The following is a 144,179-nucleotide window of genomic DNA, read 5'->3' as shown; positions in this document are numbered from 1 at the left end:
GAATGCACAGCACATGTGGAGTAGAAAGTATGGTGGGAAGCAAAGGGCTGGCTGCCCACAGCTGCAGCATGGTTGTATGGGAAAGGAGAAGCATCTGCTTCATAGTGTTGCCTGTGTTGTATTTGTGGTTTTCTGCAGTGAGCAGTGCTGTGGGCAGTGGTTTTCAGGGCGGAGAGGTTGATGTGGTTGAGTGAAAAACTCTCAGGATGGCTGAGCCCAGAGAGTGGTGGGGAATGGAGTTAAACCCAGTTGGTAGCTGGTCACCAGTGTGTTCCCCAGAGCTCAGTGCTGGGGGCTGGTCAGTTTGACATCTTTATCAATGATCTGGGTGAGGGAATCGAGGCCACCCTCAGCCAGTTTGCAGATGACACCAAGCTGGGTGGGTGTGTAGATGTTCCTGAGGGTAGGAAGGGGCTGCAGAGGGCCCTGGCCAGGCAGGAGCCATGGGCACAGGGCAATGGGCGGAGGTTGCCCAAGGACAAGTGCCGAGTCCTGCTCTTGGGCCACCCCAAGCCCAGGCAGCTCCAGGCTGGGGCAGAGGGGCTGGAAACTGCCGCAGGGAAAGGGCCTGGGGGGGTTGGTGCCAGGGGCTGAACAGGAGGCAGCAGCGTGCCCAGGGGGGCAAGAAGGCCAGTGGCAGCCTGGCTGGGCTCAGCAGTGGGGTGGCAGCAGGCCCAGGGCAGTGCCCATCCCCTGTGCTGGGCCCTGGGGAGGCCGCAGCTCCAGGGCTGTGTCAGTGCTGGGCCCCTCACTCACTGCCACAGGGACACTGAGGGGCTGCAGCGTGGCCAGAGCCGGGCACAGAGCTGGGGAAGGGGCTGGAGCACAAGTGCTGTGAGGAGCAGCTGAGGGAATGGGGGTGTTGAGCCTAGAGCAGAGGAGGCTGAGGGAAGACAGGAGCACTCTCTGACACGAGGCTACAGTGAGCTGGGAGTTGGTCTTTTCTCCCAAGTAACAAGTCATAAGACAAGAGGAAATGGGCTCAAGTTGCCCCAGGGGAGGTTGAGATTGGAGCTGAGGCAGAATGTTTTCCCTGAGAGGGTTGTCAGCCCCTGTGCCAGGCTGCCCAGGGAGCTGGGGGAGTGCCCATCCCCTGGAGAAGTTGCAAAGCCATGGAGCTGAGGTGCTGAGGGCCAGGGGTTATTGATGAGCTTGGCAGTGTGAGCAGAGGGGTTGGATGTGATGATCTTAAAGATCTTTTCCAACCAAAACAATGCTGTGATTCAATGTGTTTCTCTTGCAGTGATAAGAAAGATGTTGTTGACCTGTAGGTTGGGGTGCAGGTATTGCTGCAGATGTAGAGGAGCATGAGGGGTCAGAAGGCAAAGCTGACTGGCTGCATAGAGAAGGGCTGTAGGGTGAACAAGGCAGAGCAATCCTGGAGAGCACAGCCAGAGCTGCTTCATTTGATTGAGGATGGCAAGAAAAACCAGCCAGGAGTGGCTGGAGAAGGGATCAAGGCTTAAATCATGGAGAGCATAGCTCCTGGGAGGACTGCTGAACTGAATGTACACCTCAGAGTAGATGATGAATACTCCTTTTCCATGTTTTTTGTCTTGTGAGTAAACATCTAACCTGCACTGAATCCATAGAGGTGAATTAATTGCAGATTGGCATCCAAAACAGAGAGCTGTTAAACTGAGTGCCCCACAGTGACCCAGACATGGAGAGGTGCTTCAAAACATCACAAGTAACATACAAAATGCCACTGCAGTGTCTCCTTTCCCTTGTGCCAGACTTTGTGGAGTGTAAAACCCCACCATTTCTCTAAGAAGAGATGGATTTGTGGGGATCTATTGTATGTGATGTGAGCATCCAAACTTTGTCTCTATCTCACAGAGCAGCAGGATCTGAGCAGGAATCCTGGCAAGCCTGGACTTCTGTCCTCCTACTCTCACTCAAAATCTGGCCTAGTCTTGGACACTCTCAGCTAATCTACCAGGCTTTCATGAGAGTGTTTCCTCTCTTCTCCTTTCTCTCTTTTTCTTTTGGCTGGTGTTAGTTCCCTGCACACTGAGCTGACAGTTGCATTAAGCGACCTGAAAGTACCGTAGCAGAACTAAAGCAATTATTGTAATGCAGCTTTAACAGAGGCTGTAATGAGAGAGAATTAAAAATGTACCAGTCTCATCACAATCTGGAGTTCCCATGACCTTCCAGGGCTACTGTCAGGTGAGGAATCAAGCATTCCCTCCGCTCTTCCCTTCTTTCTCTTGTCACAAGAAGGAACAAGCAAGGGGAAAGGGAAAAATGAACTCAAATCCTCTTGTCTTTCCTCCAGGGCTGTCTGTGGGTTGGCAATTACTCTGGTACTGAAGAGTAGAGAGATGTTAATCACAGAATAAAGCCCATCAGTCCCTAATGTACTCATATCAAATCTGCCTAGTAGATTTAAAGTGAAATCTAGGATTTCAGGAGACCATTGGTGCAGGAAAGCGCAGTGGGACTGGGAGATGGCTTGTGAATGTAGCTTGAGAAGGTGATGGGCTACATACTGGGGCAGCCAACACCATCAGCAAGAGAGTAAGACAGGGAGAGGTGTACACCAGAAGCAATACCCTGTAAGTCAAAACCAGAATAGCTTTCTTTAAAGCTTCAAGATGAGATAAAATAGGTGTTAAAAGCAGTGCTTTTGGCTCCTAAACCTATACCTCACCAAACTGCAATCATGTCACATCTCTTCAGGTCTGGGAGCTGAGATCACAAAACCTCCATCCCTCAGCACCATTCTGCTTCTAATTTTTATACCACAGGCTGTTTCTCCCCCCCTGCAGCCTCCACTGACCTCCCAGCTGCTGTTCACCATCCTGATGTGTGAATCATCCAAGAAAGGTCTCACCAGAGTGTCACAGCCCTCCCTATGGACACCTGTGCCCTTCCCTGCCTGATGCAGACCAGATGTCTCAACACTTCCACATCTGAATTAGTGAAACCAACAGTGCAGAGAGTCCCACTTTACCTCCATTTCTCCCTCTTCTCTGCTTCTTCCCCACTGTGTGCAAGGATCCTGAACAAAAACACCTTCACCTTGTCCTTCTCCAGGTGACAAGCTTTTATAGGTAATTCTCTCTCTCATTACCTCATGATGACTTGTGGCTTCATCAACTCAAATTAGGCTGAGTTGCCAACAAACAACAAGTCCTTGGCCTTGATGCTATTAGCTACAGGTGTGCAGGAAACCTTTTTGTCTACAGGTCTTGATGTGTGCCTTGCTTCAGCTAGGAGAGCATGGCAATGGCCACTGCAAATCATCAGGCCTAATGTCTAGACTAAAACAAAGCTTGTTAGTGAGAGATGAGGTGATGCAACAGATTGCCTTTGTGTTTCTGGAGTCACTGAGCTAAACAGCACTTGTAAAACATTCTATAATTAGACCTTTTCAATCCAGTCAAACTATAAGACTTGTAAATGTAAGAAGATTTCCCTATTTCATGTGTAATTGGGCTGTTATGGAGAAGCCAGGTGACAGCTTCAGCAGCTACCAGACCAGCACATGCCATCAGCATTAACAGATGCAGAGAGGCTCACTCCCATCTTTATTTGCAAAACACATAAATATTTATGGACTCAGAGAAGCTGGATTGCACTCTGGGGATAGATACAGAGGGTCTGTCCTGGACTGTACTCTAGGGACTGTGTGTTTTACAGTGTAGTTTTATTTTCAGCAAAAAGCTTATCCCAGCCACTCAGAACAAGTTCTGTTTTACCTGCCATACTGCTGAGGGAAGCTGTAACTCAGAGAGGCAAGATCAGGAGGGGGAAAAAAGCAAATCTCTGAAAATGAGAACAGCCTTGTAACTGTTTGGAAAAGTCACTTGAAAACACGAAGTGAAAGGGGTACCAATGCTCTGGGTGGCAGAGAAAGCATTGTATCATCTCCCATAACATCCTCATAGGAAAGCTCAGGCAGTGTGGGTTGGGTGAGTGGTTGGTGAGTGGATGGAGAAGGGGCTGAATGATAGAGCCCAGAGGTGGGGACCAATGGCACAGAATGGAGTTGGAGGCCTGTGGCCAGTGGGGTTCCGCAGGGATGGGTTCTGGGGCCAGTCTTGTTCAACATCTTCATCAATGATCTGGATGAGGGGATGGAGTGACCCTCAGCAAGTACCCTGATGGCACCAAACTGGGAGCAGGGGCTGATTCCCCAGAGGCTGTGCTGCCATTCAGCCAGAGCTGGGCAGGCTGAGAATTGGGCACAGAGGAACCTGCTGAGGCTCCCCCAGGGCAAGGGCAGAGTCTGGGGAGGAACAAGCCCATGAGCAGCACAGGCTGGGGGGGAGCTGCTGGAGAGCAGCTCTGGCAGAGGGAGCTGGCAGTGCTGGGGGGCAGCAGCTCCCCATGAGCAGCAGCCTGGGCTGGGGGGCAAGAAGCCAATGGCATGCTGGGGGCATCCAGCAGAGTGTGGGCAGCAGGGGGAGGGAGGTTATGCTGCCCCCATGTGCTGAGGCCTCATCTGCAGTGCTGTGTCCAGTTCTGGGCTTCCCAACTCAAGGCAGAGACCTGAGAGAGGCCAATGCAGAGCTACCAAGATGCTGAGGGGACAAACTGTTGTGTTACTCTCTGCCTCCTTTCTTTAGGATCAGGACCAAAACTACAGAAAAAAGATGTTCTTTGAAAACAGGCTTTTTTCTCTCAGCATTAATAAGGACTGTGAGAAGTTTTGGTAAAAGGGATGACACCAAACATAAAGTGACAAACAGCCTGACTTTCAATTATATTCTTGATGAACAGGCCTCTGAGCCCAGTAGCTATGGACTTAACTCTCAATCCCAAAATAAAACATGCTTTTGCCTTTTATTTCTTCATAAGCCAGCCACCAGTGCTCAGTGCTGCAGGAGTGATCCTGACAAACCTCAACAATGCTGAGACAGCCCTTAACTTTATCAGAATCCTGTGCTACAAACAGATCTTAGCTGAGGACTAAGTGTGCTGGGCATCGAAACCACTCAGCTGTGTGCTGTAGCTCTCAATCAGGCAGCACAAAATTGCTTTCAGGTCCTGGGTTTTGAAATCAGGGCTTTTGGAAAGAAGAACATTTCCAGTTGATTGAGGGGTGTGATCCTTCCCCTCTGCCTAAGCTTGGTGAGGCTGTATCTGAGTGCTATCTCCAGTGTGGGCTCTCTAAGACATGGACATACTGGACAGAGTTCAGCAAAGGACTGCAAAGGTCATGAAGGGGTTGGAGCATCCAGTAAATGAGAAGATGAGAGAGATAGGACTGTTCAGCCTGGAGAAGACCCATCTTAAGAAGGAGATATTATCAATGTGTACAAAAACCTGATAGGAGGGTGTAAAAAAAGATAGAGCCAGATTTTCCTTTTAGTGAACAGAGAAGAGGCAATGGACATTCATTCAAACGCAAAAACATCTGTTTAAAACAGTAAAAAACCCTTTTTTTCTTGTGAGAGTGGTTCCACACTGGAGGAAGTTACTCTGAGAGGCTGCAGAGTCTCCATCTCAGGAGATATTTAAAACCCAACTAGGAGTTTTAGCAGGAGGTTGGACTAGATGATCTCTAGAAGTCCCTTCCAACCCCTACCATTCTGTGAATCTGTGATTACTTGCTCTAGTTGACCCTAATTAAGTTGAATGGTTGGACAAGGCAATCTCCAGAGGTGTCTTCAACTTCATTTCTTCTGTGATTCTGTCCTCCACTGGTGTTGGAAAGGTCAATATGCCCCAGGATCTAAGGTGGAAGAGCAGTGCTCACACTCTGATTAACCTGGAGCCCACAATGAGCTGTGCAGACAATGCAGTTTGTCTGCAGCTGAAAATTTATTCATTTGAGACAAACACCAAGAAAAATCCAATCAGAAGAGTGTGTTTGGATTCCCAGCAGCCTTGTAGACAGCATCACAATGTCACATTCAGAGTATATACCAAAGACTAGACATAAGCATGGAAATCACCTATGTTTGGAGTTAGATCATGAGCCTTGCAGGGAAGTCCCAGCATCTCTATGTTCGCTGGGAAATGGATGAGTTGAAAAATTGTAGTTATATCCCAAACTGTAGCCTAAAGGCTGAATCATCCATAGAGCCAGATGGGTAACAGCAGGAAAGTAGCCATGCACTGCTAGCAGAAGTTATCAGACCTTTGGCATTCTTGTGATATCCAGAAATAACAGAGATTGTACAGAATCTAACAAGGTAGTATTTGGAAGAATGAGATCTCTCTGTGAGGGAGTTGCTTTGATGTTAACTGTTTCTTTGATACGTTTCTGTCTTCCTACCACCAGAGACCTGCCCAGCCACACTTCAAACGCCTACTCAGCTGGAAATGAGCTGAAAACCAATAGATCTTTTCCATTTATAAAGCACTTTTCTATACACACCTGGGGTATGCACCAGGGAGGATGAAGAGGTACTTAAGAACAAAAAATGGCAGCTCTGAGATGAGTAAAAATTAGGATAAACAAAGCAGGGATTGTTTTAAGGTGGAAATTAGAAGAAAAACTCTGTCCATCACCCTCCAAGACCAGTATAGCCAAGAAACAAAAGGAGCAAGATGACTCCTAATTGCTTGATGTGATGGAGTGAATGTGATGGGGGATAGAAGGGCCTGATGAGGCAGTCTACCCTAGACCAGATTGCAAAGTTTACTTTGGAGAACTAGAGGAGGGATTTAATTTCTGCAAGAGAAACTCCAACTCTACAGTTAACAAAAGCTGTGACTTGGATTCCAAGTACTCCTGAAGCTGTAGATAGATTTTTCCTGGGAGAAGGTCACTTTGCCTTGCAGATAAAAAAAGGTAGAACTGCTTTTAGAGATGCCATAGAGCCAAGTTTGTGCAGACTGGCCCCCTGCTTATTGTCCATTTGGCTGTGAAGGCTGATTTGGTAGCTCAGACTCCACGTTCTTGGAAAGATGCTTTGCCTTTTACAAAATTCTGTAACATCAGGAATTTAGCACTCAAGAGCAAACAGATGGGAGGAACTTCCCTTAAATACCATCTGCAGCAACACTATCATTTCATAACTCTTCCTGTCAGGACAGATCATCCCTTTTCAAGTCAAAAGAAGCCCTGTCTGGAAGGGAAAAAAGGGGATTTTGAGCTTGTATCCCTAATTTCTCTATACTGACATACAAAGAGGAGCTAAATATTGTGAATCCAATTTTAGAACACTGATGGGGACCCTAAATAGGCAGAGATATTTGTGATGGACAATGGCTGGCAAGTCCTTTGCACCTCCAGTGACCACTTCATGCTACCTAATTGGCACATTTGATCCAGGAAGGGATAACTTTCTCCTTCTAAATTCCTCTATGTCTCCATAAGCAACAGAAATCCCCTCAAAGATCAACTTAGACAAGATGCCTGTTACCTTGACTCCAAGCCTATGCAGTTCCCCCAAGCCCACACAGAAGTGAAGAACTGAGCTGCATCCCATCTGGCTGCTCCCATCTCAGATCCCCCAGGCCCAGCTATCTCAATGATGCCCATAGCTGTGTCAGTCACCACAAATGAGAACACATGAGCTCAGAACTGCCTCTTGAGGCTAAACCCTGAGATTTTCAGGAAGTACTTAACAGTCTTTAGCAGGGAGGTGTCCAAGCAGTGCTGCCATATAGCACAGTGTGAATCTCTTGATCCTATGGCTTCCTCCTGTGCCTAACAGCAGCAATATGGCTGAGCTCAGCTTGTCCTCCCCTAGGCATGAAGTTTGGAAACCTACTGGAACACCCCACTGTGCCTTTAGTATCCAATTGGTTCCCACTCATTCTGAGAGGTACCAGACACGCTGCTGTTACCACCTCACTGATTTACTGGGGCACACAGCTGGCTTCTGAGATAGCAATGGAAATGCCAGATCCTAAACAGCTTCTGCTGAAGATGCAGACAGAAAACCTATGACCCCTCCACCACAGGCAGACAAATGCTCATCACCCAAGGCACTGCAAGATTGTTCAGTCTGTTCATCCCAGCTCACTGGGAAATGCATGCCAGCAATGTTGTCATAACTGGAGCCTGTTGGTCCCTGCAGAGCTCACAATTACAGACTAGATAAAAAGAGTTTATCCTGGAAGAAAAATGTCAGGGAGAGAAGCTGTGTGTGGGGTGAACCTACATATAATTTCAATCTCCCTCATCTAATATAAAGCAAACAAGTTTTAGAGCAAGGTGGAAGGGAGGAGGTGGGGAGGGGGAAGGCATCAGTAGACCAACTTCTCAGGAGAGAGTAGGCTTAATTGATTAATTCCTTCTTAGCAGAGTCATCTGTTTGATGTGCTTTTCCATAAAAGCAGTTCAGAAAGTTCATGGGAGTTAATCCGTGAAGATGGCTGGAGCCACAAAGCCAAGCATCTGATTAAAGGACAAGGCGATCGCTTACAGCTTAGCTGCTTTCAAAGTTGTTCCCAAAGTCTTTGCTAACCTTCATATTTCAAAGTTCACTCCTTGGCATTGGGGAATTTAAAGGAGAAGGTTTCTTTTTAACACTAGTGTTATTACTGCAATCAAAAAGCAAGTAAAAGGAATTCAGAGGAAGGCCACACACAAAGTCACATGTGAGCCAGTAAAAGGGAGCAGATGAAAAGATACACGAGCAATCATACACACACTGAGGCTCCTGTTTCACAGCCTATTCAAAACAGCTTGCTCTGAATTCAGTGCACACACTCACCACTCACAGATAAAGGCAAAGCCATTATTCCTGTCAGTGCTACCTGCCTGGACCCAAGAACTTAGAGAAGCAAATAGCACAAGTGTGCTTTCTCTGTAGGGGTTTTGTATTACTGCTACTTAGCAGAGAGTTTGGCCATGGAGGTGGAAAAGTGGGGCCACACCCCTAAGGGAGACATAACTCAGGTGTGTTGGTGCTGAGTGATGTAATGAGGTGGCTTTGATGATGCTACACAAGGTAGTAACGATGAGGGATGAAGTGGAAGAGCTGCAGAGGGACATCACACTGCTGGCTTTATGATATAACAGCAGATGAAATTCAGTGGAAATGACCACAGGGTGGTACACATGGGGGAAAAAAAAAGCAACCCTAACTTTCTGTACAGTGATGAGCTTTCAATGGACTATTTACTCACTCAGGAACGAGCTGGTGTTTGTAACAGGCAGTTCTATGAGTATGTCGTCTCTGTACTCAATAATAGTAACAAAAAGCAAAGTGAACATTGAGAATTAATAGAAAAGCAATAGAGATTAAAACAGAAAGCATTATTGTGTCCCTGGGTAAATTCAATGTGTGCCTCTTCTTGAATGTTTTGAGTAGTTCTGGTATTCTTTTTCCCAGAGAGGATGCAGCAGAACCAGAAGACACGTGAAGGGCAATAGAGTGATCAAAAAGGGAGAGAACAATGAAGTACTCAGGAACGTTTAATCTCAGTAAGAAATGACAGAAGCAGAGTATGATAATGGTCTGTCAGATTATAAGTGGCATGAAGAGGATGAAAAGGAGCAACTATTTTTTGTGTCTTTGAAAAGACAAAAAAAAGAAGGTGCTTGACATGACAGCAGGTCAGAACAAAGAACCTGCTTCACACAACATGCAGTTAAACTCCCCTTCCAAGGAATACTGCAAGGGCTAGAAGTTTACTTGATCTTCCTCAATGGATTAATGGAATTCCTGGTAAATACAAAAATACCTTTGGAATATTTATGATTCATTTTGATGTCATAAAAATATAGACATTACTCTGTGCTTGATCTTACACTCTTCTGTTGTGCTAGGTAGACCTACAGTGTGATCAACCACAGACGTTGTCAGTGCTTGCAATTTGTTTATGACCATTGTGTTAACTTTATAGCTTCTCCAAGGGATGGAAACTTCATTCTCAGCCTCCCTCTCCCAGGCTTGCTCACCTCAGTCATCTCAGTCAGCTCATCCTCCTTCCAGCACAAATTTCTTGGGAAGCTCCATCACATCCTGTCCTGATCATGACACAGGACAGCTTGCCCAGTGTCAGCTTGTCCATTACCTCATCGTGCTGTCCCTCATGTTCCTGATGGCACCTCAATGCCTGTATTTAAGGACTTGGGAATTCATAAGGGCCCTTCAGGAAGGCAGGACTTCAACATCTTCTCTGGATCATCTTTAAGCCTCCTGAAGAGTTTTTGCACAGTAAAGCTTCATATTTGCCTTGTACTGCTATTCAGGATTTAAACTCTAGAGAATTTCTTAAGTTCTTGGAGGTATGGCCATGAATCAAACTTCACTGCTTTGCAGTTGTGCTATGCAGCTGATACTGCCTTTCAATATTATGGTCAGATCAGGAGAGGAAAAGGATTTAACAGTAGAAGATAATATTGCCTGTGCCAGAATTCAGCTCTGCAAAGGACCATGTAAAGCTCCAGTAGATGTAAAGTCATGGTGGAAAGGGCTGCACTGATGCCTTCTCTGTATGACCTTGTTCATGACACAATACTCCTTGTACTTCAGCTTCCCTATATAGCAAAGCTTCCCTATTTATGTGGAAGCTGTTCTTCTTTCAGGAGAACTGAGTTAAAAGATAGCCAAAACTGATAATGTTCACTACTATTTCTGTTTGAGTATGGCTCATGTCAAATGCAATATTAATAATACCCACAAGGACAGTCATTTTAATCTCTCAGTTTCAGTCCAGACTAGTCAAAAAACTTAGCAGCTTGGTCCTACCAGGACATCAGTGGAGATCAAAGGTATATGACCACTCACATCACCAGCATCTGGTGGATGAATGGTCTGAAAAGGGATTTGTTGGATCTCTATCAGTAGGTGCTCCCTCCTGCTGCATAACCAGACTTTGCACATCTACCCTGTTCCATCACTAACATGTGATGTTCTGCTGTGTATCTCTGGGTTTATCCTTCTGCAGTCCAGACCACACCTTTGAGATCCTACCCCCCAGAGACCTGGGGCACTCATGTGAAAGTGAACACTGAGGATTTGACTTTGTTTATGCCTTGAAGGCTTATTTTTAAAGTCAATATGCTATTGAATGACATGCCAGAGATCTGATCTCCAGTTCCAGATGGATGTTCTTGGAGGGCTGGAAACAGCTGGAGGCTGCTTTGTGTGTAAAGGGTATTAGGATCCTGTCTGAAATCTAACTGCAGATGAATCTGTCTGTGCAGATGCAGACCAGATTTGTTGAGGATTTGTTAACTCCTCCAGAGTAAACACAAGAGAAGAGAGGTTTCAGAAGCAAAAAACCTCTTGGGATAGCACTGGTCAATGAAACTGTAAGTTCTTAATTTATCCTAGCTAACATTTCTCACTTGATGGAAGCATCTAATTAAGGACCACAGTCACCACTCCATCCAACAGCAGCTTACACCTCTGCAGAGTCAAAGAGTTATTGAGTAGGGGCAAACAGGCTCAAGCTCTGCTGGCACTGAGACACCTCCCCAAAGTCTGATCAGCTGCAAAGTAGTTATCCATGTGTGAGCTACTTACCCTGCACTCTCCTCATGGCCAGGGTTGACTAGAAGGGCATAGTCCACCTGGCTTAAGGCATCTATTGCAAGAGAAAGAACCCAAAATAAACATCCTAAAAGTATTAACATTTCTCTATTGGCTTTTCTATTGGCTCTGAATAAAAATGTGTTCAGGAATGACTGCATCACATGGCCACTCTCATAAATAGGACAAGTAAGGGGAAAACATCCAAAATCATCAATGAAAACATCTAAAATCATCAATGCAGCAGCTGTTGAGGATGGGGGGCTTACGAAGGAAATGAACTATGCAAAGTAATTGGGTTTGTGTGTGCTCCTAACTGGCTTCTCATATGGCCACTGAGGTAGACAGTTAATCTAGCCAGACCAGCAGTCTGATCTCATGCTGCATTTCTTATGTGCTTGCAGAGAAAATGTCTGCTCAAATTACTCCCATGAAAGTTAAACAAGCTTCCAGTGGATGTTGTTCTGTGAACCACTTGTTCCTGCTCACTGGGAATGTCTTTAGAACACAAATTGAACCAGGAGAGCTGACTTAGCCCAAAGTCACCAAACACAAATCCTGGTGCTGAAACATTCTTGCTCTGCAAGGGTTTAGCAAGGTGACAGCCTCTTTTTTCCCCCATTGCAATCCATAAGGAGAATAAGGACTCCATAAGGAGTTGCTTTAGGGTTATTTTTTCTTCTCTTTTAATCTAGGAAAAAAGGAGATATTGTGAGATATTAGATGTTGTGAGATATTAGTAAGCTACTCAAGGGAAATGTAGGCTGGCAGAAGATTCAGATGTATTTCAGTGGCATTCAGCAGCAAAAAGAATCAGTGGGAAGCTTGTCTGCTAAGGACAGAGCTGAACACTTTCATTGGTGAGGCAGAAGAGAGCTTGAAGAAGGCAGATTCCATTTGAATGACTAGAAATGCCAGTGCTCAAGTCCCATAGTCCATGTGGGTCATGGAATGATTGTGGACAGTCTGTCTCTGGGTCCTACAAATTCTTTGATTTATTCCCTCTTTCTCATCTCACATGAAGCCTTGTCTGAGGTGGAGGCCAGTTATGATAAGTTCACAATGTCTATTTGCAAGACAAGACGTTGTCCTCATCACCCTGGAAGCATTCTTTGTCTTCAGCTCTGCAGTGGTGTTGAAGGGCTGCATGCACTAGAGAGCCTGCACTGCCCAGGCTTGTACCAAAAGCATCTGAGAAATGTGTGGGATGGGTGTGAAGGCAGAACAGATGGTTGTCACTGCTGTGTTTAGACACATGGGACAAGGAGATGCAGGGTGACTCAACAACTTTATGGTCATTCACCCAGTGGAAATTCAGCCCATGTGTCCTGCATGACAGTCCATCAGACCTACCTTTCCTTTTTATGGCATCCTCCAACCCTTGGCTGTGGAGCTGCACAAGCAACACATGATCTGAGGTTGAACACAGAAATTTGGAAGTGATAACCTGTGGTTAGTATAATGCACAGGTTGGTTACTCAAACAGCATTATCATCTGTGAGGAAAATAACTACCCAAAGGCATCAGGATGAGTCAGACTAAAGATATTGTAACTCTGAATAAAAATATTAGTGCTCTCTTGCAGCTCAGCTAATCCATATTAACAGTTCAGTCACATTTACTTCCCTTTGACAGCAAGTGCACAAAGTCCTGAGATTTTAGGACAAAAAGGCATCAGGTACGTTTTCAACAAAAGGTGTTTTAAGTGAAACTTGTTTCCACCTTTCTCTTTCCTCTCACTCAGATTGACCTTCACCCAGTTCAGCTTTAGAGAAGAGTTTACTTAGGCAGTGAGTACACAGAAGGTTGCTCTTCTCTGTCCTGGTACCTGCCTCCAAGCACACAGCACGCAGACTGAGGTCAGCAGAGGTAGCTGAGTTTTCATTAGGAACAGATAGTTTTGCTGTGGTTTACAATTCTGGGCACAGAAATCAGCAGGGCTATCAGACTGCCTGCTTTTACCTTTATCATGTCTCTCAGTACGTGACATCATTCTACTGATGAAGGTCAAGTTGATCCTTAGCTCCTTTCTGACTCATTGAATATTAGCAATGTCTGGAGGCAGGAGAAGCCAGTGATTTGATCTGACAGGCCAGGAGGTAGCACACCAGTGGTAGAGAAGGACATAGGATGCAGAAATGGGTGATGCCATGATCCATTGTGACAAGAGGAGAGTTTCAGATGGATGGACCAATGGCCTGAAATGACCCAGCAAGGGCAGGATAGATAGAGGTAAAAATCTTTGGTCTGTGTCCATTCACACTTCAATGGGACAACTCCAAAGTTACTTTCCTTAGCTAATGATGTGACACAGATTTATTGTGTAAGATCCTGTGACATCATCAACCAAGTCCCTCCCTTTCCCAAGTCCATGGATTCTCTGACCAGAAGATAGTGCTGAACTGATGGACTAACGTCTCTCCTCTCTTCTGTTTCAAATCAGAAACCTTCCAGTTACTTCCATTTCTGCTCCAGCAAATCATTATTACTACAGGATGACCTCAAGTCTCACAAACAACATTGTCCCTGGGGCAGGGCAATGAAGCACAGTTGGTGAGATAAGTCAAGACTTGTGAAGGAAACTCCCTACCAGGCACCATCTGCCCCATGCTGTTCTGCTGCACTGCTGTGGCTCTATAATTAGGCACAATTAGGCACTGAGTTGAGTTGGAGGGCTGTGGGCAGTGGGGTTCCACAAGGGTTGGTGCTGGGGCCAGTCTGATTCAACATCTTCATCAATCACCTAGATGAGAGGATAGAGTGACCTTCAGCAAGTGCCCTGATGGCACCAAACTGGGAGCAGGGGCTGATTCAGCAGAGCCTGAGCTGCCATTCAGCCAGAGCTGGACAGGCTGAGAGTTGGGCACAGAGGAACCTGCTGAGGCTCCCCCAGGGCAAGGGCAGAGTCCTGCAGCTGGGGAGGAACAAGCCCATGAGCAGCACAGGCTGGGGGTGACCTGCTGGAGAGCAGCTCTGGCAGAGGGAGCTGGCAGTGCTGGGGGGCAGCAGCTCCCCATGAGCAGCAGCCTGGGCTGGGGGGCAAGAAGCCAATGGCATGCTGGGGGCATCCAGCAGAGTGTGGGAAGCAGGGTAGGGAGGTTGTGCTTCCCCTCTGCTCAGCCCCATCTGCTGAGGCTTCATCTGGAGTGCTGTGTCCAGTTCTGGGCTCCCCAACTCAAGACAGAGACTAGAGAGAGGCCAGTGCAGAGCTACCAAGATGCTGAGGGGACTGGAGCATCTCTGTGAGAAGGAAAGGCTGTGGGACCTGGGGCTGCTCAGCCTGGAGAAGAAAAGGCTGAGAGGTGACCTTATCAATGCTGACCAATACCTAAAGGGCAGGTGTGGAGAGGATGGAGTCAGTCTTTGTTCTGTAGTGCTCTTTGTTCTGGAGGAGCTCTGGAGTTCCAAACCCAGCCATTTTGGGATTCTGGGATACTGTTGTTCTGTGATAACTCTCCCTCTAAAGATGAGAGGCACTTGAGGACTGCAGACTAGGCTGGATTAGCATGTGGCCATCAGACCAGGAGAGAAGCAGTAGCAAGAGCTTCTGCTCTGCACATCTATGGCTATGGACAACAGAAAGATGAGGCAGGAGCCTGTGGTATCTGCCACTGAACACATACCTCTTGGCTAACCTGTAACTTGCATTCAGGATTGTGTTTGCTCCCAGGTGATCACTCCTGGCCCTTCTTCCAAAGGATGATTCCTCATGCACTCAGCATTTGAGTGTTTAGAGAAAAGGAGTTTCTATTCCTCCAGGCTCATGAAGGAAGGGACAGCTGGTAGTTATTTGGTTTCAGCCCTCTTGCCTTCTCATCCTGTAAAATTTCATGCCAGCTGTGGTCACCTGTTTGATTTCTCTTTGAGTGGCTGCCTTCCTCCACAAATTAATTGTGATTATTTAAGCTTGGCTTGCCTGGCAGGGTGAGGATCTCTTAGCAGTGTGAGTTTGAAACACCATCTCTCTTTTTGTTTTTCCTCTTTTTCCTCTGCACTGAGTCTAATTTTGTGGTTGTCTGCCTTCCCCCAAAATAACCTTCAGACCCAATTCTGAACTGTCATATTCATTCCATCAGAGCTGTCTGCAGACGAGGCTTATCACTTGCAATCCACTCAGTTACACTTGTGATTAAAACTGATTGCAAACGTGATCCTGGCTGCTCAGCCTGGAAATTGGGAACGTCTTTATAATTTCTGACAGCAGATCATCAGGCCCTAGATGAGCCTGGCAGGGCTGCAGAGTCAGGACAAGATCTTTGCAAGCCAGTGGGGGTGGGAGGAGAATCTGCATCTGTGAGAAAGACAGAGGAGCTGGTGATTTGGTAAATATATATATATAGAGAGAGAAGGATCCAGAATAAAAACCCCCAGGTTGAAATCTGGGAAATGTAAGGGGTAAAAACTAAGCTCAGCTCCTGATTGCCAGGACCATCCCTAGGAATAGGTGAAGGAGGGAGTTGTGTAGCAGAGAAAGCCAGAGCGCTGCCCAAGCCATGGCTCTATGAGTTCAGTCTATCACTCAGTTGTGAGCACTGGGAACTCCTGGAACTGGTGTAGCTGTTCCCAGGAAAACACTGCTGTGCAGTAGCAGCTCAGCTTAGTCTCCAGGACTCTCCTCCATTCCTACTGCTGCTCCATCCTAGTTACTTTGCATGCCTGCAGCCCTTTATCCCCTGTTTTATCAGAGTAGGGCTGCAAAATTAAACCTTTCAGGGCAATGAAGCCTTAAATATGCTCAGACAGTTTGTGTTCTGCTCCCAAGCCTGGAAAGGTCTCCATCATCTTTCTGTTGGCTTGCACCTCAGCTTCATTTCACACATTTACATACTTAACATCAACAAGGGACTTTTTAATGCCTATCATAACCCAGTTGTTTTTCCCCACCTGTTCTCTTCCAGGGGCCAGTGCCTTGTGTTGAACTAAAGCCAAATGTCCAGAGTTTGTTCTGAAGAGACTGAAAATCCACCAGTTTCCCTGAGAGCTTGTTCCAGCACACTAAATCCTCTCCCTGTTTCACCTTAGACTTTATTTTCTCCAGCCATGAGTTAGTTTGTCTCCATTCCCCTCTCTGAAACTCTCCTGTCTCCATAAGGGCTTAACCTCTCAGACTTCATTCTCAGAAACTGAACTGGGTGTTTGAAATGCCTCCTGGTCAGAGATTATCCTCCAGACTTCTGTGCTATCTTTGTTGCCCTATTCTGATGTCTCTCCAATCATTAGATGTTCCCTTGCAGGCACAGACATCAGAACTGGATCTCCCCACTTCCTCTACACCCAGAGGAAAAATGACTTGCCTCATCTAACTCGACATGCCCCAGATGATGTATCAGAGGACTGTATTGACTTTTCTGCTGAATTTAAGGCATTGCTCTAAGACCTTGCTTCAAACTGTTGGACTGGCCTGACTGTCTCAGGGTTGCTATTTTCCAGCAGAGGCTCTCCCTCTCCTCACATGCTCCAAGCTTTCTTTGTTCACAAAAGCAAACCCTTTGCAGAGAGCTGTCTCTATGCCCTGGCATCATCTGCCTGACTCAAGGCATAGAGCTGATGTGCCTCTGGTAGAAGCTCAGTCAATAGGGTTGTCCTGCAGTCAGCAGAGACACCCAAAATAGTCTAATTTTCTGCTGGAGTTTCCCTTTCTCTGTATTGTCAATGTGCTCTCAAGATCTCAGTTAGAAACCAGAGCTTAGCTGAAGTCGCTCTGTGTCATGTTGCCATTCATCTGGCATAGCACATTTTTCTGATGGTCAGTCTAGAGTTCTTTTTTCCCTCCTTACATCTATCTATTCTTATCTTTGAAACAGACAAGGGAAAGAAATAGCTCCTTCCAGAGGGCTGTTCATCCTAAATTATGGGTAGGATTCACTAAGTTAAGCTTGTGAGTTCACAAATAGGGACAACTATACCTTGAACGAAATATTTCCACTGTTTGGGACAATCTTCACTGTGATTAAGTTTTAAGGTGAGGAAAGGAAGACTTTATACCATTCACACCCCTCCTCTTCAAGAAACTAGCTTCCTGCCTTGATGGTTTTTTGCCTGCCTTCATTTCCTCTGCTTTTCAAAGCAGCAACATTTTCTGTTTGTGCAAGTGAGACTAAGTTTTCTCTCCTAGAACAAAACTCGACCTCTGGGTGAAGTATAGCATCTGTTTAACAGCACAGGGAAGTGTTATGATGTGTTCAGAATAGCCCAGAGTCAGGCTCTACTTAAGAGCAGGTTGCTTTAATTGGGACACTAAGCAGAACACTGCATTTATTTGGAATAATAAAGAAACAGAGGGAATTGTCCCAAATGGGACGTATCCAGGCCATATTACAGACCCTGCCACAAGATGCCTAGCTTGTAAGGTCCTGGCTTGGAGTGTATGGCTGCCAACAAATCATTACTGTCATCTTGGCTGTGGTACAAATACCACAGACATCTGATATTTTCCTTTGGCTCCTGCTCTGGAAGTCCCTCCTTTCATCATGCCACTATGAGTGTAGTCACTCTGTAGATCATTCTCCACAGACCCAATTTAGATGCATTTGTGGTTGTCATTGCAGTGACCCTGCTGCTCTGGAGGCTATAAAGTCACCTTGAAGACCTGCATGGACATCCTTGATGAGTGGGAAAGGATGGAGGGAAGATGCCTGGTGCTTTGCAGACAGCTAAAAATGAAACTGTTGTGTTGAATCTGTGGGAGATGGATGATTGCTCTCTGCAAAGACAGGGTTTGGATGAAGGGAACATTTCCACATCTGCTGTGGGACTTGCAAACAATCCCTCTATGGCAGATAGTGGTACCATCCCTTATATGAGTGGGATGAGCTGGAATAAAAATGAGGGGAGTGTGCATCATCAGGCCCAAGTGTTTCCTACAGCCTTTTATTATTTAGGCCTGCAAATCCAGCTTGGCTACCCAAAGAAGACCCCTGCTTTTAAATAGCATAGAAAATGAGAGGCACAGATTCCACCACAGTATGCCCAGGACATTCAGTTCCAGTGTCTCAGCCAATATTAACATGCAACTTGCAACCACGAGCCCGCTAGTGGCGAGCAGCAGCTTTGAAGGTCACCTCTCCTCCAAGTAAATAAATAAAGAGTAAATAAAGAAGCAGGTAGCAATGAATAAACCAGGCAAAGCAAGAGATGTTGCACTGACTTGGACTTGATTTTTTTTTGTTTGTTTCTTCTCTGGTCATTCCCCCAAAGGTCAGTGCTCATGCATACTGCAGCACCCTCACCAGCCTGCCTATTTCAGAGACCCTGATACCAATTCAGAGCCTAAGTTGGGAGTGCAAAGTGTCATCTCCACACCTTAATGAGACCTTTTATCGATATCAGATCACGACAGGTACGAGGATCTGTTGCAAATACTGTGTGTGCCTCTAGACTAGAGTCTATACCCTCCTTGCTGAAGAGAAATTGTGGTGCCAGGTATTGGTTTTCCATTCTCCTCTCTACCATGCCTAATGAGACCCTGGCTCTGCAGGCTCAGAGTTGACTTTTTCCAATAGTTCTTCTAGCTTGGCCACATGGCCACAGAAGGCACAGTCTGAAATCACTCAGGGAGCTGTGCCAAAGCTATTTCTGATTGCTTTTGCGCCATGCTGGACCCATCTGCCAGATCTGAAGAGATGCTCACAGGAGGAGGTATTGGAGATAGAGACCTGCTTCAGCTCTTTTTTCTTGAGCACAAAGCCAAGTAGGGACTCTGCCTCGCTTCTCAAAGTGCCTGGTCTCTTGGGCATCCATCCTACACGTGTGCTCCTGGGCTCCCTTCCAGAGCAAACCAGTGGCTCACTGCAGGCAAAAATCTGGGCAAGCTGACAGGACAATTTCACTGGGCTTCTCTCCAGAGAGACATAATGCACATGCTACACTAACTGGGTTCAACGCTGTCCCAACAGGCCTTGCTCATTCAGACAAATTTCTGTCATATTCCAGGTCATAAAACACATATTCTGGCATCAAGCTTTGAGAATAGCACAATGAGGGGCATGACATACCTTGGTGCCAAACAGCATAGCTTCACTGGGACCAAATATTTGTCAATGTCGCTGGCTACTCACACACATAGTCCAGGAGAAGCCAAAGCTGGATCACATGGAAGTTCCTTTCCTCCTAAAGCCATGTGCCCTCTGAACATGCTCATATCCCCTGAAGGTACAGATCTCGTCCTCCTTGCTCTGCCTGCTCCTTGCTCTGCCACTTTTGAGATGAGACCCACCAATCCATCTATATTAGAAGGAGCTGAGGATGCTCAGCATCTCGCCCTGCTGCTCTCTATCCACCTCACCCATTTGTGCTGGATAGATTCTTTATACAGATGTATATTCTTTTTATATGAATATAAAAATATGGTATGCCAAGTATTCTGGGATCTCAGAAGGGTTTTGCTGTGATGGAGGATAGTGGGATACATCCCAGTGCTACTTCCTAAACACAGAGGGGATGCTGTATGGTCTTCTATAGCTGGGCAGGAACCCAGCAATGTGGAGAGGATCTCTCATACAACATCATTTGCTCCTGCCTGCTTACAAGCCTGGGGATTGTCTTGCAGTGTAGAGAAAAACAGGATACCCGCTTTGGGAAAATTGAGGTAACCCTAAATTCCATCATAAGACCCTTGAACTTCAAGAAGAAATCAATCCTCTGAACAAAGTGTCTCTGAGGGAATAAAGGACAGTGGGGACAGGCACCAGAACTTGTAGATACTCCAAGAATAACCAAAAGTGAGTTTTGGTACTGAAATAATACAATCAGTTGGTGTTTTCTTCTTCCTTTTCTAGCCCAATGTGATAGCTCCTTCATATCATGACCAGACATAACAAGCCCTTATGCCATGACTTAATATGATGTCAAATATTGGGAGAAAACAAGATGAAACATCTGTTTAACACCTCACCTTATGGACCCAGACTGATCCACCACTCCAGCTCCCTTCCAGCATTGCAGTGAGATGTTTTGACCAGGAGCACTGTCACTTTCAGCTTTTCCAACAGCTCAGGAAGGACAAGATGAGCCCCAACATAAAGACTTCACCTGCAAATCTAGTGAAGTGAGTCTGATACTGACCTCCGCTTTATGGCTGGCATATAGCTCTGTCCCTAGAACTGGCCAGAGACATCTCCCCAGAAGGTAGAAATTTACTATCAGGAGACCTCTTATTTCCTCCCTGTTGAATCTTCCCCAATTAACATGATGCTAATTGTCACCCAGTGGGCCAGACATGATTAATCAGCAATTTTCTTCTTCCTTCCTTATTTGTTTTTTGGTAAGAACAGCTGGGAAATGTCATTGTCTCCTTTAGTAGAGTCTGAAAGCTCCTCCATCTGGACAATCTACTTCTGAATGTAAATATGGAGAAAAGAAGGAAGAGAAGAATGATGTCCCAAGGGAACTCCTCCACATTCCCTCAAGCCTGAGGTGACTTTCTCCCCTTTCCCTCATTATCCTGGCCTTTAGGAACAGAGCCAGCCACTCTGCTGAAGGGGAACTGAATAGATGATGGTAAATTGAAATTAACATCTAGCAGCAAGGCATACAAAGTGATGATTAATGGCTTTTTAATGCTCCACTGTTTTACACTCGGAGCACTTCAACAGTGTATGCAAGGGATGGAGAATAAAAAGTGTGCTTAAGTGGGAACATACAAGTTTGTACACGCATATCTTTCTCATTCTCTCTGTAATTGTCACCATTAAGCAAAGACAATCTAGCACCGTGGCTTAGAATTATGTAGGAAAGCCTTATCTCTAACTCATCTCATCCAGAGCTTCACAACTAAAAATGGAATGGGACAAAGTCATTAAAAGAAATGTCCTCGAACTAGCAGTTACCCAGATAATTGTTTTTCTGCTTTTGGTTTAATTATAAAGTGGACCACTCAATTAATTAAATAAGTTTCTATAGCCTCCTCCCTCCTTGCCCTGAGGAAGGTTCCGGTGAGGCTTACTGGATTAGAATGATTTCTCTTTCAGCCTGTTTAAGAGATACAGCATCTTCGGGATCATTTCCACGGGTAACAGTTTCATCTGTTCATCGTTTCACATGGTGACATATGCCAATAGATATCAATGTCACTTGGCTAGATTAACACTTAGAAGAGCAATGTCATTCTTAAACAACATTTTTTCTCTTTTTAATTTAAAAATACTCAATCAAACCTCCCTTAAGTATTTTCAGATTTATATCCAACACCACAAGCTTCATAGAATCACAGAATGGCAGGGGTTGGAAGGGATCTTTAGAGATCATCCAGTCCAACCCCCTGCAGAAGCAGCTCCCACCTAGATCAGGTCACACAGGAACGTGTCCAGGAGGGTCTTGAAGATCTCCAAGGAAGGAGCCTCCACACCCTCCCTGGGCAGCCTGGGCCAGGGCTCCCTCACTCAAACACTGAAATACCTTTTTCTTATGTTTAAATGGGACTTTTTGTGTTCCAGCTTCATCCCATCATCCCTTGTCCTGTTGCTGGATACCATAGAAAAAAGTGCTGCCCCAACCTCCTGACACCCACCAGTGAGATATTTGTCACTATTAATGAGATTCCCCCCTCAGTCTCCTCCAGACTAAACAGCCCCAGGTCCCACAGCCTTTCCTCAGCAGGAAGATGCTCCAGTCCCCTGAGCATCTTGGTGGCCCTGCACTGGCCTCTCTCCAGCAGTTCCCTGTCCCTCTGGAGCTGAGGAGCCCAGAACTGGACACAGGACTCCAGATGAGGCCTCAGCAGGGCAGAGCAGAGGGGCAGCACAACCTCCCTTGACCTGCTGCCCACACTCTGCTTGCTGCCCCCAGGCTGCCATTGGCTTCTTGCCCACGAGGGCACGTTGCTGGCTCATGGTCAGTTTATTATCCACCAGCACTCCCAGGTGTGTCTCTGCAGAGCTGCTCTCCAGCAGGTCAATCCCCAGCCTGTGCTGGTGCAGGGGGTTGTTCCTTCCCAGATGCAGGAGTCTGCACTTGTCCTTGTTGAACCTCATGAGGTTCCTCTCTGCCCAACTCTCAAGCTGGTCAAGATCCCGCTGAATGGCAGCACAGCCTCTGGGGAATCAGCCCCTGCTCCCAGTTTGGTGCCATCAGGGCACTTGCTGAGGGTCCCTCTGTCCCCTCATCCAGGTCATTGATGAAGATGTTGAACAAGACTGGCCCCAGAACCCATCCCTGTGCAACTCCACTGGCCACAGGCCTCCAACTCCACTCTGTGCCATTGATCACCACCCTCTGGGCTCTGTCATTCAGCCAGCTCTCCATCCACCTCACTGTCCATTCATCCAGCCACACTGCCTGAGCTTTCTGATGAGGATGTTGTGGGAGACAGTGTCAAAAACCTTGAATCTTAGCCGGCTGGAGATGAAATTCCTGTAGCATGACTGCAGCCAACATCTAATCAAATGTGGGAATCTGCAGCAGAGTTGATCAAGGTCAATTTGGATGAAACTGTGATCAGGTGAAATGGTTATTAATGATCCTCTCTGCTCTTGGAAAAGTAGCTACTAACTTCACCTGATGTTGGATGTCTGCAGAGTTGACCTCTCCTTGTAATCTAGTGGTCTAGAGTAGTTTATGATCTAGGGAAAGGAACAGGTGCCTCAGATACAACCTTGTCTTCTAAAGCAGATATGTAGAATAAGATTTATTATTAAGATTAATACTAACATTAATATTTTTTTCCTTGAAGTAATTATTCCCCCTTGAGAGAAATGTTGCATTACAAGTTCAGATGGTGATGTTCACCTATATGTCTCTACAGTTAGCTCAGATGAACTCTATCCTTCAGTTCAGGCTGATCACATAACCTTTGTCTTTAGGAACCTAGTTAAAACCATTTCTGCTCACTAGTACTCTGCAAAGGTCTCTAGTAGACTAGATTCCTATATTTCCCTATGAATAAATTCCTACCAGAGGAATCATCTGCAGCAAACAGCAGATTTAGAAAGGGAGTAATACAATGACATCATGCTTGGCAAGTAGCTCCTCCAGGAAACCAAAGCTCAACATCAAATTAACCCTACTGAGCTTTCTGTTTTCATTCTGCAGGGAGATTTATACCTGGGAATATCACTTGACACAAATTAAATAGTGAGTGTAATTATGTATAAAAGCTCCTATTACAGGGGAAACAACCAAAGAAAACTTTAATAATCTGGTTTGCAGGTTACAAAAGGAAGACAAACACATCACACTCCTCAGTCAGACAGAGGAGATGTTTGTTAGTACATGTTTGTTAGTAGATGTTTGCTCTTGATTAGAAACTATGGCAAAGCTCTAGTACGAATGTGATACAAGGAGTAACTGAAAGATCTCATTGAAGGGTGCATGATCTAGAGCAGGATTCATGCTGCTGATGTTGGAGTCTTTAATCCCCTCAGCTGTACTTACAAACAATTGCTGGCAAAAGACTTTTTCCCATACTCTTACTTTAGCTGGTAACCTTGAAGCCACAGTTAGCTACTCTGGAGTAGTACAGAGGTCCAGCTAGTCTTTTGGACTTGAGGTTCTTCTGGAGCATCCCATGTTGTTCTGGAAGGCAGAAGATGTGCAACATTTCTTCAACCTCAGCTAGGAAGTCTAACAACACTGGGAACTCTGTCAACAAACATGATGCTGTGATGGCTTACAAATGCAGGGGGGGAAATCCAGAGGAGATAAATGAGTGGTCTACACATGCCATAACACCAACTCTATGAGGAGTTTTGAACCAACTCATCTTTACCACAGACTATTCTATTTCTGCAAAAAAAATCAGAGGATATTTGGAATCTCTCTGTGGCCTTTTCAAGGAATAATTCCCTGACAAGTCTTTGAAAGGCTTCTCCTTGTGTAGACTTTAGCACAGCAGTCAGATATATTTCATGAGTGATGTTATTTTCTTGGCTATCATGCTGGTGATACCAAAAAATGGTTTGCAAACAACAGGAAAAGTTGTTGCAGGATGAGGCTTATAACTGCTTTGATGAAGCCTGAAAACACATCTCAACACATCATGCTGTTGTGCCTGAGTGTGAGCTCAGGATTTGTTGGCAGCCACTAAGGACAGCTTCCTTCTGCCCATGCTGTTACAACAGCTTTAGGTCTTTGGAATAAGTAGATATCTCTTCCAGTTTCTAACTAGCAGGAGAGATGGGGAAGGCACATATGTCAACTCAGTGGTACTTTCTCTCAGTCTCATGCCATATATAGAGATATCAGTCATCCAACCATGCATATATAGGTGATCCTCACAACTGGGGAAGATTTTCCTGTATGTGAAAATGGAAAGTACTTCAAAGACACCTGGGAGGCACAGGGTGGGCTACAAGTCTACAGCATCAGATCCTGACGACTACAAAATGCAGAAGACTCATAAATTCCAGGCCTCTCACAGCTGAACCTTTTTTCCTGCTGTGTTGCTACAAACCTCTGGTTGTTTTGAAGGAGGCACTTCTTGTCAAGATGGAATAGTTTGCACTTCCATGAAAGGTGATTTATCCCCAATGCTGTTCTTCCTCTAATTTTCCTGTAAATGTAGCCTGTACTACCCACATCTTTTAGGCACAGAAGTGACCCCCATGACAGCGTAGCATTGTAGTTAGAGAGATGGATGCCCACCTGACCTCTGTCTCTGTAGGAAGCACACAGTCCAACGTGGCATAAGCCTTTATTCTGCTGCTCAGAGCCTGTTCGTTTATCATCCTGCTCTTCAACTTGTCTTTTTATTCAAGTCCTCCTCTGCTAACAAAGGGTCTTTGTGGCTGTCACTTGCAAAGGGGTCTGCTCTTCCAGATATGATGTATTGCATGCTCAATTTATTATGGCCAATGAGCAGATCTGCAAATTGCATGACTAGATCTGCAAACAGCGTGACAAACTGCACTTCAGTGCAGGCTCCTTCCCTTCAGTATTAATCTTCTCTTCCTCAGTCCCCTGACTCTCCCCATTAGCTCTGTTGCTATTACAATACTCACTCCCACTTTCACCTCCTCAACGCTCTCATTTTTCCTTTTCTATGGCTCCAGTATCAGATTGGCTCAGATGACAATCTGAGATTCATAGCTCATTCCCCTCCCTCGTAGCACAGGGATTCAGGACCTAATAGCAACAGGCAAATAGATCATCTCCTAATGAAGGAAAGGTTTCCCTTAGCCACTCAGGACCAATGGCACATTTGCCACCAGTTCTTCATCCAGACAGCACTGGACACAGACACACATCCCATCACGGATATTACAGTAAAGGGTTATTTGAACATAAGTGGTAGCAATGATCAGTCTCTTGTACCAAAAATAATGCTAATAGTGCCACTACTAACAAAACAAATCTGTTCACGTGGTTGGCTGGTGAGTGGGTTGAGTTCCCATGGCAACTGTCAGCAGTGAGGCTTGTAGAGAGAAAGTAAGTATTCTGTTTGAAATGGTTCAGATTTCTGCCACAAAGTTCACACGGTATAGAATCATGCATCAGGCTCCTTCATTAGTTACACAACGTGTTCTCCATCCCCCAAGAACCCCCCACACACTAAATTATCCATTTTTGGTCTGCATTTACCTTTGAGGTTGGAAATGTGTAAAAGAAATCGTAGTGAAAACGACCCCAGATGCTGTGTGCTTTCACTCAAGCTCCTCTGCCTTGATCCTCCTTTCAGTCCTCATGCTGTTGGCACTTTGTTTCCACCTCAAGTTTGAGCAAGAGTTGGTCTTGGAGGTATCTGGTACTCAATTAGGATGTGGCACAGACAGCCCTGGACCTACTCAACCATCTCTGCCAGCCCTGAGAAGCCCTTGGTAAGCCAGTGCTACACACATGTAGCACGCAAGTCCAGTGCTTGGACTTAAGCTTGACTGACAGTGAAGGGGGATGATTTGTGCATAGGTATCAAGAAGAAACTTTCCTTTCCTCTACCTCTGCTCCTCCTTGAAAAACTCCAGATAACATATTGCTGAGCATGACTACAAGCTGTAAAAGGGAAAGGGCACCAAAGCACACACTGTGCACCAAGGGCTGAGATGCTGCAGTAGGAAAGCCTGTTGAGCCCTGGCCCAGCGTGCTCAGGGAAGGTGTGAAGGCTCCTTCCTTGGAGATCTTCAAGACTCATCTGGACACGTTCCTGTGTGACCTGACCTAGGTGGGACCTGCTTCTGCAGGGGGTTGGACTGGGTGATCTCTAAAAGTCCCTTCCAACCCCTACCATTCTGTGTTTCTATGATTCTATGTGCTTGATTTGTGACATTACCACCAAACACCTGGGCTTGTGCAAACCTGAAATACATCAACCATGCCTCTCTTGAGTGTTTTGAGTTCCATTCCAGCTGTCTTTGAGGCTTTGCAGAGCACCAGGAAGCAATGAAGATAGGTCTAGTAGAGGGGATGAATAATTAGGAACTCCTGAATCACCAAGGAGCCTGGAGTGGCCAGAAAGTTACATACAAGAAAATTGTCTTGCCCATTGCCTAGATGTTGATACTGAATTTAGAGGACACCAGAAGTCAAGAAAGGGCTGTATGACTTGTATGGAGAAGACAGAGGCTCTTACTGAGCTTTCTCAAAGTCCCTCTAAGAACTTTCTAAGCCATGGGCTGAATGAAGGCTGGCAATAGATTCTTTTCTGACACACAATGACATCTCCCCAAGCAAGAGACTGGGTTGAGAGAAATCTGCAGCTCTTCAAGGATGGTTGAGATGAGAAGGCAGCTGGCTGAGGCTCACCAGCATGGTCTTCTGCAGAGGAAGTCACATTCCCCATCTCTCACTCCAAACATTCCTCTCTTTCTCCCTTCCTCTCCTCCCTTTGGTTGCAAGCACTAACAGCTAGCCCAACAGGGACACTCTGGCTGTGTCTTGTGTATCCAAACAAAATGCAGTCAAGAAACTGTTATCAGTGTGGAGCCATGCATCTGCTTGCCTTACCCCAAGGAAGGTGCTGGATTTCCTTGGGTTCAGTTGAGACCAGAATCTGTCACAGAGCATTTGCCCTGCTCCACCATCCAGGGTTTCTTTCATTAGTAAATTGTCAGCAGGGATGTAAACATTTGGAGGAGGCAGAACATGTGTTACCAACTCTAAAAGGGTTCAAACACCAGCTCTGATTTTTGTTTCTCTTTAATATACTCACTTTTTAACTGTGTTAAGGGGAAAAACATTACAGAAGTGACACAAATTACTAATTAATTTCTTATACAGTGATTAGGGGGAAAAAAAAAGAAGAATGGAAAGCTAGAAGTTGCTTCAGCAAATTCTATTTTTAAAGAAATAATTATTAGGTTTCAGATGTACTATATTAAGTTACTCTCTGCCAGATTTCATCCCCTCTTTCAGTCTTTATTCTTGGTGGCATGGCTAGCCCTGCAGTCAATGTTCTACTAGGGTGCTGTGCTTAGACCCATGTTATTGTTAATTATTAGCAGTATGGTATCACTCCTCACCAAATGCAGAGCTGTGCTGCCTGGGTTAGGTGCTACACAAGCACTGAGTGAGGTGTGAGGCCAAAAGACCTTGTGGGCTAAGTAGGCAAGACAACCACAGCTCATACATTTAGCAGAGATGCCTTACGACTGACTGCTTGATCCAGCAGGTGACCAAGATCTTGCCCAGGTGGCCAAGAAGGCCAGTGGCATCCTGGCTGCTATCACAAATAGTGTGACCAACAGGACCAAGCAAGTGATTGTCCCCTTGTACTCTGCACTGGTGAGGCCACACCTCGAATATTGTGTTCAGTTCTGGGCCCCTCACTACAAGAAGGACACTGAGGTGCTGGAGCGTGTCCAGAGACGGGCAACGAAGCTGGTGAAGGGTTTGGAGAAAAAGGAGCAGCTGAGGGAGTTGGGGATGTTTCTCCTACAGCAGAGGAGGCTGAGAGGAGACATGAGCACTCTCTACAGCTACCTGAAAGGGAGTTGTAGCAAGGTGGGGTTTGCTCTCTCCAGTAACGAATGAGAGGACACAAAGAAATGGGCTCAAGTTGCACCAAGGGAGGTTTAGATTGGACATTAGGAAGAACTTTTTCCCTGAAAGAGTTATTAAGCATTGGAACAGGCTGCCATCATTCCTGTAGATATTTAAGACACACAGATGAGGTGCTGGGGAATATGTTTTAGTTTAGTGTTGGGCTTGGCTGTGTGGTGACTGGTTGGACTCGATGATCTTAAAGGTCTTTTCCAACAGCAGTGCTTCTATGATTCTATGACATGTCTAACCTGATGCATACTGGAAACCCTACACATGGTCAGGGGACAGCAGAAGGGCCTGGAAACACATCGTGTCACAGAGGAAAATCAGGCTTGCAGCTGAGATGTGCATTTCTGATTTCTACAGGAGAAGAGGCAGGCGATGCCTAGATGTGCCATGAGATCTGCTTTGGCTCTGGGTGCTGTGGCTGACTGGGCTGCTAGGATTTACCTGGGAAGAGTCTTTTCCTCCAGTTTCACCATAGTAGTGGCATCTCTCCCTTTGTAGGGATGTGGGAAAACAAAATGGGACGTTCTCACTCACCCTAAGAGAGGTACACAGGGATAAGAAAAGTAGGGAAGGATGGCAGAGGTGTTCATACAATTAAATTGTGCTCATGGAGGGGCTCCCAGGCCACCCCCAGAGCCCTGGAGATCTCTAGGTCATGGTAAGTACCTCAGCAGATATCTAGGTGAGCCCTGTGCTAAGGCAGCTTTTGGAGTGAGCAAATGATGGTGGAGGAAGGCTGGAGGACATGGTGAGCACAGGGTCTGGGCTCTGCTGAGGAAAAAGGACAGCCTAAAAATCAGGAGGAGGGATCCTGGTGTGTGGCAGAGTGAGAAGGCAGGATTGTGAAGTCTGCTTGGAGATGCCATTCTCCAAGCCACATCCCCCTAGGATATGACAAGGAATATAACCTTGAGCCAGGATCCAGGCAGGGGCTGAACCACATGGTCTGGAGTGAAAGAGACTCAGGTTTCATCCTTTTGATGTGGTCTCAGTTCACAGGGGACTGGCCAGTTGGCAATACCACTGTCTAAATGTAATCACAGTGACTTTAGGCAACATCAAGGATGGGAAATGTCTGATTTCTAAGGATCTGCTCAGCACTTCAAACACTCCTTTCTCTCAAATCTCAGGCTGCAAGGAAATGTTTCATATCATCCTGGATCACAGAAATGCGTGCTGACAGTTTAACAGCCTGCTTCTTTACAATGTTTTAGGCACACTCTGTGCCAGGATAACTATTGCTCAACTTCATGCCAAGTTCAGTACGTCCTGTTTCTGTTAGTTTTGCCTGTCATACAGATTTTGGTTAGCCTGTATACCCCAAACTCTCCCAGGACCTCTCCTCTCCCCTCCCTTGTAATTAAACAAGAACTGCTGACAGCTGCTGTCGAAGCCAGTTCCAGCTCCCAGGAAATTTTCAGCAAATAATCAACAACTGAAATAAGAAATCAGATGAATTCAATAGAGGAGAAGGCAAGTTCTCAGCAGTCCTAAGGGACTTTAGTTCAGAGAAGGGGCACTGGCACTACAAAAGAGAAAGGAAAAGCAACGCCTAAATATTTTCGCTTGTCTAGTGAGATACTGAGAGGAACTCACAGAGAGGAGGGTTTTGCAAAGCTAATTTTTCACTTTTTATCTTCAAAGCTGTGTCACTTGCACAGAATGTCTGAGTTGGAGTGTGAACTCAATCTGAAGGGATCCAGTTTTGAGACTGTGCACCTACAATTGTCCTCTGCAGAGCCTGGGTGAAGTCAACAGGGGACAAACGGGATGATTGAGATGGGAAAGGGTAACTCCTGGGGTGAACTTTCTGACACTGTTTCCCTTGCCAAGAGTTTAGAACATCTTTGTGTCAGAAAGGATTGGAGTGGGCATTGCTCTAAACAAGGAATTTGACAGATATTTTTGCTCTGCTGAACTTGCTGTGCTGTTTGGTAAGTCCTTTGAACAAGGATACTCTGATGGAAAAGTCAAGGAAGTAATTGCTAAAACATTCTCATTAACAACAAAAGAAGTTTGCTTTTCAAATTCCCCTGTTCAAGAAGCTCTAGAAGCTTTTAAGCCTTCAAGTACAAGTAAATGATACCTTTGCTATGAACAGCTAATTTAGATTAGGAAAGACATTGGGGAAGTAGTCTGGCTTTACTGCAGATAGAAGGGAAAGGGTTTGATATTAGCACAGATTGAAGTTCTCAGCTTCCAAAAGGAACTCCTCTTTGCTTAGTCATAGGTAGAAGTTGAGAGTCTCAAAAGCTCCAAGCCAAGATTCTGGGATGATAATAAGTGACCTTTTCCAGTACAATGTTAGTTTTCTCTTGTGCAAATGCATGGAGAGGTCACGTTCCAAAGCTCAGAGTGAATTGGCTGAGTAGCTCAGAAGAAAACATGACAAATGAAGAGCTTCTGTGTTGGAGAGGATTTGACAATGAGATCCATCTCATCTCAACCAAAATGAATCTAAATTCAGGTCAAGCTCTCCCAAACAAAGGTCTACTTGGTACACAACTTCCAGATTGGCCTTCAAGTTGTAGGCATTCCAGTAAACAGCTTGACCTTTGACTGTTCCAAATCCAGAAGGCAACAGCCTTCCCAGGATCCAGTGACATGCCTGTGACCATCACCTCAAGGTTAGGTGGAGCAGCCAAACCATGTCCACCAGACCACGTCCCATCTTTACATATGGGGTATTAGCAGAGTGCTCTAAGGCTTATCCCAGAGTAGTTGAGAAGGGTGCTCTGCCATCAGTGTGGTGTGATCAGGCAGCTGTCACAGCCCTGAGCCTTTCCTGCTAATGAGGAATGATGGTTTTGCATCTCAGCATGACACTCAAGGCTTAGTTCATGCCTATCTCCAAAACATTTTCAGCTGCAGGCTTCATTCTATAACCTGACCCAGGACATGTGCTGCTGTGCTGTTCTGGACTAAAACTGCCTGGAGGACACCTCTAGATTTCCTCTCTTCTGCCCTAAAATGATTACTCAATAATACTCTCTTAGTGCCCGCTTTGGTGTGATGCATACACTGCCAGCATTCTTCTCAGCCCTACACTTGAAGGTAAAATGGTGATGTTCTGAGTTGAGACCTTGATTTTGTTGCAAGAAGGAAAGTGAAGTTCATGGTGGTGTTTCTTCTCCTCACTCTTGAGTCCCCCCCAAGGATATTTTTATCCCATCCTCTCCCCATTACCTGCTCCCTTCTCCCTGGTCCCCAGTAACTGTGGCAGAGCTGCCCAATGCCCAGCCCAGACACACAAAGGGATTCTTGTGGTCACAGGGTTACCAAGCTCAGGGCACAGTGAGCTCAGAGACATCCTGAGTTCCTGCAGTGTCAGATCTACACAAAGCCAGTGCACCTGCCTTCTGCTAGTGATAGCCAAAATCACACTGAGTGAGCCACAGGGCTGAATGCACACCAGCAAGGGTGGTGGGTCACACTAAATACAGTAGAGGCTTACAGCCACAGATACTTGCCAATGTAGATAAACCTAAGGAGCAAGGTAGTAGACAGGATATTAATGAGATAAAAAGATGAGGCAATTAAGTTTCGCTCTTGATGACTCTTGAGCTGCACAACTAAATAGATTTGCTTTACAATGAGGCTGAAAAAATCCCCCAAATGAGCAAGCAAACTGATTCCTTCTGACCCAGAGTAATTATTTTTAAATGGAACTAAACATAGAGAATGTGCAGTATTTTTGTTTGTGACTCTCTGGCCTGAAGTGAAGCAGTTTCACTTGCATTTGGAGTTTAACTTGAAACTTTCCATTGTACAAAGAAGAAATCATTGTCTCCCATTTTCATGTTTCCAGTTTTCGTCCTTGTCCTGTTTGAAATTTATGTTGGTTTTGGAAGGAAAACACTACTTAGAAACAAATAGTTGAAACAACCTGAAGCATTACATTTCGTTTAGGCATTGAGACCTCGGAGTGCTGGTGGATAATAAACTGACCATGAGCCAGCAATGCGTCCTCGTGGGCAAGAAGCCAATGGCAGCCTGGGGGCAGCAAGCAGAGTGTGGGCAGCAGGTCAAGGGAGGTTGTGCTGCCCCTCTGCTCTGCCCTGCTGAGGCCTCATCTGGAGTCCTGTGTCCAGTTCTGGGCTCCTCAGCTCCAGAGGGACAGGGAACTGCTGGAGAGAGGCCAGTGCAGGGCCACCAAGATGCTCAGGGGACTGGAGCATCTTCCTGCTGAGGAAAGGCTGTGGGACCTGGGGCTGTTTAGTCTGGAGAAGAGGAGACTGAGGGGTGATCTTATTAATAGTGACAAATATCTCACTGGTGGGTGTCAGAAGGTTGGGGCAGCACGTTTTTCTATTGCATCTAGCAACAGGACAAGGGGTGATGGGATGAAGCTGGAACACAAAAAGTCCCACTTAAACATAAGGAAAAACTCTTTCAGTGTTTGAGTGAGGGAGCCCTGGCCCAGGCTGCCCAGGGAGGGTGTGGAGGCTCCTTCCTTGGAGGGCTTCAAGACCCGCCTGGACACGTTCCTGTGTGACCTGATCTAGAGGAACCTGCTTCTGCAGGGGGTTGGACTGGATGATCTCTAAAGATCCCTTCCATCCCTACCATTCTATATTCCTATGATTGAGGGATACATCTTTACTTTGTTAGAGCATCATTTTTTGATTTCACTGACAGTTCCCTCTTGTCTCTCCTTTCCTACCCTCAATTATTAATTAAATCCAATGTGCATTTACAAATCATTTCAGATTTCTTCACACACCCTTTTTGGAGGCTTTTTTAATGGAGTTTGCTCCTCTGTATATACATAAGAGGGTGTATACATACCTATATGGATTGTGATTAAATTCTCTGAGCAGATTCAAAGGGAGACTGAGGCATGAGAGATTGCTTGTTCAGGAGGGAGTAGGGTAGGCTCATGATAACTTACATCTTTCAGCTACAAGGACGTTTAAGCCCAAGCAAGGAGAAGGCATTTCAGATGTCCTGCTGCTAGTTTCTGCCAGCCTGAGGTTCTCTGGAGAGACAAGGCAGAGCATCCCAAATAGGAAGTGTCTGAATACAGCCTGCTGTCCTCTCTGCAGTCACTGCCTCCCGCTTGTCCCAGATGGCACAGGGGAATAGCCATTGCTTTTCTGACTCAACCCAGCCCACGCCAGCTACACGTTTCCCACACCCCCCTGCTGCTGAAAAGCAAGCAATCCATTAGGGCTTTGCTGACTGGATCTGACATTTCCCAGGTGCAGATTAACACCCCCTTGGGGCCTCAACACCGTGAAAAATGACTCATCCTTTGTGCATCACTTCCCATCAGCGCTCCCAGTCGGGAGGAGCCCCAGCACCTGCCAGCCCAGCACCCCAGCACGGCTTTCCAAGGTGTTTGACTTGGCATGGGATGGATGAGCAGTGGCAAATCATTCATGGCACAGAGTGTTCTGATGCAGGGTATTCCCACCTTCCTTTGGTTATTCCTTCAGGCTGTGGATTGATGATTGTAGACTTTAGAGGTAAAAGCAGCTTTAGGTATCTCTTCCTGGGTGTTCCTGTCTGGTCTTACCTTCTTAGGTAGGCTGACTGAGTGGTGTGCTGGATGTCAGGTGCCCACCACGTCTCTCTGTACCTCCCTCTCCTCAGATGGCTCGAGGAGAGAAAATAGAACAAAAGGTTCATGAGTCGATAGGGAGTAGGCAGGGAGAGATCACCCACTGACTACTGCCACAGGCAAAACACACTTGTCTTGGGGAAATCAATTTCATTTATTGTCAATCAAAATAGAATAGGAGTAATGAGAAATAAAATCAAAACTTGAAATCCCTTATCCCTGTCCCTCCTTTCAGACTCAGCTCCACTCCAAATTTCTCCATCTACTCTGGAGCAGTGAAGGAAAGAGGGAATGGGGGTTGCAGTCAGTTCATCACATTGTCTCTTCCTCTCTCCATGGTTTCCCAGGTCCTGCAAGGAGTTGCTCCAGCGTGGGCTTCTCATGAGGTCACAGTCTCCCTTGGGCACACACCTGCTCTGGTGTGGGGTCCTCTACAAGCTGCAGGGGACTCTGCTCCACTGTGGCCTCCATAGCTGCAGGGTCAGAACTTCACCATGAACTGCACCATGGGTTGCAGGGAAACCTCTGCTCCAGACCTGGAGCACCTCCTCCCCTCCTTCTCCACTGACCTTGGTAGTCTGCAGTGATGTTGCTCTCAGATATTCTCACTCTCTAGCTGCTGCTCTGCAGAAGTTTGGGGTTTTTTTCCTTCTCAGATCAGTTCTCCCAGAGGCCCTACCACTGTCACTGTGCTCAGCTTTGGCCAGCAGCAAGTCCCTCTTGAAGCCATCTGGTATTGGCTCCATCGTGAGGAGAAGTTTCTGGCAGCTCCTCATAGAAGCCAGTCTTGTAGCCCTTCCCACTACCAAAACCTTACCAGACAAACCCATCACATGCACCTTTGAAATATCTGCCTTTTTCTACAACCTTTCTGCTTGTCTCTTTCCAAAAGCAACCCACTCACTGCTCTTGTCCATCCTGGGGACCCTACCAGTTGTGCCAGCATAACTGCACAGTGGGAAGACACAGCAGCAAGAGGATGTAAAAGCAGGAACATCCTGAGCTCATGTCACCAAATCACACTTCATCCTGGACCACACAGACACAGTAACCTGTAAGCTTGGATGTACTTCAGCAAACTTCACCCTTACCCATGAAGTGCTGGGTGAAGACTGCTCAGACTATTTCAGCCCAAGCAGCTGTGCTATTTAAATTGCTGTAGCTGATCTATGAAGGAGGTTGGGGAGAAACCTGGGGAGAGTCCACAGCTGGACTGAGACAAGGGTGTATGACCACATCTTGACTAAACCTCCACAGGGATTTGTTAAGCATTGTTCCTTGGGAAGCACCACATCTGCAGCTGGGATTACTCCTGTTATTGTCACACTTACTCCAGAGTAGGTCCATCTTGTTCTACTTTCGTGTCACTCAACACTTCATCCAGATGAAATACGCAGTTGGGGTAGCTACAGTGAGCCAGTGCTGTATCTGTCAGGGTATTTGCAGCCCTGCTTGGTACACTCTGTATAAACACTTTTTTCCTCTGAATACAGAAAGAAAAGTTCTCCTATGCTTTGAGCAAAGGTCCAAACCACAAGGGACTGGGTTGTGCCCCAAGCCCTGGCATACATGTGCTGTGTGGACAGGGGACCATGACTCCACCTGCAACTTCATCTCCCCCTTTCAAAGAAATGGCTTAGTTTTTCAGCCTCACACAGTGCAGAGATGGAAGCTAATTAACACAGATAATACTTGAATGAACATCCCCCATGAAGGGTCAAATAAACACTGCAGCTGCTCTTTATGAAACTTTCCCCAGCCTGAAAAATTATGCTCTCTCTTACCTTAGAGAAGTTCAAGACTCAGAGCAGAAAAGCACAGCCCCTCAGGCTGAGGTGACCTCTGCAGGTTAGCTTTGTATCTACAGAGTATTCATGGAGCTCACTACATTCTGGGCTAAATCATGAAAGACTTCCTCACTCTGTAACCCACCACATCCATAGCACAGATGAGCTTATACTGGAAAGCAATGGGATGCTCATAGCCTTGTATTCCCACAATGCTGCATGATGGAGGATGATCACTTCTGCTTCCTGGCATCCTTCCACCCAGTCCTTCAAGGTGTTCCCACCAGTGTTACTTGTCTCCTTCATGCCCCTTGTCTTGTTCTGAGGGATCAGAATGAATCCCCTTCTCTTACAGCCCAGTTACATGGTAATTGAGCCATGGGTTATTCTCCTCCATTCCATCCTCTGCCAATCCTGACCATTGCCACAGTGCTTGTGTTCTGGACTCCCATTCTTACTACTCCCACCAACTGCTTAGCCATGCACAAGTTGCTCCTTACAAGCCTCACAAGTACAGATCCACCCAAAAGCTCTCCTTTCACTGTTCAAGATCAGTACCAACCACAAGCCCTCCAACATTCCCACAGGCAGGTGGGGAAGTCTGCAGATTCCTTGCTTTGGTGTGTGGATGTGAGGTGAGGGTAGAAGGAAATTGTCAGAAGAGGTATTGCTTATATTAATGAGGGAGCAATTGCAGAGATGATAGGTGTTAAAGGACAAGGACAGCCATGGAAGGTCAAGCAGAAGGTAATCTCAGGCAGGGTGTTCTGAGCTCTGTCCAGCTCCTGAAACATGGGTATCTAGTGCCCTTGCAGATACTCAGGTTATCCAGGACATTTGCAAAGGGATCCAAAGGTAGCATCAGCCCTTATGATCTGCAAATATATCTGCATGCAACTGGGCAGGCACGATGGGATCAGGTCAGAGAGGGGTATGCCATGTATCTCAGCCTACCCCATTCTCCTATTTCTTCCCTTCCAGCTCTGAACCTCTTGTTTGCCACTCAAAGCATCTGCTTCTCAAATGCAGGTTTGTCTCATCCCCCCATGTCTAGTCCTGCTGCACCGAGAGGCTTTAACCCTGCCACCCTCCACTAGAGTCAAACTGGGACTGGAATTTGGGGTTGTTGGATCCCACATCATAGCTAGGGGCTAGCTGACAAAGGTGAAAGCTCTTTGGAAGCACAAATCAAGGTCTAATCCAGCCCTCCTTTCTCCTTGCACTAGAATGCTGTGGGGATTATCTCACCATTTCCAAGCAGGCTCAACCTCTCTATGATGCTGACAGGCACTCACTGCCACTGGAAATGAGCTCTTGGAGTCTGCAGAAGATGCATTCATTACCTCATGCCCCTCGAGACCCTCTGTGCTGGAAGCAAGCAGTTCCCTGGGCTGACAAACAGGGCTCTGCACCAAGCTGGATGAACATGGGAGGGCAGAGTCGCATCCTCGTCCCCTCCACAGCTGAGCCGTCCTTGCCAAAGTCATCAGGCACTTTGCAACCCTCTCCCTGAGGCAGCTGCTGGCCTACACCCCACAGAGTTAACTCATTCTACCTGAACACAAACAAGCTCTCCCCTGCACTCCCATTAGTGCTGTTTGAAAGCCATGATTTGCTGCCTCGGCTTCCCGGCGTCCCGCTGCTCCTGCTCACGCCGCGCCGGCTTCGCCAGGGCAGCTCCTGTCATTTAAAACAATGGGGAGGCAGAGGCTGAAGAAAAAAAAGCAACAAACTCGAATTCAGGCTCTTTATGATGGACAGAAAGATTTATTCCTTCCCTGTCAGCTCCCTTCCCCACCCCCTCAAAAAAAGACTTTCCCCAAACTCTGCAGGGTTATGCAATACATGGGGTGTGGGGATGGTGCTGTGTCTGTTCTGAGGAGTCTCAGCCAGGAACTGTTCTGATTGGTTTCACCATATTTCTAGTAATTACTCTTACTATGATAGAGTTAAGAAAATGTCTCTAAACTTCAGAGTACCTGAGTGCCTCTTCAGGGTTTAATGAGCCACACAGCCCTACTGTCGTGGTTTAAACCCAGCTGACAATAAACCAAACCACAGAGTTGAAGGATGAGGAAAGGAGAACCAGGAGGAAAAGCTTTGTGGGTTGAGATAAGGACAGTTTAAAGGAGGAGGCTGCTTATGATCCTTTCTGCAGATAGGAAAGCAAGGGACAGACTTACTGAGAGACATATGGTAAGTCAGTGACAGAGCCAGGGATTTGAACACAGTGCCAAACTGGTCCCCAACACTCCGTCCTAATAATTCAAGATGCTTCAGTTCCCTTCTATATCCAAAGATAAAAGGGTTTGGAAGTACCTGGAACCTACTCTCTGCTCACCTGCATGAAAAGCAATGGCTGTGCCTTGATTTTAGTCCTTTAAAAGGACTCATGTTGCCCTTGCTGCATGCCATGCACTTACAAAGGCAGCAAGAGGGGTGAAAGCAAAGGCTCTGAAAGAGGATTCAGGGATGCAAATGAGTGCTCAGCTAGATGCATAAGGGGGTTGAAATAGAGTGGACAAAACTGGATTTATTACCTGGCAATTAGCTCTAAATTATTGCACCATCACGTGGTACAACTGAGCTTGGAAGGGAGAGGTTATTCTGACAGCTGGAGTCAACAAGATGTGTAGAGATCAATCCCTGCTGCCTGGGGCAGGATATATGGGACAGGTCAGCTCAGCTCATGTGTTTCCTGGACACCTGTGAAGAATTATTGACTCCAGCATTGTTAAGTGAAGGTTTTGTGTAGGAAGAGAAGGACAATGGTCTCTTTTTTTAACCCTTGAGGACTCATAAACAGAGAGGCAATACCAAGATGGATCATCCAACTACAATCCTAGTGCTTTAATAGTTCCTACTCCTGGTTGTTTCCCAGTCCCAGTTTCCCCAGAGGTCATCCCAGTCAATTTGCTGCCCTACTCCACCAGGAACCAACACAGGTCACTGTTCCCCAGGGAGAGTCCAGGTGCCCCTCAGCTCTGCTGGCACTGTCATCTGTGCTATTTGTTGATATGGCCTTGGCAATCAGGAGTTGTTTTCTTCCTTTACCACACCTGCCCTTCTTCAAATGCCATAATCATGATTTCCCCTGACCTTCACACTAGAGGGGGTCCAAGTGTTTGGCTGAGCCTGGCATATGCTGGAGTATCCTGAGTGTAACTTGGTGCAGAGGGAGAGGAGAGGCAGCATTCTGTTACCAGGTGATGCATCTCCAGCCTGTACCTCCTCCCCACCTTTGAAAGACCAGAGAGGAACTTTGCTCTGAGCCTGCACGCTGCTGGAGCAGATCAGAACAGTGTGATGCCTAGAAACCCATCACTGAGCAAACTGATGCTTATGACTTCTTTCCTAGCCTTCAAGGGAAATACTTTGTCCCTTCCACCTTCCCCTCTGCGACCCCCCTTCCTTCTCTCTCACAGCTGGTGATGAGTGCCCACAACCCTCCTGCTACGTGCCAAAGTCTTGGGCTCCCTCCCACTCAAAGAATCCGTTGCTACAGAGCCCAGGTCCTAGTTGTTCTCACTCTGGGGACAAACGCACCTTGATGCCAGCTTGGAGCAAATCTGTGGCCAGCCAGGATGTCTCTTGCAGTCACAAGCCACTGGCCCACGTAGTTTTGTGACAGTTCATGGGGCTGAAGACTTTCTTCCACCTCAACAGCCCTACCCAAACAGACTCTTCACCTACAAAGTTGTTCCTCTGAGCAATGCTCAAGTATTCATCCAGCAAGAACAGCACTTCACACCTGGCCTTTCCCATTAGACAGTGTGTTTGCAGCTGTGTCTGGAGCCCAAGAGAGTTTGCCAGGAAGCTTTGCTAGCTGTCAGTCCATGACAGCTGGTCTAAGACATGGGAACCACCCCCATGGTGTTTCATTTACTGAGTGAAGGGAATTGCATCTTGATGACATTGTCCCAGCAGTTTTGAGCTTGATATACAAAGGTAGTTCCACCATGTGCAAGTTATCTTATGCCCCTTGCAGGCACCCACACACAAGGTTCTTCATCCCAACTCATAGGCTCTGCCAGCACTGATAGCAAAGCAAAGCTGATGAGAGGAGTCAGGGTTTCTTAACAGGCTCACTCTGAGAAGTGTCATGGTTTAAGCCCATATGTAAACAAAGCACCATACAGCTTCTTGCTTACTCTCCTCACACCTCCACCTTCCATAGAATGGCAGAGGCCTTGGTGATGATGGGAGGAGGAAAGATCACCAAGGGTTTTATGGATGGAGACAAGGGCAGGGAGAGCTCATTGCCAGTGATGGCTCTGGGCAAAACACATTCTACTACTCAACTTAGGGAGGAAAACAAGAACAGGTTAATCTGCTACCAACTAGAAGCAGAACAGACAGAAAGCAAACCCAGAGCAGGATGATGAGAAAAATACAGCCAGCACTTTAAGATCTTGTTCCCCCACCCCTCCCTTTTTCCTGAGCTCAGGTCTCTGCTCCCCATATCTCTACCTCCTCCCCTCTCAGCAGCACAGGGGATAGGGAATGGAGGATGTGGTCAGTCCCTCACAAATAGTATCTGTTGCTTCTGCCTTCTCAGAGGAGGAGTCCTTGTATTCTTCTCCTGCTCCACCACAGGCTCCCTCTAATGGGATGCAGTCCCTAATGAACCTCTCTGGTGTGAGTCCTTCCTGAGGGCTGCAGCTCCTCACAAACTCTTCCTCGTGGGTCTACTCACAGCAGCAGAACTACAGGCACATTCTGCTCCAGGGCCTCTCTCACACAGAGTCACAACCCCTCTGGGCACAGTCACCCCTGGCATGGGATCCTCCCCGAGCTGCTGACAGATCTCAGCTTCACCATCACCCCTCCACAGGTTGCAGGGGCAGGGTAGGGGGCAATGTCTCTGCTCCAGCACACCTCCTCCTCTCTTCTATCACTGACCTTGGGGCCCACATAGTCACTTCTCCTCCAACTCTTTCCACCATCTCCCAGAAAGAAGAACCCTCCTCTTCCAACTTCTTCTTAAAGAGGTGCCCAAATGGCTCAGCCCCAGAGGTGGGTCTGACTCAGGGAAAGTTTTGAGCAACTTTTTACAGAAGTCACCACTACAGCCCCTTCCCTGTCAGCAGAAATGGCTCCACACAGTCCCATGACAGGAGCTAAAGAAGGAGTGAGTGTAATGGCATGCAGGGCTGGTGTGGAAAGAGAACATGTACAAGAAACAGTATGCAAGAGGGCAGATACTGTGGGAAGAGGAAGGGGAAAAATCAAGCATGAATGTTTTCCTTGCAGGTTGCTGATATTCATTGCACAGAGACTCACCTGAGCTGGAAGCCTGTGAAGGATAAACACGAGGAGACCATGAGCTGGCAAGAGACATAGTCATTATTTTATAGCTCAAGATAGGACCATCCATCACTTAAACCACAGCCACTGCAGACTGAGCACCAGCCAGGTCCTGTTTCCCTGGGGACAGAGCAAAGACAAAAAGATGGTCTGTATAACACATACATGCCAATGGTTACACTGGCACTTGCCAGCCCAGTGGGCTCCCATAGGACATGGTCCTTGCAGACAGTCTCTGCTGCAGAAACCTGGGCTGCTGATGCTGGAATCCTGTGTGAGGCCCTTAGAAATGCCATCCCCAAGTACCAGCCCTGTGAGATAGGCTCACAGCATACAGCCAAGACAAATGTTCCTGGTGGTCCATCCATCCCAAAGCGTCTTTCCCACTGTTTTCATCCCTCTAGGCCCCTGGTGACAGCCTCTTGCCATTAGATATGATGGAGAGGGCTGTTGCCCCTGCACAAGCTCACTCACATGCTATAGAGGCTCTGGGAGTAATGAAAGCAATTAAATAAATCACCAAAAGAGCAAGTGGCTGTGATGAATTAGTAGGTGCTAAATGAACAAAGCAGGCGAGCTGGCCAGGGCACTGCCAGTCTTTCTCCCTAGCACAGAGGCAAAGGCAACTGGGCCTGCAGTGCCTCTAATTCCCCTTTCATACTTTGCCAGGAGTGCTTTCAGAGTCACTTTGTGGATTGAATTTGTCAGCCTCCATTCTGGAGATAGCAAAGCTGCTTTAGCTTTAGTCTTTATTGTGGTGCTCACACAAGGCAATTCCGAAGCATCTGTATTCATTCCAAGCAGCATTAGGTAGCTGATGATTCAGCCAGCTGCCGGCAGATAGCTGCTCTCTCTCCTTGAGATGACTGAGTAATACAGGAATAACCTGGGGATTTTGCTCCCCTTTGGTGTTCCTGGGAGTTTATTCGTTTCTTTGGGGTGGATCCCATTTATCACATGTGTGCAGGAGCCAAGTTTTAAAGCAGTGGCATCGCCTCGGGCTTGGAGAGCAGGATGAGACTGCTTCTCATTTACTTTGGACAGCTTTGTCTTACCAGTTAAAGACAAAACCTCTCTGTAGCTAGGGAGCAGGACTGGGGCATTGGAAGATGTGTGTTAGAAAAGCAAAACTGGGGGTTCTGGCTGTGGATGTGTGAGCAGGAACGAGGTGTAAAAGTCAGGTGGGAAGGAGACAGAAGGAGCTCTGATACCACAGGCTGGTGTGGTAAATTCAGAGGGTCCCTGGGTGCATTCCTCATGGTGTGAAGTCTTCTGGAAGCAAGCAAAAGTGAACTGGAGCAGCCTGCAGCTAACTCTGCAGCCTTCAGGGGTTCTTTCTTGCACTCATCTTTCTTGCACCCAAAAGGCCAGGCTTTCATCTATGGAGCTGCTTGGAAATCAGAGGGTCACAAAGCAGCTGAGTGTGCTCCAGAGCCTGCCAAAGTGTTGAACAGAGCTCCCAGGGTCAGATGTATTTCTGCTAAATCTTCCTGCCTACAAGTTCAGTTTCTTTTCTAAGCTGTTGGCCTCAGCCCCATCTCCACACTGTGGAAGGAGATAGGGATATTTCAGCCCTCCTGAGAGAGGTGTCTGAGATAAGTGGACTTGAATCACCTTAAAGCAGCTCTGGTTTCTCTCTGCTGATTACAAAGGGAATTTGATGACAACCTTAGACCAGACAGTAACTACAAAGCAGACATAAGTCCAGGCTGCAGTCACAGTTCCTCTGACCCCACTGGGCACTCAGTACTTGTCCTGTCTTTTCTCTGGGAACCATAAAAGTCTGTTTGCATGCTCCCTGTCTCTCCCCCAGTGACCCCATGCATGAGACAAGTCTGCTCTGAACAGGGGCTGTGTCTCCACTGGAGGACACACAAGATTTGCTGTATCTCCCTCGCTCCCTTTTCAAATATCTTTCAGGCTCTGTGTGAGTGTGCAGGAGGGAAGGACACCTCTAGCTCAAAACCTCAGCAAGGCCAGCCTTGCACTGACAATTTTCAGGGGTTAATCAACTTGCCAAGACTTGGACAGGGGCACAGAGGAGCAGGGAAAAGGAATATCTTATCATGATGGCCAGTACATTTTGCCAGAGGAGGTGCAGATACCATATCCCAGGGTCTGCTGAGAGCATTGCTCCTCCCATGGCTCCCCTACATCTGAAATCCATGTCACAGAATCACAAAATCTGAAGGGCTGGAAGGGACCTGGAAAGCTCATCCAGTGCAACCCCCCTGCCAGAGCAGCAGCACCTAGAGCAGGGCACACAGGAACTCATCCAGCTGGGGCTGGGATGGCTCCAGAGAAGGAGACTCCACAGCCCATCTGCGCAGCCCCTGCCAGTGCTCCCTCACCTCAACAGGGAACAAGTTTTTCCCTCTGTTTCTTTGGAACCTCTTCTGTTGCAGCTTGTCCCCATTGCCCCTTGTCCTATCATTGGCCACCCCTGAGCACAGCCTGGCTCCAGCCTCCTCACACCCACCCTTGATGGGTTTGGAACATGACTGAGCTCAGCCCTCAGGCTCCTCTTCTCCAAGCTGCAGAGCCCCAGCTCCCTCAGCCTTTCAGCACAAGGCAGATGCTCCACTCCCTTCAGCATCTTGCTGGCCCTGTGCTGAACTGTCTCCAGCAGCTCCCTGTCCTTCTTGAACTAAGTGGCCAAGAACTGCACACAACATTCCAGATGTGATCTCACGAGGGCAGAGGAGGGGGGGGGCAGAAACTCTCTCCACCTACTGCCCACAGCCCTGTTAATACACCCCAGGATTTCTGTCTCTCTCCATAACCAAAGCTCATAACTCACAAATGAGAAGCAGACACAGGAGACAGAAAGCAGTGCTCATTAAAAGCAGCTGTTATCCCATGAAGCAGAGTGGTCTCACCTTCTAAAAGTACTTGTTCTACCTCAGAGGATGCTGCCTGTTGCCTCACTGCCCCACAACAGCAATTTTTCCTTTGTGGAGCTTTGGGAGAGCAGCTCCCTATCTCCATCACCACTTCAAGACAGAAAAACTTGGTATCCTACCTGAAAGTCCCTTTTCACCAGCAGTGCTTCTGCACAGAGGTCTGGGGGCATTGCTGTTGTTTGCAAGGGCAGAATAAAGGGTCTAGCAACTTCCCTCTGAGACAGCCTGCAGGTGAGCAGATAATCATCCCCTTCCACATCCATGTCCTCGTGCTGCCTCTGCTCCTGACCTTCTCCCATCAACACACAGACCATTTCCTTTCAGATGTACTTCAGTGGGGTGATATCAAGCTATCCTTCAGGGCCAGGTAGTGATGCTTTGGAGACAACAGCACACCTCTTCTGGCTTTGCTGGGAGGAAAGCTCCTTCTTTCTGCAAGGCAGGGAACAGAAAGGAGAAGATGAAAGGGGGAGAGAGAGAGAATTTCAGGCTTGTAATTCAGTTACAGCGCAGCGAATCGATTTGCTGGGGCTCAGAGGCCTGTTTGTTTTTGCAGGAACAGAGGAATGAGTCTGACAAGGGTGGTGTGACAGGGCTTGAGCCTGCTCTGCTGTCCCCAGCACGGTGTGGGGCTGGCAGGGAAGGATGCCACACAAGCACTTTGCAGGTGCTGACTCAAATCCAGCCTGCTGCATCCTGCACACAGGTGAGGTTGGGCTAAGGAGGGGGGAGCACTGCAGCTGATTTCTTGACAGGCAAACTAACCCCTTGGAAAAGGGCTGATTACATCCAAGGGTTTGCTGGCTGCAAGGGTAGGATCTGCCTCTTGGGGATACATCCCAGAACCTGGACACCTTGAAACAGCCTCGTTTTACGTCACGGAAGATGGAGCAGGTGATTGTGAGGACTGAAGGGACATGGCACCCAGGGCTAGTGATTTCTTGCTTCGAGCCACCTGAGCCACAAGTGAATCCAGGCTGAACATTTACCCAGCAACTCTGCAAGAGCAGAGAGAGAGAGAAAAAAGGGGGGTAAATGTTGTCAGTTGTCCTTGTGATGAGACAAAGGTTCGTCACTGCACCAGCCCTCTCTAGCACTACCTAAGTTGGTGTCTACAAGTATTTAAAAGATCTGTGGAGCTGCTCCCATTTACCAGGGGTGGGATGGCTTTGGTCTGGCATTGATGGTTTGGAAAGAAAGAGGAGGATCAACCACTTTGCTCTGCTGTCCCACAGGCAGGGAGCAACTCACAGCCAGGCCAGTGGCCAGTGTGAGTTGCCCCCTACAGTCCCCCAGACCTGCTGGCCCAAGCTCCTTGCTGGTGTGAGGTTTGGGATAATTGTGGTGCAGGGTTCCCTCTACTGGCCTGAAAACCTCAGTTTCAAGGATTTCAGTGCAGGGAAATGTCTATGTATGAGACTGAGAAGGGAGAGCTGGCTTTGCAGAGCCCTCAGTGTCCCCACTTATCAAACCTCCCCCAACTCCTGTCCCTGTTTATCTTCCCCCAGCACTAAAGTCCACTGTCCCCTTTCCCAAGGCTCCCCAGAGCTGGGCATTCCCAATAATTCATGCATACTTCTATCTAATTTAGAGGTGCCTCTCCCCTCCCCACACAGGACCAGTCCCACACATGCCAGGAGGACCCAGGGAAGTGGTAACAGAACACAGCCCTCTTTCCATGTGGCCACAGTTCAGGTTTGCACCACATCCCTGGAAGCAGTGATGGACCCTATACAATGACCAGGAGAGCCACAGGCTGTCTGGGACCTGAGCACCCTGTTTTGCAGAGGGACACCTCCCTGCAGTCCTTTATGTCCTAATTCCTGGGTGGGTGTTTTAGGGAATGAGAAGACAAGGCCAAGGAGACCTATCTCTGTCTCTAGGAAGCACTAATAAAGGGGAACAGACATGCAAATGAGATAAAAGTAGGTGTTTAGCTGTATTGAAAGGCATTTAACCAGCCCAAGCAGAAGCAGCAAGTCTCAGAGGTCAGAGCACGCAACAACCAACAGACAAGGGGAAACTCCTCACCCCTTGTTGCTCCCCACTGTCTCTGCTCCATCTTTCCCTCCCCACACCTATTTGTTTCCATCCCTTCTCTCTGTTCACTGCTCCCACCTCTGTCTCTGTTGCTATCAAAGTGAAATTTATGGAGAGCTCGAGGCACTGGCGATTTCCTGGATTTCAATATAACTTCTTGCAATCTGAAGTGAACAGCTTGGTTGCTTCTGCCTTCAGAGAATTTAAATTGCAAATTGAATAGTGAAATGCAGCAGCCAAGGGTCTGTATCAGTGACTTTGGAGAGCAGAGATATCGCTTAGCAACTGGAGGGAGGGAGGGATGGAATCAGCAGTAAACACAGCAATGAGGATCTGGATTTTGGGACTTCCCTTGCCCCCTGTATGGTGAAGGGCTGGTAGCCCTGGGACTTTGGGAAGGGTACCTGCAAAGAGGCTGATGCTGGTGTTTTGCCTCAGATGGTGGCACCAACAGAAACTGTTAGAGTCTCTATGTGGTGGTGTATCATATCCCCTCCTTGACCCCAACTGAAACCCAACCTGCTGAAGCCTGAGGACAAGGAGTTGCAGCATTATGTCACCTCTCAAAGCAAATCACCAGCTTTTTCTCTTACCAGGCATCACCTTGGCATTGGAGAAGGCAGGCACTCTCCCAACATAAGTCAGGGGGAGGGCTGGGAGAGCTTTAAATCAGGTGCCAGATGAAATAATTCATTAGTGAGCAGGATGATGTGGCTTATCAAGGAAACACTGAGGATCCTGATTTGCTCAGCCTGGCAGCTTGCAAGGGGATCAGTTTGCTTTCTAAACCACCACCTCCAGCAGGTGACAAGAAAGGCAGAGCTGGACTGTCCCCAGAGCTGCAGAGCAGAATAGCAGGAGGTGGCAGTCATGGGTTGTAATGAGGGAAGTTCCAGCTGGAAGCAAGGATAAAAACCTCACTAATTTGTCTAAGGACAAGGATTGGGGCCCACATGGGTGGTGCAAAGGCCATATGGGAGATCTTTAAAACTCACATGCACAAGGTCTCAGGCTATCTGGTCCAGCACTGAAGTTGGTCCTGCTTTGAGCTGGAGGGGGAACGAGACACCTCTAGAGGTCCTTCAGCCTATGCTATTCTGCAGTTCCACCCAGTGGTCCTGGGGTTTTTTTAAAGATGCTGAAAACTGACTTCAATACTTCCAGAAATTAGACTAGAGAAGAGTCCTGAGCAATCCCTTAAGCCTCCCCTTCCCCTGGCAGATTGAAGGACATCCAAACCTGTGCTGTTACCTCTTTGTTGGAGCTCTTCTGCCTGTTGAGCCCTGGCCCAGGCTGCCCAGGGAGGGTGTGGAGGCTCCTTCCTTGGAGGGCTTCAAGCCCCACCTGGACACATTCTTGTGTGACCTGATCTAGGTGGACCTCCTTCTGCAGGGAGCTGGGCTAGATGATCTCTAAAGGTCTCTTCCAACCCCCACCATTCAGTGACTCTATGATTGTAAATGAGCTTCACTAAGCTTTAAAACTTCAAGAGTGACAGTTGGTTTGCACTTATTGCTTAACAACACCAACCTTCAATGCAAAGGCACTCAAATAAACCCCAGGTAAACTTCTAACCCCAAGTAAACTCAAACATCCTGGAGCAGAGTGTTCCACCAGTCTATTCTGCTCTGCCTTAAAGACAGTAACAGTTCTTAATGAGGAGTGGAGAAGGCTGAGAGGGAAGCAATTCTCCTTATATACTCTTCCTGATTACAGCCCCTCGTTATAACTGATTGGAAAGTCATCATTCAAGTCCATCTCATCCTAGATATCTCTCATATGTAGAAACAGAGCTCTTTGGCTCAGTAAACTTTGTACAATGCCCCATGATCTTGTGCATGTAGATGCTGAGGGCAACAGGTGAGATTTATCAGTTATTTCCCCAAAGGATCAATTAAATGAGAGAAATAGGCACGGTCCAGGAGGTATTCATCTCATCTTTCTCATGTATCTGTTTCCAGCTGGGATGGATTGTTCCCTAATAAAGTCTTTTCCACCCTAAAAAGGGAGGAAGAAGATTGTCTTAGGGAAAGGTGCTTGATTTCCAGACAGAATGAGCTCCAACCCCCATAGGTAGCAAATAGCTGGTCATAGAGAACTGACCACAGCAGTGTGGGGCTGGAAGCTTGAGGAGCTCACAAGAAAAGGCCTGATAGAGTGGTTTGAGACAATGGAAAATACTGTATTTTGAGAAATACTGCAATCAGTAGTAGGGATTTGTTTCCACTGAGTCTGTGCCAGAGCAATTCTTTGGTGTGTGAGTCAGGAGACTCCTCCTAGTGCAAGTTCAACGTGTTCCTGAGCTGAATTGGCCAAGAAAACCTTTGCAAGGGTAGAGTTCTAAGGGTAGGTAGAACCCTACCTTTGGGGTAGGGTGCTAAGGCCAGAAGACACTAAATGCACTGTCTAAGGCTATTCAGGGAATCTGTGACAGTCAAGAGTACTAAATGTACTTCTCCAGTGTTCCATCATAGTATTCTAACCCCAAATCATCTCTCACATCATTAAGAACCCACATAGGTTGTCACTTAGAAGGAGCAGGAACATTTAGATGCCCATCCCTCCTCTGCATGGGTACAGTATTTGCTGCCTGGCCTAAACTGCTGGCCTTAGTTCAGCTGTTAGGAACCAGTGAATCTCACCTCAGAATCAACTGCAATTTCCCAGGCAGTGCACAATTCACTTAAATCCCACACTTCCTTCAGAAGGGTGCTGACATTTACTCAGCTGCTTGTCAAATGTCTGGAGATGTTAACATCTCAAACAGGAGCTGTTGTCATTAAAGGAACACAGACTATTGTGAGGACAGGTAGCTAAGCACGACTTTGGGAGAGGCTCTGATGAGAGCTTGTTTATCCCATGCCTGCATTCCCCTCCAGATCAGAAGGAAACAGTTGGTGCCAGGGGAGCACATTGCACATCAGATGGCAGAGGAGTTTTGTGGGATAAGCAGAGAACATTCAGATGGGGAAGACCAGCAGAGATGTGGTAAAAAACCCCGTCTCTGTCATTCAAGAGACGTGCTCCTTTTCTGAAGGAAGTACCAATGATGCCCAGATTTGTCTCACAGCATTCAGGTGCCTAAAATGGGAGAGGCTTCCAGAACCTTCTTCAGGATGAGCTGAGTTGCCTACTCATGGTATGACCCTTAGGACCTAATTAGTCTTTGTGCACTTCAGTTCCCACCATGAGAACACCGTTACTGTGGTTTCTCCATCGAGCCTTGGGCTGTTTGTTATCATCTATGAGCATCTCCAGTTGAGACAGTTCTTGCCACCATCCTCCACAAAGTGCCTTCCTCATCAATTATATCCCTGTCCCCAGGAAGCCCAGTCCCTAAGCCTGACCCTCTAAGACCCACAGCAGCCTGAGGGCAGTGGACCAACATCTGGGAGAGCTACAGAGCCCCTGGCACGGACCCCAGCACCACAGGAGTTTGGACAGACAAACCAGATGCTGAGCACACAGCCCCATCACTGTGGAGGATTGTGCAGGCATGGGCAGTGCTGTATGCTTGGGCTGGAGTTTCAGAGCCTTGTGATTTTAAATCCCCTATGTCTCATTTTCCAAACCCCAGCTGCTAACAGGGGGGCTCTTTCCCTGCAGGCTGGGTTTAATTGGCTTGTGCTTTTAAGAGGATAAAGCTGCAGAGACTCGGAGTCAGGGCTGTTCTCTAGATTTCCATTATAATCTACATTGCAGGAAAATAGCTTTCCTGATCAAATCATCTGTCCTCTCAGTGCAGGGGATAAAAAAAGCTGGTGATGTGGGAAATTTGCAGAGTGGGAAATCTGCAGAGTGGCTGTGCAAGACCTTGCTGGACAGAAGCAGAAGAAGAAGCAAAGACTTTACTGTAATGAGTGAGGTGTACCAAGGCACCCTGTGCTGTTCTAGTGTCCTGGGAGGGAAAGGACACACTTGGAGTGGCTGATCCACAGCAGCAGCAAACAGTACCAGGCTCTTTTCTAGAACATGATGTTATTGGCCAGTCAAATGGGGAAAGAAGGTGGCATCTGGGACTGGGAATTCACTGGGAAACTGTGAGTCAAAACCAGGTCTGACTTGTTGCAATTCTGCCCCCTGAAAACTGGCTGAACTTTGAGTCAAAGAGAGGTTTCAAACACCTGTGGGAGGGAGAGAAGGAGAGAGGAGAGGCTCCAGCAAGCAGGACATGGTAGTGGTACCCCCCCCAGAGCCAGACCTGCTTGTCTCAAGCTTGTAGCTCATTCTTCAGATGGAGGATTGCTTTCAGGACTGATGGCTATTCCACAACAGCAGCAGCTAGCTGAAGATGAATCAAGAGTGAAGACAGTGACTAGGAAGAACTTAATCTGGGACATAGTGAGAGTTTCACTTCTTCGTTCCCCACCTGTGGAGAGGGAACAATGAGATTTATTTTCCAGATTTATCTGTTTCAAACTCTTTATTTTGCTGCTGATCAGCACCTTGTTCACTGGGCAACCCTCATCCCAGCAGTATCTGCAAGGCAGTGGGTTTTTTTTTCCCAACCACACACAACTCGTGGTCCTTTCAGCTCCCATCTGTAGAAACAGTTACTAGTGCACTTGGCCTTGAACACTTGGCATCTGAACATCCATGTGGACTTCCATCCCAGACCCAACAAGCACACAGCTGCTCACCTATAACTTCCACACAGCAAGCTCTTGTGACACAAAGACAACGTGGGCAACACTTTAAACAGTTCACCTAATAATTTTAGCTGTCCTAAACATTCCTTTTCCTAAAGTTCTAAAGATTATACAAATAAAATGTCCTCAATACCAGACAGAATCAAAACACCTTAAAACTCAAAGCCTGTGGTGAAATTGCTCAGCTTCCTGGGCTTTTCCAGATCCAGTTGTGATGGCTGCAACCTCTTTCCTGCAGCAAAATATGAGTGACTTCAAGTCTCTGGCAACAAAATTGCATGACCCTATCACCTGTGTTGAGATGGCTTTATAAAGCAATAGGACTCCTTGCATTCATTGTGCTGAGGCCAGGTCATAGAATTACAGAATCATAGAATGGTAGGGGTCGGAAGGGACCTTTAGAGATCATCCAGTCCAACACCCCCTGCAGAAGCAGCTCCCACCTAGACCAGGTCACACAGGAACGTGTCCAGGTGGGTCTTGAAGCCCTCCAAGGAAGGAGCCTCCACACCCTCCCTGGGCAGCCTGGGCCAGGGCTCCCTCACTCCAACACTGACACAGTTTGTTCTTGTGTTTCAATGGAACTGTTTGTGTTCCAGCTTCATCCCATCACCCCTTGTCCTGTTGCTAGATACCATAGAAAAAAGTGCTGTCCCAACCTCCTGACAGCCACCAGTGAGATATTTGTCACTATTCATGAGCTCCCCCCTCAGTCTCCTCTTCTCCAGACTAAACAGCCCCAGGTCCCACAGCCTTTCCTCAGCAGGAAGATGCTCCAGTCCCCTGAGCATCTTGGTGGCCCTGCACTGGCCTCTCTCCAGCAGTTCTCTGTCTCTCTGGAGCTGAGGAGCCCAGAACTGGACACAGGACTCCAGATGAGGCCTCAGCAGGGCAGAGCAGAGGAGGAGCAGAACCTCCCTTGACCTGCTGGCCACACTCTTCTTGATGCATCCAGGTGCTGACTTTCAGCTGCAAGGATGAGAGACAAGTTTGCCTGGAGCATTTTCCCCTGAAATTTCTTTTCTGAAGATTAGACTCACTAGAAGACATTCAGCTTTTCTTCTCTCCTCCAATCTTTACCTGGCACTCTGCAAATCAGCCCCAACACTGACCTAGACTGTGCTGTGCACTACAAAGATCCTCTTCTGAGCATCCCACTGTGACCAGTCACCTCACCTCTGTGGCTCAGCACTTCAGGGAACTGAAACCCAAAAACCAGCTCTACTCTTCTCCCTATCCATCCTGCAAACAGTGCTTAGGATTGGGAGGGAAAAGAAATGTGATTTCTCACACTCACACAGCAGTATATTCTCTCTGTAAGGCTTTCTACCCATAAAGACTCCAAGATGTGAGTCACTGGGGTGATTTGTAAGAGGAGAGAGGATGTTTACCTACAGTAAATTACAGACTGCTTCTTTGTGTTCCCCTGAAATTTCAATTACTGAGCTATTCTTTTATTTCTAGCTCTCCTATAGGTTTTTCTCACTTAGACAATGAGCAGCACAGTTCAAGTTTGTTCCTGTGTAACTTAGGGTTTTGTACCACCCCCATTTTTTCTCTGTGCTTTATACTCTGCATGTGTTTGTTTCTCCCTCTGTGTTCATGTTTCCTGCTTTAAGTTATTATATATAGCATCTTGCTCTGGATTAAGCTGGTGCTGCAGCTACAGGGTTGGCTGTTTGGGTTCAGGAACAGGACTGCAACCTCTCTGAAATGTTATTAGCTCTTTCTCTCCATGATACATCACTTTCTGACCTGAACTGACAACATTCTCACTGGGGAAAGTGGTCAGTGGCTGAGAAGGAGGATTTCAAGGGAGAACATTAACATAAAAGCTTAAGGTAGATGTGTATCACACAGGCTGTGAGGAGTGGTGTAACAGTCTTGGGGAGACTGGTGAGAGTTGTCTGCACAGACTGTCAGAGCAGAGGACTGACACAGACCCCATTGCGAACAGGGAAATCTCTTTGCCTGTTCTCTAGGACTGAGACAGAATCTGTAGCAAACTGCACAGCTCTTTCATCAGTTTCCAGCCTGTAAAATTACCTCTGAGCAAGCCTAATAATCATCTCTGGACCCTAGGTCAACCATAAGATCCAGAGTCTAGGATGCCTACATGTCCAAGCCCAGCCTGGTAGGTATTTAAATGTCAGTTTTTCCTTCCTTAGTCCCTTTATCATTTCACAAGGGACTATGTCATGAGGATTCTCTGCTGCTATGCCTAATTTCACATGGTTTCCATGCAGATGTTGAGAAATAGACTGCATCGTTTGGCCAAGAAATGGACTTGTTCTGATTATTGTGGTGCTTAACAACCTTTACACTGTGTTGGAGCATAACTGACCATACCACATCTTGGCCAGTTTCCTAGAGTTAGTGTTGTTTGAGATGATGTCTATGACTGAGCTCAGCAAGTCAGGCATTTCCTTATCTTTTCACATATCTATGGATGCCAGTGTTTGGGATCAATCCAGCAGCATCCCAGGCTGATTTGTCAGAGACAGGCTGACAAGAGAATATCAAAGGGGTTAAAAGGTGATGTTAATGGCAACAAATATGCAATTTCTTCCACATTCAGCACAGATGCACCTTACTCCATAACTTCCAAGCACTGCAAGCTCTGAATTGTGGAGTCCAGGAAGAAACTAAACAGGTCACAATAAAAAATGACCTGTGTACATTGGGTAACAGTGGGAAATCCCTCTGTCCTGCTGTATTCCTCTTCATAAGGATCTGTAGAAGCACAGAGGACCAGAAATGAGCTCAGGAAAAGGTAATATTCATGAAATAAAGGATTCTAATACAGTTGGATTTCTCACTAACTATAGGCTATTGAGGTAATTTTGGAGGCAGGAGCCCATCAGTGCTGAAATCTGAAGATATCTGGGACTTTCACAATAATCTGTTGTTGTCAGGGGTGCTGACCTGGTCTTCAATCACAACAAGATCAGGATTCCAGTGGCATGGCAGTACAGTCATGCTGGAAGGACTGGACAGAGTACTGGGGTCTCTGAGCTCAAACTTGAGGCTACTTGTAAATGTCATTCCCTATTCTCCCTGAGAGCAAAGTGGGAACAGCAGTACAGACCGATCAGAAATGATTGCAATTACAATGTGCAAAGTGCTTGGAGATCCTGGGGTGAGAGAAATGGGAGATGAGGAAAGCATCTTCCTCACTAAACTCCTTAGCCATGGTAATTCTACACGGTCATCATTCACAGGAAGAATGTTTTATTTAGGAGAGAATAATCACATCTTGCTGCCAAAACATGAAATCCAATTATGCTGGGAACCAAAGGCTGTTTTAGAGGGTTTATCATTTCTCAGCTTTATCCTCATCAGCTGTGAAAGTGGGTTTCCTTCCCTTTTTTTCCTTCACTTTTGAAAGGGCTTAGCCCCTTCTTTTCCCCTCTCCATCCTCCCCTAGTGCCAAATGTCACTTCTCCATGCAAGAGTTAACAGCCAGGCTTTGCTATGGATTTTGCCTCACACATTCAGTATTTCCCCACAAAAGAAAATCAAGGCATCCTTATTAGCCCTGCTCTGTTCTCATTGTTTTCCATTGACTATGAAATGCAAAACCATAGGAGTGTTGAAAAATGGTTTTTCCTTGTCTCCTTCCTCCTCTTTGTGGCTTTGTGGCTACACTTTGGATCTAGCCCTTGTAAGACATCCATCCATGGGGAAACACTTTCTTAAAGCAGTCATCTAAAGATTTAGCACTTCCTTTTCTTTTCTCTACTTCCTTTTTCCTTTCTTTTCCCCCTTTTCCCCTTCTCTCTTGAAGAGCAAATAGTATAGCTACCAAAGTATGGAAATAGGCTGCTTATGTTGTCTCAAGCTCCTCTCTTTCTATGACATGAGAACAGGACAAAAGGCTCAGCAAGACTGAGAAATTTAAAGGCAAAAGAACTGGTTTTCTTCTTGTTGCTGCCACATGAGCAGAGGTTTGGGGAACATGACATTGAGGAGAGGCACTTCTAAAAATGAGATGAGAAGGGAGAAGGGGTGAGGGTGAGATCTGGTAAAAGTCTGCTGCTCCAGAGAAGGCTGTTTCATATTTGAAGAGGAAAAAAACATCTCTCCCATGTCAGTAGTGGATAAAGCAAGAAACAATTGTCTTAAAAAACAGCAAGGATGATTCAGGATAAGAAACTCTTCTGGGATATTGGTGTGTTTACAGAGATTGGCTAGGAGATGATGGCAGTGGGTAGAGTTGCCACCCTTGAAAGCCTAGAGACATGCATCTGTCAGGAACTAATTAGGTGGAAATGACTCTGCCTTGCCATCTCTCAACCTCTTTGTGACCCTAAATGTCAGTGACTGAGGAAGTCCCTTGCTGGGTTAAGTCTCTCTGTGTTAACCCTTGTTTATGCAGATTGTGACCTGATCTAGGTAGAACCTGCTTCTGCAAGGGATTGGACTGGATGATCTCTAAAGGTCCCTTCCAACCCCTACCATTCTATGATTCTATGATTGTAAATCCTCTTATCCAAGTCATACCCACCCTCCTCTTGCACAATGCCTCTGTCCTGGAATTGTAGGGTCTTTTTTACTGGTTAGAGACCACATCTTACCACATACATACGAGTTGAATCAGTGATCCTTCTTCTTTCTCTCATGACTTCATCAACAGAGATACTCTCAGCAAGGCTGAGAGTCAGCTCAGGAGTGCAAATGAATGTCATAATGACATCCAGGTAATAGCCACAGTTATAGGCAGTAGTAGGAGATCCTGAGAAACAGACGTATCAGTATGTACTAGCATGTGCCAGCCTGGACATTGACAGCTTTCATGTGGATGCTGCTCTTTGAGTCAATCTTTCTTTTCCCACAGAATAAAACTGAAAGCTCCTGAAACCCAAACTAGATTCAGAACCCAGTGTTCAAAGATGCCAGGACTAGTGAAGAGCCTCCCCTGTCATCAGCAATAGAGATTTCTGGCTTCTCCTACTCCTGTAGTTGCAGTAGCCTTAGTCTAAATCCCATGACAGTTGGAAAGCTCAAGATGGATGAGCTCCAAGACTTTCCTCTCTGAATCCTTGATTCATTAGTTAATGTCTGAAAAGCACTTTGGAGCTCTAGAGTCCTAAGTGCTATTATTATTGGAGACCTTTCATATGAATGTTGATTGAAAAAGATAATTGCTGCCTTTCATTCTTTTTTCTTTCCCCTTTTATTAAGGAGAATGGTAACTGGCTTCACCTAGAAGTAGAAAAGCAGAGCTGGATGTGGTACTGACACAGGAAAATGATGGTGTGGTCCTGATGGATAGCACAAAGAATGGAAAGAAAAAGAAAAACAGGATGAAGGTACCCATACACCAATGTCTCAAGGATGGAACAGTATATATGGAACACGGCTTCTGCTCCATGCACCTCCAGACCATTTTCTTTCCTCATATAGGAAAGAGAAGAAATGATTTGCTCATGTTTTGTCAGTCTACTCAGCTGCCTTCTCACAGGTATGGTGTCCCCGAGTCACTGGGTTATCCTGTCTGACACTCAGAAGACAACTCTGTGCAGACAACTCTGTGCAGGCAACTCTGAAGACAACTGTGCAGATAACTCTGTCAATCCCAGGATGCTTGGACAGACAGGGGTGGGATTCAGATGAGTAAATGTAGGGGTCATTTGTCCTTTTAGATACTGAAGCATATCCCACCTGACTTCCACTTGCCATTACAGAAGGGTAAAGATCTCAAGGTCTTGCTTTATATTTGCCAGCATTACCCTTGTGTGTTGAAGTTTTTCAGGCACATCAAATGGCCAGAAGAGTTCAGGGAACTCCCAACCTTATTCTACAGTAGGTGCTTATTTTGGTCAGTGGACCTGCAATGACTGTGTTAGTTAAATCTCCACTGGCTGTGAGGAGAGCTCAGATACTTGGATCACGTGGAGACATCTCAATTGTGGATACTCTTGGCATCTGAACTGGATCTTACCTCCATAGCCCAGACACCTCCAACAAATCAAGTCAACAAAGGCTGTTGTTAAAACAACTTTGAAGACAAAGTCATCATTAAGCATGATTCCTTTTGTCCTAAGGCTGGCAGCTAAAATCAGGGCAGGTGCCTAAAGGCTCTGCAGGCTTTGCATCCATGGATGCACCCTTCTCCTGTCTGGATGAGACCTTAGGGAACCAGATCTATCTGACTTTGCATTTGGGAGGGTGGATGGGGGTGGACTAGAGACCTCCCAAGGTCTTTTACATCCTTAACTATTCTGTGATCGAGACAAATTGGACTTCTGGGTACCCATCTCTTTCCATTGGCTGTAATGAGAGAGAAGTGAGAGGCTAATTCAGACAGAGGCATCTACTCCAGAGACATATGAAGTTGAGTTCAGCACCATGCCACCAATTTGGATGTCCTTCAAAACTGTAATCAAGGCAGTCTTATAACTGAGGGGGAAAGCCAGGCTTGCTGCTAGTGATGGATGGAACACCCTTGGGAAGTCTTTATCTCCACTGAGAGTAGAGTTGGATACCTACTTGTAGTGCTGCTTGATAGCAGTAGAAAAGAGTTGGATAGCTCATATTCTTACATGGAAAGGGGAAAGGAGAAGAATCCACCCATCATCTTTTACCTCTGGGAAGTTTTGTCATGATGAATTTGGAGGATTTTCTGTGCTGAGATTTAACCTGAAGCTCTAGGCAGGAAATCCTGACCTTGTTTGATCTGTTATGTCCAGTGTTATGTCCAGTGCTCTGCCAACCAACCAAAGGTGAGCTCTAAGGCTTAAAACACACTCAGACCTGTAAGATGAGCAGAAACTTGCAGGCCACATCACCTGGCAGTCAGATAGATGGAGACTGTCAGCCCAAGAAAGTAAAGTTTAAGGTTCTTATAGGGCACCATCCAGTTTCCATTTAACACATTAGGGAACAGGTCTGACTGGTTAGGTTTAGTTGCATCCAAGTCTTATCTGACTCCACATCATGACCCAAAAAGAGGCCACAATGTTCCTTGCACTGATTATCATTCAGTGGGGATGAACACTCAACAATCCAGTCTTCAGCAAGGTATATGCAACTTGTTCTGGGACCAAGTAAACAGACATCTCAGCTGGCTGTAAGACACAGTGGACTAAATAGCCAAGCACGTTGCAAAATGAATGTTTAAACACAGAGAGAAAGGGGAGGGCTCTTTCCCTGAAGCCCTATAGTTGCTCTTGACCTGTACCTTCAATGGTAGCTTTGCTTTCCCTCTCTCCACCTTCATTTCCCCTCCCAGTGGTTTCACCAGGCTGACCCTCACCTTTCAGCCTTTCCCATGGAAGCAAGAGCTAAAGTAAAAAACCTTCTTTGTCTCCCACTGATCATCCCTTCCCAGGTCCTTTCACTTTGGGTAAATGGGGCCTGGAGATGCTCATTTTGCACAGCTGTCCTCTGGAAATGAACCCCATTCACACAGGCCACAGATATTACTCTCACAAGATAAATTTGTTAGGCTGCTATTGCTTTGTCTTCCCATTTTGACCAAGCTGGAGTTGCATTAACATTAATGACATGTTAAAAGGGAGAAGGGGGAAGGAAAGGAAAAAGGTCTTCCTAGGCAAATAATAACTGTTCACTCACAATTCAGAGGAAAATTATGTCTCTTTCACATGTTTGAATCTTTCTATTGGGTTTTGCTCTTGGTTGTGCTAAATTACATGCAAATGACAGAAGTGCATACATATATATGAATGTGCATTGCAGAGCTGAGGGTTTTTCTTAGCCTGCAAATGACTTTTCTTCTTTCAGTGAATCTGTGTCTTGGTTCTTTCTCATTTCCTTTCTCTCTGTGCAATGTCAAGGAGGGCAAATACCTCTTCCTTCCATGGATCTGCCTTGGTTGTCTGGGACAAAGAAGACATTTCATGACTCAGTGAACTCTCTGCAAGGACAACAAAGAAATTCCTGGTCTCTAGATCACTAAAAATCCAGGTCCCACTGCATTGAGACTTTTCTTGTGATTGGAAAATGGTAACACGAGCCAAGATTTACTTTATTAGACTCAGCTCAAACAGCCTAGTCTCACACTTCAGAATGTAAACAAAAGGCAAACTAGAAAGATCCATTTGAACATAAGAAAAAACCCCTTTGGTGCTGAGGTGAGGGATCCCTGGCTGGGGCTGCCCAGGGAGGGTGTGGAGGCTCCTTCTCGGGAGGTTTCCAAACCCATCTGGACAGGTTCCTGTGCCCCCTGATGCAGGGGAACCTGCTTTAGCAGGGGGTTGGGCTGGATGAGCTCTGGAGGTCTCCCTGACCATCCTGTCATTCTGTAGGAGACTTGAAGTCAAGGAGGTAAAGGAAACAAGACAATAGTGAAAAAGTAAGTGCTCTAACAGACTCAGCATGTCTTCATGGTTCCTTTAGTCTCGTGGCTTGTGTGTCTTCTCCTTCCAGGAACACTTAAGACACTGGTGTATTATATGGAATATGTGATGCTCTGGACCTTCTTGAAACCCTTCCTCAAGTCCAAGGCACGAGAAAGAAATCCTGGTTTCCCCATAAATCTTGGGCTGCTTTGAACTTTCATCATAGAATCATAGAATCATAGAGTCATAGAATCATAGACTGGTAGGGGTTGGAAGGAATCTTTAGAGATCTGGTCCAACATCCTGGATCATGACCACAAGTTTGCTCTGTAACAAGCCTCAAGGCTCCTCAGGAAGTCTGGAATTTGCCCCCATCCCTGCTGCAAATGAGGTCTACTGAAAACATTGCTTTACTTTGCCTAGGTTTATAAAAACCTGGTTTTTTTTCCAAACATCCAAAGCCCCTATTCAAAATCCTTGGCTAGATCTTCTCCAGACCAGAGGCCACAGGTTCATTCTCAGTTTCTTCTCTTTTAATAAACTTCTCAGTAAACCTCACCTCTGTTTCAAAGCTTGCAACAACATCCCTGCACCCTGGAGCTTTGCATAGCTTTGAGTTTCCAAATGAAAGCCTGGTGCTGGTTCATTGTTTTACAGCCCTGTTAGAGTCTGACCTAAGCTCCAAAGACTAGCATGGAAGGCAGCATCAGGATTACTCCTGCATTTGGCAGGAAAAAAACACATCTGAAAAGAACAATTAACACTTTGTTAATGTGCCAAAGAACAGACTGATCTGCATGTTGGCCAAAGGCATCTAGCAACCACTGTTTACCTTGATGTGTATGTGCTAATGTGGGGTGGTTCTGATAGCAGAGCATATTCTGAGCCTTAAAGCACAATGACAGATGAGAGGCTCTCCTTTAATTTCCCATCCTCTCCATTAGCAGGAAAAGCAGATAAAGCCATCAGCAGAATCCTGCAGTCCAACTCCTGCCTGGCAGATAATAATGCAAATTGCAGCAACAAAAGTGGTAAAAACTCATGGCAGGAAAGTAGATGAATGGGGCTGATGGAAATTCTGTAGGGTAACACCAAATGTCACCCCCAAGGGTGACTCAGGTGTTGTTCAGATCTCTGATGCTTTTTCCTTTCATTATCATGCATGCTCATCTGGGCTTGTGGGCTGCTACTGGTGCCCTGTGATATTGCTGTCACCAAACCACAGAATCACAGAATGGTGGGGTTTAGAAGGGAATTCCAGAGCTTATCCAGCCCAACTCTCCTAAAGCAGGTTCCCCTCGATCAGGGGGCACAGGAATGTGTCCAGATGCGTTTGGAAACCTCCTGAGAAGGAGCCTCCACACCCTCCCTGGGCAGCCCCAGCCAGGGATCCCTCACCTCAGCACCAAAGGACTTTCTCCTCCAGTGACAGGGGCACTGCCTGTGTTCCAAGCCTGTGCCCATTATACCTTGTCTTATCTCTGGTCACCACAGACTGGCCCCATCCTCTTGACATCCATCCTTTAGGTATTGATCAGCATGGATAAGGTCCCCTCTCAGCCTTCTCTTCTCCAGGCTGAACAGCCACAGGTCCTGGAGCCTTTCCTCCTCAGAGAGATGCTCCAGTCTCTTCAGCATCTTGGTAGCCCTTTGTTGGCCTCTCTCCAGCAGTTGTCTAAGTGGAATGTGGAACAGTCCTTCACTGAAGAATAAAAGAGTTTTTGCAAGTTTCTCGAAGCCATTTCTGCCTGTGTGTCCTGCATCCTCTGTCCAGCTGGGGAAGTTCCAAGGTGTCTCACAGATCCCACAGTAGATTCCAGACCTACTGTTCCCAGAGGTCTCTACATTAGTATCCTACTTCCCATTCTTCTCTATCAAAGCTTTGCCTCATCCAGGCCCTGCTGTATATCATAGAATCACAGAATGGTAGGGGTTGGAAGGGACCTTTAGAGATCATCTAGTTCAACCCCCCTGCAGAAGCAGGTCAATCTATTTGCTCAATCTATTTGCTTTAATATCAAACATCATTGGTGGACATTCATAGAATCACAGAATCTCAAGGGCAGGAAGGGACCTGGAAAGCTCATCAGGTAAAACCCCCCTGCCAGAGCAGCACCACCTAGAGTAGATCACACAGGAGCTCATCCAGTTGGGTTTGGAATATCCTCAGTTCAGCTCAGATCAGCCTTGTTCACTTGATGCCTTTGTCTTACCCCAGGGCAGGTTGTTGCTCTCTTCCTGCTTCCTGATTGTTCCCTCCAGGGCATGTACCCACCACATCCCTGGCTAGTTGAACAATGCATACAGAGAGAGAGAACAACCATCTCTTGATGACTCTGTGGTGGGATTGCACTGCCCACAGCAGAAGATGCATGCCTGCCTCACCTATGTTTTTCATTTAGCCTCAGGCCCCCCTGCAAAACCTCAGAGCTGAAGAAAGGCAGTCAGCTATAAAGTCAAATTTCACCAGCAAAGACACAGTTCCACAACATCCATTCAAGATGGAATAGAAGTCACTTCAATAATAAAGATGGATAGGTGGGTAGACAGACAGATATGTAGACAGACAGACAGATGATAGCCTATATCCTGTATATTAAAGCTGTAGACAATCTATCACCCGGTATCTCTTCCCTTTCCCTCCCCCTTTTTTAAATTAAGCCTATTGCTCCAGTGAAATTTATTACAATGTAAGAAATAATGACTTTTTAAAGATATTTTTTCACTTTTTAAGCAGAGGTGTGAGGGCTCCCTGAAAACAAATGGATGGAGATGTGAAAGCTTATTGGATTGTCACGTCGGATACATTATCCCCAGGGCTCTGAATGAAGAATTAGACCATGGAGATCTTATTTGACATGAGATGTTTCAATTTCTCCAAGAACATTAGGCATGTTGGGTTCTGCACTGAATTCAGTAATAAACAACAGCTCTGACCCTCCCCCCTTCCCCTTTTACCCCTCAGCATTTGAAGCCAGAGACGTGTTATTAAGATTTATTTCACATTTTCATGATTACACTCACAAGAAAAGAGAGATCATATTTGCATCATTCATTTTTACACAAACCTTTATGCATTGCTTACAGCTGCCAACTCCTCCCCCCTCCCCCTTTAATGTATGTGTTTATATGGCAGTAAAACAATGACATTCAAACGATACACAGAAATGATTTACTTCAGCCCTGCAAGTACTGCTGTGTATTTATTAACCCTTGGGAATTACTTTGATTGAGGTCCCTTTGGATAATGCTCATCAAGAGACTGAGGCAATGTACTTTCTAGTAGTTTGGCAGATACAAGGCAGGAGTTTAGCATCAGACCCTCTTGGGGTGTTCATTGAGTGGCTGTTTGGCCATGGTGGTACTTTGGGGGCATTTTTGTTGCTAAAAGGCATCTTGTTGGGGCTGTAGTGCTGGGTGCAAGATAAATGCTGAGATACCTTCCCTGGGATGATGAGTATGGAGGATGAGCACTAGACCACCCAGCATGATGCAGAGTGAGGAGCATTGCCTAATGGCATCTCCAAATGCTCCGGGTCAGACCAACAAAGCCACATGCACAGCTTCTCAATGCCCTACTGAGCCCCATGGATAAATACAGCATGCCTCGCCAGACACAAGCCCACCATCTCCACCTCACCTCCCAGGAGCTGCTCAGAGCTGGCTGTGGCAGATTATCCTCTGGTAGCTCTCCTGGTCCTTTTCCTAGGCAGACACCCTGTCTCCTAAACACACACAGGACTTTGCACCCCAAACTACTCTGTGTTTCCACACACTGCAGTCCCTGGTGGTGCTGGTGGTGCTGGTGAAGGTGGTTGTCATGGTAACTCCCTTTTTCCCCTTCTGCCAATTCGGCAGGATTTCTTTTTACAAAATCAATTTGTGAATGTGCTTCCTTTCCTTGCTCACCCTCTAAAAGAACAGCTAGCAGGAATATTTCAGGCATGTAACACCTGCTCTCTGGGTGGTTGATGCTGAAATGATACCTGCTACTGATAGCTACATCCCCCATGTCCCACATTTCCCAACCAAAAAGTTCCTCCCTTGTCTCCAACTGGAGTAGTGATGGGTTCTGCCTCTTATTCTTGTCCAGCCCAAAGAAGCTCTCACTTTTTTTCTCCTTCACAGTCTAGTCCTCATTTGAGGCCTAAATTCATGGTCTTCATGACATATTGGACCAGCATGTGCCACAGTTTCATTATGGATTAACCAAACTCATCATTTGCTTTTTTGCTTTACCATTGTTGTACTCCTTCAGGAAGAGGTTTAGACTTCTCCCTAAAACTCAGAGTAAGACATATGCCTATTGTCTTTATTACTTTACTGTTACTTTAGATACCTTCTTTTTACTCTTTACAGACATCTTTCCTGATAGTTTCCAGGGTCATCTTGTTGCTTTCAGTGTGTCTGGTTGTTTTGACATAGTCTGTCTGCTGCATTGGCTCAGTGATGTCATTACAACCCATCACAGTGGGATCATTCCCACGCTGGTTGTCTGTGGCACAACATTGCTGGAAGCGTATCCTAAAGGTCTGGGGCTGAAATGCAGTGGGGCATTCATCCAGCTAGCTAAAAGTAGCTTAAGAAAGACATTGAAATCCCCATTGCAGGACATGCAGATAAAGAGACATCCTCTGCCTTTGTCCAATTCCCTCCTTTCTGCTGGTGACCTCTCTTAGGATGGGAGAATGGCCTCTCTCTGTCTCCATTGTCTCCAGGGAAAGGGTCTTGACATGAAGCCAAATGCAGAGGTTCGTCCCACATCTCACAACAACAGAGGAATGAAGCCAGAAATAATATTACACCTTCTGGTCTCAAGTCACAAGTGTCCTCTTAAAAAAACCCCACCTAAAGCAGCTTTTCCCCTTAGTTAAAGCATCCTTACATGCCCTTTCTCTGCATGGCCTGGCATAACATGAAACACTGCTTGCCACCAGCTGCACATGGTGCCATGATGTGTCTGGTGAGGAGAGATGGCCTTTTTGTCAAACAGTGCACTCACTTCACAGAGATTTCCAGGAAAAGGAAAAGAAAGAAAGAAAGAAAAAGAAGCCTTTAGACCTTTCTCACTTAAAAGACACAAAGCTAAGGGGTCCCAAAAGAAGTAGGAAAACGGTGTTATTAAACTTCTCCAGCAATGACATGGTGGAGGAATCTGTATTTACACTTCCACTCCAAGGAATTTAGTCTCCAAATCTCTCTTGAGCTTGTCTCTCTCCACTAGCAATGGAGGTGACCATTTTTAGGCCACCAGCAGAGGCTCCTAAGGTGGGCATTGATATTTTCTATGATACTTAAGCTCAAGAGAACAGTGAGGTATAGAGGCTATCTGCACTCCAACATGCTGAATTTCATAGAATCATAGAATGGTGGGGGTTGGAAGGGATCTTTAGACATCATCTAGTCCAAACCCTCTGCAGAAGCAGGGTCACCTAGATCAGGTCACACAGGAATGTGTCCAGGTGGGGCTTGAAGCCCTCCAAGGAAGGAGCCTCCACACTCTCCCTGGGCAGCCTGGGCCAGGGCTCCCTCACTCAAACACTGACACAGTTTGTTCTTATATTTAAGTGGAACTATTTGTGTTCCAGCTTCATCCCATCACCCCTTGTCCTGATGCTAGCTACTGTAGAAAAAAGGGATGGCCCAACCTCCTGACACCCACCATTGGGATATTTGTAACTATTGATGAGCTCCCCCCTCAGTCTCCTCTTCTCCAGACTAAACAGCCCCAGGTCCCACAGCCTTTCCTCAGCAGGAAGATGCTCCAGTCCCCTGAGCATCTTGGTGGCCCTGCACTGGCCTCTCTCCAGCAGTTCCCTGTCCCTCTGGAGCTGAGGAGCCCAGAACTGGACACAGGACTCCAGATGAGGCCTCAGCAGGGCAGAGCAGAGGGGCAGCACAACCTCCCTTGACCTGCTGCCCACACTCTGCTTGCTGCCCCCAGGCTGCCATTGGCTTCTTGCCCACGAGGGCACGTTGCTGGCTCATGGTCAGTTTATTATCCACCAGCACTCCCAGGTGTGTCTGTGCAGAGCTGCTCTCCAGCAGGTCAATCCCCAGCCTGTGCTGCTGCAGGGGGTTGTTCCTTCCCAGCTGCAGGACTCTGCCCTTGTCCTTGTCGAACCTCAGCAGGTTCCTCTGTGCCCAACTCTCAGCCTGTGCAGCTCTGGCTGAATGGCAGCACAGCCTCTGGGGAATCAGCCCCTGCTCCCAGTTTGGTGCCATCAGGGCACTTGCTGAGGGTCCCTCTGTCCCCTCATCCAGGTCATTGATGAAGATGTTGAACAAGACTGGCCCCAGAACCCATCCCTGTGCAACTCCACTGCCCACAGGCCTCCAACTCAACTCTGTGCCATTGATCACCACTCTCTGGGCTCTGTCACTCAGCAACTCTTCACCAGGATTTCCCCTTGGTGAAGCCATGTTGACTCCCCCTGATAACCATCTTTTCCTTCATATGTTCAGTGATAACACTCAGGATGAGTTGTTCCATCACTTTTCCAGGGATGGAGCTGAGGCTGACCGGCCTGGAGTTTCCCTGGTCATCATTCTTGCCCTTTTTGAAGACTGGTGTGACATTGGCCTTTCTCCAGCCCTCAGGAACTTCACTGTCCTCCATGATTGACAATTTAACAACCCTTCCATCTTGAAAGGTTCCCCAGAGTGTTCCTCACATCTCTCCTGAAGTCAAATTGAGAATTCATTCACCCAGCTAAGGTTTTATCTCACCTAACCTCTCCCATCTGAATGTAACCATCACCACCTGAGCCAGCTCTCTTGATTCTCTTTATAGTCAAGGGAGAGAGATGGGTACTTCTGGAATGAGATTTATCTGTCCTGTTTTAGATATACCTTTCTTAAAACGAGATGCACTGCAGATCAGCAAGGCACATTTGTCTCCCATAGTGATAAAAGAGCTTAGCAATACTGTCAAAATCCTGGAAAGACCATACATAACTGTTAAGAATTTATTCTTAGACCAATAATTGTGTTAATGGTCTAATGGTCCAAATTATCCAATTAGTATAACAAAGTTTTAATAGTTACACAGTTAAAAGTGCTATACTGAGACATACTTGCCTTCTCAATATCCATCTCCTACCTCTGGCATGATGTTCGTTCTGTCAGAGTTCCTCTTCATCCTAAGGCCAACAGCCCCAGCATCCTCACAGTAGGATGGAAGAGGAAAGGGGAGATAACAAGTCATCACCACCCAGAGGTCTTCCCTGGAAAGAGTGTGATGTGTGTGGTAGAGTTTCTTCTACTTCACTCTTGGGTCTCCTCAGGGGTATTTTCATCTCCTCATCACATGCTCCATTCTCCCTTGTCCCCAGCACCAGTGGCAGAGCTGCCCAGTGCCCAGCCCTGGCACATAAAGGGCTGGTGTTTGCTGAGTAGTGCTTGCCTGGGGCAGCAACCCTTGGCCATGGAGGGTGGCCCCAGCACTGAGCTGTGTTGTTGGTGACACAGTTGGTCAGACCTGTTGGGTGAGAGGCTGTTGGCCATGGAATACTTGTGATCACAGAGACACCCAGCTCAGGGCACGGTGAGCCCAGAGACATCCTGATACTTCTCAACACCAAGTCACCTCAAAGCCTGTGGTCTTTTCAGCCTGTGGCTAAAATCTCATCAGCTGGGCTGCAAACAGCAGCACAAAGAGATGTCCCCAGGGTGTGTACCTAGTGTTATTCCCAGTGACATTAACATCAGGGCCTCTTCTTGGTCACCTTTCCCACCCCAGGCACAGCCACTGTTGTGTTCCCTCCATGGCACACTGATCTCCAGCCTACAAGATACCTCAGCCATTCCCTCCCAACACAACCATGGAATAATTCAGGTTGCAGGTGACCTATGGCACTCCCTGCTCCAACACACCACGGGAGTCAATAGAGAAAGTTCTCCTGTCAAAGTGAGATGAGGTTGAACTGAAAGAGAAGCACTTTCCTTGAACATTTCTGTTAGATACTAATGGTGAAATAAGAGAATATCAACTCCATTCTGAACTTGTTTCTCACCCCTCTGAGCTTAGCAGCTCTTATGAGCACAAGTTTCAGATGCCGTGAGCAGTTTTCTCCTGACACAAAAGAGAGGTCAGGATCCAGTGTTAGCTTCATTTATCTGTCATGAAAGTTGATGGGAAGCCTCCTATTCCCCCAGCACACAGAATTGCATTTCATGGACAAGGTATTTTAGAAGGTATTACATTTGAGTTTGATCTTACCTTGTTTCAGACCATGTAGAGATGTGCCTTCAGCTTTGAAGGGAAAAGGAGGAGGCACTTAATCAATAGCCATGTGAGTGATAAGCACATAAAACAGATGAGGTTGGCCAGCTTGTATAATCATCAGTAAGACCAGAGAGGTAATGTATTATTCAAGAAGAAAGATGACCACAGTGGGGATGGTTTTTATGAGGGTCAAGACTGCTTAAGAAGTATCTCCTTGTAGTTAGTTACTTCTATAGCTGCTTACCCAAAGCATTCACAGTGAATTATTAGGATGAGGGGGGAAATAGCAGCAAACACTTTTTGCTGTGTCCTCAAGAAGTCAGAAACAGGATATTTTGACTTCCAGAATCTCCTGTTCACAGAATACACACATGAAAAGTGCTTCAAGATTATGCAGTAAGACATTTTTCCTCTTTTCTTTCCCCACTATGAATCCATTCAGGCTTAAATAGCATTATTGCTGCAGAACTTGGATCAAACAGGCTGAAATCTGCAGCCTGAACCTACTCTCAAAGAGCTTCTGCTGCTTCTACCACCAGTCCCAATAGATCCTTGTCAGGTAATCACCTTCCCTGGTTTTAGCTTTGTTATTACAGCTGTGCAATGCTGAATGGAGCTGAATGCTCAGGATACACTTCTAACTCCAGCTGTGCTTCTTGAAGTGGTTACTGCTCCCAAATGCACCTGCAACTGCTTATCACCTTTCTGCTGCTTCCTCCTACTCATTGATCAGCTGAAGGGCTCACACAACTGCACTTGACATGAACTGGATTAGGAGAAATGCACTTTTTAAATGGCTTAAAGCAACCTGTAGCATGTTAAGGAGCGAGCTCACAAGCAACTCGATGCAGCTAAAACATGTACGAGGTGATGACAATCTCCAGCTGAGGCCATGGTGGAGCCAGTACTCTCCTCATATCATTCAGAGGGATGTTTGTGTCATACAGAGAGGATTAAATAGTGCAGATCTATTTAACCAGCTCCTTTCTGTAGCAAATCCATGCTGTCTTTTGCAGATCTTGGTGTTTAAAACAAAGTACATCATCATCTCAGTAACCACAGTAAGAGGCAGGATACTGTTTTTACCTCTGTGTTTATTGACTGTGATGACTCTGCTCTCACAATAGTTCCAGCACAGGCATCATAGTTGGTATATCACAAGAAAAGATGATGTTCCAGAATCTGGAGCATCCTGAGCAAATCATCCCATTTCAAACCATAGGCTTTACACTCTGGAATGGACAAAGCCTGTGTGATAAAGCCACCAAAGAGCCCTTTCAAACCTTGGATGTTGTATGCTAGATACCATTCCAAGCCCAGAAAAGCCAAGCAGGAGCTACCACTTGAGTTACCATCCTCATGGTTACTGTCTCCCAGTGCTGGACTTTGTGACATCAGAATTAATGTGGTTCCAAAGGTAATTTGGAAGCGTCAAGAGAGGCAAATCACTGCCTGAAAATGTAAATCACCCCTTATCTGGGCTGTTCCTCAGCTGCCACGATTCATCATCATTTCTTCATCTGTTTTTCTTTTTTTTGTCTTCTTCAGGTGAGATCTCAATAAGGAGGAGGGTGAGAGTGGTAGAATAAAGCTTCATTTGCCAGAAGAGATTTATGGCTCCTTTTATCCGAATGTAAAACGCCCTTCAACGGGGAAGGAATATTAAACATTTAGAATCACCATCTATCACCCAGCCCTTGTCTGATGGGGACTGCAAATTCCTCACATCTATAGCACAGGTAGCTCTGCCTTGTCTCCCATGTTATCCCCTGCGTCAGGGGACCAGCATCCTCTAACCAGCTCTCCACAGCCATCCTTCCAGACCAGACATACATGACGCTCAGGGGCAACTCCAGTGGTGTAAAGCACTATTACACTTCCAGCTTTAATGGAGATGCACATAAACTCATTCCAGCAGAAGACCTACAGTGCTGTTCTCCACATTTCTCCTACAGAAGCTCCTTCATTAATGGAAGTGGGGTTTACACCATTCCAGCAACCATACTTTCCTGTGTGGTGGCATCTGTGATCTACAGGTCTATTCATCTTTATGTTGGTTGCACAGTTGGTAGTGACTGGGAGGTACTGGGAAAGGGAAGCAGGGTCTGACTCCTCACACTTCCAACAGAAGGAAGTACCAGCTGAATGTAGCAGATGATAGATTCAGAACAATTGGATGGAGGTACTGCTTCACACAATGAAGTTCAGCTGTGAAACTCCTGTGGTTGCTGAACATCTATATGGTTCAAAAGTGATGCTATTAAACATTAAAACACCATTTCTGGCTCGGTGAGTCCCAAGTTCCTTACTCCCAGCAGGCAAGAAGATGCAAAAGTGTCACTACACACCAGCCTTACCTCTTTTCCATTAGCCACCAGCCACTTTTGGAGACAAGACCCAACTCCATGGGTTACTGCTCTGAGTGAGAGCATCCTATCTTCTGTTTACATTCTTGGATGCTCTGTGGTGACCTCCCAGGCCTGCATGTCTGTGAATGGGAATCAAGGCTTCATCATTTCTAATTGATGTTCTGGGTGAACAATGGGAAAATGCAGGTGCAGGTTCCACTGCCTGGGATGTGCACAAAGCATGAACTGTACAGCCTTGTGGGGAACTCAGCACTCACACAAGAGTAAACTAAACCTTGAGATGTGCCTGATGAGGATTATTATCTGGTAGCAAAGGTGGGAAGTGGAGGAGTGGAGTCCACCACATGAAAAGATGATGAGACACATATCTGCACAAAATTATCTGGACCTGGATGTGCTGGGAACCACCTGCTATTGAAAGCATCAAGGAATGTGCCTGGAGTTGCTCACTAGCATCAGGTAAGGTGTTCTGTTCCACATCCTGGTCAAACCAGGGAAACTAGGATAAAACAAACAGACCCCTCTCACAGACCCCTGATGAGTTGTCAGCATTACTGTGAAGCATATGACAATGAGAGGACACCATGCCATGTAAGTGCTCTTAGTTATCAGCTGCAAGTGGCATGGTGTAACAGAGATTAGCTGGGGTAACTCGACTTGCTGAGGATAATGCCCAGGTGGATAGAATCAAGGAATCACGGAATCATTTTGGTTGGAAAAGACCTTTAAGCTCATCAAGTCCAACCCCTTCCCTCACACTGCCAAACCCATCACTAACTCATGGCCCTCAGCACCTCAGCTACACATCTTTTAAATATCTTCAGGGATAAGGACTCCACTATCTCTCTGGGCAGCCTGGGACAGGGGCTGACAACCCTTTCAAGTAAGAAGCTCTTTGTAATATCCAGTCTAGATCCTCCAAATGCTGCTTTTAAGAAACAAAACTGTTCCATGCAGATTATGAAAAGAAAAAACACATCTATAATCCTATTCAAAGCTATACCATAGCACTATAGAATTATCTTCTGTATTACTGTTTGTCTTTAATGGCTGTTGCATATCAAGTACCAACATAAAATACAGGTAAATGACATATTGGAACATATGGGTGTGGAGAGCAGTAAATATTACCTTTTACAGGCAGTTTATCTGTATTTTCCTTTGGCAGTTGACATTGCAGATCATCTATGATAGGCACAGATAAAGGGCAATTAAGCAGCAATATCTTCAGATGACAGAGCTGGATGCCTCCTGCACCGGGTGCCCTTCCAGTAGCAGTGCTGAGAGCATGACCAGAAAGGAAAGCTTTGCCATTATCTCTGTCCTGCACTGTGTGCATATCCATATCCAGCATCACTTAGGAACCACTCCAACAAGTGATCATCTTAACAGGGTCAGCACCTTTCCTCCCCAGGACTCCATAACAAACTTAACGTCAGCTCCTAACTAATTGATTTGGCATGTGATCAACAGCCTAATTGAAGACTATCTCACATCCATCTCGGGATCATGTTATTTCCCAATTTGTTTTCTGAGCTTCTGTTCACAGATTTAGGGGAAAAAAAAAAAGGCAAAGGCTATTTAAAATGAGAAAAGAAAGAAAACATGGAGGGAAAAGCAGCTTTACTTAACAGTTGCTATTTTGGTATCAAAAGGAGTCTGCATTGTTGATTAGAGCAAGAGATCATTATCCCTCTTAGGAGCCCAATGAAGGTCGTTGTGTTAACCTTCAAATCACTCTGTAGCTCGAGGCTGCTTTTCAGTGAGCCACACTGGGAGAAAAGAAGAAACAAAAGGTAACTCAAAAGGAAGCAAGTCCATCTCAGCTCCTGCAGAAGAGTAAAGCAGAGTGGCAGGCTGGGATTAATTTGGGCTGCTGCTGTGTATTGTTAATGTGTCGTTGAAGGACGTATGGAGATGGAAGTAAACAGATTTAAATGTTTCACCCATGGCATGCCCTGTTGTGACTGGACACAGCAACAGGCAGGCACCCTGAGTAACTCTACAGACAGTTTAAAAATGGTGTGTCAGAGAGCAGAAGCTCATTAAGCACTGATGTACAGGGAGCATCTGTATGTTTACTCATATAGGAAGGCAGTTTACACCCAACAAACTACTCATGGCAACATAATTCAGAGGAGATTCTAATCTACTGCGTCCTGTCTCGGATGTAGAGAGCAGTACAGGGATCTCTATTGCATCATCAGTGTTCAAGGATCTCAGGCAGTTAAGTTAGACAAAGATGCCTCTCTTTATACCCAGTGCATAATGACCTTCCCACAAAGGCGTTTCTTTGACCCACAAGCCATGACCATGATGGTCACAAGGTCCCAGGGTGAGATAGTACAAACCAGAAGGGCCTCTTGGTTGTGGGAGGAGCAGGGTATAATACCTCTTCCTTTGTTCCTAGAGTCAGCATAAGTGAGGCTCATGATGGGACAGAGACTCTGGCTTGCACAGTGTTTAGTCTGGGCTAGAAAAATTGTCAAAGCAACCAGCCTTAGCAAGAAGGATTAAAATCCAGGAAAAAAAAAGAGAAGGAACTCATATCCCAGTGTTCTACAAATGGCCTTCTATCTGTTGCTTCTCCCCACCCCAGAGCATAGGGAGACATGACCACTCTCTACAACTACCTGGCAGGAGATTGTAGCAAGATGGGGATGGGGATTCTCTTCTCTCAAGTAATGAATGATAAGACAAGAGGAAACAGCCTGAAGTTGTACCAGGGGAGGTTGAGATATGAGCTAAGGCAGAGCTTTTTCCCTGAGAGGGGTGTCAGCCCCTGTGCCAGGCTGCCCAGAGAGGTGGGGGAGTCCCCATCCCTGGAGATATTGCAAAGCCCTGGAGCTGAGGTGCTGAGGACCATGGGTTAGTGATGGGCTTGGTAATGTGAGAGGAGGTTTGGACTTGATGAGCTTAAAGCTCTTTTCCAACTGAAATGATTCTATGATTCCCTAACTTCTTTAGCTTCTTGATTTTTGTTACATGGACAGAGATTCAGACCTTACACTTTCTTGTGTCTTACACATAGACCACATCTCTCTGCTCCCCGAGCCCTTGTCACTGATTTCCCATGCATATGCCCCTGTGCAAACCCCTGATGCAGGTATGGGACCCATCCTGGCCCATCCTGATGCTGACTCACTCCATTAGCAGTAAGAAACAGCCCATTTCTGTGCATGGTTGAAGCTTCTTTGCAAGACATTGGATCCACTCGTTGCCATCCAGTTTCCTTGCTGGTGTCCTTGCATTGCTAATTGTCCTTGGGCACATTCTATTCTACGTCAACCATGTGTCAATTTAGCATTCACCTTTTGTTACATCTTAAATCCTTATAATCCCTGTCCTTGTGTTTACATGTTAAATAAATAAAGCTCACATTTTCTCCTGTCTCTCCCTGCTCCCTGTGCCTGGTGAGGAGCAAGTTCTGAGGTGACAAGGCAAGACATAGACATGCAAATCACTGGGACAGGTAATGTGTGCCAGGGACTCACCTCAGCCTGAAGACAGGGTGAAAAAAAATCCCTGCAAACCTGGAGAAGAGGTTGTCCTTGTTTCTACCCTCACCTCCTATGGCTGCCTTGCCTAAGACCTGAAACGTTGCAGTAGGAGAGAGACTTTTCAGGGACAAGACTGAATTTACTGTCATTTCAGGTAAAGGCATTTGGAAAGGTCTGAAATGAGTAAATTGAAGTACATCCTGCTAGCTTTTAATAAAAGAAGGTCTATTTTCAGTTTTATATGAGTCCCAATTCTGTCTATAGACAATTTCTCTCTCTGCAGGCTCTGAGGATGCTACATCAAAGAGGTTTTGGGGTGGTTTTTTACTACGAGATATCTTAATACAAGACATCCTCCCCAGACAGAGGTTTAGATGAGGATAAATGCAGTGAATTACACTTGCACACCCCTAGCATGGGCAAGAACAGGTTCATCCACAGGTGGATGAGAAAAGCACTCATTGACTAGCTAAATGACTGCTGCTTTCTTGGCAATAGCAGCTGAAGATGACAACACTTGTTTCTGGCATGCCTCAATCATTTGCAGTTTGCCACTATAAGCCCACATAAGAAAAAACAGTCCCCTTTCTATTGTTGTTAGGGACTGAGTGTGACTAGGAGGAAGGAAGATACAGCTTGCTTTACACCTCCAGCAGTATCTGCTAGGACCAGCCACTTGACATTGTGAAAATGCCTGCCACGTTAAAGAGAAGATGAGTCTGTGGAGCAGATGACAGCTCAACATGTTGGGATGACACCTGGACTCAGCTCACTTCACTTTTCCTACACACTTTGGGTTTCTGTTGATGCTTGATGCTCCCTGAATGACATCTGGCCCCTATCAAACAACCCATTGGGAAACTTTCCTTCAGCTGCCCATAGCCATGTCTACTCTTGACAGTCTCAGTACCAGAACTTTTGTCTCCAACTCTATATTCCTGAACTGTAAGTCTATTTGTTAGACTGGGCCTTCACTTTAAGTTCATGTTGATGCTCAGCAATACTCAGAAGTGTTTTGGAAGTGCCCTGAAATGAGAAGGGTTAGTTGAGGGAAAGCAGATCAAAGGAAATGAATGGACACTAGTCCTTCACCACTGATGCCTGAGATCCATTTCAGTTGCCTGGGGAACGCAATACACATCTCCACTGTCTCCTGACTCTCAGAAGTACAAGGGTATGGCTCTGTCTCCAGCCAAGGGTGGGTGCTGGTGCTTATACATCCTCTCCATTCATCAGAGGGTGGCAGGGCTTGAGGTTTACAGCAGAACACAGCAGGGTGCTCTGGCCCAATAGAGAAGCATTAATGGCTGAAGAACTTTCTAGACAATTGGAAGCAGCTCCACAGATTAGATGCTCATCCATCAGATGCTGCATGTGGATGGGGATTATCTTATTTAGACTGACAGGGCACCTAACGTTAGTGGGTCCTGGTTTCTGACTCCAGGCTTACTGCAGCATAAATTAGAACTGGAGCAAGTGAGTTAGAATACCAGAAGAAAGTACTTGTAACCTCAACTATTATAAACCCTTAGTCTGCTCATCTGTGACTGATAACCATGCTCTCAACATTCCAGTGTCTGCAGAGCCTCTGTGTGTGGGTATCTCCCATGTGCTTCCAGCTCCTGCCCCAAAACTGCTAGAGATGCCCAGAGAGACAACTCATCCTCAGTTTCCCATTCAATGTGGGCCTCAGTGGCACTTCAGCCAACATAAAAAATCACATAAAACCTTGAACCAATAGCTAATTAGCAGAGGAGGAGCATTTATCTTCTTGGTGGAAAACAGGTCTTCCCAAGACTGTGAAATGCAAACAGAAGAACTTTACTCTCCCCCTGGAAAGAAGAATTAGAAGTGCTGAAATCTAAACCTAATTTTGAGCTGCCACCCTCCTCCTGATGCTGCCCAACATCCATCCCTCACCTGAGACACTTCAAGCAGCCATGCTTCTCACAGTGACTCAGGAACATGGGCTTTTCCAATTAACCTGTCAGGAAGAGCAATGTATTATTTTCTAGCTCTCGAGTCATTTAAAAATCAGCAGATTTCAGTGGTCTGCTTGGCATGTTAAACTCTAAGTCAATGTCAGGGAGGTACATGATGCTGGCTTCACCACAGCCTGTAGAGCAGAGGGACTGTGTGGTTTAACCCCAGCCAGCAACTAAGCACCATGAGGACAGAAAGAAACCAAAGTAAAATTCATGGATTGGGGTAAGAGCAGTTGAATAATTGAAGTAAAACAAAATCTAGTAGTAAGAGTAACAATAAAACATATTACAGCAGTTATAATGGTTGTGATGAAAAGGAATACAACAGAGAGAAACCAAATTAAAGGGGAAAAACACCTCAAGTGATGCAGAATGCAATTGCTCACCACTCACTGACTGATGCCTGAGGAGTAATCCTTCCACTTCAGCCAACTCCCCCACTGGGCATGATGTCCTATGGTCTGGAATATCCCTTTGGATAGTTGAGGTCAGATCTCCTGGCCATGCTCCCTCCCAGCTGCTTGTGCATCTCCTCGCTGGCAGAGCGTGGGAAACTGAAAAGTCCTTGATTTAGGATCAAAAGTATTCAGCAACAATTAAGATATGCCTGTATTGTTATTATTACAGCCACAAAGATGATGAAGCATCTCCTTTTGTGCTGAAAGGCTGAGGGAGCTGGGGCTCTTCAGCTTGGAGGAGAGGAGCCTGAGGGGTGACCTCATTCATGTTACAAATCCATAAAGGGTGGGTGTGAGGAGGCTGGAGCCAGGCTGTGCTCAGGGATGGCCAATGATAGGACAAGGGGCAATGGGTACAAGCTGCAACAGAAGAGGTTCCAAAGAAACAGAGGGAAAAACTTGTTCCCTGTTGAGGTGAGGGAGCACTGGCAGGGGCTGCCCAGATGGGCTGTGGAGTCTCCTTCTCTGGAGCCATCCCAAACCCACCTGGGTGAGTTCCTGTGTGCCCTGCTCTAGGTGGTGCTGCTCTGGCAGGGGGGTTGCACTGGGTGAGCTTTTGAGGTCCCTTCCAACCCTTAAGATTCTGTGATTCTGTGATCTGCTGCAGCTCTGGGCTTCAGCTGATGCCTCATCCAATTTTTCACAACATAATAGCATAAAGTGTAAAATTACCATTAGCTGAACTAAAGGGATGGTCTCCTATCTACTCCTGGTACCTTTTGACTATGTCCCAGCATCCTGAGGACTGAGGCTGGAAGTTGTTGATCCATCCAAGGTGCTCATCACCTGCACCAATGCCAGTCTGATGCCCTGGTCATGTTGATGAAGTCCCTTACTTCAGCACATCTGTATTTCCCCTCCAGCATCTTTGCCTCCGTGGCCTGGGCCCTGGTATCAGTCATCCTCTGGCCAGTATATCATGTCCCAGCTAAGTGTTTCTAGGCAGAAAGCATACACTTGAGGTCTGCTCTTTAAAGCACATGGGAATGCCTGGGGACTTGAGGAGAGGTAAATGGGTTTCTTTGCAGGCTCCTTCTATGCTCCTGGGGAGATGATGTGGTTTTTTGCCTGTCTTCAATCACAGAACAAGAGCTAAGTGTTATTGATCTGAGACCTAGAGGGAATATTTCTGAGCAGTTCACCCTGGCATTAGTCCATCACTTAGCTGGTATTTATTATTCAAGGCTGGCAAGAGATTGCTGGCAGCGTGCCCTGGCCAGACAGCAAACTGGTGACAGAGGAGCTGAGTGAGTCAAGGGCAAATGAAGAGGGAAATGAAGGGGAAAAAAGGGAAGAGATTGCAAAGTAGATTTTCCCTTCTCAAATTAATTTAGATGCTTCCCAAAGTCTTTCTCTTCAAAGTTGCCCCTGTGTGCATTAAAAACCCAAGGCAGGGTGTACACACAGAGCTTGGTCAGCCTGAGCTGATTTTTAACCAAGAGTTAAGGTAAAAATGCAGAAGAACAGGGCAAGAACAAGAAAAGGCTTCACCTGCTGAGAAATCATGAAGGGTGCAGTATGAGAAGCAGCTGTGTGGACATTGGCAGAGTGGAAAGAGGCTGTTTCTCAAAGCTGAGGGGTCTAAGAGAAAGTCGTGACAGTGTCTGTCCTGCTCAGTGAATAGTGTCATTTGGGTTATTTCCATTCCTCCAGATAGCTTTGTCTTGCCTTATGATTAATAGAAAGATGTATAGCCATTTTTCTAGATCTATCCAGTCCCTTCTGAAGGCTCCTGTCAAAACCATCCTTTATTCCTTGCTAGGCAGGGCCAAGCTAATTTGACGTGACTTGATGCAGCAACTGCTCTTGAAAGCTCATCAGAACAACAGCACAGCAACTGCAGAACAGGTACCTCTGCATAAAGGGCCAGGAAAGTACCAGTCTGAAGCAGGACAGGGAGCTTTAGTGATGCTCATCACTGGCTTCATTGCCAGGAAAAAGAAAATAAGGAAAGCACAATAACCTCACCAGTCCAGCTCTGTGACCATTCCTCATTTCTCTGTCATGGCCATCCAAAAATAACATCTACAATGTCAGATCTCAATCTACTGTCCCCATGCCAGTTTTACAGGGCATTTTGTCCACCTCCTGGCTTTGAAGGGTTGATGCACATCATGCAACATGGAGCAGACTGAACCAAGATATCCTAAGGGACTTGTAGGAAGGGTCAAAGGATCAAGGGGTAATGGTTTTACACTGAAAGAGGGGAGATTTAGGTTAGATATAAGGAAGTTCTTCACTATGAGAGTGGTGAGGTCCTGGTCACCCAGAGAAGCTGTGGATTCCTCATCCCTGGAAATGTCCAAGGGCAGGTTGGATGGGACTTGGAGCAATCTGGTCTAGTGGAAGGTATTGCTGCCCATGGCAGGGGGTTGGGCTAGATGATATTTAAGGTTCTTTCCAACCCAACCCATTCTAGGGCTCTATGATTCTGTTATCTAGGAGGAAGGGGTTAAATCTCTGCTTAGCCTAGCCCTACATTGCAGCAGGGTTATGACAAAGCAGGGACACATCAAACTCTCTTTGGGTTTCAGGAAAATCCACAGAAATCAGCTCTGGAGAGACAGAAGGCTGGGCAGAGCCTTTGAGAAGTCGAGCACATGGCACTGCTTCTTCCTCAGCTGTTAAGTTGTCTGTGGTGTTTCAGACTATAACTCTGTCAGTTTAAAAGCTCTTGTAACCTTTGCACTAAAATAACATTGGTAGAAAGGGGGTAAAAAAAACCCCAACCCTCAGGCATGGTCAAATTAAAGAGCCCTGTCTGCCAGGGTGCAGTGAATTCTCCTGTTACTGATCTCTGGGCTCATCAATGAGACAGGGGACTAATGGATCAGTATGTTTGTTTGGCTTTTCTCTAGCTAAAAATTAGAATGAGTTCAAGTGGGACATTATTAATAACAACAATAATAGCACACAATTGCAGCTCTCTCAAGCAGCTGTAAGGCTGCTCCAGCTCCCATTGATTTTACAAGAACCTCCAGGCACTGAGTTTTTAACATCTTGAGTCTTTGTGTTCCCCTCTTCTGAGTTTCAGTCCTCCCCTAAATGTTCATAGCAAGACCTGGCAAAAAAAACCCCCACTCCTCTCTGTTTAGCTTCCACCTTAGAAACAGTATTTGATTTCTTCAGCTAACTGGTCTGATATCTCAGGTTTGAAATGAAATGGTCTGAAGGTATCACATAGGAAACTCCCCAATTGCTGCTAAACCAAAGCAAATAGACATAAACCAAGAATAGCACTGTTAGGTAAAGGTTATACCAGCTTTTCTCCTTGTGGTATAGCAAAGGGCTGTCTGATCTTTTACATCAGTTATTATTTGGATACGAGGTGCAGAGAATAAGGTTAGAAAAGGCAGGGAGCAAACCCAAGCAGTGATGGATTCTTGCTCCCATGAGCTGCAAAAGCATCTTTTCCCTTGAATTGTACAACGTTGCCATGTTTCACACCCTCACTGCTGCCTTTCACAAAGCAAAGACCATGGAAATGAAGCTATCACTGTGCCTTGGTAATTAAGATGGCAGTTAATGTGAGCTCAGTAGGTTTAGGCAGAAAGAAGGTATGTTTTAATTATTAGTGTCCAATTAAATATTGAATAAGTTCCATTATTGTAGGGGGATTTTATGTCTCTCAGGGACCCTCAAAAGAGTTAATTAGAGAGCCTACACACTTGTAGACATGATGTGTATGTGCCTCCACCCTCTCCAGTGCTGCTGCAGATCCCAGTGCAATGATGCAGGTATTTTCCACCCCATGAGCCTGAAACTGGGTTTTTTTTCTGTGTTCTTTAAATGATAAAGAGTCTGTCTTCAACAACACAAATCTTGGCATAAGCTGCAAAACAGAAAAACTGATCCCACGCTTCTTTGGCTGGAGTGACTTGTTAATTTAAATCAAGCACATGCATGTCCCTGGCAGCCTGTAGGCTGAGCAGTGACCACAGCATGGACACATCCTCACCTTGGTAAGAACATGTGTAGCAGTGAGCTTTCCCCTGGATGGACACAGCTCCTGCTGCTGAGCCTAATCTCAGAAGCCTTATCATGGGTTTCTGTGTGACCAGTTCCTGTGTGACCTACTCTAGGTGGTGCTGCTCTGGCAAGGGGGTTGCACTGAATGATCTTTCAAGGTCCCTTCCAGCCCTTGAGATTCTATGATCCTGTGACTATTCTGTGAGTTAGTCTCCCACCATGCCATTCATGAGCTTTCCAGCAGCTATGACAATGTGTTTGTTTATTTAGGAACAGACCACAGCCCTGTCCTTTGGTTGTCTGCACAGTTTAATTGTTAGCTTGCTCCCTAATTTTTGTCTCATGCTAAATAGGCTGCTCCTGGACATCCCTGAGGTAGGTGTTTCAGGGAGAGTACAGCTGAGGACCGTTCTCAGTAAGTTATGCTATTGTTAGGGATAAGAGAGCTCAATCCTGCCAGTGCAAGCTATGCAACACCAGTAGCAAAGATACAGGACAGTGCTGGGACATTGCATCAGCTAAACCAGTTGTAGCCTGTGACTATAAGTCAAGTTTCAGCAGCATGATGCAGAGGTGCAGAATTAACCCAGTGGACCTACTGACCACTTAGGACCCAGCACACCAGTCCAGACTCATGGCCTGTTGACATTTGAGGGTGGTCTAAATGTCCAACATCAGAGAGAAGAAAAGCAGCTCAGTGTGTCATCTGGAAACCAGTGCCATCCTCCTATTTGATGGGGAAGAGGATGACAGGATCCCAGCCAGCAGTCAATTCACATGTGATCCATCTGACTGATGCTGCAAATGGAGTGCTTGTCACTGAGGGAAGACACATGGAGGAGACAGAGATGGGGAAATAGTCCACAGGGGGCTATTTATGAGGCGGCTCCATCTAGCAAATAGGATTATTGATAATGATGAGATAATTCACTAAGAAGTCATGTAATATTTAAGTGACCCTCCTAGATGACAAGGGAATGCTGGGGAAGAGGGCTGTGAGAGGTCCCAGCTGGGTTTTGGCCTTCACTCACTGCCCAGTACCATCTCTGCAATGGGAAACTGGCTGGACTGGGGGTGATGATGCCAATCTTTCAGGGTGAAATTATTGTCTCTTGAGAGAACCCCTAAGATTCACAAAAACCATTTCAGACCAGAACTGGATTTACCTCCAAAAGACAGTCTGTATTTTTAAGCCTTCTGTTATGCCATAACCCATCTGTAACACATTCATCCTCAGAGAAAAAACCACCCCAAGGGAACCAAACACAAAATGCAGCCAAATCCCACAGACAGCAGTAGGAGGAAAGGATCTAAATCCATAAATCCATAGTGATTGCAATCACTATGTGACCAGTCAGCCTCTCCAACATTCAGGAACCCTCACATGGAGATGAGCCAGCAAAATCTGCCCTTTCAAATCTCCAGCAGAAAAGTTAGGCTTATAGCTAGGCTGGCCTAAAATTAGAGTCACTCTAGTTCCTTCAGTGGTATGTAAAGGACTTACATTGAGAGTCCTTTAAAACATCTACAGCACTGGTTGGATTTCTTCCTAACTTCTCCCATAAATGTATTGGCAAATAAAAAGGATCCTTTGACCTTGGTGCTTTAAAAAGGAAATTAATCCTTGTTTCAGTGAGAAACAAAGCTAAAAACTGTCTGAACAGTGAAGTTATTACTGTAGTTCCCAGCATTTAGGGCTGTTCTCGTTACAGGGCTACACAACCAGGAATGAAAAAGCAATCCTCTCTTGATCCACACCAGCAGAAACCAGAGCACGTTTTTGACAACAGCCTTTTCAAATGGTCTGGGACATCTGAAAGAGAGGTGATGATAATAATTAGATTAATAACACTAATTATTAATGATGGCTATTGCAGTGCAGCTCCTCCCAAACAGAAGAATGAAGTGACATGTCAGCCTGCTGCAATGCAGTCTGATTCTGTTCTCAGCTCTGCCCCTTCTGAGGAGAATCCACCACAGATAAAATGGTGATGGTCAGAGACAGCTGACATGGATCAGAGTTATCACCACCTTCTAAAGGAGTGCTGTAATTATACAATCTCCCTGCTTTCTCTGTATTTTGCAGATAAAGCCATTTCTTGCCCCCTCATTATACCTGGTGCTGTACAGGCCTGATGCAAAAACAGATGATCCATACCCCCATAACAACAATAAAGATGCAAAAATGTGAGCTGAACCCAAATTGCCAAGCATTGCTCAGTACCTTACTCACAGGGAGAAATCTTATGCTGAGTTTATTTTTCTTCTCCATCAGCCAAGTCGTTCTAGGAGCAGAGACAACAAGTTGATCCCATCTGAAATCCTCCTTCATCCTTCTTCATCCATGACCAACCTAATTTTCAGTGCTATCAATCTGAGTAGTGGCTTTCCCAGAGGAAAAGGTACAAACCAAAGAGCTGGCTTGTTTGTTTGTTTCTTTGTGTGGGTTTTCTTCACTGATAATGTTTGTGTTTTGTTTTTATTAATACACAGACATAACTGCATCTTCTGGGTGAAGACAGCTCACCAGCTGCCACACTTTATTGATTTGTTTATCTTCATTTTCCTTTTCATTGTAAAAAAACCAGCACAGTTTGTGTCCTTCCTGTGACCAGAGTCAAGCAGCAGGGATTTTAGGCATTTGGATCTTGATGGAGAAAAAGACCTTGAACAACATGAAAGGGACAGCTTTTTGACATCTGGTGACCATATGATTTCAGTTGCAAAACTACAACTAGAGTAGAAATGCTGTGGATGTATCACAGTGGTACTAGAAATGGAAAAGTGGCAGAAGCCGACTCGTTTCCATAATAATCATCATTTTCATTTTACCTGGGAGTGCTGGTTTATAATAAACTGACCATGAGCCAGCAATCTGCCATCATGGCCAAGAAGGCCAATGGAATCCTGAGATGCATCAAGAACAGTGTGGGGAGCAGGTCAAGGGAGGTTGTGCTGCCCCTCTGCTCTGCCCTGCTGAGGCCTCATCTGGAGTCCTGTGGCCAGTTCTGGGCTCCTCAGCTCCAGAGGGACAGGGAACTGCTGGAGAGAGGCCAGTGCAGGGCCACCAAGATGCTCAGGGGACTGGAACATCTTCCTGCTGAGGAAAGGCTGCGGGACCTGGGGCTGTTTAGCCTGGAGAAGAGGAGACTGAGGGGCAGCTCATTAATAGTGACAAATATCTCACTGGTGGGTGTCAGGAGGTTGGGGCAGCACTTTTTTCAATGGTATCCAGCAACAGGACAAGGGGTGATGGGACAAAGCTGGAACACAAAAAGTTCCATTTAAATATAAGGAAAAACTGTTTGAGTGTTTGAGTGAGGGAGCCCTGGCCCAGGCTGCCCAGGGAGGGTGTGGAGGCTCCTTCCTTGGAGCTCTTCAAGACCCACCTGGACACGTTCCTGTGTGACCTGATCTAGGTGGGAGCTGCTTCTCCAGGGCAGTTGGACTGGATGATCTCTAAAGGTCCCTTCCAATCTCTACCATTCTATGATTCTATGAAAAAACCTTCACCCTGATCCTACAGAGGGTGACAGCACTGCCCTGCAATGCATGTGCCAGTGCAGAGTGAATAAGGGGCTCAATGCATGCTGTGGGAGAAAAAAAAGGCTACTGTCACCCTTTAGTGCAAAACATGAGAGCAATGACTATAAGGATGAAAAATCAGTTTATTTAGCTTGTAATGAGATACTGGCTCATAAACCACTTCAGATGAGGGGTCAAACCCTAATGTCACTCTAATGTGCCCTGCTCTTATGTTTACCTCTCTGGTCATGACTCTAGTCACAATACTGGGGTTAAATAGGAGTCACCTCACAGATCAAGGCACCTGAATTTAGGTGTCTACTTACAAGTGTCTCCATGGGAGTCAAATGTCTTTGTCACTTTAGATGCCCAGAAACATCCCCCCTTGCCTTTAGCCTTTGTTTCTGAAGGGCTCAGATCACCAGAGGATCCAGTTCCATATCTGCCAGTCCCATGGGGATGAACTGGGTACTTCAGGGAGTCTCAAATGGCCTGAAGTGCTCATGCTTAGGAAAACTCAGTGTAGCCAGTGGAGCCTGTAAGGGCTCCCCTTGTTAAAGCAGGTAGCACTTCAACATGAGCTCATGTCAGGGACCAACAAGACATTTCTGACTTTGAGCATGGGTAGGGTTGTTCAGCAAGAACTTCCCCAAGGTTGACATCACCTGTCCTGCTCTGGAAGGGGAGCTTCTCCTCTGCTGTGTGTTTGCTGAGGAGGTTACAAACCCACACAGCATTCCCCTCCCAAGAAACTTCCCTCTCCCCTTTTTTCATTAGTGAGACAGAAGTTGATTTGGTTTTTTGTCACTGGGACCTTGACATGTGTCTACATCAGCCTTCATTCTCTATACCTGGGGCTTACTGGGATAATAAGGTTCAGATTTGTGCAACTAAATGTGATTATCACTAGGAAAAGTTGGTCCATCTCCAGGGACAGTCCTTGACCCATGCTCACCCCATAACCAAGCTTGAAAGCTATCTAGGAGCATTGAATAGAAAGGTGCCAAGACCATGTTGCAGCCTGAGCCAGGTTAGGTTTGTTCTCCTAATGAAGACCTAATTGAGACTATTTTCCTGTCCTGTTTCTCATAAAATCACAGAATAGTTTGGCTTGGAAGGGATCTTTAAAGGTAATCTGGTTCCAAGCCTCCTGCAATGAAAAAGGACATCATAAACCAGATCAGGTTGCTCAGAGTCCCATTCAACCTGACCTTGAATGTTTCCAGGCAGGGATGGGACAGCCACCATCTCTGTGGGCAATTTGTGCCAGTGTTTCACCACTCTCATCATGTGTATCCCTTTCCCCAGACATAAATACTTCTCTGAGGTTTTGCACTATTGAAGAAAGAGGCTGTAGGCAGAGAAAATCATGCTCAAAGAGCTCCATGTTTAGGCTTTCAGGTGAATTGTCCAAACAAAGTGAAATGTAATGGGAAAATGTGTTTACAACAAGATACATGAAACCCCTCTGTATGTTTATATCTGTTTGTGTGCCCTTCCCTAACTCTTAACAATTTATTCTTTGATTCTGACCAATTTCTGCTACAGGTGATGCAGATTTAATGGCATTGGGAAGATGGAGTTCTGACAAGTTTGGAAGCAACTGGCAGCCAGGACACAGTCAAACCTTTGCTCTGCAGATTGAACTTGCTCCTTATAAGCCACCTGAGAATCCACATGGAATTGAGCACATCCCAAAATTCTGGCTGGAGTTTTTACCTTCTGAGATGCCTCCTCAAACTGAGGATGCCAGTCCAAGGAGAAATGAGGCTTCCTGAGCACTGTACTGTGTTGGAATGGTTTGAACCATTAAAAACTGGAAGATTTTCCCTCTGTCCCACAGATTCTGCTGACTGGATGTTTTCCTGACCCCCTTAGAAAGATGCAGTGGAGCAACGTTCAATTCAAGAAGCAATATTCAGGGCTAAACAGGCTGTCAGCAGCACCACGAAGCTGCTGTGCAAGAGGAATGGTCTGTCTTCCTGCTCTTCTTTTACAGTCCCTTCTCTTCCATAATGCTACCTAAAGCAGTGCTGATATCTAACCTTTTCCAGACAACTTGCTTTCTGTTTGCAGTTTCATGCTGAATGTATTGGCCAGAAGAACAATCTGGAGCAGGCAGCTGCCTCCCTGGGCTGGCTTTCTCGTGCCACTCTGCCCTCTGAGCTAAGTGCCTTGAGTTGCTCAGTGCAACTCTTGAAGACTGAAAACCTGAGGGCTGAAGTGCCTAATCCTTCTACTGCCTTCAACCACAGGTTTCTGTCGAAACTGCAGCAAGAGGTCCCTGCTGCTGGAGGGAGAAACCCCCTGGGACTCAAGAGGAAACCTGTGGATGTCAGGAAACCACAGTCATTTAGCATCAATCATAGTGATTGATACTGTCAGGGAAGAGGAGGAGGGAGCTGTCAGCAAAGGCTTGGGGACCTGGAATAAATCAGCATGTGACTGGGATGGTGGTTGTTCCTGCACTTTAACACCAGCTGGAGCAAAGCTAGGAGCCATTAATTGACTTTTAGCTCCGACTGTAATCCCGATGTCTTTTAGATGTCAATTAACCACCAGTAATAGGTGGCTAATTGTGTAAGATAGCCTTTCAAATGAGCTGTGAGACAGAGACCCAAGCACTCTGTGGTCATTAAGGGTTCTTCTGCAATTTGCACTAGAGTGGGGAATGCAGAGGGCAGTTATCTCTGGCCCCTCTCTAGCATCCTCTGTTACAGTGCACCATGTGCAATTTTTCACTGTAGCTATATCTTCATTATAGCTTTCATCTTGTGCCTTTATCTGTCTGGGGGTGTACAGAGTTGTGGTATTGTAATTACATTTAAAGGTCAAGGCAGAAGTATCTCACAGGTGCATATTATGGGGTCTAACACAAGCACTGTATTTCAAGATATGATAGAGTGAGAAACACCTGACAGCTCCTTCCACAAACTGCAGAGTCAGTGCAATCAGCTTTTGCAGACAACAGTTTCTCCTGCTCAAGAAAATGGCCTCAAATTGCACCAGAGTAGGTTTAGATTGGAGCTGAGGCAGAGTTCTTTCTCTGAGAGGGTTGTCAGCCCCTGTGCCAGGCTGCCCAGGGAGGTGAGGGAGTGCCCAGCTCTGGTGGGATCCCAAAGCTGTGGAGCTGAGGTGCGGAGGGCCAGGGGTTAGTGATGGGCTTGGCAGTGTGAGGGCAGTGGTTGGACTTGATCTTAAAGCTCTTTTCCAACCAAAATGATTTTATGTCCCAATATCTAAACAAGTCCAGGTGTGCAAACTAGGCTGGATGGAGCTTTCCCAAAGGGAAGGGTATGGTTGTATCTGTCCATGTTAATCATCAAGCATTAATTACACAGATGCACCCACTGTTTTGGGTACAAGGATCCCTATGTGAGCTTATAGAATCATATGATGATAGGGATTGGAAGGGACCTTTAGAGATCATCCAGTCCAACCCCCTTGCAGAAGCAGGTCCCACCTAGATCAGGTCACACAGGAATGTGTACAGGCAGGTCTTGAAGACCTTCAAGGAAGGAGCCTCCACAATTATCTGCTGTCTAACAGTAACAAAAGTCATACAATTGACTTTCTTTTAGGAAGACATTGAAAGAAGTATCTGACCCCTGCCTGTCTTTTTCATGCCATTAAACTTGTAGGAATATTACATCTTTGAGACATCTGCATCCTGTTTAAGATAATAGCAGACAGAAACAGGGACAGAAATGAATGAGAAATAGTGCTTTGATTTCCACTTAGGCAGCAAAAAACAGGCTACAGAGAAGCTGAAGAGCCTTGGATCACACTGCTTCAAGGTGTCAGAAGATGGACCCTGTCCCTAGCAAAGCCATTAACAGTTATTCCCTCTCCAGAATCCACTTGAGATCTCTAATCACTCTTATTTATTCTACCTTGACCTATTTCTCATTCAGTTGTCTCCTATTTGGGATGAGTCCAGAAATGCACACAGTATCCAGAACCTGGAGATATCATTCCCTACTTCCTCTCTGTTCCTGCCATGATATACCCAAGGTTTGGCTTGCTTGATTTGACCCTTATGAACATTGAGCAAATGTTTGGGTGTGATCTTCTCTCACATCCATCTCTAAATCCAAGAGTTCAGGTGTCTGTCTGTCACTGAGTACTTTTCTCCTCCAGCCTTACTGGGGACTGATGTTACTGTTGCCTTCACACATTTCTTCTCTGCACTAAGGGCTTCCAGTTCATGTATTCTGGACTCTGCTTTCATCATGGTCCAACTCAGTCCATGGCTCTCATGTGCTGGTGGAGAAACGGTTTTGATGGGATCTAATGTAATGACTCTTTCCCATGGGAGAATAAATCTTCAAGAGATGAGAAGCAGCTGTGAGAATGCAATGAGAGGAAACCATCACCACCCAGGGCTGCTTAGTGTGCAGGCAGGTGGTCACAAAGGCAGGAGTTCCTCAGCAGCCTTTGCATCCCACAGTGGGCCATCTCATAAATGTCATGGTGGTTCCAGCATCTGATTCTCTACAGGTTCCTCTTGGTTTCTCCTCCTCCATCTGCTGTGTGAGTTAAGCTCCTGTGCACTGTCATTCCCCAGGCTTCCAAGCTGAATAGCACAGAACACTCTGTGTCTTTCACATGTCTGTGTAGAGTGTGGAAAATCAAAATATCATCTGAATTTTGTAGCAACTGAAATAGGCCACTGCTTAACAGCACCTCTTCTGATAGCAACCTCCTTGGAGGAAGGACAGCCCTCTTTACCTCCTTTCAGTCCCTCTCCATTCAAGTCCAGGGAAAAAAGGCTGATCCTCTCTCTAGCTCACTGCATAATCCAGTGACAACTTCAACCTTTTCACTAGGAAATGACCTCTCTGAGTACTAACATAGAACAGTATCATAGCATGGTAGGAGTTGGAAGGGACCTTTAGAGATCATTTAGTCCAAACCCCCCTAATAAAGAAGGACCACCTAGAAAACAGTGTGAGATGCCAGACTGGTCCTGTCTAAACCATCAATTGCAAGCCAGTAGAGAAGAGATTTGCAGAGAACTAAGGTCTCATCACTTGTTTTCTCTCCTTGTGACCATTTCCTCTCCATTTGCTTGACACTATCCATTGCAAACAATATTTTCTAAGGTTTTCCCTCTGCTGCCTTCTGTGACAACCTATGCACTTATGGGAGAAAGATCTGTTTAGAGTTCCCTCTGACACCCTCAAGGAGTCATGCTGCTGAGGAGCTCACGTGATGGGATGCTGGGGCCAGAGACTTCTGTGTTCCTGCAACTACCCAGGCAGGCAGAACAAGGGAATACACAGGTTTATCCCAGCAGAGAGGGAGAGAGAAGAGAAATCCTTCAGTGATTACGTAGTAAATCAGTGTGTTTATTATAGGAACTGTTGGCTGGAGAAGGATACCAGGGCCTGAGCTTCTGTTTGCCCACATGCCTGCCAAGTAAAAACCACAGACTGAACAAGCTTGGGGGTCTTGGTTGAACTGCTGGACATCTGTGGAATCCTGCTGACAAACCCAGCTTGAACTGAACTGTGTCCCAGAATGACACAATATCCCAGATGTGATCTCACCAGGGCAGAGGAGAGGGGGAGCAGAACCTCTCTCCACCTACTGCCCACAGCCCTTCTAACCCACCCCAGGATGCCATTGGCCTTATTGGCCATGAGGGCACATTGCTGGCTCATGCTTATCCTGCTGCCCACCAGCAACCCCAGCTCCCTTTCCCCTACACTACTCTCTAACAATTCGTTCCCCAGCCTGTGCTGGTACCTGGGGTGATCCTTTCCCAGATGCCAGACTCTACACTTGCCCCTGTTGAATTCCATTAGATTTCTCTGTTCCCAGCCCTCCAGCCTGCCCAGGGCTGGGTGAGTGGCAGCACAGCCTCTGGGGTGTCAACCACTGCCCCCAGTTCAGTATCAGCAGCAAACCTGCTGCCAGTGCCTGTGTTCCCTCAGCAAGGTCATTGATGAATAAATTGAACAGTACTCATCCCAGCAGCAACCCCTGAGGGACTCCACTAGATACAGGCCTCCAACTAGACCCTGCCCCATTGCTCACCACTCTCTGCCTTCTTCCCTTCAACCAGTTCACAATCCACCTCACTACCTCATCATCCAGCCCACACTGTCTCAGTTTTGCTGCGAGGATGCTGTGGTGGATGGTGTCAAATGCTTTATTCAAATCAAAATAGACCACATCCACTGCACTACCACCATCTAACCACCTGGTTACATCTTCATAGAAGGCTCTCAGGTTGGTCAAAGTCAACTAATCCAGCTGATTTTTGTCACTGTAGCTTCCAACACTCAGTTTCATGCCCAAGTAGAGCACAGATCTTTCTCTTTGGCTACTCTTGTAGGTCGATATGGATGAAACTTTCTCCCCCAGAAGTAGATAAATTTCAGAGCTAGAGACTAAGAGTTTGCTAAGGAAAGATGTGTTACCATTGCACAACTGAATTCCTGTGGTTGTGGGATGCAACTGTGATGTAGCCATTAGAAAGGAGCAACACTGCAGCTCACAATACCATCCAGCTGCAATCAAGGGCAAAGATTTACTCACAAAACCTCCAGATATTGCACCTACCACAGCAGACATCAAAAAACTACCACGAGAACTACAAGGTAAGGCTGCAGACATGATCAAGGTTTATGATTTCATGGCATCTGACTCAGTTCACCAAAAAAAAGGGAGAAAGAGCTTGTTGGAAAAAGAGGAGAGACACAATAAGCCAAGCATAACTTTCACAGAAGATCAGCCTGAGGTGGTTAGACTGCAAAACTGACACTGTGGGTGCTACCCAGAAGACCATACTTTGTTGAAATAGCTATGATCATGCCTTCCTCTAGAGACTGTTATCTACAACATCCAACAGTGAGGATTTGCATTCTCCTAATGCTCAATCAGCTCAAAGAGCAGGGATTGGGCTTTGCATCCAGAAAAAGGTCATGTCCCTGCAGACATGCTCCTGTAAATTGTGTTAGCACTGCTCTGCCCTTTGCTGCAGCAGTGATAGACACCACTGGAGGTATATCACAAGTACATAAACAGCATACACATCCCACTGACAGGCAGAAGACTAGCAATTTGGAGCTCTCCAGAGGAAGGAGAAGCAATCATTGTCAGGAGAATAAGTAGGAGGCTGAACTGCATGGGTAGTTCACCCAGTTACACTTGCTAGACTGGTTTCAATGTGGAATAGAGAAATATGTACCTGTGCTTAAAGTCACAGTGAATCTGCAGTTGGATGTAGCTGGCAGGATTTGGTCTCTCTCTGTTCAAGTGACTGAACACTGTTGGAAGGTATGCATGTCTGGGGGAAGCTCAGAACCTGCACAGCTGAGGCAGACAAAGGGGGAAAGCTGGAAGTACAGAGGTTCATGGAAAGGAAACTGAGGCACCAGTGGGAACCAAGCCCCAATCTTCAAAGTTTTATTTGATCTAGTGCCACTTGACTGCCCTGAGACACACATATGGGTCTAATCCATATCTACTAATCTATGGTAAATCTGTGCTTTTCCTGGAGAGGCATCTGGGGATGCTGTAGGACAACTCAAATAAGTGCTTGTGTTTGGCTAGTTGAGCTGTGCCATCTCCATTTACAGGGAGACTGGGTAGAGGCAGCCAGACTGACCAGAATAAGAGAGGTTTAAATTGTCCTTCAGGCCTTGAATGGAGACACTATACAATTATGTGATGCCTACATCCATAAGCAGAATGCAACTCATCTCACATACCTTTAGACATGCAAAATCTGTATCCAGTCTCAGAGGGCATCCCGTGTTCTCAACAAGGAGAGAGGGTTTTGCCTGACTCCATCGACTTGCTGAGATAATTCATCCCTCAGATGATTTCTGCTAGTCAAAGGGATCCCTGAGGGGTTGAGGCTGATGAAGGAGCACCAAAGTGCTCACCACTCAATCAAAGCTGATGGTGATGTACCATTAGAATTTGCCAATGCATTTCCCCACAATGTGGTTCTCCATCAATAAACATCAACTGATGGGAGCCAAAAGTTCACCTGATACCAGGGGGTTTCTGATGAACATATTAAACTGATTTATCAGGTCCTGCCTGGGTCAGAGGGGCACAATGAGATTCATTTGTAGATGAAGACATTCACATTTAGATGTTGATGTCCACAGATGCTAGAGGACGATTCAGTTGCTTAAAAACGTGTCTGATGCTATCCGAGATGCTCTGAGGTATTTGATGTGTACCCAGCAGGCCTTGGAGAGGTGTCTCCTATAGCAATGTTTGGAGACTAGTTGAAAGCTCCTAGGGCAACTTTGATTTTGCCAAGTGTGTTCTGCCTAAGGCACCTGCGTCCAGACTTTTCAGGGTCTCAGGATAACTGACTCCACTGTGGGGGTCTCACTGATGGTTGTGACAAGTCCGAGTTCAAGGCTGGAACCTGATGATGAACCTGCTCCTCCAAGGATGCTGATTTGTGTCTTATGAGTGAGTATTCACTTCTCCATGACCAGGAGGAGATGACAACTGGAGGCAGAAGGCTGTTCAGATGCTGTGAGGGACCCACATTCGGGTACTTCTTGAGCCAAGACAGCCTTGACTGCAGCCATCTCCCATCCTAGGTGAGATCTTTGATGTCTAGGGTAGAAAACATTTCATTTCTCTTTCATATTTCTCTGGGGAGCATTTCAAAGGCTTTGCTTTCATCCTCATGCAGAATAAAGCTTTATTTTATATTTCAATTATTTCCTTGCACAGCTGAATTCTTGATTTCTGTTCTGCTTGATGTTCAAGATCTTTCCTAGTACCTGTGTTTGTAGCAACAAGATCAATCTTTCACGGACCAGAGAGACTAAAGGAGGAGAACAAGCTGTGTCAGGGCTCTGGGAAACTGAGAAGAAAACTGGAAGACATTGCCACTCCTAAAAGAAGTAAGTTAGGTCCCAGGATGAAGAGATTGAGTACAAAATGAGGGTCATTCTGAAATCCTCTGAGCTGCACAGAGCCCCTAGTTTAAATCAGAGGATTAAACCCAGTAGCTGGGTAATACTAAAGTCCTCACATTGTGCTCAATGCACCTCTGCAAACAAGCACAGGGACAATAAACCAGGCACTTGACTGAGTCCTTCACTGATGCCAGCAGAGCTGCATAAACCTGCAGCTGTGAGAAAACTCTGTCATCGACTGTGTAAAGGATTTTAGTCCAGTTCTTTCCCCATCCCAGACCTCATCTGAGCTGCCTGCAAAGTGTACTTGCCATTAAGAGCCGCCTGTGCAGTTAGGCACTTTGAGATGGAGTCACTCCCAGCATTCATACTAACATTCCCAGCATGATCCAGACAGAGAGGGAGACGGTGAGGGCAGCACGGGTCAGAAAGGGCATGCTACCTTGCACCTCAGAGACAGACCTCTGAAGCATCACTACACAAAGGATGGGGCCATCCAGAGCTGCAGATGAAACCAGAGAGGGAGGTTTCACAGAGAGGCATTTCTGCTTTAAACACTTCTAAAGTTTCTCCCTAAACAAGGATTAAAACAATAAAAGCAACAAGGCAGAAAACAAGCTTAGGGGAATGGGGGATAGGGAGAGGGACTGCAGCAAAAAAAAGCCCAGGTGTGGCTGTCTGAGCTGGTGGTAGTGCTTTGGGATGCTTGGAATATCTTCCTCGCACACCACACACCAGCACATGTACAAACACACATCCCTATAAGCAGTGATAGTGTTTTGTAATTAAAGGTGCCCCACAGCAAGTCTGTGCTCAACAGAATAATACCATAATCTTTACAAATCCCTTTGCTTCCTTGAAAAGATGCAGCTAAGTCAAAGACAGAGGCATAGGAAGAAATAATAGCACCAAAGGCACTCAGGATGCAATAAAACAGAGGATTAGATCTACATTACTTTCATTACATTATATTGTATTTTTATTATTAGGTCCACAGTTATCATTTAATCTTATGGCTGCTGTGTCTGATAGAGTGGAACAAAAACAAATGGAATTCATCCCACACACACACACCAAGGAATTGGAGATTAAGGGAAGATTAACATCACGTGTAAATGAATGAAAAATGTAAATTGCAGAATAAAAAGGAAAGCAGAGGAGGTGCATTGGGGCTGGGGAACACTGGGAAAGCTGCTCTGGTGTGAGGCTTTCAGTCCTCTTTCATATAATAGGAAGGGAGAAGCAAGGACCTTGTCCTCATCTTCTCCTGTGTATTTCAGTGATGCTCTGAGCTGAGGGTGTGAATCTCACTTGCACTGAAGATGCCATTGTGATGGACACAGCCTGCTGTCCACAGAAGTATCCCAGGATGCACAAAGCAGGACCCAAAGTGCCACGTTGAGTCAACACTGGGGGTAGGTAGATGTTGAAACTGGTGTTGTGGGGAAACCACGGCTCATCTCTCTTCTGCCTTATCCAGCTTATGGGGCAATAAAATCAAATCCCTTTTTTAGGGGAAGTTTAAGTCTCTTCTCTCCTTACCTCATCTGTGCCTCAGTGCAGGAGAGGCATAGCAGCCAGCAAGGGCTTTACAAGAGCAGTGACCAGGCAGCAGTTCAGCTGCTCCATCCTCCTGCTCCGAGAGACTCAGCACCCACAGACACCAATATTCATGCCTTTGTAGGATTAATTTCCAGAGGAGAGAAATGGCTGACACAAGCCAGGTATTTCTTGGCTGCAATCCTATTTACAGAGAGCATTCACAGAGGATTTACAAACCTAAAGGGGGATTTATATGGAATTTGGGCACCTAACTCTAAAACAGCGATCCTGAAAATCCCCCCTCATTCATCACCTAATCCTGGAGGTTCCTGAGCTACATGGGCACCACTTTTTTCCCCCTTAAAGCTCTGCCTATGGGTATGTACAAAAGATCCTCAGTCATGGCAAAACTGAGCAGCTCCTGTCCAGAAATCCCCATGCTTTTTAGATTACTTACCTCAAGCATCCCTTTATCCATCAGGAGCCCCAAGAGGCCTCTAAACATCCTGCTCTCACAGAAACAGAGCTGCTGCTGCTGCTTTGTTTTAAAATACAGCAGCTCCTTCTTCCCTCCATTTAGACAGGAGCTCGGGATCATCTGTTAGCACAGGGAGACCTGAAGCATGGCTCCTTCTCCACCTGAATAAAGCTCTCCTGCAAGACAGCTACTCTTGTCTCCTGGTACACACAGAGAGTACAAATGAAGATTACTTGCTGGAATAGAGGCTTTTTTGCTTTAGCTCCGCTGCAAGAGAAGCAGCATCCAGCCTCAGCCTGAGTACCCTTGAGCTGATGTTTGTGGTACTTCTGGGTGCAGTTTTAGAACATGACAGAGGTGGACATCAGTGCTTTCAGGATATAGCATGGTAGCAGGCCCAGGGCAGGGATTTTCCCCCTGTGCTGGGCCCTGGGGAGGCCGCAGCTCCAGGGCTGTGCTCAGTGTTGGGCCCCTCACACACTGCCACAGGGACACTGAGGGGCTGCAGCGTGGCCAGAGCCGGGCACAGAGCTGGGGAAGGGGCTGGAGCACAAGTGCTGTGAGGAGCAGCTGAGGGAATGGGGGTGTTGAGCCTGGAGCAGAGGCTGAGGGGAGCCAGGAGCACTCTCTGACACTCCCTCACAGGAGGCTGCAGTGAGGTGGGGGTCAGTCTCCTCTCCCAAGTCACAAGTGACAGGACAAGAGGAAATGAGATTAAGTTGCACCAGAGGAGGTTTTAACTGGAGCTGAGGCAGAACTGTTTCCCTGAGAGGGTTGTCAGCCCCTGTGCCAGGCTGCCCAGGGAGGTGGGGGAGTGTCCATCCCTGGAGGGATCCCAAAGCCATGGAGCTGAGGTGCTGAGGGCCAGGGGTTAGTGGTGGGCTGGGCAGCGTGAAGGGGGAGGAATTGGAATTGATGATCTCAAAGGTCTTTCCAACCAAAATGATTCTTTGAAAAGTAGAACATGAACCCTTTCAGAAAATATCTGAGTACTGAAAAGACAGAGGAGTCATAGAATCATAGAACCCTACAGACCATCTCAGGCTCAGTGCTGCACAGCTCTGCTGCTGGTGCTGAGGACCAGGGAGAAGGGGTGAGTGGGATGAGGATATCCCAGAGGACACCCAAGAGTGAGGAGGAAGAAACACCACCATGGACATCACACTTCTTCCAGGGAAGACCTCATAATGGTGATGATTTGTCATTATTCTCTCTTTGTGCCTGAAGAGACCAAAGCTGTCAACCCTAGTATGCAAAAGGACACTGACAGTGTGAGCAACACAACAGAGAATGTGGAACATATCAGGTACATTGTGTTATTAATTATACTTTTCTTTACAAATGAGATCATTTGGATGATTAAAGCATTCAAATATTAATGAGGTTAATGATAAACACTCCTTTTTTCTGCATATCTATAGTTTGTTCTCTTCAGCCCATGTAAGATTATCACTGTAACTTTGCTTCTGCTGAAGTTATGACTTCTGTCCAAATATTTCCCACTTGGAAGGAGGATCTGATCTGTAGTCACCCAGAGCATCTGAGCTCCAGATGGATGTGGTTTTAGAAGGACTTCTGTCCTCAGCATTTCCTCTTGATAGGCAGGTGTGGGTGGCATTGCTGTGGGTAACCTCCCTATCTGTCCAAGAGCCATGGCTGGGGTTCATCTAAGTCAATATATAAATCTGGAAAGGAAACATCTCCATCTGAACTGGTCACCCTTAGATGCCTTCACAGGAGAAAAAAAAAGAAGAGTTTTCAGGGTACAGTTTGTCTGTCTCAAAGGTGGATGTACCAAATAGATATGTCTTTCTCTCCTTGTGTTGTAGAACCAAGGGTCACTTGCTCAGACACAGAACTAGTGCAAACATCTGAATTCAACTGCTTTTCTGCCATTGGTCTGCTACTACATCCTACCAACAAGGTCCTGCAAGAGTCAGCACCTCTGGCTCCAGAGTCCCTTTTGCACTTAATCCTGCATACAGAGTAGGTAGAAGCAGTAGGAATATTTCACTTCGATTCCTCATCTTGCTCTTGTTACCTGTGTGATGGCCAGTGATCTCTGCCCCATCATTCAACCTCAGGGCAGGATCTGGTGTCTGCTTGTTTTGCTCAGTGCTAGATTCCCTGGCTTGTGCCACATGGGCCTCTAAAGACAGAACTTATCTCACTTTCTGTTGTCCAAAAGTTTATATAAACTAATCTTAACAGAACAAAATCAATGGTGAACAAAACTTACATACTCATGCCACTTTAAGGTGTGAGGATTAAGCTAGATAAAAAAACTAGAGAAAACTAGATAATTAATTCCTAGCTCACCTAATCGAGGAGTCAACATGTGTTCTCTGCCTGAGTCTCACTCCACACAGCCTCCCTGCTGGCTGGGACATTGCTTTGGCTAGTGGATTGTGTTGCTTCCAGTTATTCCACTATAAAATGGTTTAATTGCTTTTTTTCACCTCGTTTGACATTAGGGTGATGATCATTCCTTATATGTGCCTACAAATGTCTGTCTCACAGACCTGCTTGGTGTTGGCCACTGGCTCTTGTCAGAGTAGCAGCAGTGTAGCAGATTCTGGCTGTTCATGCCTGGAGGCACAACCTGATGGAGTTTTTAAGCTTTATTGAGATTTCTCTGCACATGGTTTCTCCATGGCCAAAGGGTCCCTTTCCATCTTTCTCCCCTTAGGTTGCCTTTCAGCACATTGAAACCTGTGCTTCCCAGAGCAATACACTCACTGCATGCTTCTGCTTTCTCTCTGGTTAATGCATCTGAACTACATCTGGAGTCACCTTGACAGCAAGATCCTGATTTATCTTTAAACGGCACCTTTTCTTTTCTCCTTCCATTAGTTGTGCAATGCTTTATATTACCCATACACATGTGGCAACTGTCCTGTGCAGAGTGTTATAATCAGCAAGGACAGAGCAAGGAAAACGGATTTGTAAAGAGGTAGGGGGTCACTGACACTGCTGTTCCTGGAGATGATTTTTTTCTGGTGAGTTGTACAATTACCACAGGGTTAGGGGGAGAGTGTCAGAAGACCTTAAATGTCCAGAGCAGGCATGGGTCTGTTCCTTTCTTGTGATCTATCATTTTTCTATTAAATAGGAAAAAAAAAGCCCAGCCCTCAAGTCTTCAGAAATCCAGTGAGGAAGCCAAAACCAATTTCAGCCAGTATGTATGGCCAGCCACATTTCATGAATAGGAGAAAGCTTTAAGTGACCAGACAGAGAGCAGTTTACAACTGGAAAATCAGTCATGTCTCCTGTTTCGTGCTGTGATTATTTATTATCTGCCTTTCAGCAGTGCCCAAGGTTGTGTGGAGGATCAGAGTCCCATTGGGCTCATTGGAGCACACCCAAACACTAAGATGTGTTCAGTAACAGGGCAAATATTGTCATTTAACTTATAAAATAACTAGAAGAGAACTAAAAGCCTGAGAGAAGGACAACATTCAGTCAGGCAAGGTGACAGAGTTTCTTCAATTCTTCAGCAAGCTGGGAACTGAAAAAAAAGTTGGGAGCAATCAGCCACTACACAGGGTAGAGAAGGATGTGTGAAGTTTTAGCTCACTTAAAGTCATTTAAAAGTTCACTGAGGGTCTGGTCAAAACCCCTCTGAAATCAGCAAGAGCCTTTTGACTGGCTTCTTTCCCCTGAAGAATAGCACTGCAAAGAAGAGACTGCAAGTTCCAACTACAGAGAGTTGCAAATCACACGGCATCAAAGTTTGAAAAGCCTCTGAACATACCTCCCTCCAGCAATTACTTATCTGCTAGCTTTTGTACTGCAGGGGAAGTATTAGTTACTTGAAGCTCTGTTTGCAAACATATTTCTCTGCTTGGCATTATGGAGACTCCCATGAATATAAAAGCAGCAGCCCAGAACTGCACTGATGGACATTGCTTACCAGTGAATGCAAGCACATGCAGAGCAGGAGGACATCTGCAGTGCTTCCCTGAGGTTGGAGGGAGCTGTGAGCTGCTATGGGTATGGCAGGATGGGAGAGCTGCTTGTTACTGAAGCAGGCAGACACCATCCAGCTACCCCAGCTTCCCTTTCCTACCCCTCATCTTCCCAGCCTGGCAGTCTCACTCACATGGAATCATAGATGGATTTTGGTTGGAAAGGACCTTACAGATCACTTCATTCCAGCCCCTCTGCCATGGGCAGGGACATATTCCACGAGACCAAGTTCCTCCAAGCCCCATCCAATCTACTCTCAAATACTTCCAAGGATGGGGCAGCCACAGCCTCTCTGAGCAGCCTATGCCAGGGCCTCACCAATACTGTGACCACGTAGAAAACCACCAGATTCATCAGGTACAGCTTCCCCTGAGTGAAGTCACGTTGGCTGGCACCAAGCACCTCCTTGCTTTCTATATTTCTTAGCACATTTTCCATGAGGATCTGCTCCACGACCTTGCTGGGTTGTTATGGTTGGAATGATTGGAAAAAACCTTTAAGGTCATCAAGTCCAACCACTCACCTCACCCTGCCAGGCCCATCACTAACCCATGGCCCTCAGCATCTCATCAATGCTTCTTTTGACTATCCCCAGGGATGGTGACTCCATCTCCTCCCTGGGCAGCCTGTTCCAATGCTTAATAACCTTCTCAGTGAAAAGTTTTTCCTCATTGTCAATCTAAACCTCCCCTGGGGCAACTTGGACACATTTCCTTTCATTCATTACTGTAGACAAGAGGTTGATCTCCATCTCACTGCAGCTCCTCTTCTGGTAGCTGTAGAGAATGACCATGGTTCCTCTCAGCCTCCTCTTCTCCAGGCTGAACATCCCCAGCTCCCTCAGCTGCTCCTCATCAGACTTGTGCTCCAGACCCTTCACCAGCTTCGTTGCTCATCTCTGGACACATCCCAGCACCTCAATGTCCTTGTAGTGAGAGGTCCAGAACTGAGTGAGACTGAATGGCCTGTAGTCCCCTGGGTCTTCTTTTCCCTTTTCAAAAGGGAGAGTTATGTTCCCCCTTTTCCAGTCAGTGGGAATTTCACCAGACTGCCACAACTCCTCACATAGGATGGATAGTGTCTGAAGTAGCTTTGTTCATCAGTATCCTCAGGATCCTTTATGTGAGCCTTGCTCCTGCCCTGGCTGAGCTGATACAGCTCACAAAGCCAGGCAGAAGCAGATCATGTGTGTGAACCTCTCTGGGTCTTGGTTAGACTTTTGCCATTGTAAGGAACTACATCTGCAATAGCAACAGTCAGATGAGGTCAAGATTCAGCAGCAATATTCCTCATCCAGCTGCACCCCTGCTGTTTTGGGTTGCTGACACAGCATCTTCAATGAGTGCAGCCCAGCAAACATGATTTTCTACTGTCAGTAGCAGAAGGCCCCCAACCTTACAGTGACCCAGCACTGCAGAGTCTCAGAATGGCTCTGGGCTCTTGGCAATGTTCTACCCTGCCCTGCATTAGATGTCTTGTATAACAACTCCAATGTTATCACCTGTATCAGTTTGGATTAGGAGTGTTAGTTAATTAATGTTAGTTAATTAGCTTTCACATTGTAGTAATAGTATTTTACTAATTGCTTTGCACCCAGTCTGTAGAATTCACACACAATTCTATGATTCTATGATCTGCTCCATTTCAAAGCCAACAAACACTTTGGGTGACATGAAGACCATTTCAGACATCTTTAGAAGGTGTGTGGTAGCAAATGCGTTAAAAAATGACAACTGAATCCCACTGTGCAATTGTGGGGTTGGGGAGAGCAGGAACCATGATCAGTTGAAGGAGGCATCCAGAGGACAAGCCCAAGTAAGAGCCAGGGGATTTATATGGCTGGAATATTTGTAGGAGAAGGAATGCAGCAGCATGTGCCTTAGTGACAGATGAAATTTCTCAGGCAGTTTTTCTTTCAGAAGGGAGAGAAAAGCAATATGGGGAAAAAAATGCTGCAAATCTGAAGGTGAAAGGTAACTCCTTCCAGGCTCTCTCACTGGCAGCAACTGTCACTTTTATGAAGAAGTGAGGGGATTAAGGGCAGCAAAATAGAAGGAGACTTGACAAAACAGGCAACAAGTGTGAAATAATACCACTACCCTAGTAGAGAGTCTCAGTAGCAATAGAATAAATACTGGCTCTTGCTGAAAGAGTCTATCAAATACACATCAGCAAACCTCAGTGTCAAAAGGAAAAATCAAGGGAAAAGACCAGGGTGGTTGTACCAGGAATGCTTTAAGAGACTGAATCTCTGGGCAAGACAATAAAACTAACATGATGCATAAAGAGGAAAGAAGGCTGCAAGTTTGATACAAAAATAAAGGAAAAGCCCAAATGTGGAGGAATAAAACAAGGAAAATTAACATACAGAAGGAATTAAAAATTAGCTAACAACAACAACAACAGAAAGGTCTGGAAATCACTCAAAATAAGGGGAAGATGAAGGTAAGGATAAGCCCCTTTTTGTGTTGGGGAGGAAAACGTGTAGCCTGTGATACAGAGAAGGCAAAAATCATAGAATTATAGAATCACAGAATGGTAGAGGTTGGAAGGGACCTTTAGAGCTCATCCAGTCCAACCCCCCTGCAGAAGCAGCTCCCACCTAGATCAGGTCACACAGGAACATGTCCAGGTGAATCTTGAAGCCCTCCAAGGAAGGAGCCTCCACACCCTCCCTGGGCAGCCTGGGCCAGGGCTCCCTCACTCAAACACTGACACACTTTGTTCTTGTGTTTAAATGGAACTTTTTGTGTTCCAGCTTCATCCCATCACCCCTTGTCCTGTTGCTAGAGACCATAGAAAAAAGTGCTGCCCCAACCTCCTGACACCCACCAGTGAGATATTTGTCACTATTCATGAGCTCCCCCCTCAGTCTCCTCTTCTCCAGACTAAACAGCCCCAGGTCCCACAGCCTTTCCTCAGCAGGAAGATGCTCCAGTCCCCTGAGCATCTTGGTGGCCCTGCACTGGCCTCTCTCCAGCAGTTCCCTGTCCCTCTTGAGCTGAGGAGCCCAGAACTGGACACAGGACTCCAGATGAGGCCTCAGCAGGGCAGAGTAGAGGGGGAGCAGAATCTCCCTTGACCTGCTGCTCACACTCTGCTTGCTGCCCCCAGGCTGCCATTGGCTTCTTGCCCACGAGGGCACGTTGCTGGCTTACGGTTAGTTTGCTGCCCACCAGCACTGCCAGCTCCCTCTGCCAGAGCTGCTCTCCAGCAGCTCCCCCCCAGCCTGTGCTGCTGCTGGGCTTGTTCCTCCACAGCTGCAGGACTCTATCCTTGCTCTCAGGGAGCCTCAGCAGGTTCCTCTCTGTCCAACTCTCAGCCTGTCCAGCTCTGGCTGAATGGCAGCTCAGGTCATTGATGAAGATGTTGAACAAGACTGGCCCCAGAACCCATCCCTGTGCAACTCCACTGGCCACAGGCCTCCAACTCCATTCTGTGCCACTGAGAACAAAAAGTGAATTGTGTTGTCAGAAAGATAGTAGGAAATATTTATATTCTTGTTTAAAAAAAACAGTTCACTGTGATCAGATAGATGATACAATTCATTACAAAATTGATGTAGAAGAAAAAGCCCTGAGAGGGAAGACCAGATTAAGCAGTGTGGAGGTAACACAGCCATGTCTGACCCATGAAGACCTCACAGAATCATCTCAGTGCTTAAGGAAGTGTCTCTGAGCAGCTAAGTCACTTCATTCAATAATTCAAGGATGGCAGGTGAGGTCCCAGAGGACAGGAGAGGAGTGAGCTTTACAGTTGTCTTAGAATAAGGAAGAAAAACAAAGGACCTAGTTTCAGACCTAATTTCAATGCCCAGTAAGACCTTGGAGGGAATTTCTAAATGACTGTTAGGGGATATGTAGAGATTATGCCCCACACATATGGTTTATACTGTGATATAAAGCCTTTTTAACTCATAAGTACATGTTATACATTAAAGAATGCAGATGATGCACTTTCCTGCTTTATAGCACACCTTTCCTCTGGAAAGGTCCACACTCTCATCTCAGGTACCTGGTATTCAGCAGAATAGACTTGGACCTATGGCTGATTTTTCCTCCAGGAATGGGTTTCATCACACAGTCAAAGCTGTTCTCAAAAACACCAGCATGGCTAAACTTGTCCTGTCTTGCTCCTCAGAGAGGGACCTTCCAAGGGACAGCAGACTCTCTTGCAACAGACGGGCTTGATGGCATGTGCTAGGAAAGATCCCACTCCAGGCCCTCACACAGAGACCAAGGTAGTACATACAGTATGTGTTATAGTCATGATTAATTAAGATCAAGGAATTCTAGGCAGAATTGGAACTTAAATCACTCATAAAACTTATGTGTGCATGACTGACCTGGTGATGATGAGAAGAAATGGAGTTCAGTTTGCCTGATCAAAGACCAACATCAAAAGCTCTTTAAAGGACTCCCAGTGAGGACAAATTGAGAGCTGCCTGGAGAGAGCTGGCTTCTACATATACATAGAGATTTTCATGTCAACAGGTATTGAAATCCTTCATTGGTATCCATAAACCCAGCCATGGTCATTCACAGCGAAGGACATGCTCAGCTAGCAAAGTAAATCTTTTCCCTTCTGTTTTCCCATCTCACAAACCTGCATCAGCACCCACACATTGTGATACTTTGACTTTCCACACTAGTAAACCCTTTTACAAGCAGCAAACCCAACTGAACGTGAAGGGGAGTAACAAATTCCAAGGGGCACATGCACAGTCTGTCTGAGACCCTACAACTGAGGTCCCTCATGATGTTATCAGATGTAGGTTTCTATTTTTACAGCAATATAGGTTGCCACAGCCATTGGTTTCCCCCACTCTCATGACCCAGAAGAGATCTCAAGAGGAAAAGGAGGTTGGGTAGAAGAGAGAGGTTCAGAATAATAATAATGTAAAAAGCCATGTGGTCCCATTTTTTAGGTCATCTTGCCAAGTGGATAGATTTATCTTGTCTCTAAGCCCTGTTGGCAGGATTAGAGAAGGCACAGAATACTTCCCATCTCGTTTCAGCAGAGATGCAACCTGTATCCTCCTTTCCCTTTTCTCCCTTACACCAAAAAGACCTACCAGGAGAAACAAATTTCAACAGACATCCTCTAACCAGTCAAATTCTATAAGCCATCTTTGTTTTGTTGATTTAACATATTCCTGTTATAGCTTTGACCCTGGGGATTGCTGTAGCATAAAGAATGACATGACCACCCACTGCAGCATCACTGCAAAGAAAGCACCAGTTCTGTGATGCAGATGCTTGGTGTGGTGACCCAGGAGGTCTCTGCTGGTTCTTTGTCTTCTCTTCCCTCATCATGACTCCAGAAGAGGAGGATTTGCCATGTAATACTCACATGGACATAGAGCAGCTTTGGTTTTGAGGCTAGGAGGAAACAATTAATCCAGGGCTCTTGTTTGCTTTGACCCTGCTTGATGCAATGTTTCTCTACAACACTCCAAGGACATTTCTTTTAAACAGGGGAAAAAGCAACTGATCAATCTTCTTGACTTAACCCTGGCCCATCAGGATGAAAACAGGCTATTTTTGAGATGGAGATCTACCTATTTCATTCAGGTGACAGTGGTCAGCCTGCCCATAAACCCCATCCACCCATGCAGAGAGGTAAAGCAGGGACCTTCCAAGGGACAACACACCCTCTTGCAACAGATGGGTTTGATGGCATCTGCTAGGACAGATGTGAACTGCTATGGGTAACCTACGGACTGGAAGCATATCAAGTCCTCAATCAAGTCACCTTGGTGTGACTCCAGTATGCAAATCATGTCAGCAAGGAGCAAAAGCAGCTTTATAGCCAACCTTGAGCAGTTCCCATACAGACGTATCAACCCAGTCAGTGAGTCTTTTTTCTTGGCTTGAGGTGCCCTCAGCAAAGCTAACTGCTCCTGCTTAGTCACCAGAAAGTAGACATTTACCCAAAAGAACCAGGATTTACAGTAGCCTCTACTGTTTATAGAAGGATCCAAGGGCAACCAGCTCAGCCATCTCTGGCTATGCTTAATCATCAAAATCCCATCTGGAGTGACAGTATGGTTCTGCTTCCTTCACAGTTCAAAAGGTCCATGTAATCTCCAAGAACACCAGCACTAGTTCTAAGCATTTGCTGATGACCCAGGCCTGTATTATTTTCTCCCAACACCAATAAGGTTTGTCTGTTTTCCCTTGTACAGGACTCTCTTTAATCTTTCCTTTGACCTTAAAAGACCCTCTAGTGTGAGTCCATGAAATCAGCTTAACAACTTTCCCATCCTTTCACTTCTGGTTTATGAAAATAATTTCCCCATTGGTTCCACTTCCTTCCTTCATCTCTGCAATTTCACATTTGCTGTCGTTGTTATTGGTTGTTTCTGTCTCTCACCCTGGTCCCTTGCAGTTCCTGTTCCCTGCAGAGAAATTACAGACTGTGGTAATAATTAGTTTGTAGTGTTATCTGCTTCTGTCCCTCTAATAGGTCTCAGAATAAAGCTGTCACCCAGCACTGACCGTCTCATGGTATCACAATAATATAAAAACCACCTTCCCCAGCTCTTCCTTTGTTTCCTTAATTGTGTTTGTTAATCAGAAGACACAATTAATTCTTCTGTTTCTACATCTGCAGCTTCATTTTGGGTTTTTGTTTCCAAGTTGAGTTTAAGATTGTGTTTCTATTTGGTTATTTCCTACCACCCTCCTGCTAAGGAAAGCTGCATCAATCCTGGGAGCAGGGAACTTCATGCTTTTGTTTGTATGTATTTGTCTGCTTGGTTTTATCTGCTAACCTGGTTTCACTCTGACTCTGATTTCAACTTTCTTTGAAAACTGAATGGGATTTCACCATTTTTAAAATCATTCCAAGTCAGTCTAAGAGATCCTGGGTCCTTGGAGTCTGTTGTCCCTTCAGCCCTCACATGTGTCATCTGGCACACAACTCTGCCTTGGTTTCCACAGCTGCATCACTGGCACTGACTGGTTGCATGGTGCTGTCTCCTGAGTTCTTCCAACCAGGCTCCTGATGTAAGAACCCTAGAGATCTGATCAGATTTTAAAGTAGACACCAATTCAGAAGGAAGCAATTTCAGGAAATTCTGGGTCTTTTGTGCAAAATCACACAATCCTAGAATGGTAGGGGTTGGAAAGTATCATCTAGGGACTTAGAGATCATCTAGTTCAACCCCCCCTACTAAAGCAGGTTCTCCTCGCTCAGAGGGCATAGGAACATGTCCAGGTGGGTTTGGAAACCTCCCATGAAGGAGCCTCCACACCCTCCCTGGGCAGCCTGGGCCAGGGCTCCCTCAGACACAAAATAGCTTTTTCCTTAAGTTTAAGTGGAACTTTTTGTGTTCCAGCTTTTGTCTATTACACTTTTTTCTGTCACTGTATATTACAGAAAAAAAGTGTTGCCCCATCCCCTTGACATCCATCTTTTAAATACTTGTGTTAATGAGATCCCCCCTCAGTCTCCTCCAGACTAAACAGCCCCAGGTCCCACAGCCTTTCCTCAGCAGGAAGATGCTCCAGTCCCCTGAGCATCTTGGTGGCCCTGCACTGGCCTCTCTCCAGCAGTTCTCTGTCCCTCTGGAGCTGAGGAGCCCAGAACTGGACACAGGACTCCAGATGAGGCCTCAGCAGGGCAGAGCACAGGGGCAGCACAACCTCCCTTGACCTGCTGCCCACACTCTGCTTGCTGCCCCCAGGCTGCCATTGGCTTCTTGCCCACGAGGGCACGTTGCTGGCTCATGGTCAGTTTATTATCTACCAGCACTGCCAGCTGCCTCTGCCAGAGCTGCTCCCCAGCAGCTCACCCCCAGCCTGTGCTGCTGCTGGGCTTGTTCTTTCCCATCTGCAGGACTCTGCCCTTGCCCTGGGGGAACCTCAGCACCTTCCTCTCTTCCCAACTCTCAGCCTGTGCAGCTCTGGCTGAATGGCAGCACAGCCTCTGCTGAATCAGCCCCTGCACTCAGCTTGGTGTCATCAGGGCACTTGCTGAGGGTCCCTCTGTCCCCTCACCCAGGTTGTTGATGAAGACGTTGAACAAGACTGGCCCCAGAACCCATCCCTGTGGAACTCCACTGCCCACAGGCCTCCAACTCAACTCCGTGCCATTGATCACTCTCTGGGCTCTGTCATTCAGCAGCTCTCCATCCACCTCACTGTCCACTCATCCAAGCCACACTGCCTGAGCTTTCTGATGAGGATATTGTGGGAGACAGTGTCCAAAGCCTTGCTGGAGTCAAGGTAGATGCCATCCACCGCTCTCCCCTCATCTAGCCAGACAGTTATACTCTCACAGAAGGCTCTCAAGTAGGTCAAACAGGATTTTCCCTTGGTGAATCCATGTTATGTCCCCCTGATAACCATCTTTTCCTTCATGTGTATTGAGACAGGATCCAGGATCTTCTTCCACCTTCTTTCCTGCGATGGAGATAAAGAACTGCCACCTTTCCTTGGAGTTGATTGTTCTGGTCTCTAGTTCCCTCAGGATGAGCTTAGCCACAATTAAAAGTCTCATCTGGTCTCCAAATGAGGCAGTAGGACTCACACATGAAATATGGCATTTGGATTTGTTGTTACATTAAGATGCATTTCCTTTGCATTGCAGGTGTAATGGTAATTAACTTACTGACTCATTAACCGAGGAGGTTTCCCTTGCCAGAGAATCAAGGGCACCAGTTGCTCCTCAAGTCCATGCCCTGGAAGAGCTTCAACAAGTAGTCTCATCACCAATTGCACAGGGAAGAGTGGGGGACAATCCAGAATTCACCCTGTGTAATCAGAGATGTCCATGTTAAGGGTATGGTTTCCTTTAGCTCATAGTCAGTGGAAAGCAATGCACATTTTCCCAGGAGGATTCAGTGCACTGAATCTCAAGCACAATGCACAGGGCACATGAATGTAAAGCACAGGGTTGTCTCAGCTCACAGAAAGGCACATGGCTCTGCAAGGCAACACTGTCCCAGCCAAAACAATGCTCTGATTTGTATTCTATTGGATGACACAAAGCCAGGTGTTGGAAAAACAGGAGCAAAACACCTACTGCAAAGCACATCCATAAGCAAAGGAAATCTCCCATTTCAGGACCTTAGGAGAGCTGTAGAGATGGTCCACAGACGCTTCATAGAATCATAGACTCACAGAGTCATAGAAGGGGTTGGAAGGGACCTTTAGAGATCATCTAATCCAACTCCCCTGCAGAAGCAGCTCCACTTCAGCAATGAAAGAGCCGAATATCCTCTGCTGCAAGACCATTGCAGGAGAAACAACTCAGAGGAACTGAGCAGTGGTTCCTCGTCACAGCCAAAGTAGTGAGAACACATTTCAGGGCTGCCCATTAAGTCCTTGCTCAAACTTCCTACAAGCAGAGATTTATGCTTGGACAACACTTGAGTCTGAGGCCATTCTGAGAACAGGACCATGGGAATTTCTTACTTCAAAGCAAGATTGTACAGCTCAGCTGTCAAATGTGAGAAGTGTTTCAGGAAACCACTTAGGATCAATCCACTGAGTGAAACATCAGGAGGGATTGCTTCAGATTCAGAGTAGTTGCAATCAACTGATAGGCAAATTATTATTCTGTGCCACAATTATCCACTTGGTTGCTGTTACAACCCCTGCCAGCTTTAAAAGCCAACATCACTCTGTCCTGGTGCTAAACCTGATAGCAAAGAGAAAGATTACTGAGCAGAGAAAATGGACTGAAAAAGAAAGTAGGAACAATTTCAGCAAGGACAGGAGGTCTGTTGGGGCAGTGTGTTGTGTGTATAGTGGGCAGGGCAGCAGTGTTCCAGGAGGATGCTTGAAAGCACAGATCACAGGATGAGTGTCTGCAAGACATGGGATGAAATCTTCAGGATGAAGTCATTGCAGTGTGAGCAAGGCTTCAGCTAGAGCTGTTCTCCTTCCCAAAAGGTGTGAAGTAACTGGAGAGGCTAGAAAAGGAATATAAGGGCCCAGAAATAGATCCTGCTGTCAAAGCCAATGCTACATAGAATACAGATGACAAGACTGAGAGGTGATTTGGTTATGATCTTCAAAGAGGCAAAAAGACCCATCATAGTCAAAGTCTTCAAAGAGGCAAAAAGACCTATCATAGTCAAAGGCAACAGACTGTTCCCCATACCAGCCTTTGACAGGGGATGTCCATGAAGGACACAATGATGAGCTTAAAGGTTGAAAAGAGAAGTGTAGGTCATATATTAGAGGAATATCTAATGCTCAAAAAAATGCCTCTTACAAGTGTAGAGATCTTCTCATGGAAAGTTAATTAAAGGAGGAGATAAGTTCATCTCTGAGAGACCTGAGACAGGATGGACTCTGTCCTGGGTCAGAGAAACAGACAAAAGGAAAAAACCTCTTCTTTCCTTGGTTCTTTTTAGGCTACTACTAGCTGCCAGAAACATGCTATAAGATGATGTGGTCTTTAAGCTCTGCTTCGGGTAGTCATCAGAGAAGAAAGGTACAAAGATGGCAATAGAATCACAGAATCATTTAATAGTTTCAGCTGGAAGAGACCTTGAAGCTGATGGAGCCCAGCCTTTGTCCCAGCCCTATCACCCACCAGCCCATTGCCCTCAGTGCAACATCCACCTGGCTCTGAAACCCCTCCAGGGACGGTGACTCCAGCAGCTCCCTGGGCAGCCCCTTCCAGTGCCTGACAGCCCTGGCAGCAAAGAGATTCCTCCTCACATCCAGCCTCAACCTCCCCTGCTGCAACTTGAGGCTGTTTGCTCTTGTTCTGTTGCTTGTTACTGGGAGAACAGACCCACCCCCACCTGGCTGCAGCTGCCTTTCAGGTAGTTGTAGAGAGCCAGAAGGTCTCCCCTGAGCCTTCTTTTCTCCAGGCTCAACAGCCCCAGATCCCTCAGCCCTTCCTCATTTGAGATGTTCCTGCCTTGGTACCCACCTCTGGATCCTCTCCAGCACCTCCATGTCCTTCTTGTAGAGAGGGGCCCAGAACTGGACACAGCATTGGAGGTGCAGCCTTACCAAAGCCGAGTCCAGGGCAATGACCAGCTCCCTGCTCCTGCTGCCAACACTGCTCCTGATCCAGACCAGGATGCCCTTGGCCTTCTTGCCCACCTGGGCACACTGCTGGCTCGTGTTCAGCCTCTGTCAGCCAACAGTGCCAGGTCCCTCTGTGCCTGGCAGCTTTCCAGCCTCTCCTGCCCAAGCCTGTGGCACTGCTGGGGGCTGTTGTGGCCCAAGGGCAGGACCCAGCACTTGGCCTTATGGAAACTCATAGCATTGGCTTTGGCCCAGCCATGCAGCCTGTTTGGATCTCTCTGTAAAGCTTCTCTACCCTCAAGCAGATTGACACTTCCACCCAGCTTGGTGACTAAGGGTGCACTCTATGCCCTCATCCAGACCATTGATAAAGATGTTAAACAGGAGTGGCCCCAGCACTGAGCCCTGGGGACACCACTCATGACACCAACTGGATTTAACTCCATTGATCACAACTCTTTGGACCCAACCATCTCACCAGTGTTTCACCCAGGAAAGTGTCTACTCATCCAAGCCAAGAACAGCCCATTTCTCTAAGAGAATGCTGTGTCAAATGCCTTGCTAAAGTCAAGGCAGACAACAGCCACAGCGTTTCCTTCATCCAACAAGTGAGTCACTGTCACAGAAGGAGATCAGGTTTGTTAAACAGGTTCTGCCCTTCATAAACCCATGCTGACTAGGGCTGTTCACTTGGTTGTCCTGCATGTGCTGCGTAGTAGAACTTAGGATGATCTGCTCCATCAGCTTCCCAGGCACCAAAGTCAAACTGACAGGCTTGTAACTTCCCAGATCATCCTTCCATCCCTCCTTGTATATGGATGTTGTATTGGCTGACTTCCAGTCAGATGGGGCCTCCCCAGTCAGCCAGGACTGCTGATAAATGATGGACAGGGGCTTGGTGAGCACCTTGTTCCCTCAGCACTCTGGGATGTACCCCATCCAGACCCATAGATTTGTGCACTTCAGTGTGGAACAGCAGGTCACTGACCATCTCCCCCTGAATTGTAGGGGGAACATTTTGCTGCTTGCCTCTGTCTCTTGGCTTAGGGGGCTGACTTTCCCCAGTGGAAATGCTGTTATTACTAAAGACTGAGGTAGAGGCATTAAGCACCTCAGCCTCTCTTCATCTTTTAAAACCAAATTTCCTTCTGGATCTAATGGGGGATGGAGATTCTCCCTGCTCTTTCTTTTATTGTTAATGTCTTTATAGAAACTTTTCTTATTACCCTTTACCTCTGAAGCCACTTTGACTTCTAGCTAAATAGCCACAACATAGTCCAACACAAAGAGTCAAAAGAGTTGGAGTCATGGAAATACTGGAGCAGTAGCAACCAAGTACTGGATGTATAAAGATCCTGTGTCTTGCTGAGTATTTTGCAAGATATTTCTTCAGATCAGCAGCAGACCTACCCAGAATGCCTGCCAAGCCAATGAGAGAGCAACCAAATGCAGTAGTTTAGGAGGATACTTGCTCTCCAGAGCACTCCATGCAAATTGCATTATCTGCACTACACACATTGAGGCATCACACCAAGACCATGGCTGGTTATCAAATTTAAGGTGCTTGCACACTGAAAATATATTTGGGAGCAACTGCACAAGCCCAAAGAAAGCAATGGGTTAAAAATAAATACTAGTCTTGCATTTTTTTGAAAGGAGAAAGAGGCACAAAGAAGCTGTCTGAAACATTCTGAAGGAATCATAGAAACACAGAATTGTTTCAGTTGGAAAAGAACTTTAATATCAAGCCCAATCAGTTCCCTCACACTGCCAAGCCCATCACTAACCCATGGCCCTCAGCACCTCAGCAACATGACTTTGCAATATCTCCAGGGATGGGGACTTCCCCACCTCCTGGGCAGCTTGGCACAGGGGCTGACAACTCTCTCAGGCAAAAAGTACTTCCTCAGCTCCAATCTCAACCTCTCCTGGGGCAACTTGAGGCCATTTCTTCTTGTCCTATCACTCCTTACTTGGGAGAAGAGACTGACTCCTACTTGATTACAACCTTATGTCAGGTAGTCACATAGACAGAGTGGCTGTCTAGGAAAACAGAGGGAGGCAATGCAGACAAAGAATCCATCTTTCACAGGAAGATGTCATAGAATCACAGAATCTTAAGGGTTAGAAGGGACCAGATCATCTAGTTCAACTCCCTTGCCAGAGCAGGACCATCTAGAGCAGGTCAAATAGGAACTCATCCAGCTGGTTTTTGCCCTTGTGGGAGCATTGGAATATTGTGTCCAGTTCTGGGCCCCTCAGTTCCAGAAGGACAGGGAGCTGCTGGAGAGAGTTCAGCACAGGGCCATTGAGATGCTGAAGGGAGTGGAGCATCTGCCTTGTGATGAAAGGTTGAGGGAGCTGGGGCTCTGCAGCTTGGAGAAGAGGAGCCTGAGGGGTGAGCTCATTCACATTTACAAATACATAAAGTGCAGATAATTTCCTTTGTGCCTTTCCTGATGGCCAGCTGAACGTTGCCACCCTGTGTTAATCCTTCCAGCTTCTCTTGGAAGCCATCCTAACTCACCTCTGCTCATTGTTTTGCAACATTATGGTCTCAGGGCAAAGATAACATCCCGGAAATAAGCTGCAGGTTGTAATTACAATATATATTGGTTTACAAATGTGATTGTTTAGCAGGGCAGTCTGCAGTGAACACTCATGGAAAGAGGAGGAAAGGAATCAGATCAGAAATCAGGTGGAACAAAAGAGGCTTGGAATGAAAACACAAAGGAGAAAGAGATGATTGAGACAGGAATAAAATGATACAACACATGGTCATTTTAATGCCAAGATCAAATTCAGTCTGGGCTATTCTGATTGTGAAAACTGAATATTCTTTAGCAGTCAGTTTAGTATTAACACAAAATCAAACAGTTCAAAGGGTTTAGATGCATAGTTTTCACCCCAAAATTGAGGGACAGGGCTTCTTGTTTCCATCAGCTTTAATGTGGAGACCACAGTAGCACAGAGTACCAGTGAAAGGAGATGCTCTTACAATAGCCAAAAGCAGCCTGAGTTTTGGAGGTTTGGAGTTTTTTTCTTCATTTCTGGGTGATTTTTAGAGAATTGTGATGAGTTCATCTAAGCTGAATGGACACCTGTCTTCTTTCCTTGGCTGGGATGTCAATAACTCAATGGGATGAGTCAAGATGAAATAGATGCCATGGCTGGTTGACCAACCTTCCCCATGATGAGGAAAGCACAGATTTGCATTAAGAGTGACATGAACACGATTGCAGTTCGTTTGTATCTGTGACAGCTAGATCCTGGCAATGGGCTTGGTAAGTTGCTTCACATGCATAAGGAAAAGTACTATAGTGAGCATCTGTGTCCCCTGGAAGAGGCTGTGTCAACCTGCATGAAGCATCCATAAACAGCTGAAACATGCCCAATTTTCCATTCCTTGTCTAGTTGGAGAGTGAGGCAATTTGTACTAATTCTGTCCTTCCTTGACATGCTCAAGCTTAGTAATTCCTCCATCCACCTGCACTGTTGCTCTCACCATCTCTTGTGGCTGGGCCACAGAAGAGTCTTGAGAACTCAGGTGCTAGTGCTCATCTGATGTCAGCATGCCTTGGAAAGATGAAACACTTCACTATATAGGAACCTATGGAAGAAACTTTGGTCAGAATAGATACACTTTGCTATTTGCAAACTGATGGAGGTTGGAGGCATCTCTGCAGGTCATAGAGTCATAGAATCATTCTGGCTGGAAAGAGCTTTAAGATAGTTAAGTCCAACCACTCACCTTACACTGCCAAGCTCACCACTGTTGACCAAATCCCACGGGTCCTTTCCCTCCAGCAGCTTTCCAGCCCTCTCCTCCAGCCTGGAGCTGCCTGGGCTTGGGGTGGCCCAAGGGCAGGACCTGGCACTTGTTCTTGTTAAGCCTTGTTTCATCTCTCCAGCTTGGCCAGGGCCCTTTGAAGACCTTTCCTGCACTCACACAGATCTATACTCCCACCTAGCTTCATGCAAACTGAATGAGGGTGCCCTCAAACCCCTCATCCAGACATTCAACAGAACAGGCCCCAACACTGGCCCCTGGGGAACACACTGGTGACCAGTCAATAGCTGGGTAGATCCTGTTCAAAAAGGATCAGCTAAACCAAGTTGCTTAAGGTTGTGTTCATTGGGATGGAGACTCCATGGCCTCTCCAGACAGCCTCTGGATCAAACAACTGGATGATGATCACCCTGTCAGTAAAAAAAATGTTGTGTGTTTTTAACATTTAAATGTAATTTCCTCTGTTTCAGGGTTTTTTGCATGTTGCCTCTTGTCCTGTCACTGGGCATCACCAAGAAGAGTCTGGTCTCCTCTCTTCTACTGCCTCTCTTTTACTGCCATTGTATATATGCAGAAGATCCCCCTCAAACTTCTCTCCTCAGGCTTCACTGTCCAGCAATTTGCATCTCTCCTCATATGAGAGGTGCTCCAAGCCCTGACCCATCACCTTCACAGAATGATAGGGATTGGAAGGGACCTCTAAAAATCATCTAGTCCAACCACCCTGCTGCAGTTCCACCTAACTGTCTCATCCCTGGACTAGCTCCAGTTTACCTCTGTCTGTCTCACATTAAGGAGCCAAGAACTGGACCCAGCATTGCAGATGTGTCCCTCCAGTGCTGACAAGAGGGGAAGGATCTTTAAAAAAAACCCTAAATACCAAACTAACCAATCAAACAAACAAAAACCCTCTTTAGTTGATTTTACTTGTAGCAACATGTGCTGTCCAACTATCCACCAAGATATTCACAAGAGAAACTGCCATTTGAACTCATTGGAAAGTGGATTTAGATGTACCATGTGCAAAGACATGTTTGAGCTGCCATAGACTACACAACCTATGCACTAAACCTCACCACTCTAACAGGAATGTTTGTACACTACCTGCAATCCTTGTGCTAAAACCCATGGGTGCTCAGAGCAAAGAGAATAGATTTTGTCCCGGGAGGACTAGATTTGCAGCCCAAGTATGAGTGAAGATTGCAGCTCCCATGCAGCCATGCAAGTTTTCTCTTCTGCCTATGTTGCTGCACAAAGTCAAACTCTTTTGTCCAGTGAGGCTGCCAGAAACCTACCTAATAGGATGCAAACATGGAGGTTTCCAACTGCATCAAGCATTCAAAGAGACATTATTGCTAGAGTTCCAGCTATCTCCCCTTAAATACAGTCTCCTCCACAAATGACCTTTGTCAAGGGAGAGTTTCAAAGAGATGGCATGGAACTGAGTTTAAATTTTCCCTTCAATGTTAGTAACCCAAATATAGCAACAGTAGGAGGCACATGAAAATGCCTCTGAATTTTGATCTGCCAGACTCAGGAAAAGCCTTATGCTCATGATAAAATCACTAATCCTCTACTAATTTGCATGCAAGCCCTCTCCCAGTCTTCCTGACACTTTTGTGCAAGCACAGTCACACAGTGGTGACCCAGCCAGCAGCCATGGATACCTCTGCTCTTTGGCAGATGCCACTGAAACCTCCCAGTCCCATGGCAGAAGTCAGGATCTTGGAGTCAACAGCAGGTCTTTCCTTAGGGACTGCAGAATCATACTTCTCACACATCTAAAACCAAAGCAAAGCAATTCCCATTTCTAATCTACTCCCTCACACATCAACAAACCATTGAATTTTACCCAGCTATTTTGACTTGGAAACCTTCAAGTGACCCAGATACAAGATGCTTTACAGCTCTGTGCAATGGCTGAGAGAAAATACTTGTCCAGCTCATATGCAGCACATAGAAAGGATTAAATCATCTGTTCCACCAACTCATGAATCTGGAAGAAATGGGCAAGCTTCAGGGCACAAAAATCCTCCATCAGATTTTTTACAAAGCAATTAAAAGCACCAGAGAGAGAACAAATCTCCAGTGCTGTGCAGGGTCCTCTCCATTACAGCTCCTTCCTTCTTCACCAGCTGAGTGAGGTGGACAAAGAGCAGGCATGGGAAAAAGAAGCTCACTTGTCTTGGATAACAACACACCTTCAGAAGCAGAAGAGACAGCAGGATGGGTAGTTGGCAGCTAATGACTGCTGAACACCCCATTACATGAGTATTTTTTCTCAAGTCTGCTCTCAATATACTGCTGACCAACTCAGAACATCATGGTTAGGGATACTATGATAGGACAAGGGGCAAACTGGGTATAAACTGGAACACAAGAGGTTCCAAAGAAATACAAGGAGCAATTTCTTCCCTTTTGAGGTGAGGGAGCACTGGCAGGGGCTGCCCAGATGGGCTGTGGAGTCTCCTTCTTGGGAGACATTCCAACCCAAGTTGGATGAGTTCCTGTGTGACCTACTCTAGGTGGTGCTGCTCTGGCAGGGGGGTTGAGCTGGGTGAGTTTTTGAGGTCCCTTCCAACCCTTAAGAGTCTGTGATTCTGTGATACTCTTTCCATACTTCGAAAAGATCAAGAGGTGAGAAGTTTTTGGATGATAAACTGGAAGGAGAAGGTGGCAGTTTTGGGCAGCCAGCTTGTGTCATTGCTGCTGCTGGGTATAAACCAGAAACTCTCCCTCCATAAGCACTGACCTAGTATCTTTCACCATCCCTAGATGATTCACCAAACAATTCTGCTTGAGAAGTCTACAAACCTGAGCACATCATATGCATTATTTATAGCAATTTCCTTTAATTCCAGATGCTCATTGCAATTCATTTGCATCTCATTCAGCTCAACTCAAGATAGCCAAAGGCTGCACAAAGGTTTGAATTTCAACCATATGCTGGGCCATCATGACCAACATGACTGCTAGCACCTGGAAAGGTCACTAATGGTTTGCTCCCACTGCATGTTCCTGTACTTCTTGTGAGCCTCAGCTGACCTCCCTTGTACAAACACACCCCAGAAACATGCTGATGACTTTGGGAGACCTCTGCCTTATTTAACCCAGTGGGGAACGGAAGCAAAGACAAAATCACAGGGCCATAGAATGCTGGGAGGTAGAAGAGATTTCTAGAGTTCATCCAGCCCAACCCCTGCTCAAGCAGGGGGCACAGGAACGTGTCCAGCTGGGCTTGGAAACCTCCCAAGAAGCAGCCTCCACACCCTCCCTGAGCAGCCTGGGCCAGGGCTCCCTCACCTCAGCACCAAAGGAGTTTCTCCTCCTGTTGCAGGGGCACTGCCTGTGTTCCAGCTTGTCCCCGTTACTCCTTGTCCTGGCACTGAAGAAGACTGGTTCCATCCTCTTAACATCCACCCTTTAGGTATTGATCAGCATTGATAAGATCCCCCCTCAGCCTTCTCTTCTCAAGGCTGAACAACCATAGCCTTTCATCATCAGAAAGATGCCCAAGTCCCTTCATCTTCTTGGTAGTCCTCCACTGGACTGTCTCAGAGACAGCATCTCATCCATGCTATAGCTTTGGTGCTGCTTTCAGGTGTTCCATCACAGTCTTTCAGAAGGATCTGTCAATGAGATGGACGACACTTCTTCCAGGCCTGTTGCAACTACATGAGTTTCATCCTAAGTTCAGGTCCTTTCACATCATGCTATAGCTGAGTCCTGCAACAAATGAAGTCAGCTCAACTCACCATAAGCTGAAGTAGAAGCTTTGAGCCTTAGTTGTGACCTCTTAACAGCCACAATATGACAAGAGCTTGTTTCACAGATTCTCTATAATCAGGTTACTCTGAGTGTCCAGTGCAGTCTGTGAGTTGCTCTGTGTCTCCGTTTCCTCGTCTCTTAAACGAAGTTGGCATCATTTCTTTTCTCCAAACCAATGTTTTCAGGGCTTAACTGTTGTTTGAGATGCTCAGCCACGAAGTAAAGAGCAGAGCAGGACTCTCAGTCCTGTGTGAAGCAGGAAAAACCAGTCATTTCTTCTCATAATCTTCCCTGATTTTTCCCTCTCCTTATCAAAATCAATGTCCTACTTTGCAAAAGTACATCTCCCAAACAAGTTAGCCACACAGAGCTCCACACAGCACTGGTTGGCAGCATCTTCCTGTGACACAGCTCTTCAAACAGTATATTCCTCTCCTGGCTCTTCCCAAATCAAACTGTTACGAGCTCTGGGTTTGATCTCTTGCAGATTTACACAGGCAGAACAGGCCAATGGATTGTGTGTATTGCTAATGCTCAAACATGCTGGTTTTCTAACAGCTCCAGACATGAACACCTTTTCCCAACACCCTTTCATGTGCCTGCCCCCTCCCCCCAAAAAAACCAAACACTGAATCACTGTTAATTGAAAGTAAATTGAGTTTGAAAAAGAAGGAAGACATCTGCATATGCTGTTGTTTTGTTATTACAATTAAGCAAATGAGGTTTTCAAGCAAACTTGAAATAAATTTGGGAGAATTTATGCCAGGATTAGGACAAACATAATAAAAAGCCATTAGCAGGTTTTACTGCAGCAAAGCAAATCCATTTAGTGTTTTACCAGTGGTGTGGTTTAACCCCAGCCAGCAAGTAAGCAGCATTAAGCATGGGCATGCTCATACCTCCTCAGTCCTCAGTAGCATGAGGAAGAGAGTCAAAGAAAAACTCAACTCGTGGCTTGATGTAAGAATTGTTTAATAATTGAAGTAAACAAAGAAGAATAGTAATTATAACAGTAAAATGTCTCATAGAAATAATAATCGTGGTGGAAAAAAGATGACAACAAAAAGAGACAATAGAACTCAAGAGCAAGGGACATCCCAAGCCCAGCTGGATGAGTTCCTGTGTGACCTACTCTAAGTGGTCCTACTCTGGCAAGGGGTTTGTCCTGGATCATCTTTTGGGGTGTCTTCCAGCCCTTAAGATTCTGTGATTCTGTAACAAGTGATGCCCAATGTAATTGCTCACCAACCCCTGACCAGTGCTCAGCCAGTCCCTCAGCAGCAAGTGGCACCTCCTCACCAACTCCCCCAGTTCACATACTAGAAATGATGTCCTATGGTCTGGAATAGCCCTTTGGCTAGATGGGATCAGCTCTCCTGGCCATACTGCCTTCTAGCTGCTTGTGCATCTCCTTTCTGGCAGAGTATGGGAAACTGAAAAGTCCTTACCTTAGGATAAACACTAATCTGTAATAACTAAAACAGCTGAAACGAGGGCAACTGGGATAGGGATGGTAGAGTGACATGTTGTCTTCAAGCATCCAAAGGGCTAAAAGCCCCTTCACAAATCTGGGGGTGACTGGAGAAGATGATGAGGGGTTTTTGCTGAGTTCGTGGTTCTTTGGGAAAGAAAGCCCAAAAGAGGGCTTCCTAAATTCCCTGTTTGTTAGAGACTAGGTGATGGTGAGCTCAGCAGCTCAGAGAGCTTAAGAAAAGTGCTGTGGAGGGAGCTATTGAGAACCAGCCCACGAAGAGCTGGGCGTAAGGACTTGTTGGGAAATGAGTCAGGCTGAAGGAGAGCTTCAGATGTGGACAGGTAACTGGTGTCACTCTATGAAATTGCCCCAAAAGGGCTGGAAACTTGCAAACACTGGTAAGATTTTAAAGCAACAGCATCTGCCAGCCAAAACTTGTATCTGCAGACATACACAAGTGCACAGTGAGAAACTCTAAATGAACAGCAGAGACAATCTCCAGTTATTTGATACATCTCATAAATGACTGAAAAACCCTTTTAAATGTTATTATAAATGATCTCCCTGCAGTAACATTTGTACTTTCCCTACTTTTTGAGATCACCCTGCATTACAGTCAGCCAGGGCTGCCTGAAGCTCCAGGGTGGGATCAAAGAACATGGAGAGCTGCTGAGCTTCTCAGGACACATCAAGGCTGTTCACCATATAGAAGCCAGCAGGGCCACTCAAATGGCAGGTGTTGGGTTAATAGGAACCACACACACTCTGCACATGTCTACTTCATGTCTGCAAAGATGTTTTTGCTTTGTCAGAGCCTGGATCTTTCTTGGTATGGATATCTGAATGAGATTGTGCACCTAGGGACTTGCAGAGGTGGGGAAATTTTGGAAGGGTACATATCCCACTCAGTCTGACATCTCTACACAGATTTGCTTTGCTAATGCTGAGCTTAACCTCGAGTTCCTTGAGCTGGATTCAGACCATGCTATAAAGGTCTGCAAAGACAATGAGGGCATGGGACATATTTCTTATGAGGAAAGGCTGCGAGACCTGGGGCTTTTCAGGCTGGAGAAGACTGAGAGAAGCCTTTATCAATGCTGATAAACACCTAAAGAGTGGGTGTCAAGAAGATGAGGTGACACTTTTTTTCTGTAGTGTCCAGTGACAGGACAAGGGATAATGGACATAAACTTGGAATACAAAAAGTTCCACTGGAACAGGAGGAGCAAGTCCTTTGGTGCTGAGGTGAGGGAGCCCTGGCCCAGGCTGCCCAGGGAGAGTGTGGAGGCTCCTTCTTGGGAGATTTCCAAACCCACCTGGACACGTTCCTGTGCTCCCTGAGCGAGGGGAACCTGCTTTAGCAGGAGCTGGGCTGGTTGAGCTCTAGAAGTTCCTTCCAACTCCAACCATTCTGATCCTATGCTGAACAATGCTGCTGGCATCAGCCAGAGGTGATGGATCAAAAAGAACGATGCAGAATGCAACCCAAAACTGCCCATCCACATCTTCCTCCACAGCCCCTGCAGAGCCATTGGCAATGCACTGACTACTACTGCCCTGCTACTCCTTGCATGTCAAAGTCTGACATTTACTGCCTTTTTACTCCCATACTATAAAAGGTATAAAGGGGCAAATATTTTGCACAGATGTCTACAACAAACTCCAGCCTAGAATCATTCAGAGTTTGGTTCTGCTTGCATAGCATCAAGCATCATGGGGCTGAGATTTTTCTTTAGTGTCGTGACACTAAATGCATAAGCCCTAATACTAATTTCTCTTCTGAATCTTCATATGTAGCCTGTTCTCATCCTCCACCACAAATAGTACTGGTAGAGACGTCCCTGTAGCTCTGGAGGAAGGTGGTAGAAAGCTCATGCTGTGCAGGAAGATGTATCTGCATGGGGCTTTTGACAGGAACCAGGCCTACACTCTCTGATAAACTTGGATAGACTTTGACTATAACAAAGCCTTCAGTGTAGATCCAGATCATCATTCCTTTGTTTCAGGGACTGCTTTGGCTTCAGGAAATGAGAGCCATGTGAAGGAGAAATTTACCTGCAGAGGAACAGCCTCATAATAATGTTTAAAAATTAAAGAAACATGGAAGCACTATAAAAACAAACAAGCTGACTACTAGTATCCGCAGTTGTACTTACCAGGCTGCCTTTTTCCAGCTCACTTACACCTGTCCTTTCAGCTACAATTTACAGGGCAGACAACCTAATGATGCAGAGCAGAAACAACAGCTCAGGATGCTCTGCCAGCACCGTTTCTACCAACATCTGTGCATTTTTGAGTTGGTCACAGATACCTGCCAGCCTGGGATTTATGCCATTGAACACAGTTTACCTGATCCTTTTTAGATGTAGACTTGGAAGGAGACATACCCTGGATGTGCCTCTTTCACTCCAATGAGAGTTACAAGCGTTGAGATTTCAATGTGCATAGTTAAAGATGTCCTAAGCCAGATGGGTCCAAAGCCAGGGCATGACTCTGGCCTGTATCTTTTACCTGGCTCTCCTTGTCATTTGTTGAGTGAACTTCAGGAGCTCTCTTTAGTTCTGCCTCTTTCTCCTCCAACTCTTACAATATCTCTTCTTCAGCAGAGGTTCCCCAGTTCTGACTGGAAGAGGTGTGAGAATATCCAGGAGAAAAAAGAATGGAGAGGGCACAACAAAGGACAGGAAAGGTTTGGGAAGAAGAAGAGAGAGGGTGTGTTTTGTCATGACAGAATAAAGGATGATAGAACAGCACTGCAGATAAAAAGCATGGAAGGAAAAGAGGTTTAAGTGTAGCTCTGCTGCAGTCATGAATCCTTGAGCCATGCTGGAAGGAGGGTGTTTGAGCAGTTTGAAGTTCATGAACATCATGGTCTGGGGGTTTAAATCCATCATTTCAGCCATAGAATAGAATAGTTTAATCCTGTATCACAGATGAGTCTCTGAGTGTGTAAGATGTTTGTTTTGTAACTAAGGCATAATGCTCATCATTAACATTTTCCCTGCTGTGCAAAGTGGAGAAACACACAGGAACAGTTTTGCATCTAAGACAAACATCACAAACTGTTGCTGACTAAGCTCTAGTTGTACCACTGTCCCAACCAAGGACTGACCACCAGTTGTCCATACATCTAAACCCTTGGCATGGGTCCTGCAATGGCTTTGGCTATGTCCAAACAATACTTTCCTGAACAGGACTTGAGCACAACTCAGGGGCTATCTCAGGCTAGGGCTGCTCCCAAAAGAAAGCACTTATGGATGCAAGCCATGCTGTGCCAGCTGGCCCCAGGATTGGAGAGCTGGCCTTGGCTTGTTTTGTTTCTAGCAGAGTCTAACAGTGTGCTCGACAGACCCAGAGCTACTCATTAGCCACCTTTGTTCAGAGCACCACAATGCCCTCCTTAGAAAAGTGCTCACAGGAGGCTGCAGCTCCACCATTTGCACTTCAGCCAGGTATTTACAGAGGTTTTCTGAGAGGTAGATGTAATCTCTCTTCTGGCTTCCCAGGAGACCTCCCAGCTAGGCCACAGCACAGACCTTTGGCTACTTGTATCTACCCAAACAGAATTTGTGAGCAGAGAAAAAGTCAGAGAGTATCTTACTCTTTAGCCTAAGGACACAGGAGTCCTACTTTCCTGCAGCTTGGTCTTACGAGAGTGAAACTGTGGTCTGAGGAGTAGAAGCAGTTTCAAGGCTAACAGGGTTTTGCTGCAACCTTAGAAAAGAAAGACAGGGAGAAGCTGGATTGCTTATTATTTGGGGGGTGGGAAAGAAAAAGCATCTTTCTGTCATTTTGACAAGGTCACCTGACAGAGGCCACTGAAAAACATTTGCAAAGTTTCAGCTAGCAAACCTTGGGAGTAACAAAGCCATAGCAACCCCTGCCAGAGACCAGGGGATGATCCATGTTTGCAATTAAAATCTCTTTTGTTTCCTTCTATTCACATACAGCAACCTTTGCATTTTGGTCAACGGAGCATACTCCATGAAGTGTTGAGCTCAGGCTTTGTTCTGTGCCCTGTTCAATCTCTTAAGGTAGGAAACAAGTGCCATCCCAGCCAGCATATTGTCTGAACCCTGCATGCTATTGTTTGCAGCAACAGCAGTGAACACAAGGTCTCCCCTCCCCAGTCCCTTTACTTTTTAATTCCCCACAATACACCCTTGGAGATGAAATTAGCAATGTATACTCTGATTGTGTGTTCAGCCTCATAACAATGTGAGCACATGGAGAGAACAATGCAACAACTCATAATTAAAGGGAAAAAATAATCAAAAGCTCAACAGAAAATGATATTTGGGCTGGGGGGGGGGGAAAGAAAGGAAGAGTTTATGCCTTGTTATTTCCTTTTGTAACAGCTTTTCCTAATAACAGGTTGGTTTGATTGAAACACAAAGAAAGAAGTAGTATGTTTCACAGGACTCTATCTGCAAAAGCCACAGGGAAACTGTACCAAGCAGAGCTCCTCAGCTTGTGGCAGATTTGCCCCAGTTAGCTTTACAGTGTGGGAACCATATTCACTAGATCTTTCTATGATGATCTGCCCTTCCTCTCCCACATCCCACGGGGAAGGAAGGACCTTCTTACCTGCAGAGCAACCCTCTTGTCATTTGAACTGTACGATCTGGTAGAAATGCAAAGCTATTATCACCTAGCAAATACATCATCCTCCTGGAAAAAAGAGAGTAAAGAGAGTCTGGGGAATTAGGGACAAATCAGCTTGACTTCAGTGCTCAGAAAAAAATCTGGGAACAAGCAGTCAAGCAATCTGTCTCTTAGCACCTAGAAAATAGCAAGGGGATAAGTAGCATCCGGCCTCAATTTCCCAGGAACAAATCACATCCAACCAACCTAATTTCCTCCTATGACAGCATAATGATCCTTGTGGGTCAGAGGAGCAGCAACAGATGTAAAACAGTTTAACCTCAGTAAAACCCTTGATATGCTCATGCAACATCCTCTCTATCACCACGTACCTCAGCTAATTGTTCACCTTAAGCTGGCAATTGATCTGATCAAAAATCAGCCAAATCGTTTGGTTTAACTGGTGAGGGTCCCTTTGGAGGTCCTTCTCTACCACATTTCATCTTAGTGTGTCCAGTAATTGAGGGAGCTACCAAGGAAGAGCAGAAGGACAAAGAGGGAGTGAGACAGGGACAGTAAAGGGATTGGAGACCTGGCTGAACTGTAGAGTATGAAGGGTGTCACCTCAAACCAGTGGTTCAGAAGCACTGACCATACAGAGCTCATTTCCCCAGAGTGCTGGTGTTGACATGCAGATGCTCAGGACAGTCTCCAAGGCATCAAAAATGCCCCCCAAACCATGCTAACATCTGCTCTGACACCTGCAGGTGTTCCTGATGAAGTTACAAGATGAAACTGCAGACACTGGTTAGGTCAAGGGTAACAGCATCTAAGAAGTGCTCAGGAGCTTGAAGCTGCTTCCTGCTGGATAAAGTACCTTGGTGGAAAACAGAACTGATCCTGGCTTTCTACTTCAAAAGAAAAAGCAGGAAGACACAAACCACTGACTAAAAACGCAATGCAGACTTCTGCAAACTTCTCCTGCACATCAGCCTTGGAATTGATGGAGAAAAATCACTGCTGGATTGGAAAATGACAAAAAAAACCCCAAACCATCACATCTGTCTTCAAGACATATTTAAACATAAAATGTAACCCCCCAGACAGTGAGACTGAAGTAAAATACCAACTCCCTTCCCTCCTGCACTCAAATCGGGAGCTATTGATGGCTTAAAGACCTTGTCTTAATTTTCTCCATGACTAATCTATTCACTTTTCACTTAAGGAACCCTCAATGGTATAATGAGACAGCTGTTGCCTTCTATCCCTCCCTCACCTCCCCCAGCTAGGAAATTGAATTTAAAACCACTGCTTTAAATAGGTCTGGTGATGTCTCATCTCCTCTTGAGTTGCTCTGGGAGCATCTTACCCACAAGTGCAGGTGTCAGGTCAATCAGAATTCACTCAGCTCTTTGGGTCTGCCTGAGTTGGTAAGGAAATACATAGATGTGAAACTTCTAGAGCCTACTTCTGCGTGATATGGGTTGAGTTGGGGGGTAGTATTCATTTCTTTGTTTATAAGTGGTAGATGGGATTATGTTGGGATATTAAGGACAGATTATGGGATATTGGAGTGTAAATCTGCCATGGCTTTCATGAGGGCAGACTGTTTGGAATCTGGCATGTCAAATGGGGTCTGAGGTGTGAACACCACGTATCATCCCAGAGAAAAGTGAGGAGTGAGACACAAGTAGGAATTGAGGTCAGACCCTGTCTCAGCACTTTGAGCTTTAGAGTTTCTGGATCCTGATATAGCTCTTGGGGATCTTTTCATAGAATCATAGGATGGTAGGGGTTGGGAGGAACCTTTAGAGATCATCCAGTCCAACCCCCTGCAGAAGCAGGGTCACCTAGATCAGGTCACAAAGGAACGTGTCCAGGTGGGGCTTGAAGCCCTCCAAGGAAGGAGCCTCCACACCCTCCCTGGGCAGCCTGGGCCAGGGCTCCCTCACTCCAACACTGACACAGTTTGTTCTTATGTTTCAATGGAACTTTTTATGTTCCAGCTTCATCCCATCACCCCTTGTCCTGTTGCTAGATACCATCCAAAAAAGTGCTGCCCCAACCTCCTGACACCCACCAGTGAGATATTTGTCACTATTGATGAGATCCCCCCTCAGTCTCCTCCAGACTAAACAGCCCCAGGTCCCACAGCCTTTCCTCAGCAGGAAGATGCTCCAGTCCCCTGAGCATCTTGGTGGCCCTGCACTGGCCTCTCTCCAGCAGTTCTCTGTCCCTCTTGAGCTGAGGAGCCCAGAACTGGACACAGATGAGACGCGACCAGGGCAGAGTAGAGGGGGAGTAGAACCTCCCCTACTCTCCCCAGAACCTCCCCTATTCTGCCTTCTTCTAGACCAACACAATAGCACCCACATTCCTTTATGATGAAGTTCTTGTGGTCCCCTTTTCCCCATGTAAAGCACAGGTTTAAATATTGTCATCCTTGATGGGGTGACGTGAGTCTAAAATTTCATGGGTTTTGAGTGCTGCCTGATAAATACTGGAGAAGGAAGCATGTAGTAAAGAAGGGCTTTGCTTTGTGAGAGACACTGCTTCCAACCCTGTCACCTGTATGGCTCTGGGTAGGCTGTTTCCCTGCTCCCTTTGCTGGACATGGAGACATGGCAACAAGGACTCTGTAATACCTACCAGAGGGAGATGTGCCTCATCTGTGAACCAAGGGGTAAAGGATTAAGCCCTGAAAGAAAGGTGAAAGTGCAAGAGTCACAAAATAGCCTCTCTGTACTTATTTCAGGCTACTGTGGACTAAAAGCTTGTGCTTTGCTGTTGCTCCACAGAGCCTCCACAGTGGGATTTGCTGGTTGAGAGTGGAGATGCGCTCTCCCATGGCCATCAGAGAGGGTCCTCACCCTACGGTTTCTGAGAGCTGGCCTCAGAAAAGCAATTCAGTCAAATGTGCCTTGGCAATTGCTTCCCTAATGATTCTGAAATTATTAGCTTCAGACAGAAAATGATAGTCATTTCAATGCAACATGGGGAAAATATTCCTCTGCTTTTTGCTTCTGTGCTCTGATTAGGAGGAAATCACATGAACAATAACACAGCTCCTGCAGACTCCACCTTTTACATGAGCAATGTGTTTTACACTCTCGCCCTGGCTCCCCCTTTCATGCTGCTCCCTTCTCTTCCCCATGCATTTCCCTTCTTTCACTTATTTTTAACTCCCTTTGATCTCTCTGCATAGTGTCTTGTAGCCTGGTAACTCACTTTTCAGCTTAAGCCAAATCAGGTTCATTAAAAGAAATCTTGCTTAAAGGAAAGAAAGACAGAGCATGGGGGAGTTATGCTGTCACAGTCTGTCCCCAGCTTTCTGAGGGGAGGACTGGAGACCTTCTGGGTCAGTCTGCCAGCAGGAGAGAAGTCATGACTAATTGCCATGGCTGGATTTGCCAAGGGTGTGAAACTGAGCACTGAGTGAGCCCCATACTCCTGAAGGATCATTGACTTTGGGTGAGGAACAAGGGAGCTCCCCTTCAGGGTTAAGCCAATTGAAGCATTCCTGAGCTGGTCTTACACACTCAGCCCTTTTCTGTGCATGTTTCACATCCCACATTCACCTATCCTTACTCTAAGAAGTTCAGGCAAACAAGCATTTATTTCCACCTTCCCTTGAGGAGCTTATTCCCACTAACACCTGCATCATCCTTGAGCTGAGGTACATCCTCACCCTTATTCCTTTGTGGTATACCTCTGGTGCAAATCCACATCACCAACTCCAGCATCTGCCAGATCTCCTCAACAACTCTAGCAGCATGAGAAGCTCCTTCAGAGACCCCCAGAATAAGACATCAAGGGGGAAAAAAGACTTCTCACTGACTATATTGACCTCTCTCAATTATATCAAGAAGAAACTCAGAGAGCCAACTCATCAAGGGCTCCAGCTCCATGGACAGCTGTATTCCAAAGCTAAAATGGATATTATATTGCATATTTATGCCATATATTCCCTGACCAACTCCATCCTTATGCCTTGTCTTTATGGCAATATCCTTGTAGAGCAAGGAAGGAGTTGGTCAACGTTATACTCTACATTCCAATCACATAAATCATTGTAGCCACAATTTACTTAGGAGGTCACCATGTCTACAGATGGACACAGGAGAGGTTTTGGGAAGGGTAAGGATTAACTTCCTGAGAACTCTCTCCTCTAAATAAAGCCTATGAAGTTATACTTAGGTACATTAGAAAGTGGAGGAAAGGGCTCAGACAAGAGGATGTAGATAAAATGAATGAGGTAGGCTAAGAATGACTCTCCTCTCTATCTAATGTGGCAAGAATAAGACAGAGATATTTGATGCAAAGGAAATGTCCTGTCATCCAAAGCATAACTAGACTGGGGACTTGGTTCCATAAGACATCAATGAGGCCAGGATCTCAGCCAGACCTAAAGATGGCTTAGGCATTTATAAGCATCACCCCAAACATCTGAAGTTGTACCAGCTAATGTAAAAAAGACTCTCAAAAGGGGTCCAAGGTTCTATGTTTCTGACTTCTAATTAATCTCTCAGGTGTTAAGAGGATACCTCATTATGGGGAAACAAATTATTTTCCCTACCTTGGAGTGTACTGACACTTCTCTTTGAATCTTCTGCCAATGACCACAGCCAGAAACAGTGTCCTGCATCAGTCTATATCATCAGGTATTGGGAAAATCCTTGTGTGACGGAAAAATGGTCTAGCTCAGATGCAAGAGGAGCAGGAGGTAAACAGTGCACAGGAAGGTAAAACCATCCATCTCCCTATTTGTGGGGTGTTGTTCACAACTGACTTTTTCATGTGATGAACCCTTAGGGCTCAGCCAGGGCAGCAATGATGTATCTGTGCACCTCAGTCCCTGAGGAACCCATCACTCAGCCTTGGTGATCCTGTGGTCTGCTGCACTTTGGGCACCCAGGAGCCCTCACTAACCCAGTCCTTCCAGCCATGGGGATCAACCACCTTTGCATTTATACTACTTCTGTATCACCAGCCCCAGCACTTTCCAATTTTGAAGGTTTATGGCTTAAGACTGAGCATCACCTGCTCTGGGCTCTGTGGACAAATCAGCCAACTTCTCATTACACTAAACAGAGGGATTTTACAGCTCAGGAATTTGAAAGCCATGGACAGCTCACTTCCCAGTGGAATAGGCCAGAAGCCCACAGCTTCAGTTGGATGCTGGGAACCTTTAGGTATATTCCAGTTGCAGAAAAATGAAAACACCCTTTATATCAGGGTAAATAATCCTCCTTAGGCTGTACAGGATGAACAGTCGATTCCACTTTCTTGTCAGATCCTAATCTGACATGCTGATAATGAAGAAAGGGAGGAGAAATCACAGGGAGGAATCAGGAAGAAAGCTGTGGCATCAGGGATAGGGGGGATTTGTAAGGGAGAGGGAGAAGGGGAAGGAAAGAAAAGAGAGAGGGAGCAGACACAGGCTTTAACATGAAATTGAATATTAGGAGGGGGAAAATACAATGGAGACAGGCTGCACTGAAAGTGTTACAGGCTGGAGATGGAGAGAGACAAAGAATGACAGCAGATCAATTTAAGCATGAAAGAATGGAAAGGAAAAGAATAATAATAATGTTGGCTTGTAAAGCTGAAATCAGATTATAGTTTCCTGCAGGGAATTATCTCTCCTGTAATGTAGCACAGGGGGCTTTACACAGCTGGTGTGGCACTGGGACTTTAAACTGAGAGGGGAAGGTGTGTGTGTTTCATTATAACCCTGAGTATGTGTGTGTTAAATATGTCTGTGTGGAGCAAGATGTTAAATGTATTTGGGGTTTGGAGGGAGCTATGTAGTGAAATGGGTGTTTGTGGAGGTGTGATGTTAGATTTCACTCTGTGTTTATGTCAGGCAGTAAATCACAGCCTGCAGAGACATCCTCAACCTGTCCCAAAACCCCAGGGACTTCTCCCCAAGATGAGGCTGATGGGGAACCACATGTAGCTGAAGGTCCCAAGGACTCAGGAAGCTGGTGGCTCACTCCCAAGTGGATGAAATGTCTTGGCAATGTGATGGAGGAGTCATCTGGTGACCAGGAGGATGGTGTGGGAGCTCACAGCTACTTCTTCTGTGTTCCTCACCCGAGGAACTGAGCAGGAATGGAGTTGTGTTGGGGGCTTTGGGGAATCCAGCTTACAGTCATAACATCCTCTCCCTTGTGGAGGTTTGGCTGGGGAAGAAGAACCCATATGGGAGCCAAAATCCCTTCCTCTCAACTATACCCATGAGTTCCAGAGAAAATCAAGTCCAGATTTTTATTCTGGTTTCTCTAGCTCTCAGGGACTTCAGAGCAGGTTGAGAGTGGGATGAAACCCAGCTCAATAGACAGCCATGAGACCTGCTCTATGCCCCCTACCTCCCTCCTGCCAAATCTTCTCATTTGTGACTTCATGGCCAAAGATGTAGCCTGTTAATCCTGTCCAAGCAGGTTGCAGGTGCCTACTTTGAGATGATCACTGCCAATACTTGAACTCTCCCAGGGTTTATCTGATACAAGGGGAAGTGTAGAAGCTTTCATCTTCTTGAAACTGGCTAGACTCCCTCTCTCTAAGGTTTCCAAACCATCAGATGTGAATGGGAAACTGCATAAATGCAAGAGGAAAAGAAGAGAGAGTCATGGGACTCTGTGTCAAGCAAAGGCAAGAGCATGCAAAGAGCTGTAATGAACTCTCCATAAGCAGCAGAAGCATAACCTAGGATGCCAGAGGAAGGGAAGCATGCTAGGATGACAGGGAAGACATGTGATGGAGTACATAAAATCTTGAGCTTCAGGGAAAAGATGAGTGGATAATGATTGCTCATGGTCTTTTCCAGCCCATGAACTTGACCATCTGGGAGAAGGTGTAATCGAGCTGTAGAATTTCTTGTCACGGATATATAGTTGGTGCTTACAGTTAACAAGAGTTCAGCAGAGAGCAGAGAAGTTCAAAGGAAAACCCAGTCACTGTTATTAAATCCATAGAGAACATATCTAGCCCTGGAAGTCCCTGAGTCTCAAATGGTTGGAGGCAGAGAGAGTACCAGGGATGAAACACCACAAACCTTTGCCTTGTCCTTATGCATAATGCATGTGCCTATAGCCACTTTTGGAGACAGTGAGTTAGGAGAAGGGAGCTGTGGAGCTATTCTGCATTAAGTCTGACAGGGGAGCCCTGGCCCAGGCTGCCCAGGGAGGGTGTGGAGGCTCCTTCTCAGGAGGTTTCCAAACCCACTTGGACATGATCCTGTGCCCCTTGATCAACAGGAATCTGCTTTAGAAGGGCATTGGGCTGGAGCAGCTCTAGGGGAGGGTTCTGCAAGCCACCCTTGAGCAGGAAAGACTTGCAGCCAAGTAGATACAACTGGAGAGATATTAACTGGAGTGAGTTAAGTTCTGCATTACCCTGGGAGGCCTGAGAAGAGTTAGAGTTGCAGATTTTCTTTGTTAGAGCAAGACCATGCAAGCAAGAGAGTGATGTTACATCATTTGAAACCAGGGGGAAACTTGGCTTTTCCCCTCTGAAACATTGTTCTCTGCAGTAGGCATGGGATGATTAACCCTGTCATTTATGGAGTGCTTTGTTCCACCAGCCTGAGTCTCTGGGCTTTGGTATTGCTTCTTTTTGGTCATTTCCTCCTAGATCCCTTCTACCTGCTGGGAAACAAGGTGATAAATTACTCTCTCCTAACTACTCTCTGCACTTCTGCAACACCTTGAGAAAAAGTTATCAGTGGAGGAGCTGCAGATGATACTGAACTTCAATTAGGCCTCAAATTAGTTGTGCAGGGTGACATTTTCCAATCATGCAACATTAGCATCCTCCCTAATTATGAAAATGTAAAGCTAACTTCTGTTTCATAATAAATTAGGCTTGTTCTCTCGGTATCTAAAACACACAAGCATGCACACAGTGCAGTTTCAACTGGGCCTTCTCTCCCCATTTTGCTGATGCTCAGGAATAATTACATCCACAGTAACCTCCCTTTTCATCTAAAGGTCAGACATGGTGGGAGTGAGTCTGATAACACAGGGCAGAGAAAGGCAAATCAGCAAGAGCAAAAAGACACCAAAGGTAAAGAATTTCATTAGACCAGTTGGACTGCTGGGTACAACCTTAGACACTCTTATATACAGTCACACACAGAAACATAGAATGGTGGGGGTTGGAAGGGAACTTTAGAGATCATCCAGTGCAACCCTCTGCAGAAGTAGGTTCACCTAGATCAGGTCACACAGGAACGTGTCCAGGTGGGGCTTGAAGCCCTCCAAGGAAGGAGCCTCCACACCTCCCTGGGCAGCCTGGGCCAGGGCTCCCTCACTCCAACACTGACACAGTTTGTTCTTGTGTTTCAATGGAACTGTTTGTGTTCCAGCTTCATCCCATCACCCCTTGTCCTGTTGCTGGATACCATAGACAAAAGTGCTGCCCCAACCTCCTGATACCCACCACTTAGATATTTGTCACTATTAATGAGCTCCCCCCTTAGTCTCCTCTTCTCCAGACTAAACAGCCCCAGGTCCCACAGCCTTTCCTCAGCAGGGAGATGCTCCAGTCCCCTGAGCATCTTGGTGGCCCTGCACTGGCCTCTCTCCAGCAGTTCCCTGTCCCTCTGGAGCTGAGGAGCCCAGAACTGGCCACAGGACTCCAGATGAGGCCTCAGCAGGGCAGAGTAGAGAAGAACCTCCCTCGACCTGCTGCCCTCTTCTTGATGCATCCCAAGCACACTGCCCAGCATCTTTGTCCAAGGAGGATGGAGAAGGAGCAGGAGGAAACATCCACCTCCTCTCCTTCCTCCATTGAACTTTTCCACCTCTGGTTTACTCAACCCACTTGCTAAACCTTGCGACAGATATTGGAGACTCCTTCCATCCCAGTGCTGTCATACCCAGCGTGTAAGTATACTATGACACACCTGACCATATACATCTCCAACACATGCAGGCAGTTGGAAGGGTATCAGCACAAAAGAGAGGACAAGAAAGACAAACTTTCCCATCAGAGAACAGCTTCTGTAAACATCATTTTTAATACAATCAGAAGAATAAGAAGCAAAGTCCTTCCTGGAGCATTTCCATAAAGCTGAGGGAATGTCTCTCTTTACAGATACCATTAGAGATGCCTCATTATACTTTACTCCTGGACAGGGGATCAGGAACCACCTGGCTCTCCCCAGATAAGTTCTGCTGTATGTTTCATGGAGTCCAGCAGATGTTATGTGTTGAAGGCAAGTCTTATGTCCCCTTTGTACTTGTCTTAAAGCCACAGATCCATCCCTTCAACTCTCCAGAGCTCCCAAGCTTTTCCTTGTCACTGAAAATAACAAGGCCTCTACAAACAGCCTGGAAACAGATAGGGTTGCATCCTTCCTCACTTTGTGTTGTTAAGTACGTTTAAGCAATGCTAAAGATGCCTGAAAAACAAGGCATCTAATTATTGCACCTCTGCATCAGAAGTAACAGGGAGCTGCAGAGAGTCGCTGACAAGCAGCTAAATAATAGACTAACAAGCAGGATGGCTGGAATCTGTCCCAGCACTAATGAAGGTCAGGATAAGACACCTGCATATTTTAAAGAATGAGAAGTGTGCATCTGAAAATACCCAGATGACACACATCTAAAGAGAGAGATCATAAACTGAGTGGAACCACTGCTAAGAACTGGAACCTGAGAGTGCTCAGCATATATGGGTAAAAGAATTGAGAGCAATTAAAGAACTAAAAGTAGAGAAGGCTCATTGGAGAAACTGGAGAACCAGTAGCCAAGGAAGAAGCCAATTCTGCTGTGTGTTAGCCCCCACAATGTGGTTATTGTCCAAAAGTGGAGGCAGATTATACTCAGCATGCTGTGTGTAGAAAGGGAGAACAGCTGAAGGGAGAGAAGGGGATTTACAGTATACTTTTCTATAGAGTAACCTAATTCACCATGAGCACACTGCAGAGGCATTTAAATAGGGCAAGGGAAAGCACTGTGTAAGCAAGCTCAGTGCAATGCCCAGGGAACAAAATGGTGCAAAGCCCAGGCAAGGCTGCACAGAGAGCAGGCTGCAAACAGCAGCTCCCCTGCTTTCAGCTGCAGTTTTCATTTGAAGGCTCATTTATCGTTGCAAAAGCAAACAAAAAAAAAGAGAGAAAGATCAGACTGGTTTGGTTCAGTAATCAGTTGAAAAATGAGCCTTTGGTTTAGGAGCCCATGATGTTACAAGAGTAATATCTTTCTCAAAACTACCTGCATAATTATTAGGAAGGGTGTTGGACAAACCCTGTGGTCCTTCTGGTTTTGCTGGGCAATGAAAGTCCAAGCTGTGGGCTGGTCAGAGCCCTCAGTGCTCCTTCCCAGTCTTATGTGCCACATATATGCACCAACCTAACAATAACACAACAATACCATAATAAAGGGGGGAAAAATGGTAGCAGGGGAGAGGGGGAAGATTTGTTCCCTTCAAAGAGCAGGATGTTTCCTCTCCCTGTTTTCCCATGCTCTGAAATAATCTGATTTTTATCTTTATTTTTATCACAATCCTTCTCCCTCTTTTTTTTTTTGCCAATCAATTCAATTGCAGCAGCAAGCCAACAAGCATTTTGAATAATGAGTTTGTTCTGGGGGTTGAAAGGTTTTGCTTTGTGGAAAAGAAAACCCAAACCCAAGAGCTGCCTTTGTGTTAGCAAAGCCAAAAGGGAGCCAGAGCTGCAGAGCACACTAGGAAGGATCAATACTTTAAATGTATTAACACTGGTGAGTTGCAAATGAAGTTAGTGGCTGCTGAGCATCACTGATTTCACAGTAAGTCTCAGTTCAGCTGGTTAATTTCTCTGAAGGATCAATGCCACAGCTGATGGTTACTGAAGTTTCTTCCTTCACCAAGCACAAGGAGGTTTTGAAACGAGCTCTACAGGGGATCACAAACCAACTGGTCCGTGTAAATAAGAGGAGCATGGGTGTGTAATTCTCTTAATCTGTCAAGACTAGCACAGCAAAGACATGAATCATAAAAGCTGAACTAAACCAGCTTCACATTTTAGATCCAAATTTCACAGTTCCTCTCATTACACGGGGTCAATCAAAGCTGCCAGATCCAACCTCACCCGAGCTTTCAAGGAAATTGGACTTGAAAGACAGGACTTCTACCCGAGTAGAATGCAAATGTTGTATGAAATGGGCAACTCTTGCAATATTGGCTCTTTAAGGATGGAAAAAACTTTTTAGCCAGTCCTATGGAGACCCTGTAAAAGGCTGTCTTTATACACATAGGACTTACCTTTTTTCACTGGGGTTGAAGTCTAACCATCCTTACAGAAGAAAGCTGTCTGTAGGCAGTACCTGCGACTCCCACTCCAAGCAAGAGAGAAAGGAGATAGGGAGAGAGACAGAGAGGAGATAGATGCATAGATAGATGACATAATGCAGGCAATAGTTTAAGTGGAGATGGAGGAAGGTATATTGTTACAATGAGAGACCAAATGACTGGAAGGAAGGAAAAAAGAGAATGATGAAACTGGACTGGAGGAGCATGGTCTGGCAAAACAGTAACTTCAGCAAACATCAGTAAGGAAAATGGAGAATAGAAGAATTTGAGCCATCTTAAGAATATTTATAGATATTAGCAAAATAAACTCATCAGTCAAGGCTCAAAGAACTCGGGAACTCAGTGTGATGAATTGCATTTTTAGGTCTGTGAAGATTTCACAGAATCATTGATTCATCGAGTCATTGAATCCTTTCAGTTGGAAAAGAGCTTTGAGATCATCAAGTCCAACCCTTCCCCTCACATTGCCAAGCCCACCACTAACCCACGGCCCTCAGCACCTCAGCTCCATGGCTTTGGAATAGCTCCAGGGCTGGGGGCTCCCCCATCTCCCTGGGCAGCCTGGCACAGGGGCTGACAACCGTCTCGGGGAAATAGTTTTGCCTCAGCTCCAACGTCAACCGCCTCTTCTGCAACTTAATCTCATTTCCTCTTGGCCTGTCCCTTGTTACTTGGGAGCAGAGACCGACCCACACCACACTACAACCTCCTGTGAAGGAGTGTCAGAGAGTGCTCCTGTCTCCCCTCAGCCTCCTCTGCTCCAGCCTCAACACCCCCATTCCCTCAGCCCCTCCTCACAGCACTTGTGCTCCAGCCCCTTCCCCAGCTCTGTGCCCGGCTCTGGCCACGCTGCAGCCCCTCAGTGTCCCTGTGGCAGTGAGTGAGGGGCCCAGCACTGAACACAGTATTCAATGTGCTGAAGTATTCAATTTGCTGAAGGAGAGTTCAACTCCTGTACTCCCAGCTTAGCTATAAAGGCTTCATCACATCTCTCTCTGTATTTATGTATGTGGATTTGAGCCTCAGTCATTTATAGGCCAGAAGCGCTTAGCTCAGGATTCCAGATGAATTTAGGGCCCTAAAACCATAAGCCTAGACAACACTAGACAAAATTCCTAGCTTTATCCAGAGGTAATTATTATCTTCATACTGCTACCCTGTCACAAGAATTATCTTTACTTCTTTCTCATTGATCATTTCCAGAGACAAAGGGATATAAAAGTTATGGGGCAGATTCCTTCCAAAAAAAACCTCACAGAGATTTACACAGAATCACAGAACGGTGGGGGTTGGAAGAGACCTTTAGAGATCATCCAGTACAACCCCCCTGCAGAAGCAGGTTCACCTAGATCAGTTCACACAGGAACGTGCCCAGATGAGTCTTGAAGATCTCCAAGGAAGGAGCTTCCACAATATAATAAAAAAGCTTTCCAAGTTTTATCCTACTGAAAATGATATTTCAAAGCATTTTCCTCTTCACCTCGTGATGGCTTGAAATATACTTGCTTCCTTTTTCAAACAGAAGACAAGGATCACGAGTAATCCTGTGATCCCCGTAAAGGTGGTGGATCTTTAAATAGAGTTGCTCCATGGACTTGAATTTTCTTGACTAAAACAAAAAAGGGAAAAAAAAGCAGACACTTTTCACCAAAAAAACCACCCAACAAACCCAACCCATCTTGTATTTTAGGGATAGGTGGCCTTATCCTTTAAAAAAATGCATAATGAGACTTTTGATAAAACTGGAGAGCTGTCAGCACTGTGTGTTCCTGCTATACATTACAAATCACTCCAAAAGGAGAAGGGATTGAGTCTGTTTTCATGGATAAACAGAACAGGTGGGAAATTTGCAAATTGATGACAACATTTTCAAATTTTGACCAAAAAAAAGGCAACAGAAAACTTTTGTCTCCCCAGAAGTTGTCTTTTACCCTCTCCTTCTTTTTGTCTCCAACACTTAGACATTCTCTGCTAGGTTATTGTTGTCTCATACTGCTATTAAAGGATTTTCAGTCTAAAAGGGAAAATGCATTGTAATTATGATCAGTGACAGTGGCATTAAAGCCTTCAGCTCAAGTTTTACTTAGCCATCAGCATAAGGAGTCCTATTCATATCACATGGGACTATCTGTGTCTCAGATATACCTCAATGTGTACGGGAGAGCAGGGAGGGAAGCCTTCAAAGAAAGGTGTCCTTTGAATCGTAGAATCAGAGAACACAAGGGGTTGGAAGGGACCTATAGAGATCATCCAGTCCAATCCCCCTGCAGAAGCAAGTCCCACCTAGATCAGGTCACACAGGAATATGTCCAGGTTGGTCTTGAAGACCCCCAAAGAAGGAGCCTCCACACCCTCCCTGGGCAGCCTGGGCCAGGGCTCCCTCACTCAAACACTGACACAGTTTGTTCTTATGTTAAAATGGAACTTTTTGTGTTCCAGCTTCATCCCATCACCCCTTGTCCTGTGCTACATAACATAGAAAGAATGCTGCCCCAACCTCCTGACACCCACCATTTAGGTATTGATCATCATTTAGATATTTTTAACTATTAATGAGATCCCCCCTCAATCTCTTCTTCTTATCTATTTGAGGGAATATGACCTGGAGCTTTTAGATGAATAAAAGTAAGAAGACTTCCTGGTCAAGGAGAAGTCAAGAGTAGAAAGGCTGTAAGAACTGTGAGTCTACTGGTACATCTATTATACTGGATTGTTTTGATAAACAAGTCTTCCTGAGAGACTTTATTGACTGGACGTTTCCAACTGACCTGATCTAGGTGGGACCTGCTTCTGCAGGGGCTTGGACTGGATGCCCTGTAAAGGTCCCTTCCAATCCCTACCATTCTATGATTCTATGATCTACATGACAGAAAGACTTTGGAGTTCACACTCATAAAATGTGGATTTTTTTTTCCAGAGAATAAAATCCTTCCTGAAGCTTATTAGCTGGAAATTAGCTGTCACTCTGAGGACAGAGGCTGTGTGAGGATGTCTAATCTCTCTTCTGGGTGGCCTCATGCCCTACAGAGGCTTTGAGAAACCCACAGAGCTCCAGGTCTTGATGCAAATACCTCCTGGAAACAACAGCCACAGACTAGTTGTGTGGGGACAGTGTTTCCCGTCATTAGTTTGGAGTTTGACTCCTCCTGACTTAACATCTCCCTTTCACTTTTATCTTCTCTCTGTAACTGATGCAGAGGAACGAAAAGAAGCAGGTTTGCACTAGCAACAGTTGCAAGAAGGAAGCATGCAGGTGGTGAGACGATAAGCACTGTAGGGTTTAGAAGGCTTTTAGGTAGCTTAACAGTTGCTTAACCAGCTGTTAATTAAACAAAGCATACATATTGTTTTTATATAAGTACCTCCAGTGCCCCCTAATGCTGTTCCTAACTACTGGTACAAGCCTGAACTAGGAAACAAGGTGTTTTCCAAGTCCCCAGTATAAATGGCTTGATCCTCTGAGGTGTACCAGCCAAATTCTCAACCTTATCTGACCCCTCTTAATGAAATGGTGTCCAACAATAGCATTGGGAAAGGTGGTTGGGGGATTTTTCTTCAAGAGAAGAACCATCAGTTATTTTTCAAGAAGAAAACGGGCAGCCTTAATTTCTCTGCAGTAATTATTGCAGACAGGCTGAGGCAAAGAAGCTGAAGTACATTTATTTCATCTCAGGAACAATTCTAATTCAGAAGCCTATTAGAAATGACAGAGACAGGAGTGCTTTAGCCTCCTTCATCCTTCACAGCTTTACACTTCCTTTTAATTCTTTCCTGTGGGTGTTGTATCTTCTCTCTGAACCAGGTAGCTTTTTGCACCAGGCCAGTTTGACCCATGCTGAAGTCATCCTTCACTCCTTATTTCCCAGGCCACCAGTAAATGAACAGATGACCATTTATTGTCTGTTACATCTTCCATGCTTCCACCAAAGCCTCCCTCTAACTTTACTTAGTCCCCTAATGAAATGAGGGAGTTCAGAGGTTTAACTATCACAGATTTTGGTTTCTGGAGTGTTCAGCACATATTGGACAGCCCTTTCCCAACTCCTCTATTGAGAACAGCAGTGCTGCTCCTGGGTTAGGAGTCCCCAGCATGCAATATATTAATGCCCTTAAGTAAAACCAGCTGATTCTACCCAGGATCAACACCTGACAGAGAAACTAAATGGACCTGCTTAGCAACTGGGTGGCCTTATATTTCAGTGGTATTGATCAAGCAAGGCTGAAGTGTTATTTTGGTCATTTTTCTGCTTGCAACAGTCCTTGATGCCATGCAAAATTACTCAGCAGACAGGCTGTGAATTGCAGACTGTAGCCATCAGCAGACTCAAGTGTTAAGATATATTTGTTTTAACCCTCTAAAGATGGAACATCTGGTCTTGATTCCATTGATATTAATCTAAATCAAGAGAAGTAATGTTTTTTTGCAGAATTTGTTAGTTCATAGGTAAGAATTACTAGAATCAGGCCACCAACAAGAGCTGCATGGGATCCACCATGGGCTTCAGCATACTGGGATGTGCAGGCTGCACCCATGTGTTGACTTAGGCAGGACAGTTGTTAGAATGCACAGTTTGGACAGGAGCAACATAGAGCTTTATTTCTTACCCATTTGGGGATGCTGAAGAAAGAATGATACCATACAGTGGATGTTCAGCCCTGTATGAAGTGAATTATTTACAAATTGAGTTCGTGATCCCCATTACCAATTACCTCCCAGCATCACCAGCACTATGTTGACTAAGGTTATGCATCCACCTGACAGGAGTGGCACGTGTTATGACAAAAATCAAAGCTGACATAGGTATTAATCACCATTCAAAGCCAGAAAGTTATTTGACTTCTTCAATCCGTCATCATATGGGTTAATATGGAGCCTCCTAAAGACACTGCCATCCTCCACATGCTTGTATTAACTTCTACAAGTCATAGTAGCTGTCATCCCTATGATGATGTCATCATATTCAGACCATCTTTAGAAGACATGTTAAGTTCAAAAGTTTATGAGTAAAGAGAAGGAACACCCCTACCATTCTATGACTCTCTGAACACCTTGTGTAGATATAAGCAAAGCCAAGAACTTATTGCTAGTGTAACTGTAGTGTTAAGAACATAATAATTATTATCCCAGAGCTAACTGTTACAGCAAAAAAAGAGAAATATTAGTTCAGTTAAAGTTGTTGTTCAGCCACTTCTGGGTTTCTCCCATCTTCCTGGTGTTCTGCCCATCCTTCTGTGGCTCCTCGTACTTGGTGGTTTCAGTCTGCTTGTGGTAGGGAGTTGCATCATCTAGAGTCCTTCAGCAGTGTTCACGTTGCTGGTTTCTTCTTCTTCCCTCTGGAATCTGGGATCATTTTTGTGTTTGCTGATAGACTTTTAGAACTCTTCATTTTCTTCACTGGTCCTGTGTCTCTGCATCTGGGTGCCTCTGCTATCCTACCAAGTGTGTCTTTCTCTACATTTTGTTCTTGTTTCAGACTTGTAAGCATCTCATTCTACATCTAGAAACTGCCTGTTGTTATCTATAGAAAGCCATGATCATGCCATGCAAAGATAAGCAGAAGTAAGACAGATTAGCCATAGACACCTGGGCAATTAGAGAAATTTCTGTTGCAGATAAACCAAGTAAATCAAAGCTAAGGACAGGTCAAGAGAAGTTCAGCCAGCCTCTGCCTGTGAATCCCCAGTCCTGAGGATGTGCAAACTCAGTAGAGTTTCTGGTCTGTTGTGAGCAGTGGCAACACAACATTACAGGACCATATATTCTTCCTTTGGCCTATCCACCTCCTGCTAATGCTAGTATTTGAGAAGGAAAGGAGGTGTGTTCAATTCCTGGTCTTGTAATAGGAGCCTTTTCCTCTAGGCTTTTGGCAGTCAACGGAGAGAAGCAGCAGCCAAGGGAGACCTGGGCAGTCAGAGCACTTAGAGTTGTAGTACTGGCTCTGGCTGATGCCTGGACTAAAGCACTGGCAATGCCAGCTTCATTGTGTGGGAAACACAAAGGGCAGCTCCTATCTCTACAGCTAGTCATTGGTTCAACCAAGACAGCTAATTGGTCTCATAGAACCATAAAATCATAGAATCATTATGGTTGGAAAAGACCTTTAAGTCCAACCAGTCACCTCACCCTGCCAAGCCCACCACTAAACTGCATCCCTCAGTACTTCATCTATGTGTTTTTTGAATATTTCTAGGGATGGGGACTCCACCACCTCCCTGGGGGGCTGCTCTACCCATCTTAAAGCAAGCCAATGTGAGAAAGACTTTCTGATTGTGGAAGCCTGAATCATCTCCTTCACAGAGTTTCAGTATCTCCCCATGCTACTGTCCATCTCTCACCTAACCATTTATCCACTTCCCACCAGAGTTGTCAGCAGGCCCTGGTGTGGGAAGGTTGATGTGGAATCTCCTTCTCAGGAAGTTTCCAAACCCCTCTGGACATGTTCCTGTGCCCCTCGATTGAGGGGAATCTGCTTTAGCAGGAATTGGGCTGGATGAGCTCTAGAGATCCCTTCCAACCCACACCATTCTGTGATTCTGGGATTCTGTAAAGGTCCTGCCTGGCTGAGAGGGGAGAAATCAAATCAATTCTGTAATGCATAAAGGACCTCATGTTCTGGAGGATGGGTAATGGGGACAAGAAGAGGGGGCTTGAGACAAAGTAGATGGATGGCAACCTCCTGTCTTCCAGGCAGCAACCTGCCAGAAGAGAGGGATTTAATCTGTGACCTGGAAAAGGGGATGGATAAACCAATGTTGCAAAGGAAGAGAAAGCTGGGGAAAGATGAAGGGTAGACAGAGCTGTAGGCTGTAGACAAGTATCTCCAACAGAAACAAGGGAGCACTGCAGGGATGGAAAAGCCCAGAGAGGCAGATGGAAAGGTGGTGGGTTTGCCCCCATTTTCTGATTATCACTTGGACTCACATGCTGCCAAAGCAGAGTTGAGCAGTTTGGTTGGATGCAATCTCAAAAAAGAGTTCAAGGGAGAGAAAAATCTTAATTTCACGAAGCCTCAACTTCATTCAGCCTTTGGTCCAGCCTTTGCAGCAAAGTGCTGTTGGAGTGTGGCTGGAGAAAGAAGAAAAGGAAACTCAGCAAATGTCAGGCAAATCTGTCTCTGGGATGGGGTAACACCATGCTGCTCTCTTTAAAGGAGGGAGGACAAGACTTAAATGTGGGAGGCCCCACAGAAACCTTCAGGACTGGTTCAATCCCTGAAAAACAAAAGAAATGAGCTCCTCATTAGACAGGGCTGTGCTGTGGGGAGGCCTTGTGAACAGCAGCAGCTCCTTTCCCACACCTGTGAACAAGGGCATTGACCTTCCTTTGGGAAGCACACAAGGATCTAAGGACAGAAAGTGCTGCTTCAGCACTGTTATTTTTGTTCAGAGGAGATGCTTTTTAAACCTCTTTTTTTATGGCTACTCATTCAAGCCCACTAAGGGAATTCTGCCCTCTTCCTTTGTGGGCTGTGTAAAGCAACATGTGTCATACCTGTGCCTCTGTGTCTCACCTGGCAGTGGGAGAATCTACCTGAGAAGCAGCATAATCAATTAGAAAAGGTCCAGCAGATGCATTGTGGGCTTTCAGGATGGTGCAATGCTGCTTTTCTCTCTCATTAAAGAGTTTAGAGAGACAAGTCACTCAGCTGGCCCTCAGCAAGGTCTTCTCTGAGTCCTGGCCACTTCCCACTGGGAGATTTCTTGGTTCTGCCCTTCAACCAGGGGACAGGGGGTCAAAACTGAGGGACTGAGACTTCACAGGAGAGGCTGTTCCCTTCAGGTTTCCAGCCCTATTTTGCCAATTCAAAGACATGAATATTTTGTTTGGATAATTAGCTGCAGCTTTTATCTGAACTGAGCCTCAGGCACTCCAGAATTTTTCCAGTTGCTGGCTCCTGTTCTTCTCTGGAGCAATGGGATTTATTTCTCCTGTGGCCTGTTACAAATTCAGATCAGATAGCTGGGCTTTTTCTTGAACTCACCTGCTTTTGGTATGATTTTACCTCCTTCCTAGAGACAGGAGGATCAAGAAAACATCACAGGTAGAGCCTGTTCAGGCTGAATATGCAAGGCCCATTCTGCAGAGACAGGGAAAACAATCTGCTCCTTTAGCCTACAACCACTTTCTCTTCCCCACCTCAGGTGATACCCAAAGCCTGGATTGCTCTTGAAATAATTTAACTGGGGAAAAAACATTTGTTTCCCTCAATCTGTTTACAGACAGAAGAGAATATATTTTTTAAGACTGGAGAGAGCAGCACATTTTGCCCTGCAGCAACTCCAACATGCTTTACATTAGAGAGAGATTGATAGCTTTATAGCACAGCACTCCCAGCCCATCTATGAAACACTAAACACCCACACACTCCAGAGCCAGTCCCTCTGCACACTCCCTACTTAACAAGGGGAGATTTACAAGCCTGAGGGTGTCAAAACAGTACTTCTGGCTGTAGCCAGGGAAGGATTTGCTTTCTCTCACTTATAGAAGAGTGGAAGAGATGGCTCATGGAGGTGGAGCATAAAAGGTCATTAAGTTTTGGGGAGATTCTGTTAGCAGTGAGGATGACCTTTGGGACTGTGCCATAATGCATTCAAACAATCCTGAAATCCCAGGTCCTGTCTGAATATACGATCCTTCGAGTTAGAATCAAGAACAGTCCTCCAGGTTCATGGAATCACAGAATCATCGAATCATTTCAGTTGGAAAAGACCTTCAAGATCGAGTCCAACTCCTCCCCTCACACTGCCAAGCCCTTCACTAACCCATGGCCCTCAGCTCCATGGCTTTGCAATGTCTCCAGGGCTGGGGACTCCTCCACCTCCCAGACTGGCACAGGGGCTGACAACCCCTCCCAATCCTCCCAAAAGTTTTGCCTCAGCTCCAACCTAAACCTCCCTTGGGGTAACTTGAGGACATTTCCTCTTGTCCCATCATCCATTACTGGAGAGAAAAGACTGACCTCCATCTATCTACAAACCCTTTTAAGGTAGTGTAGTGGTTTTGCCTGGGCCAGGTTTTTTGAAGTGGAAGGGCTACAGGGGTGGCTTCTTTACACAAATGTCAGAAGCTTCCCCTGTAGCTGACAGGGCTGATGCCAGTCAGTTCTAAGATGGACCCACAGCTGACCAAGCCCTGGCCAGTTAGTGACTGAGGTAACACCTCTGTGAGTAACATATTGCAGAAGGGGAAGGAGTTGCTGGGCAGTTGCTAAATGGCAGCAGTAACATGGAGACTGTGAAAACATCTCTGCAGTCACCCAGGTCAGTGCAGAAGGAGGGGAGGAGGTGGCAGGGCACTGGAGCAGAGATTCCCCTGTGCCCTGTGGTGCAGCCCATGGGGAGGCAGCTGTGTCCCTGCAGCCATGGAGGCCCCGGGGCAGCACAGACCCACTCACAGCCCGGGGAGGAGCCCACGGCGCAGCGGGTGGGTGCCCGAGGGAGGCTGTGGCCCTGTGGGAAGCCCACGCTGGAGCAAGCTCCTGGCAGGGCCTGGAAGCCCGTGGGGACAGAGGAGCCCATTCCAGAGCAGATTTGGTGTCAGGACTTGTGGCCCTGTGAGGGACTCAGGCTGGAGCAGCCTGTCCCCGAAGGACTGTTCTCCCCATGGATGACCCATGTTGGGGCAGGGTGTGAGGAGCTGCCCCCATGGCAGGCCCCATGCTGGAGCAGTTCATGAGGAACTGCAGCCCATGGGAAGGATCCACGCTGGAGAAGGTCCTGGAGGACTTTCTTTCATGAGAGGGACCCCACAGTGTAGCAGTGGGAAGTTTGAGGAGGCCTCCCCCTGAGAAGAAGCAGCTGCAAAGTCCATCTGTGATGAACTGACCACAACCCCCATGCCCTGTGTCACTGGGGGGAAGGAAGGAGAGTCCTGGGAAGAGGGAGGGGTGGGGAGAGGTCTTTTTAAGATTTGATTTTATTTCTCATCTCCCTGTTCTGATTGTTCATTAATAAATCAAACCATTTCTCCCCAAGTTGAGTCTGTGCTGCCCGTGACACTAATTGCTGAGTGATCTCCCTGTCCTTATCCTGACTCACAAACCTCTCGTTGTATTTCTCTCTCCCCTGTCCAGTTGAGGAGGGGGAGTGATAGAATAACTTGATGGGCACCTTGCACCCAGACAGGGCTAAACCACCACATGTAGTTGTAGAGAGTTATCTCCTCTCAGCCTTTTCTTCTCCAGGAGAAGAACTTTCACCCCACTGTCTTGGGATGCAGGCCCAGAAGAGGAGCTGCCTGGGGCAAGATTTAGGATGCCAGGCAATTTTATCCTCCTCTTGCATCAGGGTGTCAGTTCATCAATCAACTCAAATGGGTTAAATAAGCAGCTGGGAGTATGAGTCCAAGGGGAAGGTGAGGACAGGGTGAATTGACAACTGTTAAGCTCTTACTGGCCTGAGCAAGAACTAAAACACTCTGCAAAACGTGACTATTTGGGGCATTCCTGAAAAAAAAAGGGAAAGAATACAATCCTAGG

Source organism: Colius striatus, chromosome 1 (assembly GCF_028858725.1).
Source record: "Colius striatus isolate bColStr4 chromosome 1, bColStr4.1.hap1, whole genome shotgun sequence".
In the NCBI taxonomy this organism is placed as follows: domain Eukaryota; kingdom Metazoa; phylum Chordata; class Aves; order Coliiformes; family Coliidae; genus Colius; species Colius striatus.
Note: the sequence above shows the minus strand (reverse complement) of the source record.